The sequence below is a fragment of the Lissotriton vulgaris genome, chromosome 1_1 (genome assembly GCF_964263255.1).
Source record: "Lissotriton vulgaris chromosome 1_1, aLisVul1.2, whole genome shotgun sequence".
Lineage (NCBI taxonomy): Eukaryota > Metazoa > Chordata > Amphibia > Caudata > Salamandridae > Lissotriton > Lissotriton vulgaris.
The window spans coordinates 1,531,101,966-1,531,246,144 of NC_141685.1; the positions used below are offsets into that span (position 1 = coordinate 1,531,101,966).

The window sequence follows — 144,179 nt, forward strand, 5'->3', positions numbered from 1 at the left end:
GCGTAGTGCTGCACTGCATCCTAACGAGTTTAGTAAGATTATATAGCAGCAGCGTTTCGCCCTCATCTACCAACTTCAATAATCAATTGTGAGGAGTTAACTAGCTATTTCTCTTAGAAGAACATATGAAAGACAACAAAATACTATAGGTCATTAGTCAATCTTACATCCAGACACCATCTCACCTAAAGTACACACCTTTGTTCCTACACTCCAGAAAACATTGAAAAAGCATAATCATCGAGACAAGACTGTCTCTGCATTCTGATACTACCGTCCCCCCCCCCCCCAATCCATGGCCAAAACGCACAGATGCAGCCCTATGTTACTGTCTAAATTGCATGAAAATCTCAGTGCCAAGTCAGAATTGGTCGTGCATGAAATGTACTCAAGAATTGTTGACCAAATAGGGAGCCTCAGGTCAAATAATGCTCTTCCTTTGTTTGCAAAAATAGTTGAAAATGTATTGTTATCCAACTAAACACACATATCAATAAACACCAACTCATACGGCCCAGTATACAGAAAGTAGCCTTCACAAAGTTGTAGAGGTCTCCCTATAAATCAAGGAGACACTTTTTTCTACTGTTACACAGCTAACACTGAGTCTGTGAAAATTGATCATAACATCTTTCTTACTTTTCTATATGAGTATATGAGTTTGGGGGCACTGTTATAAACTGTACCTGATTCCTAACTTGTGAACTTATTATAACATATGAAATTTTGCAACGCAAAATCAGAAGTCACTTAGCAATGGTTGTTGTGCCACAAAGATATGTACTGAACTCATCCTAGATAACATTTACATCTCCTTCAGAAAATTAGGGTCTTTCACCATTATGCAGATGAAGCTCGAATATGTCTCTAAATGGACCGTCCCAATAGCCTCCTAACGCAAAAACTTGAATATTCAAAATACAGAACTGGCTAAAAAAATACGAAGTTGAACTCCCAAAAACCAGAGATTTTTTTTTCTTCCTGTTAGATCTATCAGCCTTAGGGTGGTCTTCCCCCAACTTTTTGCCTTCCTTTCTGATCTCGTTTATGTTGGCATTAGGACTCAGCGCACTTTACCACTGCTAACTATTGATTTATCCCCAATTGGTACATTTAATTTATTTATACGTCCCTTGGAATATGCGATGTTACAACGAATGTGATACAGCACATTCCATTACAACACAGTTGTTACAATGACCTTGTTTTTACATTGCTTACCATCACAACGCAAGTCCTTACAATGACTTGCTGTTTGGGGCGCTGGATGTTGGAATAGTATAATTTACAATTCCAACTCCAGTCTGTGCAACAGTAGGGAAGGGGTTGGATTTTAAATCCAACACCTTCTGCCCCCATACAGCAAATCATTGTAACAACCCCTACAGCAAGTCCTTGTACCAACTTGCATTGTAATGGTTTGCGATGTAACAACGCAGTCTTTGTAACAACCGCGTTGTAATGGAATGCGTTGTATCACATTCTTTGTAAATTATGCCTCCCATCCCTAGAAAGTAGTACTACATGTACCCAGGGCGCTTGTGAACTTAATGCTACTATTGGGCAATCATCACCAATTGTGCAACAAACCTAAATATCCCTTTAAACCAGTTTGGGCCTACCATTGCACAGCCTGTGTGTGCAGTTTCAAACTGCCATTTCGACCTGGTAAAATTAACCTTTTGCCCAAACCTTCCTTTTTAATACATATAAGTCACCCTTAGGTCAGGCCCTGGACAGCCCAAAGGGAGGGTGTGATGTAAGGTGTGATGTACTTAAAAAGTAGGACCTGTACTGTTAGGTTTTACATGACCTAGTATTGAAAAACTCTTAAATAATTTGTCACTAGAGCAGGGCCTAACTCCCATAGAATAATAGTGGAGTTGCCTTATTACATTTTATAGGTGTAATTTCCAAATGGGAAAGATGACTGGTTCATGTTTGGTGTTTCTGGAATCCTAATGTAAAATCCTAACTTATGGTGAAGTCTGATTTAAAATTTCAATTCTGAAAATGCCACTTTTAGAAAGTTAAAGACACACATATGATTTGCATATGGCTGGGTCTAACCTGGGGTGGCACAGTGAGCAAAAGAGCAATGGATTTAACCCAGATCTCTTGACTCAGCATTCCATGCATCATTTGTTTGCATAGCACTTTTCACCCTTACTGGGATGGGTATGCCCAGACGTGGGACCACTTGCTCACTGTGCCACTGGATTCAAGCTAGCCTGGCTGATGAAGGGTAATACCCAGAAACTGGTCCCAGGATGCTTGTTTCCAGTCCAGGGAGGACCAGGCTTGGCAGTTTGGTCTGGACTGTTCCCATGAGGCACAGGGTCAAGACTGATTTGCACATGGCTGTGTCTAAACTGGGGTGGCATGGAGAGCAAAAGAACAATGGATTTAGCCCAGATCTCTTGAATGGGAGCAAATGTATGATTTATTCATCATTCCGTCAATCATTTGTTTGCGTAGCACTTTTAGAAAGCTGCCATTTTCTTGCCTTAGTCATTGGGTAGCTGACTCTGGTCACATGACTGGAAGTAGCTGGCTGTTGGGCTTTGTGTATTCCTCCTTGACACCCACACACAATGGGACCTCAGATGTGATTAGAAGGGCCTTTAGTGGCAAGATGTTCATGAGGAGCTGGGCCCAGCCTCAATAAACACCTGAATAGGCTGCATGCCGTCGCCATACAAAGGGCTGCATACCCACTGTGGTTAATCTGGAGACGGGGCAGGGAAGTCAGGACATCTGTGCATTTTAAAGCCACTGTCTAGAAGCTTCTTCCACCTTCCAGAACCAGGGTACCAGTGCATAAAAAAAGAACCTTAGACACCAACACTTTAGTACACTTCTGGTCTTGTGGATACTCTGCCAGGAAGGACTGCTGGGCTGCTGAAGGACTGCCACTCTGCTGGTCTGCACTCTGCTGGACTCCTGCTTTGCTGTGCTGACCTACTGTCATCTTGCCTGGGTGAGAAGAACACGAACTGCATCACTTGAACAGAGAACCCAGAGTAGCTCTTAGGGCGGCTTGACTGGTCTCCTGATTTAAAGCCTCAGGGACATAATAGACTTCCAATCTCTTGTCAATGGCAGCCTCAACGATGACACTGAATTCTGCATCACAGCCTCGTAGCTCCTCTGAATCAATGCCTCACCCCCACTGTGCGATGCATACCCGACTCGGGAGTTCACATTGCAATCCCTCGTCAATGAGATCCTTGAAGTCGATGCAACAGGACCTCTCACCACAATCTTGCATCTCGAAATTGATGCGTTGCTTAGGCAGTGCGACGCATCTTCCACGCAGATTCATGCCACGCTCTGCAAACCAAGATTTAAGGAACTCTATTCAGCTGGTCTAACTGGATCCCAATAGTCGGCCCACGCTCCATTGCAGTCAGCTTGAATTAGGAACTTTGCCCCGGTCCGACGTAACCAGATACCAGGGCCGGATGGGAACCAAAACCAGCCCTGGCAAAGTGCCCTGTAACAAAAAATCGGCCCCCACCCATGCGGCGCACTGGGGGATTGCCCGGTGCCCGCAACGGCCAGTCTGGCCCTGCCAGATACCCTCAGTTGTTGTTTTACACTTTTTAGTGCAATTTTTCCAAAAAATGTTGTTTTTTGCTAGTCCTACTGATTGGATTTTTATAGTTTTGGTCTTGTTTTATTTATTTTAAAAAGTTATATTTTTCAAATTTGGCATGAGATCCCTTTTTGTGTGGTGTTTTCTTTGTTTTACTGTTTTAGGTGTTGCACAAATCCTTTACACATTGACTCTAAGTTAAGTCTGACTGTTGTGTACCAAGCTACTAGAGGGGTGGATCACAGTTTAATTTAGGATTTGCTTGTGTCTTACACTGACAAGGACTGTGGTTGCTGATTGACCAGGACTCACACCCCAGTCAACCAGTAACCCAATTTCTAACATTTCCCAAACAAATCTCCCATTACCCATCTGACTGAACTAAACAGCTCAACAGAATGAGTAATGAACTATGAAAATGTGACTGCACTGAATACAATGAGTACTACACTCAAAACCATCTAATGTGCTAAATCCCAGCACATATCTTCAACTCAAAACTGAACCAGGACACTACCTCAGGACAATATTAAAGAGCTCAAATTACAATCTAATAATCATATGAGACATGAGGCATTTTCTTCCCTTGTCTGATATTAAGAACTTTTTCAAGCCATGGTTATATTAAGTACTCCATAAGCCATAGTTGTATCCACTGACCCCAAAGACCTGATTTATGCCACTAAAAGTAGCCCTTCACTCTGCAGCTGGATTATATCCAGAACAAGAACATTTTCTCAGTCTTGTCTTTATTAAAATGTCTGCTTCTGGAGGAGTGTAGCTCCTGCAAGACTGTCTGTAAACTGTACAAGGCATTACATATGGACAGCCCAAAATGCAATTAGAACAAACTGACAGTAGCTGGGTAAAGCAAAGACTTAACAGGGAAGACCTCTATGTGCCTCGACTTTCCCAAGAACACAAAACGTTTGACCATGAAGTACACCTTTTCGGCAAATCTCTCAAAAATCTGGAAATGCCCCCCCCCCAACTCCATCTAACATTTACATTGCAACAGTGGCAGCCGCCAGCTTGGTAAATTGGTGGGGTGGGAGGATAAAAAGATAAATACACATTTACCTGAATCCTGGTGTTCACCACCTCTCTGCTGCTTCAGCTGCCGATGTGATGACTATCGCACAGGCTCCCAGAGTGCCCTGCGCAAATCCAGATGCTACTCTCATTCTGGTATTACCCAGCATGAGAGAAGTATAGGTATTGGGTGGAGCGGGCTGGTTCCACGCTCCAGCAGGGACTAGAAGCCGGTACTCCTGAGGCCTGCGGATATCTCCATGCAATAGCTTGGAGATATACAGGTGCACGTCGGTTTGCAAGGCTGGCCAAACCTACATGCGCACTGGTAGGGTATACACCTGTTACAACGCATTTGTTACTCCGCACTACCATTACAACGCGACTTTTACAACGCATACCATTACAACGCATTGCGCTGGGGGGCGCTCTAGGATAGGGAATAAGTATAATTTACTATCCAACACCTTCCCTAGGGTCCACGGGGACTGGAGTTAGAATAGTAAATTATACTTACCACTATCCAGCACCTCAAAGCGCTATGCGTTGTAATGGTATGCGTTGTAATGGTCGCGTTGTAATGGTAGGTAGTTGTAACGGTATGCGTTGTAACATGGTACATCCCACTGGTAGTGCCCTGAGCCCACCATCCTTCCTGCTGCTAGAAGCTCCGGAGTAAAATATAATGATAATAAAGGAGTTTTATTAACTGCTCATTATCATTTTATTTTATGTGCGTCTGCTGGTTCCAGCAGTTGGGCGATGCTCCTCCTCCATAGTGGAGGGGCCGCCCCTGAATTGCAACCTCCTTCTCATTGTTTAGGACTAACCTAATGAATCACCCTCTGAATGCCTGCTGGTTGACTCATTACCATCGAATAAAGACAAGCCTGATCCGCTTTAATCATGAACCTACGTAACTACCATCATGATCTGCTTTGTTATTCTAAACATCATAGCGACTTGTTTGTGTCATAAATGTAGCACATTGTTTATGTAAATGTTCTTCTCTGTTGGTATGAGAAGCATTCCTGCGCCCACGTTCAAGGATGATAACTGAGCCGTAAAATATCTAAATACATACATTTTATAAAAAAAAAAAGAGGGGATTTCCTTCGCAGTGGTAGAATAATGTAAACACTGGAAAAACAGTGCTTTGGGATCTGTAATAGCTTTTTAATTTTCAGAGAGTAATATATTTATTTCACTATTTTCTACATTCAACTGGCTGTAAGCAGTCAATTGATTATCCTAAAATCAATATATGTAAATAAGTGTCAGGACTTATTTTATTATTTATTAAAACATTTATAAAGCGCGAACGAAGGCCCTTGGGCATCTCGGCGCTGAGAGTCTCTGCAGTGTTTAACCAACAAGGGGAGCTAGAGTTTATTGATTAAAAAGCCAGGTCTTGAGTTGCTTGCGAAAAGACCAGAGGGAGGTACTCGTTTTGATCAAGTGTGGCAAGGTGTTCCAGAGTTTAGGTGCGGCTACAAGGAATCTTCTGTCTCCCCATGAGACAGATTTGGTACGTGGTACCACCAGTTCGTGTGAGCTGGATGAGCGTAGCGTTCTGGAGGGACTGTAGGGAATGAGATTTTGAGTAAAAAATGCAGGTCCGACATTGTGTAGAGCCTTATATACTAAGCAGAGGGACTTGAACTTAATTCTCTTTCTTACAGGCAGCCAGTGCAACTGTCTTATAGTTTCTGACGCAGATTGGTGTTTAGGGATACAAAAAGTTGAGCGTTGGAAATGGGGATATTTTGCAGTCGAAAAAATTAATCTGCATGATTGACAGAGAGTCTGCCTTTCATGTAATTCTCAGAGCACTGCTATGGGAACAGAGGTTCTTGTAATAAGGCAACAATCAAAGAGCTTGATTTACAGACCTTTTTCTGGCATTATTCCATAGATCTCAAGTCAAAGGCTACAGATAAAAAGCACATCTGCAGATGGAACTACTGACTGAGTATCCCACATTATGTGCAGTTGGATGTTAAGTGATAGGAGCGGTTACCATGCAACGCGTATAAAACACCCACAAACCTGCACATTTGTACCCATTCATAAACACTTGGCATATCCCCTGCCTCCCCGGAATCACACAAAAGCAGTGGAGGCTCCTCTACTGCCTTGAAGCAGTGAAAAAAGGAAAAAATAGAGTGATAATAACGTAATGTTATTATCATATTATTTCTCCCTCCTGCTACGGCAGCTTTGCATGAGGGGCGGGCGGGGCTGCAGAGCAGGGGAGGAGTGGTAGAACCCTTCACCTAAGTGCGCAATGACTATTTGGTCGGCCCTCTCAGACTGCGCAAAACAGTTGTGTGCACTTTCCCTGTTCTCCATGCAGGCATGGAGAACATGCCTATGCCCCCAGTCCCTGGCTGGGCGCCGAACTACTGCACTCAGACTAATCACAATGCTGAGCCTGGGTGCTTACCACTCACAACACTGCATTGCAGCATTGTGATTGGTCAGGGGAGCCTGGCTAGGTTTCCTGGAGTCTGGAGGAGAGCAGGAGCGAAGACACGGGACCCGGCATCAAGGTAAGAGTATTTACATTTATTTAAATTCAACATTGGGCAGTGCGCCCCTACCCCCACCCCACTACACCCCTTCGCCTGCCCACCACCTGGGAGCCGTGCCGGTAGCCACTGCACAAAAGCATACACCAAATAATATTGGAATAGTGTGCATCCAGGGAGTGAAAGGTGGAGGCCTTACTCACAAGGCTAAATATTTTCCCTCTTAATTAAAAATAATGTAACTATTTTATATGTTATGGCAAAATGGCTGCATACTTTCGTTAGCAGATTGCCCATCCCATGGACAATACAATACACGGATCAAGTACAATGTAATTACATAGATTTTCGCACATACTCCTTTGTATTTTTGTGAATTAAAAAAGAATTAAAGCAACATCCTGCTTAAAGCGAAGAAGAAAATTAAAGGTGACTAGATTTGCAAGTTAAAAAAAAAGGCGTGTGAATCGCCCGCTGCGTACAATATTTGTCATGAGTGTAACACATCAGAACCAGATCACAAAGAGTGAGAAATAATATCATTTAATATGAAAAGCTGCAAAATGAACAGAAAAATAAAAATAGTAAAAATAGGCACAATTGTTACAAATAGTAATGTGGAATCGCAGGTAAATTGGTGCTGAGCAGACGGAATTGTTTTGGCTTCAAGTTGTTTTGCAGAAGTATATTTATTTGCTTAACTATACACCATGATTTCCTCTAAAACAGGATTAATACAGGAAGGTATTACTACATGTTTTCTTTATACAACATTATATTTACAAGCTGTGTCTCTTATTTAAGCGCTTGAGCCGGCTCATTCATTCATCCGGAATAGAAGCAAGAGTCCAGGCTCTTGCCTATTGTCCATCCTTTAAATAGTAAAAAGAGGTTGGGTGCCTTCATTTCTCCGTAAACAGAAAATACATCCTTATTTTACATGGCCCAGGAGATATTGGCGGCGTGCTCCTTGGCTTTCATCCGGAGCACAGCGATGCTGGAAGACCGCCTCTCGAACTCCGGCTTGGCTTCGAACGAGTGTCCATTCGCAGCCCCCGAGAGTAAAGAGTCAGTAAAGAAATTGTTGAGGGGCACGTGGCCAAACTGATTTTGGTGGTTGGAGAATCCTGTGTATCCCGTGTCAGTCCGAGAGGGGTGGGGGTAGGGTGTCATACAGGAGGAAGTGTCCCGCGGCAGCATGCAGGAAGTGACCACGGGGCTTCCGGCCGCATTTCCTGTCCACAGATTGTTCTGAATCTGGAATGAAGGAAAACAGAAATGTTACATTTGCTTGTATTTTTGGTGTGTTTGCAAATAATTTAGAAAAGAGTGAAAAGGCATTGTTCTGAAAACGAGACTTAGCATTCCTGTAATGACAACGCCGTCAAACATTGTAGAGGTAAACTTCATCTCGTGTTTTTTGTTAGTTATAATAACATATATACATAAGAGATTTGCTACTGCAAGGTAACATGTTCAGTTGGGAAAGCACACTGCAGCACCAAACAAAAAACAATACAATGTTATGCTAACAAATAACAAGATTCACAAATGAGATAAATTACATGAGAAAACTATGCTTGGAGTAATTTATTTATTCATTATTACATTAGGGATCCCTTGGGTGCCACATACATTGGAACACTATCTCAGCATTGTAAAGTCATGGGCCCAAGGCCCACCTACTTCAGAAATAATGGCCACTGATATTCTTAGTATGGTACATAGAACTGGTCACGAGCAGTGGCGTAAGGAAAATTGAGGGGGACCCCCTGCAAGGTTCGTGGAGGGGCCCCCTCCGGACTGTATCAGGAGCTCTCCGGCCGGAGTACTGTGCTGAGGGGGCCTCCCTGGAGCACATGCGCTTGGGCATTTTCATTGGGCGGGTCACTTGACCGGTGAAGCCTGGGTTGGACGGGTGTGGGATGGGAGTAAAAGCCAGCCCTCTGGGAGTGGCTGGTAAAAAGCACTACAATATGTCCAGCAGGACACTGCAAGCATACATTAGGCATGTAGGAAACAATGCATTTAAACGTATGGCATTTAATTTTATTTTTGACATGACTATTTCCTAAAGCTGTGAGAATTCTGTTTGCAATACCTATTGTGCTTTCTTTTTTTTTAAGTAACCATTTTCCCACATTTGCCTCCCCTTCACACGTAGATCTTAAAACAATAGGCATATTGGTAGACTATCCTATGCTTTTTGCACCACCAATGCCAAGCCCACATGGGTCAATGTTAGGTGCACAGCTACCGGCCAGGAGTCTTTTGTGAACGGCAACATGGCTTATTTCGTCTTTCCCAGCTCTGATAATCGTTTAGCTATTCCCAATATATTTAGATTGTAAATGTGTTTTTTTTGGATGGAGGCTGCAAAGTACCACGCCTCCGCTTAGCCTCAGGTGATCTCTGCCCCGCCCTCAGCAATGGTGTTTGAGTCCGGCAAGCAGGCTGGCGTTTCTCCTCTCAGTGAGCACTGCTGACCGAGTGTAAGCCCCGCTTCTGCTTTCCTGCATCAGGCAGTGGTGCGAAGAGGTTCCCGGTATCAACAAAGCTTTCGTTTTCCTGTCTTCTTTTTTCGTGGATATTGGAGCACTTACAGCAACGGCTTGGCGGCATGCTTCTGCTCCCCTGGTGGCTTCAGTCGGAGCCTACGGTGGGTGAGGAGCAGAGAAAGAGGCAGAGGAGGCAGCTGCTTTGATTCTGAGCAAAGGGAAAAGCACAACGCCGCACAGCTTCGTTTGTTGCTTATTCTTTGACTTTGTGGTGGTTCGGCGCATTGCATAGAGGAGATGGCTGTGATTATTTCTGTTGTAGCATATAGCTGAAGCACCTGATTAAATAGCAGAATAGAAGCAATTTCTTCATTTTTCACAGCCCTCCTCGACATCTAGCATGCTAGAAAGACTTTGGCTTTCCTTTTTTGGCTCCCTTTGTAAATTGATACTTGTATAGCGCACTACTCACCCGCAAGGGTTTCTAGGCGCTTCTACAAATACGGTTGTGGAACCCATCCTGGCTTTCCCTGTGAGGCGTCCACTCCTGGGCACCCCCAAGGTGGAGGACAGGCATCCTTAGCGTTGTGGGGGCCGTTGTGGAGATTAAGCAAGCTATTGCCCAGAGTTGCAGAGTGGGACTCCATGATTGGAATAGGCACCGAGGCGAGAATTATCAGGTCCGTGGAATTTTTGAGTCCAAGACCTGCCGAGGCGGGGAATTGAACCCTGGTCCCGGGCTAGACCTCTGCATCAGGGTCTGCCACTCTAACCATTGAGCCACACTTCTCCACTTTGAGATACCCTTTGTTTTTTGGCTGTCTTGAAAACTGTGCTTCACTCTAGGAGAATTGCATTCTACTAAAATAAAAATAAAACATTTTGAAGATTCAGAAGGTGTTTGGGAGAGACTGTTAGAGACTGTTCAGAGGTATATGCTCACAGGATAACACAAAAGATAATACAAAGAAGGGGGCTAAAATTGATAGTAGAGTCAGAAAAGGTCGGTCTAAGGGGAAGAAAAAAAAATGGGCAAACTATTGAATGCTTGTATTAAAGCAAAAACCCTCTGACTCCAGGTCAAAGAGGCAAAGGAAGCGGCTCGGATGGCCGGCAAGGAATCTTCTGTGAATTTGCCTGAACTTAACTCCACATGAGAGTTCAGATGAACAGAACTCACTGGATTATCAAATCAGACTAGCGCCTTAGAAAATGTGACGATGGTCGATATGAACTCAATTACTGCTAGCCCAGCGTCGTCTTTGCAGAATAATGTTAGATCTGACGGTCTTAAAAAAGCAACAACAATAATGAAGGAGTCACAGCAATTCTCCTTTTTTTTGGAAAAAGACAACTCTACAGCCTTTCAGGAGCCCTGTGTTAGATCTACAGCCTGTTGTTGAAGCCTCTGGGATTAGTCAACCTCTAGCTGCTTCACCACAAGCAAAGCTTGACATGGAGTTCCTCAAATTAATACACAAACGGATGTGTGTTTGAACACTGCACCTCTACCCGGGGGGATATTCCATCAAGATGAGGGAACATTGTTACTGACTGTTCAAAAGGAGGTATACTCAGGAATCATCGAACCAGCACAAGTTTCCAACCAGACAGGGGGTAGTTCTAGTGCCCCCGGTACTCCATTGACTCCGCCGGCTAAATCCCAGTTACAATTTCAACCTGCTTTACAGAAGTTAGCTCCATCAGAGGACATGCTGTCTCTGGGTGAGCATATGGACAATCATATGGACATCATTTATCCTGTATTGTGGATCCCTTCTTCTCTGTCCCTAGTTTGGACACTGAGTCAGCGAGTGAAGTTCAGATGACTGTTAAACACATGTTAAAATTAATTCTAGAGGAGGTCCGGGAGTTGAAAAGAACTCAGAGAGCTGAACTTTCCTCTATACATCTGCGATTGGAGAAAATTGAGGATGTAATTTCAAGTTTTCCACTCAGACTCCAGGAAGCTGAGGCTCGGATATCAACTCTAGAGGAACAGATGACGGTGGTAATGGGAGAAGTTAAGGCGGCAAGTAAAAGCAAGCAGGCCCTTGAAAATAAACTGGATGAGTTGGAAAATTATAAGCGAAGATCCAACCTTCGGATAGTTGGGAGTCCCGGAAGGGTTAGAGGACTCTAATACAGTGCAATGGGTCGCCTCATTCATAAAACAAAAAGTAATTCCAGAGTTTGAAGGTGACCTTACTATCACCCGGGCGCATCGTGTACCTGCTCGCCCATGTCCTAACTCTACGCTGCCACGCATAATATTATTACATTTTTCAGACTATTGCATAAAAGAAACAATACTATCCAAGCCTATATAACAAAGACAGTTTCAAGTTAATGAAACAACAAAGTGTCGAATCTTCTCGGATATGTCTGCAGTGGCGGCACGTAGGAGGAAGGAATTTGTGAAAATTCTCCACCTGTTTAAAGCCAGTGGAGCACAGGCTACCGTCGCCCAATAGTCTAAACTGAAAATCTTGGTTAAAGGCAAATTTTATATGTTCTCTGATTTAGATGAAGCCCAGGAATTATTAAAGGAGATATCACAGGGCCAGAAGGGTTGAGGGAAAGAAAGGAAAGCTAAGATCACTGTTCTTTCAATATGGTGCATTCAGCATAAGAACTAAGCTTCATCTCTTGGCTCTGGTTATGGATATTTAATTTGTGTCTTGTAAGTCAGCAGGCTCAGATTCTGGATTTACGATTCTTCTACTAGATACTTAGTTAATCAATGGAGGATATATATGTAATTTTCTTCTCATTGCTGGGGGGCAGAGGCGGGATCATATGAGTGTGATAACATGACACCCAAGTTGCTAGGGGGCTGGGTAATGTGGTTGGCGTGGTAGAGGGAGGAAGGACCACATTCTGGGGGGAAGGGGCACAGGGGTAGGTTCAGGAGCACTAGGGAGGGTGGTGAGGGACACAGTAGGTGGGTAGGGAGTAAAAGTAAGGAAAAAATGAAGTCCTTTATTTTGTTTTTTTTGGTTATTTATCAATCTAGGTTTTTTATATTTTCTCTAGAACCGCTTGATGACTAGTAAAGAACAACTGAAATTGGTTTCATTTAATGTTAATGGCCTTAATAATCGGAAAAAAATGGGGGCCATAGAAATGTGGATCAAAACTGAAAATCCCTCAATAATTCTCTTACAGGAGACTCATATTTCATCTATAAAATTATCCGATTTCTCTATGTTTAGTGCCTGGGCATCATACCAAGGTTTTTCCTCATCCTCTGCGTCCCATAGAGGGACACCTATTTTTTTTAACAAAAACATCCAAGCACAGGTTATAAATTCTGAAAGGGATCAGTTGGGGCGTTGGTGTTGGGTAACATTTATAGTTAAACATAGACAGAGACCTATAACTTTTGTTAGTTTCTATGTGCCGGTCGAAGATCATTTTAAGATTTATGAAGAGTTCTTTCAATCTTTACTGATTTTTATAGGTGATGTTATAATTGGGGGTGATTTTAATATTCTTGTCAACCCAATATTAGATTCCTCTACTCAGACAAGAAGACAGCTGAAGCCTAAATCCTTGAAAATTCTGCAGAATTACAGAGTTACCCTTAACTTGCATGATCCTTGTATGAATTTTCCAACTATAGCAGAATATACGTGTTGGTCAGGCGGATTTAAGTCCTCATCACATATAGATTTTTTTTAGTCTCTAGAAATCTTTGTTTTAGTCAGCAGAGATTTCTCTGTAATGGATTTTCGGACCATGCTATGTTAGTTTTAGAGATGCAGTAGAAGACTCTGTTAAAATACCCAAATGATGGGTGTTTAACAGACAATATTTGAGTGATGAGTTCTGGGTTAAATCTATGAAGGTAGAGATTAAAGAGTTCCTTATCCGAAACAGTGAGTCTGCTTCATTAAACATAGTTTGGGACTCACTTAAGGCCTTTATCCATGGAATAATCATCGGAAAGGATGCGGCCAACTTAAAGGAAATTACAGCTAAGAAGAGAAATTTTGAGCAAAAAGTGCAAGCACTTAGCTCCACAATGTTATATAATCCATCTATAGCTAATCACCATCAGCTTGATCAGGCCAAACGCGATCTTAGTGCTAATTATTACGCTCAGAGTGAAGCTGTATTTCGGCAACAACATCAAAAGGTATATGAAGAAAGCTATTTCACGGGTAAATTTCTGGCCTGGCAGGCTAGGGAACATGCTGCCGCGAACCAAATTAAAGCGTTAAAATGCCCTCTCTCAGACTTAGTGATAGATGACCCGATTAAAATAGGAGATATAATGCTTAAGCACTATGAATCTATTTATGGCCAGCACCAGAGAGTAGATACCCTTTTGTTAGAAACTTTCTTACATAATAATGAACTACCTACACTTTCTGAAATAGAACAACAATCCATGGCTAGTCTATTTTCTATGGAGGAGTTGGAGAGAGTTATTAAAGATCTTCCTAATGGCAAAGCCTGCGGCCCGGATGGGTTTTCATCGGAACTTTTTAAAGTCTTTTTTTGTACATTTGCTTATTTTTTTCTTGCATTAATAAATTCCATACTAGAATCCTTTAGACAGGGTAATGTAGTGAGTTTTATGAAGGGGAAGAATAGTGAAGATCCAAATTCCTATCGTCCGATAATATTGTTAAGCTCGGATTACAAAATAGTAACTAAACTACTATCATTACGTTTTAATCAGTGTACGGCGAAATAGATCCATCTAGATCAGAATGGTTTTATCGCGGATAGACAGTTAGCTACTAATACTCATTATCTAATTGAAGCTTTGGATTATTTTGAGACACGGGGTATACCTGCTTTAGTTTTTTTATTAGATGCTGCCGAAAAGGCTTTTGACCTCGTGGTGTGGGAGACATTATTATTTTAGGTCACTTTGGGGTTTCTGTTAAAATGATATCCTTGATTCGTAATCTGTACTCCAATGCCAAAGCTAATGTAATCATTAACTCCTCAGTGGCAGGGTCAGTCTTAGTCAAACAAGGCACAAGACAAGGATGTCCTTTATCGCCAGTCCTTTTTGCTTTCTTCATCGAGCCTTTGGCAATAGCAATAAGGAACTGTGCGGAAATACCCCCTCCAATACCTTTGATGGCAAAACTGAAATTATATGTGGATGACATCATGCTTATTATAAGAATCCAAGATAAAGTATTTCAGCTTTTTGAGGACTTTGAGGCCTTAGGGGGATATCGTATAACTAAAAAAAAGACTGAAATACTACTGCAGCTTTGGAACTACATTCTGACATTCTTTCTTGTACCAATACTAGACCCAAGAGATATCTGGGAGCTTTTTTTCAGCATCTGTTAGGGATTTATATCATCTGAATTTTGAACTCCTTCTTTGAAGGGTTCAGACATTATTTTCACGTTGGAACTCTGTCCAATTATCTATTTTAGGCTGTGTGACTTTTATCAAAATGTCTGTTCTTCCCCTGTTTAATTTTTTGTTTTCAACCATTTCATGTCCTTGCCAGGATCTTTTTTTACTCAAGTTGAATCTGTGATTACATCCTTTATTTGGGCAAAGAAAACGCACTTAGCACCTTATATGAAGATCGGGACCAGGGAGGGCTCACCCTTACAAATCTCAGGGATTACTATAACGCATATTTTGCACAGTATTTATCCAGATTTAAATCTCAATTTCAAACAAAAAACTATTTATAAATGCTTTTATTGATCTAATGTGCAAAGAAAATCAGATACACGCTCCTCTGCAGATGTTTAAATCTCCCAAATTAGTTCGCTATAAGTCCCTACAGTGGTTTTTAAAAAAAATCAGGCTCTGTTTAAAAGATATTCTATCCCCGTGATTAATTCAACAACCTTATTATCCAGCATTTTGCCACTGGTTGGCGCTACACAATGTTTAGATCTTGCTGTTAATTGGGCTACGGTTGAATTTTTGAAAGTCGCAGATTTTCTGAGAAATGGGAATTGGATCACCCTGGGGGAAATACCTCAATTGATTACCAGGAACTTCATTCTACTAGGGTCATATAGCATTTTGTACAAATTTCTTGCTCAACTGGATATTACTCAGTTGGACTAACAAAGTCAATTAGCCACTGAGTTATTAGTTGAAGTACCGGATAGAAAGCCGGGGGTATGGAAGCGTCAACTTGCTCAAAGCAGGAACGTAGATTTCAGTCTGAAAGCGATTAAAAAATGGCTGGATCAGGAAAATCAGGCTATGCCTTTGAATGTTTGGTCAGTGGTTAATAAACTTAATTTTAGTACATTACAAGGGGCAAATTGGCGGAGAATGCTATATTTTAGTAAGTGGTTACTTTATCGAAAACCATCTCCAAAATGTATCCTAATCATTCTCCACATTGTTTTCGATGTATTCACCATTCTCCAGCTAACTGGTCACATGTTATGTTTCATTGTGCCAAGATCTCTAAATTTTGGGAAGATTTTCCGCCATCTTCAGATCGAATGTGGTATCAAGAAGGCAGTGAATGAAAAATTAATTTTATACGGTTTTGATCCTGATCTTTCTCTTCCTGACCAGATGGCTAAATTGTTATATATTGCTGTGGCAGTGGCTAGATTTCTTTGGTTACAACGATGGCGTACAGAGCAGATTCCATCGATCTATGAGTGGATACATAAGATGAAAAGGGTTAAAAGCAATGAGCGGACCTTCCTTTTACGAATTGGAGGCACTAGAACATTTTATAAGATATGGGGGACATTTTTTGATTTAAATAGAGAGTAATTATTGCTATTATCTGATGTAACAGATTTAAAGCTCTGCAGTACATTACATGCTTATAGTGTGATTCTAATTAATTCCCTGCTTTTGGATTGCTTGGTGTATGGTATATGATTTATTCATTAGGTTTATGTAAATATTTTCTATGTTAAAAGAATTTTTAAAGTGTCGATTGGCTGTATATTATTTATGATTTTGTATTGTCATTAAGTACTTCGATAAAAAATGTAAAAAAATAAAAAGATTGTAAATTTGCAGGTTTATACCTTATTCATGGGATGAATACAGCCTACGTCTTTCATTTCTATGTCCTTTCCATACCATAAACATTTGTGAATCTTGCTTAATGTCTGCACTACAACCTTTCCGCAGAGTTATTCACAATTGCTGTGTTTTATTTTCAGCATCAAAATAGTTTCCCCGCTCTATCCTACATGAATTCTTCCACTTCATTCCCAAAAAAACAGAAGTGTGAGCTAAGTGTTGACTGCGTCAGTTGTCAATCAACATACATATTGTTGGTAAGGGAAGGCTTATGGCTCGACATTAAGCATGCACAGATGCACAGATCTGGTCAACAGGTGTGTAAACAAATTTGAAAGTAAAACAAAAACAAGGAAATGTAAAATGTCCATGAAAAAGACATGCCCATTTTATCAAGCAAAGGAGAAGCAAAATCATTTCTCTCTATGTTGTACCTAGTGAGAAATAAGAATTGATTTTCCATGAACTTTTGACACTAGACTACAATGGAATAAATAGATTTTGAACACATTTGCTGATCACAAAGGTGAGTTTGCTGAAAACAGATGCTTAATTCCATGTGCTTAAACAGGGAGCTAAATGTGTGACAAACCACTGTGACAAATGTGTTTGCTTTGTTTAATGATTTGGAACTTGGGATGTCATTTAATGGTTACATTTAAATTCATAGTTGTGATGCCGCGCATACTACTATTTTAAATATGGATAGAATAAATGTGGCAATAGTTGTGTTTTAGGTTGTGCTGTACTATGTCATGTGGTGTATAAGGCACATTCTGAGATTGTTCACCACTCTCTTTTTGAATTGGCCTGCAGCTCCTTCATTAAGTTGCTCAGGGAGGATATTCCAAGCTTGGGACGGATGGATAATTTATTATATTGTGTGAACTGGGCAATAAAAAACCTTTAAAGTGACAATTCTGTGTGCTGAGGCTAGGGCAGCTATAAAGTGACAAAAAGCAAGCATAGCCTGTTCAGAAAGCATCCCCGCTTGGACGAATCCGGATAAGAAAATCACATATGGTACAGCTAAAAAACAAAGTGGAAAATTAGCTTTCATACTTGACTGTCACCTGGATGCTTATTGTCACCCCTGTATAAATGAAGGAGTCGGTGTCTAATTCAATATCCTCAAAACCTCCAGCTCTCGTGTTTTACAAACCAGAAACATTCATTCCTGTCGATAGATAGAAATTCCAAATCAGGGTGAAAGTGGTAATGTAACAACCTCTGGAGGTTCTTTAACTCTGGGGAGTTCTTACTCAGTGGCAATTTTGTGCATGGTGCTGTGATGAATGCTGAATGGATTGCTTTGTGTGGGTTTACATTAGGGGTGGGCCTAACTCGCTTAGTTAGGTGTGGCGTAATAAAACAGAATTAACTTGGAATTCTGGAAGGTGATGCTTGAATTATGCGAGAAGAGCATTTCTGTGTTTTCCACTATTTCTTAGCTCGAAAATGCCCCCTCGAAGTCAAAATGGTCATGAGGATGCATTTTGCACTAAGAAATGGTGCTAAATGCAACAGAACACAAATAGCGAGCGAGAGCAGCCGCTCCCGTTCGCTGAATGTGCTCTTGGGGTAGGATTACCCCAAATTACTAACTGCATTTAGTGTTATTTTCTGGACACAAAAATGTATTTCGCTCTAAGAAACCGTTAGGAAAAGGCTCCGCTTACTATGTGTTCTCAATGTAGGATTTCCCCCCCAAATTACTCTTAATTGCGCAAGCAGGAGTAATCATGCAATTACGGTAACTCTGCATCAAAGAGTAACTCAAAATTACCAAAACTGCTCCAATTACTATGGCATAACCGGAATTTTACCTAGCCCTAGTTTACATAGCCCACCTTTAGCCCCACAATGTGTTTGGATGAGGTTTCTGTTTGGTGGTCCTCTTTTGGGCAGTGGTTAAACAATCCTATCTCAGCAAATGCACATGGGCCCACCTGAGACCTGTATTTAACACTGTACACCATTCTCACAGTTGTGGTCTTGCTTTCCATCATTCAAAACAACTGGATTAAACTACCAGCATTTGCAAAGGTTTTTAAAATGTAACTCAAGTATAAGATCATTGTGTCCTTGGTGACAGTGAGTGATTTGGTGGTAATATTAATTCAAATGAGAATTTGATCTGTTTTTCTGTTTTCGATATTGAGCCTACATACCATCAACGTAATGTATGACTTAAATTGCTTAGGTTCCATCTAAATGTCAACTTGTTTCTTGCACTCCCACCCCTTTCTCTTCATGTGCAGTCATTTGTTTTATGTATAAAATAAAGCATTTTTGTTTAGTTATTGGTGTATGTAAATAGGCAATAGTATTACGTTGGCGCAAATAGAAATCAAATCATGTTGCAGTTTATTATAGTGGAAATAATTTGCATTGAATTATATAAATATATTAAAGTTGCCTTCTTGCTTGTCTAATAATAGATAAGTAATAAAAAGATTAATTGCAATTAAATCTACATTTTAGTATTGATATATGTCTTAATTTAACGTATATTAACCCCTTCCATGCTGGTGACGAACCCCAGCCATCACGCTCTGCGGCGCTCGTGTGCTGATGACGGCTGGGGTTCGTCACGGCCCCGCCCTGTTCTTTTGTTTACCGCACAGCGGCAGAAACGGCCCAGCATGGAAGGGGTTAAAGTACTACGGAATTAAGTGATATTCAGATTGACTAACTGACTAAGACTTATCCACTTTCTGCCTTTTGAAACAACAGGTCCTGTCATAAAACACATGAAAATGTATGAGCCTAAGACTTATGCCTATTATTTTCATACATTTACATTTTTTAGGGTGACAAAAATCCCAAGCATTACATCTGGAAATCTAGTAAAATCATACATTTCCAGGAGAAAACCCATTTCTACTAACACTATGCATGCAGACAGTCACACAGGATAATCTTTAGGCATAGGGTAAGGGGAAATGTGGATTTGCATAATTTTCCTCTTTTTTTTTACATTTGGCAAAATCCTGTGCTCACACCCGTAGAAAATGTTATGTGGTCTGGGACATTGTACAGCCATAAGAAGGCATGTATTCCCTTTTATTTCAATACTTATGTTAGATGTGCTCTATCAAAGTGGAAACATCACCAATGGAAAAATCTGTGAATACTCAAAAATGTGAAACATAATGGCTGTTCTCAGCATTCCCAGTACCCCTGATCCTTCATTGCAAATTCCCATTTTCTGCCCCCCTTAATTTGTGACAGCAGAAAATCCTGCCTTCTAGCAGATTCTAAGCTGTTGTAAATTAGAACCAGTAGGTTTTGTGGGAGAAAATCCCATAACACCTATTTTATTTTTCAAGGACATATTTACTGGGTTTGTTCCACAAAAGTGAAACAAACCACTCCAAAATGTTTATTTGATAATTACTTTCCAGCATAAAACTTGTTTTTCATTACTTTTCATAAAAGAGGCACTAGTGAGTGGTACGTGGGTATTCCCCTGCAGCCCCCCATGGTTTCTGATGCATAGTCATATCTATTAACAATAGAGGACAGAGCTTTGTGCCAAAAATACCAACTGTTTGAGGCTGCATTAAAAAGGAGAACTATTTTTATTTTGCCAAACCTATCCAACTTTGGATGTGTGCTACACTGTACAGTACACTGCTAAAGTGGTAACAGTTTTAAAGTTTGTCTAGGCATAGTAATTACTTATTTGGTAGGGGTAGGATTCCCTTCCAGTACAAAACTACAGTGCAAAGGTGTGTATGGTCGTAGGCAGCATCAGGGCCAGACTGGCCTGTAGGGGAATTAGGCAGTGCCCAATGTGGTTGTCTGAAAACTCAGTGTGTGGGACAGTTTTCTGGGGGGTGTTTGAAGATAATATTTTGGGCCGATTTTTCCTGTTGGTGTTCGAATATTATCACAAACATTGCCTGCAGCGAACACAAATACATTAGTGCCCATAAACCTTACTAATCATCTCTATAGCGTGTCTTTTCAAGTTCAAAATGGCCTCAATTTGCAAATGCGGGCCACTTTTTTCGCTATTTGATTTGCTAATAGGGGCCACTTTTATTCTAGTGTCCTAGCTAATTTTATGTCACAGTCAAAACCTGGACAACCTGATTGTGTTCCCTCGCAGTGAGAGAGCAGGGCAGTGCCATACCTAGTGCTTGAAATCTGTACCAGAGTACCTGCTTGTTTTTGAAAAGTGCAGTATCTCTCCAATTAAAAGTATTACGTTTTTCTTGAGAAGTGCAGGTACTCTCCCTCTCAAAATAAAAAAGTGCTGGTACTCAGTACCGGACAGTACCGGCCAATTTAAAGCACTGGCATACCTTACTAGATCTGGTGCTGTCCTGCTCTCACTCAACACAGCGCAGCGACTTTGGTTGCTGAGCTGCAGTGAAGTTGCTGTGCTGGGCTGCATGTGTATATAGTAAATCTACTCAAGTACTTAATACGTTTAATGAACCTCCAAATCATATAGCATAATCCACCAGCTAGGCAAACTATATATTAAATTGCACTCTATTTTTTTAAGAACACTTCAGTTAGCAAAGCTGACAGATGGACATAGTGAAAGACAAACAGAAAAAGAACAGGGTGCCACAAATTCCCAATTCTATGCATATATACACAATTTACATTTCAATGTAAAAAGTCTGAGCTGAAATTCATAATGAGAATCCGTAAGGACAACAATAATTTCTGACATGTGAATTAAAGCATACAACGGCAAAGTGATATGTAACCGCTTTGAAGCCGGAACACAAGATGTCCTCCGGAGGGAAAGAAAAAAAAAATAGAACACAATTGGCCAGGGACTGGGAAGCAGGAAAAGAAAACAGATGCATTGGCAAGAGCTGGATATTTCGTGAAATCTTTTTTCCACCGCAGTCTATGGTTCACTAAAAGTGACCTGAAGGTACTCTTTCATCAGACTGGCCGGTGTTTATTTGTTGTAAGGAGTCAGCATACACAAACAATCTGGAATGGACACTCTGCACTGTACCATGATCCCACGATCATATTACGCTCATGCAAAAACAAAATGGCCTCTCATGCTCGTAGTAATGTCAAGGAAGGGAAATATTTCAAAGAAAAGTGGGTGGATTGGTGAACAAACACGACACTACAATGCAGACGACTGCAGAAGAGGTAAGGATAAGATGAACCCTTCCGGTCCAGACTGGGAGCCCAAAGCAGCCCTGGCAATTTTCATGGACCAGGCCCTGGGGGAGCACTGCCAGGTCCCAGGAGGCTGGAAACGCTAGCCTTCTGCTTACATTACTGGGGGCCGATATTGCAGCACCACTGCAAAACCGGTCCCCAGTAACAAATCCGGCCTTCACAGCTGCAAAACTAGTTCCATCCTTCCAGCCTCCCAGGGAAACGCCTGGTGCCCGGTCTGGCCAGTCCGACTCTGTAAACCTTCATAGAATATGATAAATGGGGCAAAGATGCCAAGGTTGTCTCACGAGGCAGGCATTCCCTAATCAAGCAGTCGAATTACCTGTGGGTAGCTGTCTGTCCGTGGAAGGACAGATATGTCGTAGGTGGCAGCAAAATGACTTTTTGCTTGCTGTATCTGACCATAACGCTCCCTCTTTCTCCATTTCGCTCTTCGGTTTTGAAACCACACCTATAAAAGGAGAGAAAACAATTATTAGTGAATGTATTTTTAAGGAAGTAGCCCACGAGTAAAATTGCATTCCCACACAGAATAAGCACTTTTCTACCATCCACATTTGTCAAAGAATGTCGAATGCATAAAACCACTAAAAGTTAGTCATTTCTTATAAATGGAGGTTTTGAAAAATAAAAAGACACCCTCGTGCAATTCAATCAAGAATTTTCCTACCTCGCCTGTGGGAGAGCTATTTGACTTTGTCAATGTGTTTTTTTGTGGTGGGAGTGGTGGGGCTGGGATTACGCAAGCAACAGCGAGTGGGTGGTAGGAGGGGGCAAGTGGGATGGTTGCAAGCAAGAACGGGTGGAAGGGAGTGGGAGCGGCTGGTGGTGGGTGTCTCAGGGCAAGCAACTGCAGGAGATGGGGGAACAGGGGATGAAAAAATAAGGGTGCAAGTAGCAATGAACAAGCAATGACTCATGAGGGGAAGGGGGTGCAGGAAGCAGAACAATAGGCAAGAAATGAAGTGGGAGTGTGGAGGGGAAACATCAATGATGTGGATGGGGTTCAGGGACAAGCAACAACAGGCATGCAACAACACAAGATTTGGTACAAGGGAAAAAGCAACAACAATGACAACAGGGAAGAAAGAAAAAAGGACCACAATCCGAGTGTGAGCATCAGAAGGATATTCATTTAAAAAAAATCAAAGCAATCAGTACTTGGCCAATGGAAGCAAGAAACAAACGAAGAGAAAATGAAACTGGCACGCTCTGATCAATCAGGAGTCTGGCAATAAGAATGGTTACAACACAAAATGTCTTGCAAGCAGCAGCGCATGCGTTATCTCGGGCAACACCTAAAAATTATGTGTCTTGATGGACATATTTTTGTATTTTTATCCCTAAAACACTTTGGTTATACCTTACTCACTCAATCACAACTCAGTGAGTATATTTCATTTGTCATCTGGCATTTTTGTTGGCCAAAGAAACATTTAGCCCTTAGCATGAGACTGAATTTTTTCTTTTATGGTATTAACTCTTTCTTTAGGTGGAATTTTATCTGCGATAACTGTGTCTTTTTCTTCAAGCTCTCAAAAAATTTAATCTGACGTACTGTTGCTACCTTTCACTACTTTTCTATCTACACACTCACCCTTAATTTAACACTTTCATATACTTCTTTTTCCTCACACTCCCTTTTCCCTCTTTCCTTCCCCTCCCTCCCCTTTATCTATTTGTTTTTTCTCTTTCTTTTCTCTATACTCATTAAAAAAACTATCTATGTACTTGATTATTTATTATGTACCTAATTGTTCTTTTTACTTCCCTAAATAAGGTTATTTGACTTTGCTATATTTTTATTCTCATACTTTGCGTTTCTTCCTTGTGTTATTGTACCTGCAGTACTGTTTTCTTTATTCAATAGAATGTATTTCTTTAAAAAACTCTTTCTTTAGGCCTCCACTGTTTAGATTGGCTTCTGTACCTTGTTCAGTGATGTTTTCTCCTCTCTGTTGATCGTAGATTGAAATCCATATAGTACAGGATTAGCCTGTCAGGCTTCTTCAGCCATTGAAATGAGACTATTGTCCGGGTTGATTCCTGATGTGTGCCACATACACGACCAACAGCACCCTGACTGGAAGCCTTTCAATGTATCTCTTCTATTTGGTTCATTTAGGGTTAACTAGGGGTAGCACTTCCACTCATAATTTGTTGTGGGTCACCCATGCCGAGAGCTTTCCAATCACTGCGGCTTGAACGATCCGCATACTCATGGTATAAAAGTGAGTATGCAATCAACTATGGTTATTTTTGTAATTGGTTGTTTGTTCTTTTCACAAGCCAGCATTTATTGACATGCTGCAGTATTGAATTTTATTTTACTTTTTTAAATAAAAACTCGGGACTAAGGTCCTGTGACCTCCCTTCTTAAGTGGCATTAGTGGGTTGAAGGGTATGTGTTGACTCTTGTTCGGCCATTTTGATCAATTTACACCTCTGACCTCATGCCAGTAAACACTGTTTCTCGAGTCCTCTTGTATTTGCTGCTATTTCCTTCTTATCACAATTGGTAAGCCCTGGCACACCACCTGGTTTCTCTTCCTGACTGTTGCCTTTATACCAGTAAATCAGCGACATCCCTCACCTAAATCCTAAACTGTGAATCAATGTCTCACGGAAGGTCAGTACGACCACATCTGCATTGCCTTACAAGCTACCGTGGGTCATAAGGACTTCCACTGAAGAGTTAGCTAACTAGTAACAGCTGGAATAAGGGAGGGTCGCTTTGTTGGCTCTGTGGGTCAAGTGCCTTAGCTTCCCTTGTTCCCACACTTCCAGTCCCAGAGGCCAAAATTCCACAAGGGCAAAAAAAAGGAGACAAGCTGATTATGCACCAGGTTGCCTTCATTCATTATGGAGTGGGACACAACAACATCTCACTTCAGGCCTTGCCCCAACATTTGCATCATGGATGTTGCAGCAGGTGTTTTCCGTAGATACAAACTTGCTACTCATTCCTGCCTCAGAAATCAAATTAATCAAGAAGAAAGTCAGGATCATATGTATTAGCAGAACAAGAAATATTTGCCCTGTGTTTCACCTGCTCTACAGTTTCTCAGAACAGCGAATATTCAAAGTCTCAGCAAAGAAGAAAGGCACAAACATTCCAACTAATAAATACACACCATTACAAGCATTGATGTTATTGGCAGATCAGCCATAAAATACACCTTTAGCCATACAAACTACGGGCCCTATTTCTGGGGTCATTTGTGTCGCTCTTGTACCAAGTAAAGTGGTACAAGAACGATGCAAACCTCCAGACAGAATTTTGAAGTAAAGCCACTTTGCGTGGCTCTGAGTGGCTTAAAAAATCCAGAGTAACGCAACGCAGTACAAATCGCTGTATTACGTTACTCTGCCCAGGGAAGGCATTCCATGGGTGTTGCATGGCTGTTCCAATGCAACACCCATGGATTTTGATGCATCCCCAGATTTGCACAGACTTGGAAACCTGGAGATGCGTCAAAATCTTATACATTCCCAGGTGAGGGGTAACAAGGATAAATATGTATATTGCTCCGTGTTTCGTCCTCTTGCAATGTGTGCCGAATTCTGCGGCACACATATGAAGAGGAATATGCCTTCCTGCACAAAAGCAATCCTGCACTCAACGTAGTCACCCATGCACCATGATGCAAGGGTGCCGGCGTTGGCGCATTGGGCACCAGCACATGGGAAAGGACAGGATTGGGCTTTATTCCATTAAATATGGTGCATTCCTGCCCTTTCCCTGTCATGCAGTGCAGCACAGCAAGGTGACTAGCTGTGCTGCACTGCGTCACAAAGCTCATAAGTTTACCCCAGCATCCATTTTACATACACGGAGGTGATAGAAAGGCCAACAGGTGACAGAGTCAGCAGCGTTGACAGAGTCAGAGTAGGAAGTATGAATGCACTGTACGTCACAGACTGGCTGAGACCACAGTGCTCACCTCCAGCAACCTGGCTGTGCCTTTCACTTATGTTTATTGGGATGGGCCCTTTAACAAGGCAGATTGGCTCGCTCAGTACACACGAGGGAGAGTGGAGCCACCCCTTAGCCCATGCTGCACAGGGCAAATGTCAGTGCCAGGTATACGTGCAGAACAAAGCTTTCTTGTTGGGTACTCCGAGGAAACTGGCACATTTCTACAGTGAATACAAAAACCCAGTGATATAGAGCCCTTTCAGGTGCAATATTTGCTGCCTCCGACAATTATTTGAAAGTTACATACGTCTGTTGGCTAGAAATTAGCAGTGGATCATACTAGGACTGATTTGATCATGAGAATTGGGGTCACAAAGCAATTGTTCACCCCAATTTTAGTAAACAAATTTTCATTTTTAATTCAAACTTCATAGGCCCCACCAAAGGAGCATTGTCCAGATTCTAGCAAATTGAGGTAACGCGGTTAAGCCCAATAGGCCTGTTGTTCTTTTCTGTTTGCACTATAGCTACAAGTCATTCAATTAGTCGACAAGAAGGGAGTGGACTAGCACACATCTAGTGCCAACTGCTGCTGATATCAAATGCCAGTGTTTTGCAGTTTTGCATTATGCGGTGATTGGCACATTCCAAATGAGCGCCTATTTGTTATCTTTCCTCAGCTGCAGGGAGCAGTAGAAATAAGCGAAGGCTTCAGCCATCTTAGTTCTTCAATATGATTGGATGTAGCAAGTCACTGTGAAGATGGATGCATTGCTGACACAACTCATGAAATCTAAAACAATCATTGCAAATTAAGTCATGAAATCCCAAAATGATCATTGCAAATTCTTTTGGTACAGACCAAAAAGTCAAACGTTCAGGAACCCCAAGCCTCTGATACATCTAACTCTAAGTTGCTTACAGGTGTTTGTAAGCATCACGTTTCCTACTGCTTATTGAAGCTGTCTTTGAGTTTTCGTGTAATGTAGACATAATAACATCTCAAACTATATACCTCTGTTTCCTCTTATCCTCTCTCTTTGTGAGATGTATTTTCAGCTGGCGCATCAGGAAGAAATTAAACAAACAGGCCCAAGTCCAAGACGGGGAACACCATGCTGTGAAGTAAAGAGACGGAGTCTTCTTTGAGCGATAAAAGAGGGAGATATATTTTGGTAGATGTGCAGGGAGGGTAAACTTTATTGAAGGAGTTGTAAGGAGCAAGTCTCTTCTTTTTTGGATGGTAATAATGTATGAGGTAAGACCACAGCTTGCTCATAAGAACGACGGGTTTTCTGTCATTAAGCCTCTGAATATGTTTTTGTGTGACAGCATGCAACAGTTCTGTCCAAGAGTACACAGCACGTTACAAGTTGAGAATAGCAAATGCCACTCTAATGTGCACAGTGCTAATTTGCATAAACATGCTACTTAGCACCATAGTACATATGTTTCTTTTTTTCAGAGTTTTATATAGCGTGAACTTGACCCGAAGGTATCGGGTATCAGAGCGCTTTACATGAGCACCAGTTGCGTTATACAAGGAGACATTCATGTTTGTTAGGCACAGGGAGATTCCGTGATTTGCCCAGAATCATAGGATGTTGTGTGTGGTTGCCGAGTCTCAAACCAGGTTCCTCAGATTTGAATGCAACCGCCCTAGCCATTAGGCCACAACTTCTCGATTCACAATTACAACCAGATGGGGGAAGAAGGATGATTGGTCCAAAAGAACGGATTATGAGCTTGTGTTTTCAACAGGTCCTCCATACATATAAAAAATGCAGGCATAATTGCCCTTCTCTGTTAAGTACTGGCTCACCTGAGTCCTGTGATGATGATGACAAAGTCTGACTGATGTCACTAGCCTCCTGCTCCTATTGCTAAGTCCTCCATAGGAGTTGCATTAAATGTACAGACTTTAAAGAGCCTGCTAAAACCTTAGTGTGATCTAGTGATTCACTAGACATGATTCTACCTCATGCCTCTTTCTTCCATCTCCTTAACCTTCCTGTGTCTTTACATCACACTTTTGCAGGTTCTTTTACGTTCCTGCTTTCTGTCTTTGGCACTGGTTTCTTATCTATCTTTTTCTCCTTCACTCTTCCTTATCAACTTTTGTAGCTCAGAGGGACACTTTGATGATGAAAAATAAGTCCTGGTGCCCACCACCTCCAACCTCCAGCACAAATTAAGCACTGAGCATACATGTGGCATATAAGTGCCATTAAGAAGGTCTATGAGACTGTGACATTAAGACACATGTTTGTAACATTGCTGGATATGGAATACTACGAGAATCTGCAGTCCAGGCAGGCAGAAGAGAAATTACCTTGTTTTTTAAAGGTTATTTAATACTATATGGTTCTCCTGTTCTTGTAGTAACATTGGCAAGTTGTTTCAGAGCTGCTTTCCCCTCTTTCGCTTAGCTCCTCTCGTTAGTCAAAAGGTTCAGTTTTATGAAAAAGAAACAAAGCCCTAAAAATCACAGGCTCCCTGGGGGATTTTCAGTAAAGGATTTCAAGATAAGGTCTTTCAGAACCCAGTTTAGATGGCCACGGGACAAGCAGGAGCTACTGAGTCCAACCATGGAGATTGAGACATTTACACTCCTGATGTCCACGGGCCTGTCCTATGGATCCTAAGCAGCTGGGCAGTACCCCTTCAGCACTTGACTCTCAGTGGTAGTGAGGGCGAGGAGTCCAAAGCTTCTCGGGGGAGGGCTAGACACATTGGGGTGGGGGGTATACAGACTCGCAACTCAAAAACGTTTGATGGCAACAAAAAGTGATTGCCCACTCAAATACATGATTTATTTAAAGAAGAGTATTTATATACCAACACAAAGTAAAATACAGCATTAACAAACAATACACACAGTCCCTGAGTTCAGAGCTCTAGCGTTTAAGTAAGCAGTTTATGAGTCCCACTACTCTTTCATTAGCATTAGTGGTTACAACGCATTGTCTATAAGTGACATTCGGATTAAGCTTCAATCATAGTCCTACTCTCAAGAGAAGCACTCCAACTCCAATTAAAGTCTAATGTATTCCAGTGCCAAAGCGCTATATGGCAGGCAAGTTCTCCCGGGACCTTCTGGCCCGTTAATCAGTGTTACTCATACCAGCAGAACTTGCACAATTTGTGTCTCCAAGAGCACCCACTTTGTAGGCACAGAAGCTGCAGTGGCTGTCTCATGTGAGTATCACACAAGCAACCCTGCAGGTGTAGTGGTTGGGTCCCCTTAAGTTGCTCACACAGAGTCCTGTGGGGACAGCAGTCGGGGATCCTCGACGCTCCTCAAATGCCAGTTAATCTTCCATGGATCCTACCCACAGTTGGGGGGGGGGGTTTGATGCTCCTGTTGTAGATCCTCAGTCGTGGCTTGGGTCCACTCGAGCCGTTATGGCTGTCTTTTCCTCTTGATAACAGTGTCGACCACCTGCGCTCCTTGACTTTTTTCCGGTGGACCCACCTGGTATACTGGTCACCTTTCTCACACCGGCTATGGCCTGATCAGCACAGCAGTGATCCTCACAGTGGCCCCACCTGACATACAGGGTACTCAACTTCACTCGACACACAGGCTATGGCCCAAACGGCATGGCAGTAATATTTGCGATGGCCCATCTGGCACACAGGTTCACACAGTTCCCTCTGCAGACAGGATATGACCCAATTGGTGATGACAATTTCTCCTTACATCTAGCTTCAGAGAGTCAATTGTCAGGATCTCTCACTGGACCTTGCTTCCCCCAGCGATCTTCTCTTCCTCACAGAGCACACTTGTCTTGGCAAGCCAGCAGGCACTGGTGATCCATGAGTAGGTGGTCCTGGATTCCCTGGGTGATATCCCTTCACCCAGCTGGGAGAGTGAGAGGCTTTAGCCTCCAGTCCTGGTCACAGTCAGAAGTCTTAGAGAGCTTCCCTTCCTTGCACAGCCCAACTGACTACTTGACGGTTGACAGTTTGGGGGCCTCACACTTCCCTTCTTATAGTCCATCCCTAGACACCTAATGTGGTTTAGAGTCTGGGTCTTTGAAGTTTATGTTGGAGGTCTACTTCCTTTTGAAGTGTCCTCTCCTCTGCCCTCCCCGTCCTCCAGAAAGCAGTCTGTCACAGCAGGAGCGACTCCAAATCACAGGCCTGGGAGTGCCTAGAGGTTCAAACCTGGATGTTAGCCACTGTGATTTGTGTATCTAAAGGATACCCCATGGCCTCAGCCCTTCTCTTTATGGTTCTCTTATCTGCCCCATCTCCTTCCTGAGATGTGCTGTGAAACCTTTCCAGTGACCGTTCTCAGAATCTAAATGCACCCTTGGAGTTATACTGCTGAGCCTGACTCTCCCTTTCTCCAAGCTGTCCCCCTGATCTCACAATAATGCAGCAATCCACATATCTGTCTGGAGGAATTCCTGTATCTCCTCGTGCTCCTCCAGTAAATCCTGGGTCTGCCAAAATGCAACCCAGAATCTTCCATGTATTGTACTATTCACTGGCACACAAACACCCAGCACATGCATATAACATATATGCATTGCGCAGCACTACATCTTCCATGTATTGTCATCCCATTCACAGGCACACAAACACCCAGCACATGCATACAACACATACGCACCAGGCAGTACTGCATACTAACCTGATGTAGGCCAAGGGTGAGTTAAGCACACAGCAGCAGAGCTTTACATTAGTGAACATGTAGTCCTCACTCCAGTGGCACAGGTAAAAAGACCTGTTCACTTCTACTGATCACTACAGTATGCTACCACATTGCGCTGATGCTGCTTAACTTCTGGCAAAGCAGTAGCCTTTTACCACTATGAGGGTAGCACTTTGGGTGCCCCTCCCGGTCCAAACAGACTGCAATCCATGAAACAGGCCTATGTCATGGCGCACACGCATGATCCGTGTTCGTTCATGACAAAAAAATCAGCACCAACAATCCAGACATCTTTACAGTTGTGGACACTCAATGTAGGGGTACACGTATATCACTATAAGAGGGACTTTTCTGTCCCAACACAGTCAAAGGAATAATATCTAACATCTGATCATAGTGAAGGCAGTCTTGTAGCATAAGATCCTCTGTGTATGGCATATAATGACTTACATTTGACTCGCTGGACAAACAGCTCCAGTGATAATCAAAGAACAACTGTGGCAACATACTTTTTATAACAATGACCTTTTATCAATTGGTCTGTCGCATTCTGCATGCTTTGCATGGCAATCTCCACATCAGGTACTGAGGTGGGCCAACTAAACAGATTTCTTCAATCTCATAACATTTGTACTACGCCCACCATGATGAATGTGACATTGAAAAACCTTTGCTAGCCAAATTGTAAAATATCTTGGGATCTGAAGTTGAAATTTGTAAGGCTTAGAGAGATTTAAACCACGCAAACTGAATCATCAACTGGGTTTTTTATTGTAAAAGTTTATAATAGCATCAGTTTTAGAAATGGCTTATAATGCAGGAGAAAATAATTTTGTATTGAAGATGCAGCCGTAACACTAGTGTCTTTTTTATTTTACAGAGTTTTATATAGCGCAAACTTGACCCGAATCGGGTATCAGAGCGCTTTACATAGCACCAGTTGCATTACTCTGTTACCACCCCTGAGCACTTCCCCTTGCCACACGCCGCAGGAATCAACACCGTACAGCGGATTTTAGCGCTGACGGGTTGAACAAACACTGCTGCCTTTCGCGCGCCAAGCCCCCTGGCCACGCCCATTGCTGGAGGCCATGCCCACACAACACAGGATACTTAAAGCGCCCTGATTGCTAGTCGCGCCATAAGAAACCTGAGCACCTGAGGCGGAAGCCGGGTGCATTCTGATCGCATTTTTAAACTTGTTATAATATTGTTTAGCACCTGATTTTATCCTCTGTTACCACCCCTGAGCACTTCCCCTTGCCACACGCCGCAGGAATCAACACCGTACAGCGGATTTTAGCGCTGACGGGTTGAACAAACACTGCTGCCTTTCGCGCGCCAAGCCCCCTGGCAACGCCCATTGTTGGAGGCCACGCCCTCTTTCGTGTATAAATATGTGCATCCCTAGGAAGCGCAGCGGACGAGCGCAGCGGGAGCGCCTAAGGCAAGCTTGTCTGCGCCCGTCCGCTCAGGGCCAGAACCCATGCCGGACGGGCACACCAATAGGGTGAGTTACTCTCGTTGTGCTCTACTAAGTCTTAGACCTACAAAGAACACACACTGTAATTATGTTCACAATTCAGACGGACACTTCACAAACTGCGTTATCTGCCCCCCGGTAAAATTACAACTGACTCAGGCAGCAATCTTATACTCTGGCCTGAAATTAGCAGAACTGAACTGTAGGTCGCTCCCTAAGCACGCCATGCTTATTAACCATCTGCTCGTGGACCATGAGCTAGACATCCTGTTTCTTACGGAAACTTGGCTCACAACGCATTCGGACTCAGATGTGGTCTTGGCTCTGCCCCCGGGTTTTCTTATCCAGTAGAGGGGGCGGACTGGCCATTTTGCACAGAGAGCATTTCTCATGCAGAATCAGCGATGCCCACATCAAGGACTCGGAGAGTTGCCATTTTACCATCCACCTGGCCCCTACAACCTCTCTGACAGGTCTTCTGGTGTATAGCCCCCCCCCCCCCCCCCCCCGGCCATTTTGGCCCCTTTGCTAGCGCCCTACTAGATTCTATCTCAGCTCTTGCCCACTCTACACCTAACTTTACTGTGCTAGGGGACCTCAATATCCACTTTGATGATCCCCTAGACACAGGGGCTGCCAACCTGATACTAGACCTGGCTGCTTATGGCCTCCAACTGGCCAATACCGGAGCCACCCATATCAAGGGCCCTTGCTAGACCCAGTTCTTACAAATGTCCCTACCCTCCAGGCTAGACCTTCTTGCCCCCTCCCCTGGACAGACCATTTTTTGGTCCCCCTTTTTTGGCCAGGAGAATTTAGGAAGCCCCACAAGCCTGTCACGTACACCCAGGACAGGGCTTGGTCCAGACTCTCAACCAAGGACTGGGCCAGAGCTCTGGAAGCAACGACCCCCTCCCCCTCCGGAGATCCTGTTATAGCTGATAGCAACTTCAGGAAGTGGATCTCCGACTCACTTGACTCCATCATACCTATAAAAACCTGTGAAGACAAGAGCGGAAAGACAGGCTCGCCCCCCTGGTTTAGCCTGGAACTCAGAGCCCTCCGCAAGGAATGCAAAAAAGCGGAACGACTGTGGAGGAAAGACTGGCTCCACTCCAGTAAAGACTCCTACCGGAGGATGGTGAGAGCATATAAATCTGCTCTGAACATTTCTAAAGCCTCCTACTATGACGATAGGATAAAAAAATGCTACGAACTCCTCTAGAGAATCCTATCTCATCGTCAAAGAACTCCTTAAGGTTCCACAACCCCCTCCACTGCCCAGGGCCCTACCGGACAAGAGTAAAGAATTAGCAAAATACTTTGACTCTAAAATCTCCCATATCTTAGATTCACTTCCGCAGCCTAGCCAGCTACCTTGCTGGGATAAAGTGACGCCCGACACCTGCCCAGCAGGCGCCCCCCGCCCGCAGCTTAGTGCTTTTAGGGCGGTCTCATCGGACGAAGTCGAAAAGACTCTGGCCAAGATGAAAAGCGGCTCCCCCCGTGACCCTGCTCCCATGAGGTTTCTGAAAGCAGTCGCTCCTGCGATTGTTCCTCCAGTTCTGGAGTTGATCAATGCCTCACTATCCCAAGGCACCGTCCCTCCTAGCTGGAAGGGGGCGGTAGTTAAAGCCCTTCTAAAAAAAAAACAACTGGATCCCGCCGATCTGGCCAATTATAGGCCGATCTCGCTTTCCCCCGGACATTAGCAAAATTGCCGAAAAACTGGTCAACGCGCAGTTGTCCCAGTTTCTGGAATCCAACAACTTGCTGCGACGGTCCCAAACTGGGTTTCGCCCTAGCCAAGGTACGGACACTGCCCTCCTCGCCGTCATCGAGGAGGCCAGGTGCATTTTGGATTCAGGGGGGTCAGTGGCAGTGATCCTCCTGGACCTTAGTGCAGCCTTTGACACGGTGAATCACCGTGTCCTGCTCCACCGGCTGGCCAGGGCAGGACTCGGGGGCACTGCGTTGGCCTGGATAGAGTCATTCCTGTTGGGTCGTTCGTTTCAGGTCTGGGATGGCAACTCCCTTTCTGACCCTCTTCCTCTGACAAGTGGGGTTCCCCAGGGTTCCTCACTGAGTCCCACCCTTTTTAATGCCTATATGGCTCCTTTGGAAGATGTAGTTGCCCCCTTCGGCATCAAGATTGTGAGTTATGCGGACGAGACGGAACTGGTCGTCTCTCTCTCACACCTTGATCAAGGCCCAGATAATCTCTTGCACTGCCTCCAGAAAATCCACCTCTGGATGTGCGAATCCTCACTCAAACTCAACGGGTCCAAAACAGAAGTAATGCTGATGGGCAAGATGTGGTCAGAAATTCCACCATCTGTTTGGCCCGGTACCATTAGTGAGGTGCCCACCCCCAAGAAAGAAATTAAGAGTCTGGGGGTCTGGCTTGAACCAGACTTATCTATGAAAACCCAGGCAACTAAAACAGCTGCAACCTGCTTTGGACTTATGCGGTCGGTTCGTAAGATCCTTCCTCTGCTTCCCCTTCAATCCAGGAAACTCCTGGTTCAAGGACTGGTTCTTGCACGACTAGATTACAGCAATGCTGTCTATTTAGGAGCCCCTGAAGGCACTCTGGGCAAGCTACAACGAACCCAAAACGCAGCTGCTTGGATGCTGATGGGTCTTCCCTCCAGATCCTCTGCGAGACCAGCACTCAAGGCGCTCCACTGGCTGCCAGTGCAAGAGAGGATCGAGTTTAAGGCAATGTGCATCGCTCACAAGCTCCTCAATGGACAAGGCCCTTCGATCCTAGGAGACATGGTTACCCCGTACAAAGCCTTGAGATCTTTGCGCTCGGACAATGAGCGACTGGCAAATGTCCCCAAGTTTAGGAGGGTACGTACTGGAGGTCGCAAGTTCTCCGTAAAGGCAGCCACACGCTGGAACTCGCTTCCCCGCAGTATGCGGCTAGAACCCTGCTACTTGCGCTTTCGCAAGCAGCTCAAAACTCTGCTTTTCCCTAAATAAAAATTTCTCTTTCCCCTCTTAGCCATTCCTCAGGTTTCACAGCGCGGGGATGCCTCCGGGTCACCAGGCGCTTTACAAATCCTTAAATACATAAAATAATAAATAAATTACATGAGGACACATTCATTTTTGTTAGGCACAGGGGATTAATTGATTTGCCCAGAATCACAGGATGCTCAGCATCATTGTCGAGACTGGAACCATGTTCTCCAGACTCGAGGTCGACCGCCCTAGCCGTTAGGCCAACTCCTCTTCTTCGAAGTACTGAATAATATTGTGCCTGATGCTTGTTGTATGAGCTTCCATTGCTCATTTGTATTGTTGTTGGTCCTTTTTGCCCATTTCAAACAGTTGCCCCCCTACCTCCCACCACCCAATCCACATGGGTCAAAAACACAGTAGGTGCTTTGGTGGCTCAAGTAACTATTTACACAGAACTTTAAATGCACTGCTGCAGCAATGGCCGACCAACTGTCCCTGCTTCAACAACAAACTAATGCACCACATTCCGATGTGAGCATGTTGTAGGGCTCCCCTATTTCAATACAGGTATGGCTCCGGCGAAAACAGCCCTTCAGGATCCACAAGTACCAGTGCCCCAAAGGTACCCGCCTCTCAACATGCTGCAATAAGTATAAAGTACACATGTGTCTTGCCTCTCTAAACCTGCCTACATTCCTCCCACCTGCACCCATGTGTCTGCCCTTTCTTGTCCCTAACCCACTCCATGTTCCTGGCCTGCCCCAGAGTCTGCAGAACATTGCCCCGTGCAACCACCGAGACAATTAATCAAACATCTACCATGCACACCTCAAGGGCTAGCATGGACCTTCGAAACTGACGTTGGCCACCAACTAGATGATTGGTGGGTTACACTAAACAGACAAGCACTTTGGGTGTATACTCCACCACAGCACTCACACCATCAAGCATGACATGTCACATCCAGGCAACAACAATCTCTCTACCACAGACCCTGAACTGCATGAGTCCTAAAGCTGCGTGGCAGCCCCCTGTTCAGACATCCTAGAGCCGTGCGAAAACACACAACGCAAACTCAGCCCACAGCATTGCAATAAGGCACAATTCAGACATCCCACAGAACCACGAGCCCATACTAATATCTGAAGAAGGATGCTGCTCTTAAGTTTCCTTCTAAAAGAGGATACATGAACACAGATGTTTCGAATCACTAGTATTATTGGCCTATTAACCCGCCATGCCGATGCCAATACTATAAATATTACAGAACTTCCATAACGTAAAATGTGTTTTAATCAAGGCACTTGGAAATACAAGCAAATGTTCCACAGCCACAGGCATAGTTATTTCCGGGGGAGTTCGACCACCAACCACAGTGTGTGCTGCGATCCAGGCACTTCTTTATGCGACTTCATGTTTATCTGATTCCCAGCTGCACAGATAGCACCTCAGCTAATAGCTTGCTGTCCAGGCCTAATATATGAACCTGGAAGGAGCGCCGTTCACGGCCATAAAACACGAGGCCCTTGTAAACAAGGAGGCTTCCAGTTCATGTGCGTTTGACTGGCATTTTTATTCGACGCGCTGACTCTGCTTGAAAGCTCCCACCTTAGATGTTAAATCACATGGATGAAGATGGGCCTGTGGCCAGGTTCATTCCTCCCTAGGAGGAAATGCGCGGGCAGAGCAGAAGGACCAGACCATCGGTAGATCTCTGAGCTACATGGGAAGGAGGACAGGACTGTAAAGAGTCAGACTGCAAACAAATCCAGACTAGACAAAAAAAATGTAAACATTTCCACCATGCAGGAGACCACAACAAGTATGAGGCCTAAGGTGCTTTAACATTGGGTGATGGAAGCCCATCGAGCTCTGAGAACAGCCTCGGAGCAGCTTCCCCCTGGGAAAAACTCGAGTGGTAGAAGGGCCAGTCCGAGCCTGGATTGGTGGAAGCTGGAGGCGGGAGCCCTGAGCATAAAAACTGCTCGAAGAGGCTCCACAGCCAGATTCCCCGTCGTCACCAAGTTCTGCGATAATGAGGTTTGCTTACAAGACGGTTTGACGTCCCCTCATTGTTGATGCAATCGAGTACCTTAGGACAAGAAAAAGGGAACTAACAACAACAATAAATCAGGGTCATTTTGGACTCTACCGCGCGCAAGGAGAAAATATCAAAATGCATGTTAATATATGTGTTCAGAGAGGACGTTTATTAGGGACATAACAAGGCAATTTGGGCCTCAACATATATACTGTGGAGGAGATAAGTGAGGAAAGAGGATGCATGAGCAAAATATTCTGACAACCCAGAAGTGTAGTCTATAACAACAGCAAATGCAAAAGAGACAACTTTAATGAGAAACATGATCAAGAGCTAAAATCAATTGTGTGTATCCCCGGGAGTGCAGGGAGTTGACTCAGGAAAATTAAACTGAGTAATCTATACTACTATTATAAAGGAAGAACTTTGAGGCTTTGAGGCGGGTAAACTCGGGAACCACTGCGCCATTCCACACACCAGATACATTGTTGTAATCCTCAGGGTGTGCAGATGGACATAGGCTATATAAATGAAAAATAAATACGTTATTTAAAAAATATAAGTTAAAAAAAAAGTAGTCCCTTCAAAGTAGCGCCGGCCGCGACGTGCGTGCTTACATCAGGAGCGGCGTACACGAGCGCGAGGAGCGGCGGAGATCAGCGCGTGGAGGAGCGGCGGAGATCAGCACGGGGAGGAGCAGTGACAAGGAGCGGCGGAGATCAGCGCGGGGAGGAGCAGTGACGAGCGGAGGACCAGCAGACATGAGCGAAGACAGGCGGTGAGGATCAGCGGGCAGGCAGTGAGGAGCGGCAGCGGGGAGGAGCGGTGAGCGGCGGATGAGGTAGGGCGCCAAGTAAGCAGTGAGCAAAGCAAACGTGAGGGAGGAGCGGCGACGGAGAGGAGCGGTGAGCGAGCCACATGTACCAAACGGAAAAAGAAACGTGTGCAGGTTACAAAAGCATACAAAGTGCAGCAGTCAGCTGAAAGCTAAAATGACAATCGGGAGAAGGTAGCATTACAGGAGGAAAAAGTGACGTGGGCAGGTACCAAACGGGGCCTTACAGGAGGAAAAAGAAATGTGTGCAGGTTACAAAAGCGTACAAAGTGGAGCGGTCAGCTTAAAGCTAAAATGGCAATCGGGAGAAGGTACCAAACGGGGCATTAAACGAGGAAAAAGTGACATGGGCAGGTTACAAAAGCGTACAAAGTAAACTTAGAGGCATAATACTGCACAACGTCAGGGCGGGCGGGTCCCTGAGCCATGATTGCTCCTGGACAACGTTGGGACGGGCTGCTAGTTCCTTATAAAAATGGTGAAATATGTATGGAAAAAGTCTTCAGAGGTGGCAATAGAACTAAAGGTTGCTCTTAAAGACATCAGTCTAGTTGGTGATTTGTGGTACCACAAACATGAAAGTAAAGTGAGATGTGCCGCAGGGTGTGCAGTAATGAGTTCTGTAATATGCAAAACACTATTTTTTCATGATTCCAAGCCTGATAAACTCATATAGTCCTGGGGTATTTCCTTTGCCTTCTGGTACTTGTATTTCTGACTGTATAACTGGATAAACAATACAACAAACACCAGAAGGAAAGGAAATAAAATCATTGGAGTGCCAGATTAGATGCTAATTTATGGAGCCAGGAAACTTGAGAGCTCTGAAGATATTAGGCAGACAAACCAGGGCTCATAATCTATTAAAGACTACTATTTTTTGTGTATCTATGTTGTGGCTTCACTTAGTCAACTAAGTCAAGCATTATGCACAACGCCTGATTTTGAATAAAGAATCTGGATTCAGACCAGGAGGGGCCATGGAGTCAGTCCTCATATCCATCTGGAACAACCTGAAAAACATAGTGGACAAGAACAGATTGACTGTCGTACTGCTCTTGGACCTATGAGCTCCTTTCTACAAGGATCCCATCAGCTGCTTCTACACAGGCTCCACTGTCTCAGTTCTCTAAAATGGATTACCTCCTATCCCAAAGGCAGAAAGGGTCTGGTATTGCTACCACCTTTGATACCTACCCCTCACACCCAACACAGAGTTATTTCTCAGGGATCCACCATCTCCCTTCTCCTATTCAACATCTACATAGCTCCTGATAACCTAATCTGATCATTTAACTTTACATGTTGCAACTATGTATATGATACAACAATTATCCTTAAACTAGATGGCCCAGAATACCTCAACAAGTGAAGACTTCATGACTGCCTCTGCACCATAGATGCTTGGATCATGACTAACCACCTAAAGCTCAATACCTCAAACACAGAGATCACAAGACCTGTGGAAAATAGGACAGTCATCAGGTTAAGGCTATACAACCGGAGGGACCTGATGCTCTGCCGCGCATGTCAAGAGGGTGAGTAACCTCAGGAGCGATCATAGACTCAGATCTATCCCTGATACCATATATCAATGTGGTCACTATGAGCACTTTCTAAACAATGTAAGCATTGTGAAGCATCTTTCTATATATTGGATACTAATAAAAACTACAATATCCTCGAAGTTGTGCTCTGAAATCTCCATTATGCCCACAGCCTATACTTTGGCAAAATTATTTCATCATACGCGCACTACAATGAATTCAGAACACTAAAGCAAGACTTTTCCTATGCCTTAACAGCAGAGAACATATTATGCTAATTCTGCAATCACTTTACTGGCAGCTAGACAATCAATTTTTCAAAGCGCTATGCAGAGTTTTACCAAGGAAAAGAATCACAGGACCAACAAATAAAATGTAAGCACTACAGACAAAACAAGATTCTACACTCTAGACTAGCACTTAGGATAGTCATACCGCCATAAAATAGAACTCGATATGCTGATCTTCTTTCTCAGGCTAGGGCATCCAACCTGTGGAGCTCTTTGCCAGCTAAGAATCAATGCATTTAGGAACTTATAAAGTTCAGGAGAGAGGTGAAAACCTGGTTGTTCCTGAGATACCAACTTCAACCTCTAAGGTTAAACAAGAACCAGAACAACATGCATATAAGTAGAAGTACAGCCCAGAGCTATGAGACAGTCCCAGTCAGCATACTATGCCAAGGAGACAGAAGTGGGGATCCCTTACATGATGAAGATATCAGTCCATATACCATAGCTAAGCAACAATCCAGACAAAAGGGTAAAATATATTAATTAGGCTATGCCTTTCTCAAGGTATGCCTCATCACCCAATATTAGAAGTATCAGCTAACACTCAATGCCTGAAAATCTTCTACCCGACTAGTGAGATGGAGGACTCTACACAATAGTCCCTGCTCACAGAGCAATACCATAGTAAGTATTGTCTAACCCACCTCCTACTTCAATCAACACTTGTGGCACAATTCATAGAGGCGACGGTGTGGAGCATACTCACCATCACACTCCCAAACTTGATAAAAGCAATCGTCAACATTATAAAGGAGAAGACCATTAATCTTAATAATATGATTTGGGATGCAATGATCTGCATGCCCTAGAATTGGAAATATCACCTCTAGGATTATCCATGATTCAGGATCACAATATCACATAACATTGAAACGTCATATAAGGATCTGCTTTTCAGATATCCGGGACGGGATTAAAACCGGTATTAAGAATTGATCCAGCAAACCATATCACAGGAAAGACAGCCCTAAGGAAGACTTGGGGTATACCCCACCATGACGAAACACTAGTTGGCTAAAAAGAAGAGAGAAAATAAAGAAAACAAGAAAATAACAAAAGCTGTCGTTCTAAAATTGTGTTCATAATATGATTTACAACGGAGCGTGTGCTTATGGGATTGATGCAGACACATAAAATATGATAGTACTGAATTCTGTGGGGAATTGGAGGACAGTGATACAAGTAATAATTCAATAGTATTCGGACAGGTTTGCTATGGCTGAAAATATCTGCTAAACTGCTGGTCACCTGGGTACTATAGTATAGCCCCACTTGAAGGTCCAAAACAGTCACATACTCTTTATGTCAGTGATATAAAGGCTGAACACACAATGCTTCTTGGGAAATTGCACATCTTTGATGCCCATAATGGCAATCGTAAAAAAAAAAGAAGAATACTGAAACGCAGTCCTTTCCAGCAAATTTCTGACTCACTTCACTTCTTATTGACACCTGTTACCTCCCCAGATCAATAAGATCTCAGAGTGAAAAGTCTCCTGCCGCAGCCAGCATAGTGCGCTGGATTGAGAACCTAAAACATACAAGCAAAATAGGAGGACTACAGAGCTAAAGAGAGCTGGCATCATGCCACCAAAATATAAGATGGAGGTCTATCGTTTCCATTGCCTCATCCACTATACCGAGAGGCATGCTTGTCTCCTAACACGATGACCAAACCTCAGTGATCATCATCTACGACACGAAAACACCTCCCACATAGCAGGCACAGCGGGTACAGGTAAGAGAGTTGGGGCGGGGCAGGGCCGGGGGGAATTGACATACGTTGAAATAGGGAAAATTAAATAAATAAAACCGCTTACCTTGCGATCGCCGCATCGCCGAGTCAGCAATGCGGTGAGCGCATGGTAAGCGGTTTTATTTATTTATTTTATTTTCCCTACCCAGTCGTCTGTTGACTGCCACGCCTGCCACATACGCTCAAAACACAGACAACACAATTCCAACCACACATCATACACAGTGTTGCCTGCTATAATTGCAGGTAAGCGCAACTGTGCTCCATACAGAAGAGCTATATGAATGCTACAATACAATAATAAAATGTAACTATACAATTACAGTGAGTTTTAATGACGGAGAAATGCATTAACAGACAAATTTGACCTGCATGTGAAAGGGGAAACAGAATATTTCCACTCTGTGCAGACAATACATTTGTTTAAGTTTCCAATCTGGAACGAGCCAGATAAATGTAGTGCAACATCAGCAGGGTTGGGGGGAGTTGATTGTGACCTGACTGAACTGTAGTGCAACATCAGCAGGGTTGGGGGGAGTTGATTGTGACCTGACTGAACTGAAAGGTGGCAGCTGGGCCTGCCTTTGATGAGTGGGGATCACGTTTGGTTCAACATAGATTACAAACTACCCTTGACAATAAGGGCCCTGCCCTGTCAGTTTGGCGCTCACGGGAGTACTTCCACGAGCCGACAGTTTTCGGGGGTTAATAGATGAGATGCTAACCTTTCGCCCCAGAAATGTTATCAAAACTGAGTGCCACTCACGGACGTAGTATTTGTAAGTCAGATTACATTTGACTCAAGGACCCTTCGCCGTTGCCCTTTTCAGAAAGGTCAACGGAGGTTGCTTCCACTATAGAAACATTACACACGCACTGCAGCCGGTGGTGTTTCTGGACTCAGTCACTTGTAAGTGATTCTGAAATAAATTGATGCAACCCAACACGATAAAGAAAAAAAATATCCTGTGATCGCTAAGAACAATTTTGCGTTCACTTGAAAAACATGAAACTTCCCTTCTCCCTCCCTCGCTTCTGCTTCCCATCAAAGACTTTTTAAAAGCACGAAAAGGCATCTGTAGGTCTTGGGTTTTATCGATTATGAGGGGATTTCATTTATTTAAAACATCGGAATTGGCTTCTGCGGATTCCCCCGGGTAGCCCTTCAAATGCGCCTCTATCACCGACTTTTTCAGAGGTTGCCGTTGATTACGTTTGATATCAGGACTCCCCTCAACCTAATTCAGTCATGAAAAAATCTGCTGCTGGCTATTGTCGCGCGCCAGACGTGCACCTCGATAATGCTAGGTTATTGCTTCAAATAGCGGAGTCGCTTATCCTTCTGTGCCGCCCGATGAAATAGGTTTTCCTTGGACTTTTGGAGAAAATAGTTTTTCTAAAAGGTAAAAATTCAAAGTGATAAGTTATGCATCTTTACCAACTTGAAACGTTTGCCAAAACTTTTGCAAAAGAGGTTTCCAGCAAAATCTTTTGTTGTGAGAAGGATCCTTCAACATTAGGGGCAGATTTACAAGCCCCTGGCGCCAGTTTTGCGTCACTTTTCCCATGTTAAAAGTGACGCAAAAGTGGCGCAAGGGGCTTGTAAATCTGCCCCTAGGTTTTTTGAGGTGGTTATTGCACGTGCTTGGCACGTTCCCAAAAGAATGACATCTCTTGTAAAAAAAAAAAAAAACAACAATGTTCACTTCACGACGACTTTATTTTCCGCATGTTCATATTGAGCAAACAAACTTGTCCAAAATGCCTTAGCGAAGTTTACCTGAGCACCATTATAGAAGGCCAGATTTTGTTTCTTTATAGGCATGGGGAGATTTAGGGCCTAATTTACTGGAAAGACACGCAATGCAGCGCAGCATGGCACCTTGCTGCGCTGCCTGATAGGGAAAGGGCAGACATGTGCAGTATTTAACTGTAATTTGGCACATTCCTGTCATTTCCCTTGCGCTAGCACCTTTTTTGGCAGCCCAGCGCCAATATAGGCATCCGTGCATAACCCCGGGTTGTTAAAGATTAGACTGCAAAACGTCAACATTATCGGCGCCATCTTGCCCCTTTTCCAAGCCCATTCGTGCGCGTAAGCGGCAGCCATTTTGAGCACCATGGCCTCCCTGCCCCTCGCTAATAGCCAGCGCGTCTCTCTCTCTCTTAACCTCGCAAGCATTCCCCCGCACGCTGACAACCCCCGCTCTCTCATGCCTTGGGTCATAAACCCCTCTCCAGCGCAGCTTCACCACGGAATCCTATCCTGTTCCCAGCGCGACACCTCCCCTCATTCCTTTCATGGCCTCAAACCCTTTTGATGCAAACCCCCTTTTCCTGTGTCCCCGTTTGTCTTCCCTGTTCCCAGGCCGCCACCTGGCTCTGCGGATACTGTTTATTACCCCGTACAGTAGGAAGCTTCCCCCTCCCCATCAAAAGATCCCCGAACCGATCAAAGCCCCCACCCCATGAGATCCGATCAAACCCCATGCATTCCGTGAATCGGCGGAATGCCCTGCTGTGCGACAACCATCACCTGTTGTGACCGGGGTGGGGAATCCAACTGTAAATGTGTGTGGGAACGGGCCTGCGGGGGAGATTCCGAGGATGTTCTTTCTAATACTAAAGTGTTGCAAGAATGTGTTATGTGCAATAAAGGTCGTAAACCCTAGTATAAGAGGCCAGGCCTCAGAGATGTGGTTAGAGCACCTCGTGACGATACTTGCTGTCTGAATTGATGTGTTCTCCTCCGGAGAGAATAAAATCCTCGTTTCCCGCCTTCCAGTCTCCAGCGCCTGCTTCTTCATTTGATTAATATTGGTGGGTCATAGAGGCGATACCGCCGGGCAACATAAAAGGGTCTTTGGTTACCGGTTGTCTTTGGAACCCTTTTTAACAATTGGCGTCCCAAACGTGGGGCCCATCAGCGACTCGTGGATCCAGTGGGAGAGGTCCTGACGACAGAGTGAACGACTGCAACGATCGGAAGGTACCCTGTCCGATAGACCCTCGTCTGACAGCCGATCATCCGAACTTCACTGGTTCCGAACAGACCTCTCTCGAGTGATCTGCGGTCCTGACTGGGAACCATCAGGAGTGCCACGAGAAGTACGAAGAGAAGAGGACGATCGGGCGCTGGATTCGGAAGACGAGAAACTGTCCATGCGGTCCGGGTAAGGTCGTGTAAACACGACGAAATTGCGATAGTGATAGATAATTGGAAGTGATTGATAATTGTTGAGAAAATACTAGTATTACTTTTTGTTAATTTATTGGAGATTCACTGTCTACAAACGGAGAAACAACAGGCTCTCCCTTTATAAACAGCGAAGGATAGGTACGCACCCGTCGGACCTATCTTTCTCCCCCACTGAACAATTGCCCCTTCCCCCCAGTGATTAACTGTTATAGATTGTTTTCTGGAGATTCTCTGTCTGCAAACAGGGAAAAATAGGTCCCCTCTTTGCAGATAGCGAAAAGGTAGGTGACGCGAACCTTTGCGAGCCTACTTATTCTTCCCATTGACCATATTGATTTTTTATTTTTGACCTAATATTGATCGCTCAGAATTGGTTCATGAGGTATTCACTACGTGCAAACAACGTAGAATAGAAATATTCTGTCTAGTCTTTGCGCGCAGTGATAAGATAGGTAGTGCTGACTATTATCCCATTGTGATCCGTCATGCCTGTCTTCTCCCCACTGGTTAGTAGCCTGTTTAGCCCGGACCGCTTATTAGAGATGAACCATCCGGTTCCGCTGGAAGGCACCCCTAATAAGGACATGTTCACAAAGCATGGATTAGTCGCTATAGCCTATAGCCAGCTGTGGCATAAATATACAAAAAAGGATCGAGAAAGTCAGTGGCCACTGATAGGATCCTTCGAAGACGATAGAATAATCGCACTAGAAACAGCCCTTGGTAAAAACAAGACGACGTCCACTATGCTTGACAGCTTCGGCATGTGGCGAAAAGAGGCCGAACAACGCAAAAAGAGAACTGAGAGTAGGTTGGAAAAAGAGCTGCGGAAAGCAGCCCACCTAGCGGCTCAGAAACTAGAGAAAGAGATAAAAGAAAGAGAGGATACCAAACAGAAGCTAGAAATAGAAACATCAAGCCAGTGTCTGGTTAGAACCCCCTCCGCGCTCTACCCTGAATTACACTCAAAACAGCGAACCAACGATGATCTGCTGCTAGGTCCTCCGATCATCCACATGCCCCCTCCATATGCCCCTTCCCAACCCTTAGCCCAACACCCACTATCCCCAGGTACCAGCGAGAGTAGCCCCACGGCTTCAGCCCCCATGGCCTCCGTGCCGGCTGAACTCCTCGTATTAGATGTTACGCAAACGACAACGCCGGGCGACCCAGAAGCCCGAAGGGTTGGTCCTGTTAGAGCATATAGACTAAACAAACATGAACGAGCAGGGGTCGACAAGATAGCAAAGATACTGGTAGAGAAGAGGGAGGATGAAGAGTCCGTCACGGATGTGTTTAATTCTTATACTGGGAGTCACAGACGACACTTTACTGTACAACTGTGTTACCACGTCTTAAATGCATACGAGGACCGATATCAAGAAAAAGGTCCACAGAGCCTAACGACTCTGTACCGGAAGGTTGATATCGGGGATGAGAGTGAGAGTGATGTGACGGACCTCCTTACGCGTACGCTTAAGGTTCTCCGCCACCTCACTGAACAAAAATCAAAAATCGAATCCACTACATCTGTAGCAACCGACCCACAAACTGAACGACCTAACACTATGATGCCGATACGAGAGGCTGCCCCTTACTGGGTTCCTCCACGAGGTGAAGGGACTCACGATGACGCAAACAACAAAGATGCAAAGGGAAGGGTAGTATACAATTGGGTCTACCAACCATGGGACCGACAAGAGATTCTGACCTTCCGGAAATCTCTGCCTGACCTACGTAAAAACCCCACTGCCTTCTATACTGAGTTGGGTACGGCCCTAGGTTCGACGATTATGACTCTAGCTGACATCGACTTGTTTTTCGGGTTATGTCTACCAGCTGATGTGTGGAAGCAAATCCGGAAAGTCGACCACTCTGAGCTGTTTGGACATAACTGGTCACAACTTGATGGCATAGACAGACAGCGAGAACCTGGACAAAAGCCTTTAAAAGCCATTTTAGACCTCCCGGATAAAATCGTGCAGAAATTAAAAACCCTGATCCCAGAAAAGAAAGTGGACTGGTCGATAGTAACGGCTTGTCGCCAGAAACCTCAGGAGGATGTATCGGAATACTTCTCCCGGTTTGAAACGGTGTTCTCCGATTACAGCGGCCAGGACCTGACCACTGCAACCGGACACCATCTGTTTGTCCAGAATTACGTTAAGGGCTTATCACCGGAGGTCTCGCAGAAACTGCAGGCCAGTGAAAGTAGTTGGGCAGCCTCCAAACCTACGGCTATCCTCCAGATGGCCCAATATTATGAACATCAGAAAAACGAAAACGATAGAACTACAGAGAGGAAGAAGAAAGAATTAAAAGAGAGGGTGATGATAGCTCAACTGCAAGGGGTGACTCTGGGACGAGACCAATACCGAGGAAACCATCAGATGAATGCCCCTAAAACGGCACCTCCCAAAGACCGTGCTTCAACTCCCCACATTGGACGTACAGACATTAGAGAGGACCAGTGTGCTTTCTGTAAAGGATCGGGCCACTGGAAATCTCAGTGCCCGGTTCTTTTGGAACTCATCAGAAATAGAGATCCTAGAGATTCAGCAAACGAACCAAGAAATAGGGGACCACAGCGAGGGCCCCCAAACAACGCAACTAATGATAGATCCAGTAGACCAAACACATTTGATCGACCCCGACAGAACCAATGCCAGCAATCTGACTACGATGACGTTCATGACTTTGCATAGGACTGCCTAGGGCAAGGGAGGGATCCAGTCGAGCTCCATGTTGACCAGCAAGGCCCTTATGTCACTGCTAAGGTCTTGGGTACAAAGTCACCATTCCTGGTAGACACTGGCGCAACACGTAGTGCATTATCTAAACGACTGATTCCAAGGGCACCCTTGTCTGGCTTACTAATAACATCGACAGGTTTCGATGGGACGCCCTCCACTAACCCTTTGTCCGCCCCAATCCTCTTTGATTTAGAAAACAACACCACTGACACCACGTTTTTGCTCTCCTCCAATAGCCCTGACGCAATTATGGGACTCGACTTATTGAAACACTTCCGAGCAACGATTAGATGTTCTCAAGATGGAGTCCGAGTTTTCCTTTACGACAATCCTGTTCTGCTTAGACATTGCCCCCCCAGACACATGTTTTCCATCACCGACGCTGACACTTCCCTGCTTGACACTCTGCCTCCGTATCTGTGGGCCAAAACGGATTCGGATGTAGGGCGCATGATGATTGACCCAGTACACATCACTGTTCGACCAGATGCAACACTCCCAAAACTTCCACAATATCGGATATCGCCCGAAGGCGAGAAGGCATTGGTAGAAATCATCCAATCACTGATAGACGCAGGAGTGGTAGAGGAAGTAGTTAGCAACGTTTGCAACAGCCCAATTTTGCCCATCATTAAGAAACAGGGAGAAGGAGATGAGAAAGCATACCGCTTCATCATTGACCTTCGAGAGATCAACAAAGTGGTAGTACCCCAGTACCCTGTGGTCTCGGACATTACCACCATCCTGACTTTGATTCCCTCCACTGCCACCACCTTCACTGTCATTGACCTCAAAAACGCATTCTTTTCCATCCCCATCCACCCAGACAGCCGATATCTCTTCGGTTTCACCCTAAAAGCCCGCTCATATAGGTTCTGCCGAGCACCCCAGGGCTACACAGAAAGCCCTAGCATCTACAGCCAGGCCCTCAAGAGACAACTGGATCAAGTCCAGTTACCCGATGGAGTGGTATTAGTACAATATGTCGATGACATCCTCTTGGCAGCCGACACCACTCCACTAGCTGTCACAGCCACCATTCAACTCCTGCATTTCCTTGCATAAAATGGCCACAAGGTCTCTAAGAAGAAGTTGCAATTCTGCCAACCCCAGGTCACTTACCTAGGCCACCTTTTGTCCAAAGACGGAAGGAAACTGACTCCTGACCGGATCCAAACCATTCTCGACTCCCCCGTCCCTAAGACCCAGAAACAGGTCCGCTCCCTACTAGGCCTCACCTCCTTCTGCCGACAGTGGTTGCCCAACTTTAGCCTTGTAGTAAAACCACTGTTTTCATTGTTAGCAAAGGACATCCCTCTCCCACTCCCTTGGACCCCTGAGTGTCAGGCTTCTTTCACGCAACTACGAGATGCCCTCTGCTCGGCCCCTGTGTTGGGTACCCCCGATTACACGAAGCCCTTCTCCCTTTACACCCATGAAAGGGAGGGGTGCGCTTTATCTGTCCTGACCCAGTCCATCGGCTCAAAGCAACGACCATGCGCTTACTTCTCAGCCACTCTTGACCCTGTAGCCAGAGCCCTGCCTGCTTGCCTTCGAGCCGTAGCTGCTGCTGCGATCTCTATCCGACAGAGTGAGGGGATCGTGCTCTCAAATTCCCTCACAGTACTGGTACCCCATGCAGTTGACACCCTCCTAAACCAAACCAAAACGCAACACTTGACGAGTGCACGATTGACAGGATACGAACTGACTCTGCTCGCACCCCACATCACTCTGAAGAGATGCACCACACTGAACCCAGCAACCCTGCTGCCCTTACCAGAAAACGATCCCAATGCGCACCCTGTACATGACTGTGTGACCCTCACAGACGAACAGACCAGAAGTAGGGTTGACCTCAGAGACACGGCTTTCCCCGACCCCGACGGAGAGCTGTGGGTGGACGGTTCTTGCATCAAACTCCCCGATGGCACCACTTCAGCTGCCTATGCAGTCACCACAGCTCGAACTGTAGTCGAGACAGCCCGCATAACGCAACGATCTGCCCAGGCAGCGGAACTGATTGCCCTGACACGAGCCTGTATCCTAGCAGCAGGAACCACAGCAAACATTTACACCGACAGCCAGTACGCCTTCGGGGTGGTTCACCATTTTGGGCTCCTTTGGAGGGAGAGGGGATTCTTGACCTCACACGGCACCCCCATTTTGCACGGGGACCTAGTCTCCGCCTTGATCGAAGCCGTCCTTCTCCCCAAAAAGCTTGCAGTCATCAAATGCCAGGCACACAAAAAGGTGACAGACATTGTTGGACAGGGAAATGCACTAGCCGACCTCACTGCCCGAGCAACAGCTGAAAACAGGACGACAACACGCATGTACGTGACCAGGTCACAAGCAGAAAAATGGTCTGACGCTAGGGACACTATCAGAGACATTCAAATGGCTAGCACACAACACGAACTGGCTGAATGGACACGGGTGGGATTGAAAGATGAAGAAGGCTGCTGGCGGACAAAAGACACAAACAAATGGTTGTTACCTGACTCCTACCTGATTCCCATACTGACTATGGCACATTCCCCTGCCCACATAGGATCAGCCCCCATGATTGAACTTGTCTCCAGAGTTTGGCACAATGATAAGATCACAGAGTCCGCCAAACGCCTGGTCCAACAATGTTTGATATGCCTGCAACACAACCCCGGGAAAGGAACTGTAGTACCCCGGGGAGGGTTCGGGGTCCCGAATCACCCATTTGAAGTCCTGCAGATGGACTACATCCAACTAGACAGATGTCAAGGCCTGAAATATGTACTTGTGGTGGTATGCGCATTTAGCAAATGGGTGGAAGCATATCCAACCCGTGACAACACTGCTATGGCCACAGCAAAAGTACTGTTAAAGGAGTTTTTCCCCCGTTACGGCCTTTGTCGAATTTTGTGGAGCGACAATGGCCCCCACTTCGTAGCCGAAGTTATCCAACTCATTTTGAAGGGGTTGGGTGTAAAACAAAAGTTCCACGCAGTCTTCCACCCCCAATCTGCTGTACTAGTCGAACGACATAACGCCACACTGAAACTAAAATTGGCCAAAATAGTGGCTACCACAGGACTGAAATGGCCAGACGCACTCCCCCTGGCGTTGCTTTCAATGCGTTCCACCCCCACCAAACACCACTTAACGCCATACGAGGTTGTTTTCGGCCGGCCTATGAATGTCTGGTCTGCGCCGAAACCAACTTCCATTCATGACGTCCCGGACGTCCTAATGTCTGATTACTTATGTCAGTTGACTAAAACGCTGTCTGTTATCCATCAACAGGTGCTGCATGCCATCCCTGACACTTCCAGGGGTCCCGGACACACCATTCAGCCTGGGGATTTCGTCCTAATCCGGAATTTTCAGCGTGCCAAGAGTCTGGAACCCCGGTGGACGGGCCCCTGGCAAGTCCTCATCACCACCCGAACAGCACTACGGGTGGAGGGAAAACGCAACTGGCTGCATGCACACCACTGTAAGAAGATCTCCTCGACCCTGACCTCGACCGAAAACATCGACAACCAAGAAGAGCTCCTGAACAAGGACCGACCATCACTAACCTGCTATCCTGATACCGACACACTTGAACTTTCAAAATTCTCTGATCCCACAGTGCCATCGAAAGAAGGGTATTTCCTGCGTCGAAAGGAGGGAGTCTCGGCTAAGTAGACCACGGACTGAGTTAAATCTCAGAACGGTGACCTAAACACTACCAAGGGTTACCCGGAGAGAAGCAAAACAAAGTCTGTGGTTCTGCCCGCTACCGAGCCCCTCGAAGATGATGGAAGCGCCAAATAAGAAGATGATGAAGGAAACAGGAAATACCCACCGCAGAAACCCAAAAGCAGACAGACTCCATAGCCCAAAGACTATTGCGCTCTTCATCACAATCCTCTTCTGCTTTCTCCTCATGACCACACTCTGGATTGTGGAAGAAAATGCACCTGCTCACGAAACATTCCTGACCACTGTCCAGCCTACCACCATGAAGGAACATTATCTGATCTCGCTCTCTCCCCAGCTCAGAGAGAGGCGAAAGGAATTTTGGAATAACTCCTTCGTACAACTACTTCACCAGCACAACCTTGCCACCAATGCCACCAACTGTTGGATCTGTGGGTTGCTACCCCACGCCACTGGACACTCGATACCATTCATCCCTTCACCTTTCTCAGTTCACGGTTCCTGTCTTGCCTGGCTGATGCTTCTGCAAGAAAGCTTTAAGGACAATGCCACCTCCAGCAAAACGATAACGCATTTCTACCACGGGGTCTGGCGGAACAGAACAAAGACACACTTCTGCCCGCAGACCAACAACAACACAATCCACTTGGACATCCCTGCTAAAGAACAAGTTGAAATGCAAGTGTTCAATAATCCAACCAGAACCACCTTCTCCTACCTGCGAAAACGAACGGCTGCCACTCTGACTGTGGCCCTATCAGTCATCAACGTCACCGGCCACATGTGCATGGAAGGGCTTGGGACTCAGCTGGTAGGTCACAGTGCCTGCCGGTTTTCTAGAACTCTGGACTCTGTCGACCCACCTTCCTTTGTGGCATCTCCAAACATGTATTTCGTCTGCGGCACGAAGGCTTACACCTGGCTCCCCAAAGGCTGGGGGGGCACTTGTTTCATTTCTTTCATCCTTCCTCCGACTTATGTGGCACCAGCAAATCATCACAGACAAAAACGAGCCAAGGACATCGAACAAGCCGATTCAACAGGAGCGCAATTCATCGATGCTATGAAAGGACTAGTCCCCCTCTGGGGCCCGATGGCAAACAGCCGTGCCATCCGACATCTGACTCAAGCAGTTGAGACAACAATGAACATCACGGCTGGTATCCTTGCTAACAACACCGCTGAACTTCAAGCGGTCCGCCTGGTGGCCCTCCAGAACCGCCTTGTCCTGGATGTGGTTCTTGCGGACCGTGGTGGAGCATGCCGCATCATTGGGTCCAGCTGCTGTACATACATACCGGACAACTCGCCCTCAGTGTACAAAGCCATCGAACATCTTCACAGACTCTCTTCAGAAGTACACCAGGAACAAGAAGAATGGTCGCTTGGTGGTTGGTTCTGGAACACCGTTAAGAACTGGGGTTGGAGACTGTTCACCATTATCCTGATTCCTGTAGTTGTGATGTGCGGTCTATGCTTAGGAATTCAATGTCTGCCACCTCTGTGTTCACTATGTGCAAATTGTATTTGCCCTAAGACTGTGGACTTTGAAAACGAACGTATGAGAGCGATATATGATGCCGAGGTTAGGAATTTGATGAAGATTGACATTGAGTAAGCAAGTTGGCTAAGATATGTTGAAAAGGGAGGACTGTTAAAGATTAGACTGCAAAACGTCAACATTATCGGCGCCATCTTGCCCCTTTTCCAAGCCCATTCGTGCGCGTAAGCGGCAGCCATTTTGAGCACCATGGCCTCCCTGCCCCTCGCTAATAGCCAGCGCGTCTCTCTCTCTCTTAACCTCGCAAGCATTCCCCCGCACGCTGACAACCCCCGCTCTCTCATGCCTTGGGTCATAAACCCCTCTCCAGCGCAGCTTCACCACGGAATCCTATCCTGTTCCCAGCGCGACACCTCCCCTCATTCCTTTCATGGCCTCAAACCCTTTTGATGCAAACCCCCTTTTCCTGTGTCCCCGTTTGTCTTCCCTGTTCCCAGGCCGCCACCTGGCTCTGCGGATACTGTTTATTACCCCGTACAGTAGGAAGCTTCCCCCTCCCCATCAAAAGATCCCCGAACCGATCAAAGCCCCCACCCCATGAGATCCGATCAAACCCCATGCATTCCGTGAATCGGCGGAATGCCCTGCTGTGCGACAACCATCACCTGTTGTGACCGGGGTGGGGAATCCAACTGTAAATGTGTGTGGGAACGGGCCTGCGGGGGAGATTCCGAGGATGTTCTTTCTAATACTAAAGTGTTGCAAGAATGTGTTATGTGCAATAAAGGTCGTAAACCCTAGTATAAGAGGCCAGGCCTCAGAGATGTGGTTAGAGCACCTCGTGACGATACTTGCTGTCTGAATTGATGTGTTCTCCTCCGGAGAGAATAAAATCCTCGTTTCCCGCCTTCCAGTCTCCAGCGCCTGCTTCTTCATTTGATTAATATTGGTGGGTCATAGAGGCGATACCGCCGGGCAACATAAAAGGGTCTTTGGTTACCGGTTGTCTTTGGAACCCTTTTTAACAGGGTGGAGACCTCTGCTCCGCCTGCGGAGTGTGCAGAGATTTGCCTTCTCCGTGTTCCGTGGAGAAGGCGAATAAGGCAAATCTTCGCACACTAGTAGCCGAGCAGAGTTGGCCAGCCCCCGCCTCCACCCCCCCTATTTTAACAATTAATTGTACATGTTTTAAAATGAAATTAAAACCACATACCTGGCATGAGCATCCCCAGGCTGACCTCCTACTCTTCTTCGCCGTCCGGGTAATTCTTTGAGAAAACTGTGCATGCGCGTGCGCCTGCCCATTTCTCGCAAGAAATACTCATCCACGGGTGCGCGAGCATTTGCAATTTTCTCAAAGAATTACCCGGACGACAAGGAAGAGGAGGAGGGCAACCTGGGGAAGCCGCATGCCAGGTAAGTGTTTTTAATTACATTTTAAAACATGTAGAAGTAATTGTTAATATAGGGGGTGGAGGCGGGTGGCGTAGAGTAGCATAGCATAGTGGAGGTCCATGGAGTTTGTTCACAACTCCGTGGACCTCCGTGTAGCCCCCTACGCATGGGGTTACCCGTGCACCATGGTGCAAGATGCCTGCATGCCTGCGTTGCATGCATGATTGTTTTTGTGTAGACAAGGACACCTTCTGGTGCAAAATAATCCTGGGAGGCAAAATCCAATTTCAGTGTGTGCTGAATGCAGCACACATAGAAAGAGGAAGAAACAAGGAGAAATAGAGATATCTCCTTGTTGAGCTACCCCAGGGCAGGTGTAAGATTTTGGTTCATCAAAATGTGTCAAAATCCTGGAGGAGTCCAAATTTATTGCGGTAGGAAGGGAACACCCATTTAACACCCATGGAATGCCTTTCCAGGGCAGAGTAATGCAATGCAGTGATTTGCGCTGTGTTGAATTACTCCTGATTTTTAAAACCACTCATGGCCAAGCAAAGTGGCTTTACGGGCTATAAAAATTTTTCTTAAGGTTTGTGTTGCTCTTGCGTCATGTTACGAATCTCACTGCTTTGTTCTACTCTGTGCCAGGGTGGCGTTACATGGACGTTGCGGTGGGCTTCCCATGCAACACCAATGGATTTTTACGCTGCCCCAGATTTACTTAATCATGTAAACCTGGGGCAGAGCCAAAACCTTACGCCTCCCCAGAGCAGGCATAACAAGGAGAAATCTTTCTATTTCTCCCCGTTTTTTCCTCTTTCCATGTGTGCTGCATCCTGCAACACACATGGAAAGAGGAAAATACCTCTCGGATTGTCCTTTTGCAGGAAGTTGCCCTGTCCTGCACAAATACACTCCTGGATGCAATGCAGACACCTTTGATCCATGGTGTAGGCAGCAAATTGTGCACCAATGAAGTGGGAAATGACAGGAATGCACCATAGTTCATAAATATGGTGCGTTCCTCCCCTTTCACATTGGTGTAGAGCAGCGCAGCAAGAAGACTTGCAGCGCTGCCCTACGCCAATTCCCCATAAATGAGGGCTTCTATCGGGAGATGAAGTTACAAATAAAGGGAGGATGCAGGGAGTTGTTTGGGGTCCATCCCACCCAGAGGAATGTGCTTCTCAACATCCCACTCAGCCAATTCCATTTGTATGCTCACACCAGTGAAGCTTCAAAATATGGTCATATGTACATTAGTCCCTAAGGTCAAAGGTAAAAAGACTAGAAGAGATAACGGCCGGAGATGCCGACATCAGAACTGGTGAACCAGGTTTGAGTGCTGACGTCGACTCAAGATCCTGTTATTCCGGGCGCATCAATTGATCTCCCCATGCCTAAGGAAATCAGACCTTGTAAATGTAACTTTGTGTTCATGTAAAGTGCTGCAATGCCCCTCAGCCAAGTTTGCGCTACATAATAATGCACTGGTGTTACATTAATCGTCAAGCACAGCAGTGCCAGGATTCTCGAAACACATCATTGCAATCATGTCAAACATCCAAGGATACGCGTAAGCTCAGAGCACCTTTGTATGCAAGAACACAAAAGGGTCAAACCAATAGTGGCAGTGCTTATCTCTCTGGGAGGGAGGTGGGAGGGAGAGAGAGGGGCAGGGAGGGACAGGGAGGGAGAGAGGAAGTGTGTGTGTGTTTTAAAGGAGGGAAACACAGAAGTGCAGGTACTGACTATTTAGAGTAGTTGTCCCTGAGAAGAGAAGTGCAGCACTGTCCCCTTAATGTATTGGAGCAGTGCAGCGAAGTGCAGGTATTCTCCCTTTCAAAGTAAAGGAGTGAATGTACTCAGTACCGGACAGTACCTGCCCATTTAAATCAGGTGTGTGTTTGTGTAGATACGGGCATAGCAGGAGCTCAGTGGAGTGCTGAATAGAGGGCAGAGGCCCTGGGTAAGTTTCAAGGCGGGTTTCAGTGATGCAGGTTCGGCTCTCCCTCCCTCCCTCCCTCCTGTGACTCCAGTATGAAGGGCACGGGACGGCCTTAACACAAAGCACATGGCCTCGCACGCATGTCATGATGTGTTATCACCATGACCGGAGCCTTCCAGGCTCTTGGCCCGGCTGCCTACCGAAGAACGATCACTTTATCTGGGGAGCCACTGGGGCGGGGCGGGAGGTCGAAGGGTCACCCCTTCAGACCATTTTATCCTTCATTGTTTTTAACACAGAGGGACACCGTTGCCTTCTACGACCGCAGTTCGAAAACCCGTCTGCAACGCGAATCAGACTGATTTTATTCTATAACACAAAAACATTTTTTCCTATAGGGTATGAGCTAAACCGAATGACGGCACTGGCGCGCGGCCTGCTTTAATTGGAATTGCCTTGCAATCCACATAAAACGTACGAATTTCAAGTTGCTTCATTCTTCAAGTGACTCCAAACATTTTAAACCGAGGGCCGACTGGCCTGTTTCTACGAGGAAATGTGTTTTTATTCTCTAAATAAAAGTAAGAAATATATCAAATAGCAAGGAATTAGACTCCAAGGAGAAGGTCTCGCCATACTTAGATAAGACAAATTAAAAAAGTATGTATTCATGTCTGTTGGTTTTTAACATATTTATAGATTATAAATAATTAAACCACAAATAAAACGGCAAAGAGAGCTTAAGTGAAACAAAGATATTCATAAAAGTTTATACAGACTGTTATGATTATATGCTTCCAGGTTAAAGGTCATAACACTAGCAAACTGTGTAGATGAAAATAAAATATGACATGCATCCGTTGTTGCTCCGAACTGAATGATACCCATGCGATCACCCTCAGAAGGTTGGAAGGCTGAGTCAACCCTGCCAGGATTCTGACCATTGACCTGCTTCCTGAGCACAGATTTCCAGAAGATGACCTCTACAAGGCACCAAAGACTTTGAAAAGCTTCCCATGCAATAAGTAGCTGGACGATCACTCACCACCCAAAGTGTTTTTATGACCACTAGGAGAGATACAAAAATACTTATATAAGAACGAAAATGTAATTAACAGACTCGAGGTCGACTAGCTTTTATTTTGAGTAAGAATGAAGAATATCTTTTAAACTTCAACAGAAACATTAAAAATATGGCGTTGCTCCTTTAATATACATATAACGTTCTTACTTGTTTAATTTGTGAAATAAATTCTTTATCAGAACAGTTAAAAGATTCCAACTGATGATAACATTTAATAGTGAACGTATCCACCACCATATCATCAATAAAGCCATTAAACAAATCCTGTTTTAAAAAGTGTAGAAATAAAACACTTTAGTTAATAGTTCGTCAACGAAAAAAATGTGACACCGGACACAGTTCCACGACAGTGTAGTTTTAATCATGTCTCTGTACAATTATAGGCAGTGCTTGGGTGTCTTCGTTTGCTAGGCTATAAACATCAGGGCCAGACCCATGACAACATCTTGCACTGACGACCCAAATACTATTTTCCTACAATCAGCCACCAGACTCTTCGGCTTCAAAAACATTTGACAGCGGCACCTCAGTCCTCATAGAACGTTATTGGATCTCTGGTGAAGTTACAATGAACTTTAAACCAGCCGGCATCACCTAGAACTCCCAGCATACTTAAAAGTCTTTGTGGCTGGTTCATGCTCTATCCAGATCAGATGACATCATAGGACTCAGAAGCAAAGCTTCCTTGATGATGGACATTCCCAAGAACAGATCCAAACAAAGCTGAAATCAGTAATTTCTAGCTGAGGAAGCCAGAATTTGGAACAATTTTCCCTCAAGCCTTGACAGCAAGTTATCAATGCGAAGCTTTGGCAATACCTCCAATGTTTCTCTACCACAAACACCTAAAATAATGGTACTCTTAATGTGCCCATTTGTCAATCATTCTACATTGCCTCCATCTATTTAATTTTCTCACTGGTTATTGGAAGCTACTTGCCCTACTATGCTACCCACACGTAAGTAAAGTGCTCTGGTACCAGTGCACTGCAACACAAAAAAATCCAAGAAAATAAAGACATTAATGATTATTGAGATGTATGGAGAGGACACAAAGCTAGAGTATGGTATTGGACTTCGACACAGTCAACCTGAATAGAAATGCTGTATAAGTCTATATGTGTATTTATTCATAATTGAAAGTATTGAGTGGTTAGACATACTCCATGTCAAGACAAAGCCACTTGAGAATATATGGCTTTACCAGAGACTAAGCTAGAATATGAGGTAGTACGGGTCAAGGGTAATACCAAAGAATGGTATACACAACGAAGCCACCAGAGTGATTAAAAAAAACCATTCTAATCTGTCGCATTGTGCAATATATTCTTTTAATACCAGTTTACTCCTAGACAAACACAAAAATGTGATGGGATGTCTTCATACACCACCAGATGCCATGCCTTATCATAGGACTCCCTACGCCCTGAAAAAACCCAATTTGATGAGGAGCAGGCCTACGCCCTGAAATTAGGCAGCTACTTGTTATTATATACGGTTCCATAAAAAATATCAAAATTTAAAACCAATGCGGCAACAACAGGTTTGATCTGGAGGCCTGCTCACCTTTGAGTCCCCTTAGCCCTTGGTTCCCTACTGTGGATAATTTCAACGGTTATTCTGATATAAAACCAAAGTATAACAGAAATTGCTGTACAATACCAAAATGATGTTTTGTGATAGGTTGCTACCCAGAAGATTCATAATTAGCACATGAGACACGCCCTGTTACTGTATTACTGTATCATCAATATATCATTAAGCCTGTGTTCCTTAACAGCTGCTTGTGAAAATCATGGTGTTCTAATAAAGAACTGTTCTCCTAGCTCCCAGAATGTGCCTTCACTAGGATAGATGCGCTGGAGTAGCTATTTTTAGAATGATAAACCCTTCAAAACATTTAACTCGGCATGCTCTATTGGAAAGGCTTTAAATTATACAGCCCATATTCCAGCAACATGGTGTCCTGCAGAGCCACACTTTTGCAATGAATGTAAAATGTTAGCGTTCCTGGTGTTCGTTAGCACTCAGTGGTGCGGCTAATGTCGAACACTAGAGAATCAATTGATAGACTGCTGCTGCCACTGGAAATATGTTTCATTCAGGATGACAGTCTTGTTCTCATATATCACTGAAACCAATATTTGAGAATTTATAGAAAGTATGTCTATTTTATGTTTCTTGAGAATCAATTAGAAATTTCTATGACAAAAGAAATCAGATCATTAAAAAAAATATGTACTGCTGTCTACATCATGGGCAAGGATTTCAATTAAATTTATTCCAGAAATATGGAGTTCAGATGTGTGTCACGTTTATCAGGAATATAGAATGTTAGCATTCAGGTTGTTGAGTAGCAGAATCAAATAACAGCCTGCAACTAGGATGTACATGTTTCACTCGACATGCCAGGCTTTGTTTTCTCACAAGGACGACATGTCCTTCTTGACCAGTAACTGTGATCCCATACTTTCCATGAGAAAGTCACAAGAGAAAACCATTTTTTCTCGAACATGGTTCATCAATTTCCAGTAGAGGATCAACATTTTTAACAGATTTAAGTCGTTTTAGAAATCACCACAATTCCTACAATCAGCATGCACCACCATTAAATGATTTATATTGTGACTAAAATATATTATGACCCTTTCTACACACTAAGGGGCCCATTACGATGTCGGGCGGATCGCCACCTCCATGGTGACGGTGGCGATCCGCCCGACATAAATGCCCACCGCCACCCTTTTCCCCCCGCCACATTACAATGGCGGGGGGGGACCGCAGCAGAGGCAAACACTGCCCGCCACTTTTCCGCCCCGGTCGTCTTGCGGCCGGGGCGGAAAAGGGTTCATATGGTGGCGGTGTCTATCAGACACCGCCAGCCATATTTGGATGGGCGTCTGCAGTTGCTTTTCCGTGGCGGCAATGCAGCCACGGAAAGGCAAGCGGACTTCACTCTGGGGGCCCCTTGCGGGTCCCCAGAGTGAAGGAGAGTAGGGGGATGAACACGGGGGGTACCTGTGGTATCCCCCTTCATTTGCATTTACAAAGCGGCAGGCCCCGCGCGGTTCCTGCCTCTTTGTAAATGCAAATGCTAAAAATACAGGATGTGCCCGCCACTGTGGCGGGCACATCCTAATACCCCCCACGGGACCCCGCCATTATGGCGGGCGGTCCCTATTACCACGAGGATGGCGGGTGGGCAAAGTCCGCCCGCCATCCTAATGACTCTAAATTTTGAAACCCCCAAAGGCAGGAATTCACTAGAATACAGTTTAATTGACAAAACCAACAGAGATTTATCACCAAAAACATCAAACATGTATGTTTCTTCTAATCTTCCATCTACGTAGTATAATGAAAACACATCATCTAAAAATCAATTATGTGGATTTCACCCTACGTTTTAAGAGTCTGATTTACAATTTACAATATCATCAACGACTTCCCTAGGTAGTTATTGTTGGGCAAGACGGATTCTGTAACTTTGTCACAGGTCCTGTGACTTAACCATGTTAAAATTTAATTGGGGGTACCATTAACTTTGGACATTATTGCTTAATTAGGGTTGTTTTATTTTCTTTAAATCCCTTCTTCACAAATGAAAAATTCTAATAACAAATAATTTTGCAAAATATATACAGATTCTGATCTTCCATTACTTTTTTTTTATATAATGTTTTTATTTTTTCCATGAGAGGAGCATTATTCGATTGCATAAAGTAAAAGAAAAAAACATGAAGATAATTCAATACATATAATTCATTACAAATGATTCATAATATTGCTCTTGTTTCAAAATTCATTAAATAAAAAACCTTATCAATAAATTCATTTCATACATTTTACCAAAATGTACACGAAGTAGTACATTTTCCCAACGTAAAAGAGGATATACATTTTTAACTGATTATCTATCTGCGGTTTTGTAAAAATGACTAGAGGCTAGTGATTTTTCACTTGCAGCCACCCAACTATAGGGCCCCAGATCAGAGCTCCCCTCTTCCTAGCCTTCTGGCCCTTACGTTGATATAGGTTACTCTCCAGATGGAATATTGAGAGCAGCCTTGCCAGCCATTGATGGCACATGGGAGGATCTGTGTTAAGTCAGGCTGCAGCTATACAAATTCGGGATACGGCCATGGTCACAAAATGAAAATATTGTAAATCATCACCTCCTACACTGTTTTCTACCCCGAAAAGCATAAGGTGGGGAGATAGAACTATCTTTGCTTGCAGGGAGTTCCATTACAACCGGGTTATCCCTTGTTTGAGAGAGTCTAACGCCAGGCAGTTTCAAAACATATGCCCAATATCTGCCTCCTGGCTGCCACAGCATGGGCAGCAAGGCCCTGAAATCCTCCCCCAGTTCGCTATTCTAGTCGGAGTGTAATAAAGATTGTATAATATTTCATAATGCTGTGCTTGCTGCCGAGCTGATAGCAAAAGGGATTGGCCTAATTCCAGAGATTCCAAAGAGATGATGTCTGTAGGCTCCAGCCTTCTCTCCCAGTTATCTGATTGCTTTTTGAAGTCATCTGGCATGTGCCCACTTAACTCGCTCCACGCTGCGTGAATTTTCGCACTGTGCGGGGGTTTTATTGAGTGTGCGGGATCCAGACGGACTCCGTCCGTCATCAGCACGCGTCGTCAGCATACGCCCACCATGATGTCGGACGGCACACAAGGGGTTAAACATTCATAAATGTGGCTTATCTTGGTCACAAAGTTGCTCCAGTAAGTGCTCCTTCTCAAACCCAGCAATTCCTCCAAATCTTTTTTAACAGAAAATCCTTAACACCATCGCTGCTAGAGATATTTTCCTCCGGTGCTGACGGTTGCTCAGCTCGTCATCAGCACAGCTCCTCGGAGCCTCATGATGAGCTCAGCTCGTCATGAGCATCGAAGGGGATAAACTAAAGATCTATATATATTTTTAAAACTCTCTTTTCCAAACCACATACTATTTGTAACTCTTCAAATAATTTTAACTAATTTAATTTGAAAAAATCATCAAGTTTCTCAACTCCATACATTTCTCACCTGATGCAATATTCATCATAAAAAATGATTGGGATCATCAGGGATCTCCAAATATAATGGCTAAAAGGCCCAAAATCAATCTTCTTCTTTACCAGTGCCCAGATCTTATATGCACCTTGAACAGTCTTAAATGTATATCTTTTATAATAACTCAGCTTTACCAACTTAAAAAACCTGCATTAGCCTTCTCCCACTTTAACAATTCTTAACTGGGGGGCATCTCCTCTGCCGCCTGGGATTAAATTTGTTTAACTACAATTAGGGACTTAATGTATTTTAGTGCCGGTGCCCCATAATAGTACCTGGAGATCGGTACTGCCCAACCACCTCTTGCCCTAGGTAACTTCATTAATTTGATGGTCCTCCTAGCTCTAGCATATGACCAAATAAGGCTGCTGGAGATCATTTCCATCCCTTTAAACCATCATCAGTCAAATTCTAGGGGTATAGCCCTAACAAATGTTGAACATATTGGCAAAAACAGCATAATAATAATCGCACTGCCCTATTATTGTTAAGTGCAGATTATCCATTCGCCTAATATCACTTTTAATCGATTTTAGAGCTGTGGCCAGCTTTAATTAGACTATCTGTTCAACTTTAGCTGTGTTATTAACCCCCAGCAAGACTGCATGTTCTACTCTGCGATTATCCACCAGCTGGATTTGCTCATTAAAAACAAACTGGGTCTTACTATTGTTCAAATAGTGACAGGATACCCCATAGAATACCCAAGGCCTCATTTTCTATCTCACTGATAGAACCCTTTGGATCAGGTGTCACCACAGTGATATCATCAGGATATGCAAGTATCTTTGTATTAATGCCATGATACATTATCAGGATTATTAACTAATTGGCCTCTAATCTTCTTATCAGCGGATCGATGTACAGAGCAAACAAGAGAGGTGAGCATGGGCATTTCAGCCTTGTCCCTCTCATTATTTGGAAGGCCTACGACTCCCTCCCCCTAATTGCAGCCCATAGATAAACCCAGGCCACCAGATCAAAAGCCTTTTCAGCATCCAGAAGTATCAGAGCCATGGCATCACATGTTCCATTGGCCTTATCAACATCTCAACATATACTACAATACTATTTCTTGCAATGTTACTCACTGATTGAAACCAACAATCATGTTGACTTTTACAAAAAAATTCTCATCTCCTCTTGTGTTACCTTTGCCCTCTATCCACCCTCCCCCCACTCTACCAAACCCAGGTCTCCCACCCTCTGTCCCTGGGCACTCCCTCCCTCAATTCCACCAATGCCACTCTCTTCTCCTGCCATCTGAAGCAATTAGACCTTTGTTGGTCTGAGTGATGGGTTACGCCACTCCCCTTCTCGGTTTCTACACTTTCAGTACCCAAAATCCCTCACCCGAAAAAGAGAAACAGATGTGAGAGTAATGAAGACGGAAAAGTTATCAGATCAGCATCTATACATCACCTCCAAAGTCACCTAAATAAAAGTAGTCATATGATATCAATATAGCAAGATATGACAAAAGATGGCAAGGAGTCTAACAGGCTTACACCTAACGATCTCCACCTCAGTTTATTAAGCTAAACCCTCTAAATGCTGTTTAGCTTTCATTTCAGAAGTGAAGATACAAATCTTGTTTTTGAAATTGATCTTCAAATGTGTGGGATTCATCAGATACGCTTCAGCCCCTTTCTCATGACAAGGCTTTATAAATTGCCTGGGTCTCCAACTCCTTCCAACAGTCATGTGGCAGAAGTCTGGCCTGGTAATAAAAAAGGGAGATCTTCAAAATTCCATTTAAAATCAGGGAGTGCTTTCTCAAAAAATGCTTGCCTTAACCGAAAATTTCTGCAATAAACAATAATGGCCATGGACTTTGTAGTACCATCTTAATGTGGTTGGTCTGTTTTGTTCAGCATCAGTAGAAACCTATGGACCCTTTGAAATTCCTGATCGCAGTTCCAAGATTCCAGTTCTTGAAAAAGCACGCTTGGATACTTTTATTACAAAGGATCTAACATTGTTGCCTTCAACAACCTCCTCAAGACCCAAAATCCATAGACTACTTTGGCGTTGCTGTGGTAGTTTTTGTGATTTGTGATGTGCTCTGCTGCAAGTTACTGAGGTATTCCTACATATGTTGAGTTGCGAAGCAATCTCATTTCAGTCCAGGGATAGCCAGATTATCACTCTCCACAATCCTTGTATTCCGGCCATTTGACCTCTTATGACCCCTTGCACCCTCAGGTGCTGCTGAGTCACTTGACTCTTCTGATGAGGCACTTGACATACTAATGGAATCCGCCCAAAATCTTCTTCAATTGAGTTTTCTGCGCCCACAGTCAATGAAAAGAAGTGCTTCCCAGGCTCATAAAAATCATCTGACACTAGTGGCGGCTCCTACGCTATGGCAGAGGAGCATCACCCCACTGCTTCAAAGCAGTGCGAAGTAGAAACATAAAATGATAATAACTTTGAGTTATTATCATTTTATGCTTGTGCTGCTATGCGGGTGGGTGGAGTTGCTCTGTTTTCGGATCAGGGAAGTGGAGGAGTGGTTTGACCACTCCTAAGTGCACATGACTTTTTGGGTGGCCCGCACTTTCCCTGTTCTCCATGCCGGCTACATTATAGCCTGCGTGGAGAACATACCCAAAACCCCATTCCCTGGCTGAGCATCGAACAGACGCTCAGCCAATCACAGCATTGCATTGCAGCATTGTAATTGGTATGGGGAGTCTGGGTGCTTACCAATCACAACAATGCATTAGAGTGTTGTGATTGGTCAGTGGGGCCTGGCTGTGCTTCCTGTTCCTTGAGTTCAACGAGGAGAGCAGGAGCAGAGACATAGACCCGGCGGCAAGACAAACTTATTTTTTATATTGCACCCCGCTAGTCCATCCCCATGACCACCTTTCCTCGCCCTGCCACCCGCAAGCCATGCTGGCCCCCACTCTCTGCCACTGTGTTTGCTTTGTGTCTATCGACGCCATCCTCACCATCTGAGGTGGTTGCTCTAGTGTTGCCATGTGTTGGGGTCAGGTCCCTCCTGGAGCCAAAAGCGGATTATCACAGAGAGTCTCCATTGCCATGTTTTCTACGAGTGCTAAAGGTGCTACTAGAACCACTCGAAACTGGTTTATTTACAATATTTTCTAACAGGGCTGCTGCTATTTTAGAAGCCTGTATACTACTGCTAGACAGATGTTATAGGTTTGCCTCAGGTATCAAGGCAGCAGGAATCAAAATATCAGACAGGAGTATCCTCCTGTTGAAACCATCTCCTCCCTCTGCACAGGGAGAGGAGAAGTAGACAAAATAGATCCCTCATCTTAGTCACTCCCATCCTAGGATCATCACACAGTTGATACACCATCTTTTGGCAGCGCAGGCCAGCATTGGCCAGCATTGATGGAGAAAGCAATGGGACCTGCCCCTTCTCGCCGCTGCTCCTTGTGATCCTCTGGCTCAAAGAGGTCCTCTTTTACGTCACCGCCAGTGACTTGAAAAGAAAACCAGTTGATCTTCACAATTTGGCACCTGGGATGCAGCCACTATTCCTAACCATTAACGGTGAGGTCAAGACTGATATCAATAGAATTTAAGAGTTCCTGGAGGAGATTCTGGCACTATCAAAGTACCCTTAACTGGCTGCTAAGCATCGATAATCCAATACTGCAGGAATTGATCTATTCTCCAAATTCTCTGCTTACATCAAAAACACGAATCAGCAGACATTGCTAATTGTAGCAAAAAAATTACCACAATTACGAGATCCCAACAGAGATGATGGGGGTATAGCGATACTTGAAGAATGCCGTGTGCTATAGAAGTACTCATAATTCATTAATTTGCTCAGGCACAGTCTCTCCTTCCCCCACCACTGCTGGACCGATGGCCTCAACGTCACTGGCACTAAACTTAGCTCTGGCCTCACTAGGGGCAGAGGTGATATACTGGATCTCCATTTTTTTAACAAAGAGCAGACAAACTGGATGCTCCACTGGTAGCTATACAAGGAGGGCCCCCATCAGACTGTAATCGTGTTGGTTAGATGTTTCCAGTAACACTAACATTGCCTGCATCTATCACAGCTTCTTCAGGTATTGTAACCCTTATTGGTAGTTCTGTGCAATTGTTTGCTTGAGTTTCCTGTGTTGTTGCTATATTTTTTAAAGCACCAGCTGCTTTGAGGAGATCATCTGTAATTGCTGGCTGGGTTCCTGCCATGCTGACCATTAAAGTGTCCATATCGCCATTCTTCCCTTGCAGCCGGGGTACGAAATGTGAAGGCGATGGCTTCTGTGCTGTCTCTCTGTTGTGATCCTGTTTCAGCATGGATGTGCGAGCCGCTGCCGGCAGGCTCGCCCGGTCCATGACCCCAGCATGGTCCCACAAGGAGCTAAATATTTTAGGAGGCATACCAGGATCAGGGCGTGTTCACGTCCTTGACTGCTGCACCGTGCAAGGCAGACTGCTCTACACAAACAGCTCACCACACAGAGAATGTGCCACATCAATCTGTGAGCAGACAGCGAGGCTAGGCTATCTAACCTCAGCAGGATTCGAAACCAGTGCAGAATCTCCCTGCCATAGCCCAAACTCATGTCCAGGTTTTGGAACTCTATCTCACTTTGTATTTCAATCAGCAGGGAAAGGAGATCACACTCAACCGCTCATGCGGCTGCCATCTTGATTCAGTACATCGATTTTCCTCCCATTCCTTAATAAAAACAAATGTTCTGCCATAAATCGCAGTCAGTAGACAGACAAGATCAAAAAAATGACATATGTCTGAGTTGTCCAAAATTCAGTTAAACTAGATGGGCTAAACAAGCATTTTAATCTTGTAAAAACATTTTATGGAGCATAAGATCTCTGGCATGTGAAATTGAATAGTTTCAACTAGATATAAATATTTTTTTTCCTCTGCAGTTTTAGGTGGACTTCCAACAGCATGACAATAATAGAAGTGCCAGTCTACAAAGCTTTAACTAGGCGCCAGTCTAACTTATGACCATGTTGCCATGGGCTCTGTTTCAGGCAAGGGAAATGAGCCACCAGACTCCTGGCTTTGTAGTAAATTTTGCAACATTCAGGTTTCAGAAGCCTGGGCCCAGTGCCACTGCATCGATGCGCCACTGATAGATATCCCCCTGTTTAAGACTGGAAGTCTGACTTGCAACATATGCAGATTGCACATTATTCCAAAGCGAAAGGAACAAAGTGGATGCATACAAGTATGTTTTAAATGTGCATTATCAACTTACCACATGCATTCTTTTTGCACATTTAAAATCTAACTCAGACTATTTGGCATTTCACAAACTGCTCTACCACAAAACGAATATTTATTTATCATTCTGAAAAATATTTAATCTAGAATATTGACTGGCACTATGTTGTGAAGTTGAGTATATGCTAGTAAGTACAGACTTACTATTCATAACATCACATGTATGCGTGTATATAGATATATATATATATATATATATATATAGAGGGAGAGAGAGAGAGAGATTCACAAAAAAAACATAGGTTTCAGGGACATTATAGTTAGAAATTAGCATTTTAGAAAACGTAGAAATTCACTGAAAAACCATAGGTTTCAAGGATGTTATAGTTAGTTGGACATTTCAATCGTACCAAACCTGAGAAATTCGGCGGTTATAGTTAGTAGAGCTAACTATAATTCGCGCCCCCGCAATGCACTGCTGATGATGTCACATATTACATCAGTCATGACATGGTCAGTGACATCACTGATGACATCACTGATGACATCTTAAAATATATCACTGATGACATCACTCATGACATTATCCAGTAAATGTGTGTTTCTTTAAAGTCTAAATATGTTTTATATATATTTATGCCAAGGTGTATAAGTGTCTGAATGGATAATTTAGTAGTTGTGTGAATGATTGTATAATGACTGATTAGGCGTAACTTACTGTTTGTGAGTAAACTGTGTAAATGTCTGTATCAATCTGCCAGTTGGTGTATAGGAGGCTCCATGGGTTGGTGAGTAGCTACATGATTGTCTATATGGGTTATTGATTGGTTGGTTGAGTATCTGAATGGGTGCCTGAGTGTCTTTGTGAGTGGGTGGAGTGTGGATGACTCTGTGCATAGATGTGTGAGTGGATGATTTACTGGCTGTATGGGTTCTAAAGTGCATCTGTGAAGGACTGTATGGGTGGGTGAGTGTGTGTATGGGTGTGTTGGTGAATGAAAAGATGTCCCAGTGGTATATGTGTGAGTAACACCCCAAAAAAGAGAGAGTTCCCCAAAGAAACCAGAAAGGACTGGGTAATATAAACAATAAACCAAATGAATTTCCTTTCTGTGTTGTTCAGTTATTTACTATAGTGATAACAAGACCATTTAGTTTCTATCATAACACAACTCCGGAAAAAATGCAAAATAGGGTTTGTTTGTTTATTTTATTAAAATACTCGTCTTTTTTTCTATATTAAAAATACATCAGGTAAAATGCCCAAAAAATAGCAAGTATAGATTGAATCAAAATTGTTTGAATCAACTATAGTGACGACTGTATTATTGATTTTACCTGATGTATTTTTTAATGTAGAAAAAAGACGAGTATTTTAATAAAATAAACAAACAAACCCTATTTTGCATTTTTTCCGGAGTTGTGTTATGATAGAAACTAAATGGTCTTGGTATCACTATAGTAAATAACTGAAGAACACAGAAAGGAAATCCATTTTGTTTATTGTATATGTGTGAGTAACCACATATGTGAAAGGCAGTATATGTGAGTTTTGGGGTATATAAATTGCTTTACGTGAGAGTGAGTGATTGTAGCTGTATGGATGAGTGTCTGCTTGTATGAGTGATTGTATAAGAGAGTATGTGTCAGTATTTGTATATTTAAGTAAGGTGGTCTGTGTACAACTGTATAGGTGAGTAAATGGGTGTGATTGATTCTTTGCATGACTGAGGAGGTATGTGAGTAAGTCTATGGATGAGTGGCAGTGTGTGAGTGTATGTATAGGTGTATGAGTGCATATGATAGTGCTGTATTGATGAATGACTGCATGTAAGAGCTACTGTATGGGTGAATGAGTTAATTTGTGGATGTGTGCGTAAACCTAAGAATCAGTGAGTGTGTATGTAGTAACTGGTATTGATGTTTTTATAGTTTCGAAAATCGTAGTCTGTATTTTAGAGTGGGTGTATCAAAGGTTATATTAGGGTGTGAGGGGGTGCATCAGATTGTCACATGGATGATGTCATCAGTGATGTAATGTGAGATGTCATCAGTGATGCCATCAGTGATGTCACTGACCATGTCACAAGTGCTGTAATATGTGACATCATCAGCAGTGCATTGCGGGGGGCACGAGTTATAGTTAGCTCTACTAACAATAACAGACAAATTTCTCTGGTTTTGTATGAGTGAAATGTCCAACGAACTATAACGTCCCTGAAACCTAAAGTTTTTTCAGTGAATTTCTAAGGTTTTTTAACTGCTAATTTCAAACTATAACGTCCCTGAAACCTATGTTTTTTTCCAGTGAATTTCTATGGTTTTTTAAATGCTAATTTCTAACTAAAACGTCCCTGAAACCTATGTTTTTTTTGTGAATTTCAAAGGTTTTTAAAATTCTATTTTCTAATTATAATGTTACTTAAAACTATGGTTTTTCAGTAATTTGTATTATTTTGTTGGATATTTTGTAACTTTAATATCCTAAAAATAGTTTTTGTAATTTTTTGTTTGTTATTAAAAGTATATAATGTCTTCTTTTTTATTAAATACTAAAATATATATATATTTTTTTGAAAAAGGTTGAGTTGCACACTCATCGTGTATCTATCTCGGTGGGTGCAAGGATTCAAACCCCTATATTGTTGAAATTGTGAAGGATGCACATTTCAGCCAGCCCACTCCGCTTACGCTTACAGGGAAGGAACAACAACACTAAATGCCCCAGGTCTTCCCTGCAGTGATCTGCTGGTCAAAGGTCTAGTTGTCAGCATGCCACAGCCACTTCCTCACGGCTGGTTTACACCCATACCACACCCATGCAGCACAGGCGTCACAGGACAAGTCACCCTGCCAATAAAAAGAGCTGGGCGCAAGTGTTCGATGCCATTCCCATTCTCTCCCATGACTTGAAGTACATAGAGTTGGTGTCAGCCGAGGCACTTTGCCCGACACGGGCCTCCCGCCACGTGGCGAGGACTGGAATTCCACTGAGTTAGTGCCACCAGAGCTGAGCGGGTCTGCAGTCTGCGATGATGCATAGACCTCGATACACCATCCTGGCAATCAAGACCCAATTTGAATTGTGAGCTCGGCTGGACCACGTGTATGCCACACAGAGCTAACTCTTAGGCGCGGTGCAGCAGAATGCGCTGGTTCACCTGACCACCTCCCCCTACTACCAGAGAGGCAGTAAATAACAGGACATTGGAACTTCCCAAAATGGAATGGCCCCTCAGCCACACAATTGTTGAATGTTGGGAGAGGTGGGAACCAAGTAGGTGTGAAGGAGGCAATACACCCATCAGCAATAATGCACACAATGCCAAGTGTAGAGGTGATGTGCTGGACAGACCTCACTATGCAGAGCACAGACCTCTCCTTGTGTACATATAGTGCTAGTGCTTGTAGTGTTGCGGACAGTGGACGCAACGATGTTACCTTAGGAAGTGGTGAAGATCTCAGTCATTTAGCTTTGTCGTCCGCCCCCCCTGTAAGCAGGACCGGAAGCGGAGTGGGTTGATCCAACGTATGCCACTCCAGTGTAAGAGTGGGAATAAATAGGCCGGGGTTCTGGGTGTGGTTTACTTCTGGGAAGGCCAACGCGTCTGCCAGAGCGGCGGCCCTCACCCTGCCACGAGGCTGCCGCTGTGACCGCCGGCCTTCTCGACACAGGCCCCCTGCGAACCCAGCGGCACAGCACGGCAGTGTTATGTCTGTACAGACTACTGCCTTTGATGTACACTGTGGACAGCAGGGCTCACAGTTCAGATTGAGTCGCAATTGCAGATGATGCAGTCCAGTAGGCAACAGACATTGCTTCCAGTGCAGCCCGCCCGTACCACGCATCATTGCCGGCTGCGCACACGCTGAATGCTTCTGGTGCCACTAACTGTGCAGCTTAACTCAACGACGTGGCTGTGGGCCCTTGCTGACCGCTGCCTCTGGCCTACACTGCAGACAGCAGGGCTCACAATTCAAATAGAGTCGCGATTGCAGATGACACAGTCCAGTAGGCAACAGACATTGCTCCCAGTGCGGCCCGCCTAGACCACGCATCATCGCAGGCTGAGCACACGCTGAGGGCTTCAGATGCCACTAACTCAGTGCACCACTTATCATTGCTGGCTGCACACAAGCTGAATTGCCACTAACTGTGCACCTCAACTCAATGCAACGCTGCTGTGGGCCATTGCTGACCGCTGCCTCAGGTCTACACTGCGGATAACAGGGCTCACAATTCAGATTGAGTCGCGATTACAGATGACCCAGTCCAGTAGGCAACAGACATTCCTACCAGTGTGGCCCTCCCGGACCACATATCATTGCTTGCTGTGCACATGCTGAGTGCTTCAGGTACAACTAACTGTGCAGTTCAAGTCAATGCCACATGGCTGTGGGCCCTTTCTGACTGCTACCTCTGGCCTACACTGCGGTCAGCAGGGCTCACAATTCTAATTTAATCTTGATTCATTAATTTCACAGTCCAGTAGGGAACTAACTATAACGTAATCCATGTAAAAAAGGGAAGGTGCACTAAAATCAAAGTCAATGTCCTCCAAGTGTATCCAAACAATATCCTTTTAGTATCCTTGCTTCAAGAACTGGTTTTATATCAGCTATAGCTTTAGTACAATGACCAAATTCATCTTGCAAGTCCAAAGGAACACTGAATGGTAGTCTACACTGCAGACAGCAGAGCTCACAGTTCAAATTCAGTTTTGATTTATTAATTGCAGAGTGAACTGTACTCTCTGTCCTCAGATTTTGTCAAAAGGAAGTGACAAAAAGCATTTCTCAATGTCTGTGCTGACTACTGCCTTCTATCTACACTGCAGACAGTAGGGCTCACAATTCAGATCGAGTCGCGATTGCAGATGACGCAGTCCAGTAGGCAAGACACATTGCTCCCAGTGCGGCCCACCCGCACCACGCATCATCGCTGGCTGCGCACACGCTGAATGTTTCTGATGCCCCTACCTCAGTGCATCACATCATGGACCCTTTACGATAGAATCTTTTGTGTATGATTTCAGATCTGCTGCTCCTACCTTCGTGCAGCGCAAATCATGGACCTTTTAGGATTGAATATCTGTGTCTGATTCGATGATTACTGATGTACTAGTTGCCAGCACCAACCATTCCGAGGGCTAGCTTACACTCACCCAACAAGCATCCAGCACAGACGTCACTGGGCATGTGACCCTGTTAATAAAAAGGTACCAAAAAGGGGCTGAGTGCACGTGCCACTAACCATCTAACTGTGTCTGTGTATTCATTATGTCTTCATAATGCCCATGAACCCTACCACATTACATTGTGCTGTGCACAGCACACGCAACCATGCTACATCTGACAATGGGGAAGACTTTGGTTATGTAACTTTGTCTGGGTCATTATATAAGTACATGGGTAGAGATTGGATCATTACAGTACTGCAAAGAGAGTGTAAGGTGACTTTATAAGTGTTGGGGATTGGCGGAGTGAGTGGATAAGTACATATGTTAGCGGAGCCTAACCCTCGAGCATGAGCTTGGCTCTAATTGGCTGCCCTCCATGTGCCAAAAACTGACATTTGGGCTCTGCAAGGCCCTGTATTGTTACAGCTACAACACTCCTCTGAATGTGCAATAAACATTCATATCCACATGGATGTTCCATGTCCATGATCTTTCATGTGTGGAAGTATGGATGAATGTATGGTCAGTGATTCCCCCTACCTTCCATGTTTGCCATGTTGTAGAACTTGGGTCACAGGGTGACACATTGGCGCTTGCGGCCCGGGTGGTGGCAGCACTACAACAGGGACACCCGCTTTAGTTGATTCCTCATACAACCCAGGACGAAACCACACCCAGAGCTCCGGAGCCATTGTTCACAGCTTCACGCAGGACTGGCATACGCCAGGCCAGCCTACTCCACTTACGCTTACAGGGAGGGACAACAACGCTACATGGCCCAGGTTTTCATTGTCTTGATCTGCTGGTCACAGGTCTAGTTGTCAGTATGCCACAGCCACTCCCTCATGTCTGATTACACATCAAGCACAGGCATCACAGGACACGTGACACAGCCGATAAAAAGGGCCGGGTGCACGTGCTCAATGCCATTTCTGACCTCTCTCAGAGTGTATCCGTGTGGTGTGCATGTGGGCCCAGGGACCTGCGACATCACATTTCGAGGCGGCATGATGGTGTCCGCACCACGTTACCCAATCATAGAGGGTCCATGACTTTTGGGGCACAGACTTGGTGGCACCGGATGCACTACCGCCGGCACAGTCACACCGCCACAGGACGGTGGCACCACAAGGGCTGAGTGGGTGTGCAGCCTGCGATGATGCCGGGTGAACTGGTATGTCCTCTTCCATGGCAAAATCAAGACCCAGCACCAAATGTGAGACCTGGTGCCCTGCGGAGCTGGGCTGCATGACGTGGAGGGAACCCTGTCTGCGGGCCCCAGGCGGCACGTGGTGGGCCACCTTTTCTACAAACAAGTGGCGGAAGGTGAGCAGTGAGGTCTAGGTGCGGAGAGGCGGGCAGACACCTCTGGGCGGTGGGAGCGGATGGTGTGCTGCAGCCTGGGTGCGCAGACACCTCTAGGCGGTGGGAGTGGATGGTGTGCAGCAGCCTGGGTGCGCTGGGGCAGGCAGACACCTCTGTGCGGTGGGAGTGGATGGGGTGCAGCAGCCTGGGTGCGCGGGGGTGCCCAGACACCTCTGGGCGGTGGGAGTGGATGGGGTGCAGCAGCCTGGGTGCGCAGGGGCGGGACAGCGATGAAGGCGTGTGCAGTTGTATGTACACTGCCATTACTGATTCTATACTATGTTTCAGATGAGTGACCTTGAGGGCTGCAGTATGTCCTGGCACATGGTTGGAGACACAAGGTGAGCAATGAGGCCTGGGTACGCAGGGGCAGAGTCACCTCTGGCCAGTGGGAGTGGATGGTGTGCAGCAACCTGGGTGCGCAGGGGCTGGCAGTCACCTCTGGCCGGTGGGAGTAGATGGTATGCAGCAGCCTGGGTGCGCAGGGGCTGGCAGTCACCACTGGCCGGTGGGAGTGGATGATGTGCAGCAGTCAGGGCGCGCATGGGTGGACAGACACCTCTGGGCAGTGGGAGTGGATAGTGTGCAGCAGCCTAGGTGCGCACTGGCAGGAAGACACCTCTGGGCAGCGGGAGTGGATTGGGTGCAGCAGCCTGGGTAAGCAGTGGCAGGCAGACACCTCTTGGCAGCGGGAGTGGATGGGGTGAAGCAGCCTGGGTGACCAGGGGCGGCACAGCGATGCAGGAATGTGCAGTTGTATGTACTCTGCCATTACTCATTCTTTACTATGTTTCAGATGAGTAAGCTTGAGGCCTGCAGTATGTCCCGGCATGTGGTTGGAGAGACACCAGTGGAGGAAAGGTGAGCTGTGAGGGTTTTGTCCGCAGTGTCGGCATTCACTCTGTCTCTCCATCTCTTCCTCTCTCACACTCTTTCTCTCTCCCTCTCTTCAACTCTTTCTCTCTTTCTGTCTCTCTTCCTCTCCCTCACACTCTTTCTCTCTCTCTTCCTCTCTCTCTCACTCTTTCTCTCTTCTTTGATGGGCACATGACGCACAATCTTATCTTGCTTTTTGTCTTGCAGGCTGTGATTTACAGATTATCGAGGGATGACACGCCATGGCTGTACCTACTTTTATTTTGTTGTTTTGTGTATATAAAATGTTTTATATGTTAATTCATAGATGACTGTGATTCTCATTTGTCCAACCTCACATGCATCTTCATTGTTATAAATGTGCGACATCAGCCGATTTGTTAAGTTCCAGATTTCGGAAGGTTGCTGTCACATTTGTTTGTCGGGGTATCAGGGGGGATGGCAGACAAGGGGGTGGTGGCGGGGGGGGCGGGAACTTTTGGGTGTCCGAGCAGCATTATCGTTCGCTCCATGGCATCTGTTGTCGTTCAGGTGTGGCTGTGGGCTGGGCTCCCTTTCATGTTGCAGCTTGTAGTCTGACTTTACACCAAGTCAGAGCAGGTGTAAACTTCCTGGTGCTAACAAACCTTATTGCCTCTTCAGCGATCTTGCTGGTCATTGAGAATGTTGCGAAGTGGTGTGTTCGCTATTTTTGCACGGGAATGCCTACTCTGCATCTCATTAGCGATATTTGCCGGGGTAATTCGTGATGATGTTTTTTTAGGCTGCTATCGCTGGTAAACTGGTGATATGGGCTCTTTGCACCAGCTTGTGAATAGTGCGTTAAATTTAACACCATGTTGGCTGCGATAAAGTGCCGTTAATTCGGCGATGTGTCCTTGAGAATATGCCCCTTGGTGTTTTAAAAACCTAAGAAGTACTCAAGTGCCACGCTGAGAGCCAGGCACCCTTCGTATTCACACTAGGGGGCCACGCTGAGAGCCGTGCACCCTTCGTGTTCACACTAGAGTGCCGCTCTAGGGTCGCGACTCCAAACTTTTGGGAAAAAAGTTCACTTTCATTAATTTACATTTGTCTCGGGAACCCCATCCCCAGAGGCATGCCCACATCTAAATATTTTATTTTTTTAAAGGGGAGGGGGGCTGCGCGGCCCCCCTCCCAGATCACTTCTGGCCCGGGGGACACCATCCCCCTGGGCCTGGTCTCTCTGTTGGGGACCGTGGAAGGAGCCCCAATTCCCCCCCGATCCTGCCGGCTCCCCGCCTCCTGCGGTAGCCGGCATTGCGTTTGGGCAATGGGAGCTGCTAGCATGCAGCTTCCCTTGCCCAAAAGTAATTCTCCTTTCCTTTATTGAAGCAAGAGGTTTTCCTCCTCTCGCTGCAACGAAGCAAACCAGGGTTTGCTATCACAGGGTGTGAGAAAGTGCCATCTTTCTTGCATTGGTATGCCCCCACTTTTTGCTGAACTGCTGGTGTGCTTTGACTGAGTGTGCCATGGGCTCCTGCCAACTAGGTACCCAGGGCCTGTGTTCCTTCCCTAAAGCTGTATTGAAACAAAACCCAATTGCCATCTCTGGCCACCTATCAGCCCCTAGTAAATGGTACCCTAGGTGCCCAGGGCCTGGTTACCAGAGAAGACCCCTAATGGCTGCAGCACTTATTGTGCCACCCTTAGGGGCCCTGTACCCTGACCCCCACACACTGCCTTTGCAGACTGAGTGTCTAAGTACAGACCTAAACAGAGAGTCGACATGGCACAAATCCTTGTGTGCTATGCCAACAGAACCCACTGCCCTGGCATACTTCAGTCACCCCTCTAGCTGGGTGCCCTATGTCAGTGGTGTGGGCACATGTGCATGAGTCCTGTGCCGCTACAGTACCCAGAGCCATTCCTGGGCACTGTTAGTGCAGTGACGCCAATAAGACTATATGGTGCTGGGAGGTTGTCATTACGAACTCCACAGCACCATAATGGCTACACTGAAGACTGACAAGTTTGGTAGCAAACTTCTCAGCACATTAAACCTGCACTGATGCCAGAGTGTGATTTAATGTAAAATGCACCAGAGGGCATCTTAGAGATGCCCCCTGAAAACTTAACCTACAATCCACGTCTGGTCTGAGTGGCTGCAGAGGCTGCCACACAGCAGATATGTTGCTGGACCCCTGGGTGGAGAGCCCCCTCTCCTGGGCCTGCAACAATGCACATCCTGGGCTAGGTGCTAGGTCTCCTTCCCAGGATGGGCAGGGGGAAGCTTCAAAGGCGTGCTGCCTCTGTGAGCTTCTCCAGACCATTTGCTGTACTCAGCAACTGGCCCCCACCAGTTCCAACCCCCACTCTGGCGGGAAGACTGGTGGGAAACCCTACATCAGGAAGGGTGTGTGCCAGCCTGTGCCAACCCCACCCCTGAGGTGGGAGAGACGAGGTGAAGCACGACCCCGGGCTCTGGCCATCTTGAAGATGGGGAGCCCTGCCCAATCACAGCTAGGCTCCTGCCCCCCTCCCACAGGAGAGGAGCAGGCTAGGGGGTGTACCCACCCCAGGACAGGGACCTATTGGTCCCTGCCCTTGCCCTACCTGTAACGCCCCTAAATTTAGTATTTAGGGGCACCCTGAACCTTCCTTCCTCAGATCCCGATAAGAAAAGAAGAAATAAGATCAAGAAGAAGAAGACCCGCCGTGCAGCTGCTAACAACAGGATGGCAACCACTGACTTCGCCCCAGCCATACCTGCCTGTCGACCCTGGAACCTGCTCCTGCTTAATCCCGGCGACTCCTGCGGACAAAAACCTTGGGACACCCGGAGAAGCTGCCTGCCTTGACCCTCTTAAAGACTGGGACTTCCATAAGCAGAGGCTCTGCTTCAACAACCACCCCCTGGTACCAGCCAGGAAGCTCAAGTCCTGCCCACTCAGCACCCGCCCAGCCTGGCCCATGCCCGAGTGATCCAAGACCACGAGGACGTCCCCCCAACGAGTGGGACCCAAAGTCCAGTGCCCAAAGACCCTCCTCGGCGAACCAGACAACGCCTGCAGCCTCAGAACCAGGGATCCCACCAACCACGACCAGCCTAGGGTAAGATTCCCGACACCAAAAGACACCCCTGCACCCGGTTCCCTCCAGCCCCCTGTGCCTGCCTTTGGGGTACCTACCTCTTCTCCAAGATCCCAACTTACCTCTCGAAGTAGTGGTCGCACCTGGAGAATCACCGTCCCCAAGTCTGCAGCATTTGTTTCCTTTTTACTTTTCCCATTTTTTTTTTGCGTGTTTATATAGCGCTAGAATCACTCCCAGGGGAGTATCTCCGCGCTTCGACCGCTGCGAAACCCTTCCTGGCTTCCCTGAGAGATGGTCCCTTAATGGGTATCTCCAGGGTGAGACCAGGCATCCCCGGCGGTCTGGTGGGGCCGTTAGTGAAGATGAGGCAAGCTAATGCCCAGAGTTGCCGAGTGTGATCGCTGATCATAGTGGGCACCGAGGCGAGAGAATTATCGAGTCCGCTGACCCTGGTCCAGAAACCTGCCGCGCCGGGAATCGAACCCTGGTCCCGGGCCGTCCTCTGCTCTCGGGTCTGCCGCCTCTAACCAGTGAGCCACACTACCTCACTTGCTGTACTCAGCAACTGAATTGAATAACATTGAGCGCCCGACAGCTCAAAAGCACCCTGAACCCAGCCGCACGAGTGCCTCTGGCTGTGCAGCCTTTGTTCTATCCTACTTCCCCCCTTGCCCTGAGCAAGTGACCAGGAGCCCACCTCCCACAGCCGCGTGGCCTGCTAGCCAGCAGCCACCAACTGGAGGCCCCCTGCCCCTCATTGGATAACATTGGGCCTAACTACCTCTGCACCCGGCTGCCCTTGTGCTGCTGAGGGTGAACCAACTATACCTACCTGACCCTGGGGTACCCCTGAGTCTATGCCCAGGACCCTAACTTCCCCAGTCGAGTACTCACCTAGAAACCGGTAACTCACTTACCTGCCGTTGGATAACATTGACTGGTTTAACTCGAAAAAGCTTCTGTGTGAAGTTTTGAAAACTTAAAATATTCCCATAAAATCAACCGAATTCCGAAGTACTCACCTGTGACCAGGAGAGAAGCCAGTACTGCACCTTGTAGCCCAGTACTGAACCGCAAAAGTAATCCTAGTCAGGTTTACTCGTAACTTGAATTTTCTCTATAGGAATCCATTGTGTACTTTTCTGTGAAATTTCTTATAAGTGTCTACTTTTGAAAACTTGATATATTCGTTAAAAATATTACCAAATACTGAAATGTAATTACTTACCTGTTTTAAGTTGATACCCCAGTGCTGACCTAGGAGCCCAGTACTGGATTACAAAAGTAACAAGATCGTACTTTAACCGCAACCTGAATTTTCTCCCATTGGATAACATTGCCAGATTTTAATTGAAAAGTTTCTCAGTAGGAACTTTTAAAATAGCTTAATATTCCTTAAAAATCACTGCAATAACTAAAACTTTTTTACTAAACTGTTTTCAGCTTAGATCACAGGACTGAATCTAGGAACTACCAGAGTAATCTACAAAGTATATAGAAAAAACCATTGAGCTCAATGCTAAATTGTGTTTAGAATTGTGTTGCCTACTGCAACCCCTGTACCTATTGTGCTTACAAAATGTATTGCCTTTCTGCAAAGTACTCATCTGAGACCTCTCATATTGATAACAGTATATTTTGATAACTGTTGGTTCTAAAAATAAAAACAATGATATCTTTGCTATAAAATCAATTAGCCTGGAGTTCAGTCTTTGAGTGTGTGAAACCTATTGCTGACTGAGTGGGTACAACAAATGCTTTACACAGTCCTCTGGTACTGCCTTACTGCTCGACCAAGCTACCACGTTAGAGAGTAAGGTCACACCTGGTTTTAACCTCTGTTATACCTCTGGGGTTTGTGGACTCTATACACACTGTACCCTATCTTGGTCCAGTATATATAAAGCCACTTTCTCACACAGGGTGGAAGCCATGCTCCCGCCCTGTCATAGCAAACAGCAATGTCCCGGGGGTGGACACCAGGGACGTTACAGAAGCCGGCCCTGGGAGGTGGTGGTCCCCAGGGCCACCAAGCGCTCCAGGAGGGGGTCCACGATGCCCCCCTCCATTTTCAAAGCCCCGAGGTGGTGGTGGTGGTCCTGGGGCTGCGGGAGGGCCGTGTGCCCTCCCACACCTAATTTACATAGCCTCGAGGAGGTGGAGGAATAATTATACAATTGCCCCCAGGACCTGGCCCACCAGGAGGGTTATTTAAATGAAGTGGGGAGCCCCCACTTTTATATTTTTTTATTTTTTTTCTGGATTCACGCACCCAGCCCGCATTCGGACGTTTTAAAAAAACAAACAAATTTAGGGCCTGGGGCAGGGTGTTTCTACCCTGCCCCCTTTTCTTCACATTTACCTTTGTTTTAACTCACTCACACACCCACTTACAAACCAACACAACCACTCAAACACCTACTCACACACCCATCCAGCCACTCACACACCTGCTCACAGACCCACAAATCCACTCACACACCCACTCACTAACCCACACAGCCATTTACATACATACTCACACACCCACTCAAACAACCACTAACACACTCACACCCACTCACGGACCCACAAAATCACTCACACACCCATTTACAGACCCCCACGCCACTCACTTACTCTAACACCCACTTACACACCCACACATCCAATTACACACACACACTCACACACCCATACAGCCACTCAAACACCCACTTCCAGACCCAGACCCACGAAACCCCTCACACACTGACAGTCACTCACACATCTACTCACACATCAACACCCACTTACACACCCACACAGCCACTCACAGACCCACTCTCACATCCATCTAAGCACTCAAACCCCTACACAGTTACTCACACACCCATGCACAGACAATGATACGCTTATAGAAAATTGCAATATCAAATGCTTTTATGCTGTTTTAGTATTGAATGTGTGCAATAACAGCAGACTCCTTACTTCTTTGAGAATTTGCAACTGATCCGTGCATCCCAAAAATTAATGTAAAATAAAAATTGGTGCATTGCATACATAGAAAGACTACATAATTTACCTTACCTTAAATTTTTAAAAATTCTTTTCAAAATATATAATAAGATCGAAGGTGTGAAAATAATGTATTTAAAAACTAGTGAAAATGTATTTTAGCAAATTTAATTAAGAGTCAAATCATAGTACAATTTATATTTTTTTAAACTGTGAAAATTGAAGGTCACATGGTTACTATATCTAGGAAATCGCATTGAAAAAGGTAGAACTCCACTGAAAAAACCCAATGGATATAGAGATATTATAGTTAGAAAAGAGAATTTTAAAAAACCTTAGAAATTCACCCCCAAAAAAAGTTACGGGGCTTCATAGTTAGGTTCAGATTTCACACACACTAAACCATAGAAATTCAGCAGTTATTGTTATCTCAAGTAACTATAACTACTGCTCTATGGTAACTATAACTCACGACCTCACCATGCACTGCTAATTTCCCCACATATTGCATCATTTGCTACATCTTTTAGGACATCATTGATAACATCACTGCAACATTTGCAGTGAAAATTATTGATAAAAATGTGTGCGTGGCGGTGGCACGAAATATAGGTAGCTTTTCTAACTATAACTGGTGAATTTCTGTTTTTTTTTAGTTCATAACATTAATAATGTCACTGACAAATTCACCTAACATAACATTACTTTAGCCTTTGTTTTTTTAGGTAAATATATATGTCCCTATATTTTATCAGAAAAAATCCAATTAAAAATAATCCTTAGCATCAGGAAAACCAGAGTAGAAGGTTGGCAGATGTCCACTGCAGTGAAAGAACTTCAGTCCCTTCTGGCATGAGAATCTCAACACTATTCTTGACTTGCGATGTCACAATGCTACTTCATCAGCACTGGAATCGCCCTCATACCCCAAACCTTAGGCCAAGAGGAACAAATTTAATACGTGCAATGTTGTAATTATTGATAGCTTTGGGCCTAAATTACGATGGTTATTCATTAAAATGCATATTTGATTAAGTTAAGCTTTGCTTTGCTTGCAAATGTATGTGTAGGGCATCAGTACAGAAGGGACAGATAAGTCTATTTTAAAATTTCCAAGCATGCCGATGGACACTAATTTGCAAGCCCCCTGGGCGCCAAGCTCGTGGCACATATTTAACCGATAGTACATTGTGCACACTTGACATGGAGTTACAAACACATACATCTATATATGTATATCTCAGATGTTTCAAGTTTTACGATGTATGCATATTTTACGCATGCGTAACTTCCCACTATTCCCAGGAGTATTTGTGTTTATGACCAGCCAAACGCTTAATGAATCAAGACCTATGTGTTTTTCAAACCTCCAGTGTTCCAAAAACATCTCTAAAACAACCATTTGAAAAGCTGAGCATCTGTTTGACAGATGCAACCCAGTAACCGCTGCTCAAATTCAGTTAAAGAAACTGCCCGTGGATACAACACCTCAAATCCAAAATGTCAGGCACGTTTCATTTTCTTACCGAGTGATGGCCAACTTCAAATCATGGTTATTATGAAAGTGTTGCTGCTCCTAGCAACAGTAGTGCTCACGGGCCCAGATGTGATAGAGACCCGAAATATGAATTTCTGTGAAGGGCAAGAAGTTCTTTTAATGAAGGGGTCCTGGAAACATCACGTGCCAGGTGCGTGCAGTCTGAACAGCTCTAGTTCTATTAGAACACTGACAATAACATTGTTTGTTGTCCATGTATTGAAGAAATCTGGGACCACTGTCTTTTTCAATAGCATCAGTCTCGAAAACCTCCCTCATACTCATTCTGAATGAGTTTCAGATTCCCTGCCACGTGGGGGTCTAGGGTGCCTGACAACTTCACTGATCCGATCCAGGCGGCTGAAAATACTTAGTCTCCAAGCCATGCATTTCTTTTAATAAAAACACATTAAAGGCATTGCGCCCTATAAACTTCATACACTTCCCCGGCCCACAACTGAAAGATGCAAGTTATTGAATGAAATCACTAACCTATTGGAAATTAAATAGGAAGTTCCAGCCTTCACAACAATCTTTCCCATTTTTTTGTGTCAGAAACACTAATTTCTCGAAATTATTTGGGGAAAGGTAATATTTCTCCCTATTTCTAGACGTCTCCATGGGCCACATGTATCAAGAAAGAGTTTTGCGTTTCTTAAAGTTCGATTTTTAGCAAATCACAATTAGAGAATCGCAAAATGTAATAGATGTAGGATTTGCTAAACATTTTTGCGAATCCTACATATTCATTATTTGCGAGTCGCAAATTGAGATTTGCAACTAAGGAATACCTTCCCATTCATTCCTATGGGCTAGGAGGCCCATAGGAATGAATGGGAACACATTCTCAATTTGTGATTACCAATTTGAGAATCGCAAATTGAGAATGCAATTTCAAGGTTGCAAGGGTGCCAAAAGGACACCCTTTTGCACCCCTGAAATATGCATGTGTGCACATATTGTGCACATACCTGCCCAAAAGGCATGTATGTGCAACATATGGCACTTTTAAAAAAACAAAAAAGTGTTTTTTTAAAGAAAATCGCAAATTACCACCAACTTGAAGTTGGTGGTAATTTGCAATTCCTCAAGGCCAAATATCAAACTTCTGGTGCTTCCAGAATTGCATTTAAGGAATCACAATTTGCAATTCCTTAATTGCATTCACAAAATAGAGAATCGCAAATTTTGCAATTCTCTATTTTACAATGGCCTTTTGGGATGATACATCCCAAAAGGCTTTTTCAAATTCACAAACGGGACGATTCTGAGAATCTGCCCGTTTGCAAACGGGAAAAAGGCTCGATACATGTGGCCCCATATCTAACGCAGTCTCTAAAATAAAGTTGAAAAGTCTGTCAAAGCGTTTTTCTCATTTTAAATAAGAGGACATTTCTTGATTCTTACCTGGTGCGTTTATTTATAAAACGGGGAACCACAGTAGGTCTTTTAATTTACGATATCATCAATACTTTCTTGGAACAGGGCATTGAACCTGCTACTCTTATAGAAAAAGCAATACCGATTTTCCTGAAAAATCTGGGTTAGACCCATAGAACTAGCTACTTTCTGTCCTATCTTTCTCCTACCATGGATGGCAGAACTTCTGGAAAGATATTTCACCCGAATTGATCTCAGTGGGTTATTCTGGATTATCGCCGGTTTCGCATCAGATCAGCTTGAAATACCGAATTAGCCCTGGGGACTGTGAAGGATTATTTTTGGCTGGCAGGAAATGGCAGTAATGCCAATGCTCTGATAGTATTCGTCCTGGAAACGTGCCATTTGGCACTGCTTGCCATGTTTAAACAGATAGGGAAAACAGGCATTCTTCTTTCATCTTGTTTTGTTTTGTTGGCGGACCGGACTCAAGGGCCCATCCCACAGATAGGGCACACTGCTGTTGTATGTGCGCAGATCACCTTCAACTGGGTGTAGACCAGGTGAGTGCACCCTATCACAATGATTGCACTGACACCAGGGCAGCCTCGTACATGCCCCTCAGGCAGTGCATTAAGGAAAAGAGCACCGGTTAGTGAAAGCTACTTGTCCACTTTTCACTGTGCAGGTGACAACCCTGAACACAGGTGTGCCTCTTTGTTGCTCAGAGTCAATGCCCCCTTACAGGCATTCATAGTGGCAAAGGAGCACAGGCAAATGCAGGAACGCCCCATGAGATTGTTGCCAGCAATGCATTTTAGCTAGTGCAATCTATAATACAAAAGGATCCGCACAAGCATCTGAGGCGCTTCTGTAATACCACAGTCCCCTGAGTGCATGCAAAAAAATAAATATGCACGCCTGGTATTTCCACAGGGCACTTTTGATAATATCATCCAAGATGTCTTCATGCTTACTTCCTCCTCCAGCATATTCAATGCTCCTTGCAAATACCTTCAAGTCTCTGTGCTCATCTCTACCTGTTTTAATGGATATATGCTCCCTTTAGCCACTCGTATCTAATGCTGGGGGCTTACATTTTATACGTATGCCCATTACACGCATCTGATATTCCAACTCGAAGTAAGTCGCTTTGAAATATGTTTTTATGTTTTTAGAGACTGTAGGATTGGAGGTGGAAAAGCTGGTTCAAACTAAATTTTAAAAAGAAAGAGTGATTGATAGTTGATGGGAGTGCAGACATCATGAGTAGAATACTCTGACCTAACTGAATGGATTCCTAACCGACTTTGGTAAAGAAGTAAAGATCAACAATAACAAACAACAAGTGATGGTGGTTATCTCTGCCCCTTTCGAATCAAACAACCTACCCTGCCATATCATATGAAGGAAGGGAGGACCAAGCACATCAAGCGCACCTCTTCACTGTCCACTGTTCACTTAATAGTAATATATGGGATAAACTACCCCCTGCCGTACATTATAAGGATACTGCAAATCGCCGGGGAGGGCCTTTATAAGGTTAGGGAACTCTAAGGTGATTACCAATAGCCTTATCATGTAAGCCAGGGGGTAATTTATTCCTTAGTACATGGTCACATCATTGCCTTTTGATTACCAGTAGCCTTATCATGTAAGGCAGTGGGTACTTTATTCCTTAATACATGGTCACACCCTCACCATTCCCACAGACCACTTAAATCTTTGATTTGTAGCTTGTGCATATAAAAAGCATGTTTACAAACATGAAGACTAAAAATAGAATCTCTAGTGTAAAATTAACTATGTGCAAACAGCATTTAGCTATTTGGTGCAAAAAGATCTTAGAATCAGTTTACTACAAGTCTGTTTTTTAAAAAAGGCACAGAAGCTCTGAATGTTTCCAAACTGGCAACTTGTTTATAATTACCTAATGATTGCAAAAATATAAACATGTTCCCATAAATAATTCCTTTCTGCTTCTCACTATACAGCTAGAACAAGCATTTGCAATGCAACGGTCTCGCCTTTAGGAAACTTTAAAGTATTTTCGCCATGCAGCACATTTTCCTGGGTGTTATATTAATTCTTCTCATTTAGCCTCACACAACTGCTATAACCGGATGAAAAGAGCATTTGTTCTCAGTGGGGCGCCATGGAAAGGGGACGAGCATTTTTATTTATTTATTTTATTTTAGGCGTTTCTATATAGCGCAGACTTTACCCGAAGGTGTCAGAGCTCTTCACAATAGGAACATTAAGTGATACATGAGGAGAAAATTACAAGTGAGCATGTTAAAAAAGCAAACGTTTCGTTACATAAGGCAATAGTGACAATTGTGCATGTATCAAGAGCAATCAAAATACACGAGATAGCAAACTAAACTTTACACAAAAAAAAGGGCTGCCAAACGTGGCTGGAGAAGGCGGCGTCTCGCTGGACAGTGGGGCGCGTCACGATGGAGCAGGGTTGCCATGGTACTCAGCGCAACTGAAATAGCGGCAGAGGGGATGAGAGCAATCACAGTGAGGTTGGGTGCAAACTTTGGAGTGGGGGGTTAACAAGTGCACATGTGAAGGCTTGGGCGCAGGGAAGGGCGCTCGTGAAACAGGGGCGGCTTTCGAATTGTTGGAGGCTTTTTGAGGGTTGTGGATGCGGGGGTGTGGCGTAACAAGATGGGGGTGGCTTATGCTAGGAGCTGGGGCTCAAATTTGTGAGTGAACGATGTGGGGAGGGTCGCATGGCTCAGGAGGAGGCTAAAGGGGGATGGGTGCAGGGGGGCCGCCTATGAGGCGGAGTGTGTCCCGGACTGCGGGGGTTCAATGAAAGTGAAGGAATGCGGGGGGTTCGGGAGCACGTAGTGGTGGAAGCAGTTCACGGTAGGGTGGGGTCTACTTATAGACAAAAGTACAACAAGCACAGTTTCAAGGGATCGGGATGTATATGAGAGAGATTCGTGCATATGTCTTGGTTGCTGTTTACACAGATTGAAAACGTCATTCTAAGTAGAGGGCGATTCCACCTCTTAACTGTTATCACTCATTAAGTGCTGATTAATGTAGACAAAGGTGCAGGAACTCTTGGTAGAGAAGACACTTCACTGGTTTTTGTAATAAGTTTCATGCTTAGCTTTATAATGTTGATGGATAAATAGAGGCAACTTGCTCGGTTAATACTGCTGAGTGAGTATTGGATGCGCAAGAACGTCCCTTCAAGGCAACCGTAAACATGGCGAAAAGCGCGCCAGGGGCACCAATTAGGTAGCCATGGATTAGGCGGCAAGGGATCGGATTGCAGGGTAAAGGAGGAAGGGACTGGGTTGGGGAGAGGAGGCCGTCCAGGAGAAGGAATGTATAGAGATAAGGATATCAGAGAGAGCGAGGGATGGCCAGTTTGGTGGCATTCGGAAATAGCCTGATGCCTTGAATGCTGTTGGGGGGGCGGGACAACAGAAGTAGTGGAGCAGGGGGGTGCGGCTGGGACGAGTGCCACCGATTGTACCATGCACCGGAGAGCATGGTAGATCGCCACCAGGGAGCTGGGCTCCCCTCCTCGTGCCTTCGGAGGTTTAATGAAGGAGACAACAGTCAGTACAGCATGATACAAATGTTGCCGCTGCCTCTCGAGGTGTTAATAGGCAGCAAGAAAAGAACATTTTTAGGAGAAAAGATTTTTTGAAAAATTACTCGGGTTTCCCATCATCACATCAAAACAAATCCTAAAGGCGCCGAGGATGGGGGGCGGGGTTTGTGGCGGGGGCTCGTCCCATACCCTCCCCGCCATACTGCTTTAAAGGGCTCGTACATCTCTCATGTGTGCCATGCTAATCTGCTGCTTTTGATGCATATTTCAGCATAATTAGCCAAAAAGGAAGCGCCTCTGCTAGTGAACTCGTCCTCGTGCAGGCCACCCCGGCTGGCTGGCTCGTGGTGTTTTTAATGAGGCCTTCTGTTCGGTGCGCGCTAGCGAAGACAACCAGAAGGAAACACAGGGAGAAGCCAGCAACGGAACAATACGTAAACAGGCCTCTAGCGCCAATACCAAGCGCAATATGTATACTGTTATGTATTCCATGGATACCAAGCGCAATATGTATACTGTTATGTATTCCATGGATACCAAACATGGTTGCTTAGTGGAGGAGTGTGGCTCACTGATTAGAGCGGCAGACCCTGATGCAGAGGTCTGGCCCGGGACCAGGGTTCAATTCCCGACGCGGCAGGGTTCTGAGCCCAAAAATGTCCACGGACTCGATAATTCTCGCCTCGGTGCCTACTCTAATCATGGGGTCCCACGCTGCAACTCTGGGCAATAGCTTGCTTAATCTCCACTACGGCGGCCCACCCGCTGCGGGATGCCTGGCTTTCACCTTGGGGATGCCCAGTAGGGGTTATCTCACAGGGAAAAAGCCAGGACGGGTTCCCAAGGCAAGCGCCTTGATGCCTTCGGGTGATACGTGCTCTATATAAGTCGCAATACATTTACATTTACATTTACAGAAAGGTTGCGGTCGGAGAATTGGGTGTTGCTTCACCCTGATAATGGGTGTGCCCATGTTTCATGGACTGTTTGGTGTATTGACAAGATTGTTGTCATTCCTTTCTGTGGAAGAGGTCGACATTTGGAGCCGGGATGACAGGCGGAAACTTGGGTCGGAGCGCACCGTGCAGGGGCGAGGGGGTGGACCTCGGGCAGAGATCTGGGGGCGCGGGCACCATGGAGTGCCTGCTCTGGTTTGTGTGCCTTAACGGTGGTGTGCCCAGTTCCAGCAGTCCTTGCTCCCTGTTTGGGACTATCTGCAGGAGTGTGCGGTTCCAAGCAATATAGCAGATCGATATGGTATGCAGTTCCCAGGGCTTCCCTGAACGCCTATGTGCACACTACTAGGGGGGAGCACAAGCCGCCCAGTAGTGCTTAATGGTCACGGTGTGCTCCCTCCTCCTCAGTCTGCACCGCACTCATATTTATGGCACGCCATGTGCAGCAGCGAGGCCGCCACATAACATAGCACCCAAGAGGCCTGCAGCAGTGCGGGGCATTTGGCGGCCGAGCTGCTGCACATGGCGCGCCATGAATATGAGTGCGGTGTAGACTGAGAAGGAGGGAGCGGACCGTGACCATTAAGCACTACTTGTGTTCCCCCCTCCGAGGCTGTGTCAGGCAAGCTCAATTTTCCCCGGTTGTGCGTGGTCGCCGGGCCTCAGTTCCCCTGTGTTTCGACCCTGCTGTCTCACCAGGCTATCCTCCACTTCGCCGCTATCTGTGTGGCATGTTTAGGACGGGTTGTGAGGCAGTTGAGAGCAGATAAGGGCTGCCTCCCCCAGAGAGAATGCTGTGGGAGAGAGGGTGGAGCAATAGAAGTTTGCCTCTCGCCGAAAGAACAACAATGCGGGTAAAAGGGGGCGGGCCGTGCCCCGGAAACCACACGATGCCGAGTTTTCTCTTTTTGAGCCCGACTTACTGCTGGAGTAAAAGGTTCCTTATCTTCTTTATGGGGCGAAACAGATGGTCCCATAAAGAAGATAAGAAAGCTTTTACCACAGCAGTCAAGGAGCCCAGTCTGAAAAGGACGGACTTAAAGAGAAAAAAGAACGTCACGGGACCTCTTCACCAATGGCTGGCCACCGTTTAGCATGAACGGTGACGCCAGCCAATGGAAAAGATGTGCGGGGCTTAACCTCGCTAGTGAAAAATACTCTAAGTCATTCAATCTCGCCAGCTCGACTGCGCATGTCTGCGCAGCCATCGCAGGCCGAGACCTAAAAACAGAGAAGAGTAAAAAAAGCTAAACTTTGTTGTATTCCTTGAACAGCAGCTTTAATTATACACCATTGACTGGCCTACCTTGGCCCATTGGCTGCTGGCAGCAAGCATAAGGACATCAGACCTCAACTGTAAAAAAGCTACTACAGTTGAGTTCTGATGGAATTTCTTTATATTAGGTGCGTCACAAGTCGCAAATTATAAAGAAATTAAAGACAGGTTTATATACAGGATTGCAAAGCCCCGTGTGTTAAAGTAGCATATATGTTTCCTCCATTATCTCACATGTACCATATGCTGCGTGTGTGCAATTGTGTTCAGTGGTCTGTCGCCATGAGAGGAACTTGAATTCCAACACAGGGCTTGGTTGATAGACTACCATAAGAAAACCTAAAAGGCCGGTGTGGGCACACCCAGAGATTGTGATAGCATAATCATCCTCCCTGCACTGCCAAACATCTTCCTAAAGTTTCACACCTATTTTTCAAATCCTGCACTTAGTGAGAAATAAATATCTGTGCACTTCCTATTGGCACAAAGTGAAATATACTGTTGGTATAACTGAAACACACATGAATGTCTAAAAAAAAATGACAAAGTTATGAAGAATAAAAAGTAAAATGCATTACACAAGTAATGTATTGACCTTCCCGCTTTGACCGTGAAGTACAGTTCTTTGTAAGTGGATGTGCACATGATCAAGCAAAATGCTGTCACTCACAGTTTAAGAGAGCCAATGGATGATATGGGCTGAACCATTGTCCCATGCTGTATTCTCTTATGAGCAGAAAGAAAATGTGAGTGACATTTCAACACACCAGTAGGTGGAGAAGAAGGCTGACACAAAGCCTCATGGATGTTCACTATTTTCTTTTATTAGTACGTTTTCCATTGACGATTCTGTGCTGCCGTCCTTCTTTGCTTTTCAAGAGTTTTGGATTATAATTACATAGCTGGCAAACCTGGATAAGAACCACCCACCTTTTTCAAGGGCTGCAGGGCGATTTTACTAAATTTTGTGATAGATAGACAAACAGACAGACAGACCAAACCGAAAAATCTGGATCAAGCTCTGGCGTGCAATATAAACCGGTTTTGCAGGACTTTAAAATATATTTATCAGAAGAAAAATCCACATTTAGGTTTATGGGAGAATATGACAAAAATAGAAAATAGTCACTTTTAATAGAAACATTATGTTTGATGATGTTGAGTGTGTTAATATTACATTATCTGTAAGTGCACATGGCCATCTTTTAAAAAATGCACTTCAGTAGGTCCATATATATAAAACACTTGTGAACACTTCTGCACTTCATGAGAAAGGATGACTCTGTTCTGTCTGAAATGTATTAAATGCACAAATGGGTCTCTTGGGTCGTATATTTTGTGTATGTTATATTTGTTCAATATTAAGCATGTTAACTGATTCTCGCATGGCATTATTTTACTAATTGTTTTTCTACATAAGAATAGTTGGACGCCTCTGTAAAAGTTTCATGCATGGTTATTTATTAAATATTCTTTCCAGATTACGAAATCGACCTCTAAAGATACGGTAGAGCAATGTTAATGAGAAATCTTAAGACATTTCTATTTCAACCTCAGTAAAGAGCATAATACAATTCCAAACGTAACAATCACAAAACAATACTTCAAAACTTTGACGTGCCCAATAAACATCTCAGTGAGAAAGACATTCAAAAGAACATCAGTAGCTACCATACCTCATGCCAAAAAAGGAGCGCTCAACGAGAAGATAAAAATTTAAGTAGAAGAACATGTCCTTAACGACAGACATTAACTACAAAGAGTATTTCTAAATAAAGCGCAACTTTCAATGGTGCCCAGGTTCTTCTCTGGTGCATGCATGGTTTCAGTAAAACCAGCAGTTAATCCTAATGTATTTATTTGTGTGAATGTATTTATTTATTTAAATTTCTGTATACTACAGACTAGACCTGAAGGGTAACAGAGCACTCTACAGCAACCGCAGCCCCTGCAGGTAAGAGGAGTGGGGCTGGGTTTGGGCGGCGGGGGGTTGAATTTTGACATACAACCATGAGGAAAAATTACTTTTTTATTTATTTTTCCCTCGTGGTGGTATGTTGAAATCGCCCCCCCCCCCCCCACACCCCAAATGACCCCACTGCCCCGCTGCTCTTACCTGCACGGGCTTCGGCTGCTCTATAGAAAGCAAGGCCATACTACATATGAGAGAGAGAGAGTGTGTGTGTTTGTGTGTGTTTGTGCATGCATAGGCATGAATGTGTGTGTGTATGTGTGTGTATGTGTGTGAGTGTATCAGAAAAACTTTACATTATTAAACAGATTTACAAAATATCTAACTGTAGGAGTAATAATAGATAATTAAAGAGCAATTGGTTTTATGCATATGTATATTCTCAGTAATTTTGTGAATTGTACACTGCATATGGAGTCAGTCAGTAATGACTTATTCCCAGTATAGGTAATGTAACAAAGTAATATTGCAACAACAAACATGTCAGGTCTGTTTTGAAGGTCTCGACGGATGGGTTTTCCTTGACGGTCAGGAGAATGGAGACCCAAACATTGGGTACACTTCCTGAGAAGGTTTGTCTCTTTTTTAAAACTTTTTTTGAAGGAAGGGTTTTTAGGTAGTGTGTCAGAGCTCTGAAGGAAATGCTGACCATCTGGGATGAACAGTTTCTGGGCTAGATAGCTTGGTGTTAAAGAGTGTTGTATGGATACTTCATGCCAGCTTGAGTCCACATCTGCCCTAAATAGGATGCCATTTGTATGTGATCAGGGTTGGAGTAATGTGATCATAATGTCAAGTGCCAATTCGTGGCTTACCAGTAAAATGGATACCTTTCTTGATATGGACAATGTGTAACTTCCAAAATTCTGTAAGCAAAGAGTTGTCATTGTCTAACCTCGATAAAATAAAGGATTTTACCAATAGTCTGAAACTATTTTCAAGGATTAATGTTTTTATCTCTCAATTGAGTCTAAGTTGGTTCTGCACCACTTTGTAATTGAATGTATGTGAGCTTGGGAGTTCCAATTCTTGTCCAATAAAAATGCCGAAGATTTAGAGCATTCTGTAACATATGGGCTGCGGTCCAACACATTACGTGTGTTTATCTAGGACTTGAACAGTTGTTGAACATATGAGGGGAGATATCATCAGGAATTCTGTTTTAAAAAGGGTTAGCCTGAGATGAGGATGAGTCATCCAAAACTGAATGTCTTTGAGAATCTGGCAAGAAAAACGTTGTCATCTGGGAAGTGGATTTTTATACATAGCTGTTTATTATTAGCGTATACATGCTGGGTTTTATAAAATAGAGTGATGGAATTCAATGGAAAGACAGATTAAAAAATACTTATTTATATTTCTGAACTTTTGTAGTCAAGTATACAAGACTCTATAATATTTTCATATAGCATACATGCATACATAGATTATAGAAACACGAGCAAGAGACTACATTTCCCTATGTAAAGCTGTCTTTTCATTAGCTTTTTAGACAAATTTACATTACACGTTACACAGTGTCCGTTTTGACAATTCTGTTGGGTTTCTCTAAAATTTCATGAGTACTGATAATGGCATTTTAAAGTTTTCTGTGACTGATGTCACTTGTGGTGTTTGTATGAATAAATGTGCAATGTAATTTAATCAATTCTTTGGTTATGTAATACTAATATCTCTTGTGATGACTAGATATACAGATTGATACAAATATATAATATTTATATTATGTTAAGCAGATCTATTTTGATATTGCGTGCTTTATCAAAGGTGTGTCATCCATCCATTTGAAAATGTTCCTTAAATATGGAGGGAGGGTAAAAACAATATGGGAATGCACACTCCTCTGAACATGGCTGGGGTCATAATAAAGTGCATAAATGACACAGGCACCTCACTTTATAGATTTATGAGTTTACATTCAATAAAAACTAATTTTATACAGCTATTAAAATTACTCATAAATTATCAGAGAATCTTGTGTATTTACTTAGGTCAAATTGTAAATATATCGAGTTTCCACCACTACAAGCCTACTACAAATCATAAAAAGAAAAAGCACCCAAGGAAACACCAACATTATAGGTAAATGATAATATAAGTATAAAATACAGAGCTCTTAGTTTATATTGTATTTATAATGTATCAGCCATTTGTATTTGAAATTCATAATGTACTACACACATTCCTTTCCCACAACTGATGCCTTATTTCTGCTGTTTATATTCAGTATGTGAACATGCAACTTGTTGATCTTTCGGATAGCCGGTGATCCTTGTAGCATCCAAATACTGCTATTTAATATGACAAACACTTTACAATAATGACAACTGCAGAGGTTGCTTATAGGATGAGTCTGAATGGGAATATTTTGAAAACATAGTTTCTCTAAAAGAAGATAACATTTAAAGCAAATAAAATAATCAAAACGTAATTAATAAAAGTAATTGGAAATGTTTAATTTGCATTTCTTGTGTTTATTATTAGTTTCATGTTACATAATGTAAGGATGTAAATGTAATATATCTTTCAGATATTTTAATGACAAAGAGACTGCCATGCTATATCACCCTCATATTTGAAATTGTTTTAACATAAGTGTACTTGTAAGTTTTTTTAGCTATTTCATCCTCTAGATTCTGCCTCTTTCCATTCAGCGAATTATAATTCACAGTCATTGAACTGTGGCCTGCTTGTTAAGGTTTGCTTCTGGTGTGTATGTGTTACATTAGCAACGTTCTTTATTGGGCAGACTGCAAATGGGGAACTGTGAATAGTACAAAACAAAACTACGAAATAAAAACTTACATTTGCATTGTGAAAATGATCGTATTAAATGAATATACTTGAGAAGCAGAAACTTTCAACGGCTGAGTAATAAAGCACTAGTGGACAATAGAGTTCCTTCCTGAAAAAAATCTGTTTAGAGCGAAGCACCTGTGGGTTGTTGAAATTATATTGCACTGTGATTTTTTCATCTGTTCAGTTGGAACATGCTTGTTTTAAAATCAGAAACTAAAAGAGGCATCAATAAATTACACAAAAAACAATGCGATAAGGATAGCTTCAAATACTCCGTTTAGAAACTGTGTACTCAATGAACAATACCTTATGTATACGTTATGTAAAACACAACTGTAAAACATTAGCACTGCTTTATAAATGAGATACATTTAGTGCAGAGTCAGTCCTACATCAGAGCAAGACAATATGGAACAACACATGTGGGGAAAGAGCCGATTGGAGTGATGCAACATATGCAATCTGTGGTTGTTTTCATGAAATTCTCAAGGCTGTATATGTTAATTTTAAAAAATCAATAACTTGGGAAGAGAGAAAAACAGACCAACTAGACTGCACCTTCCAATTAGACATAGGTAGAATCATCAGCATTAATACACAGTACAATAATAATGGAACTCATATCACACACAAAGGAGTAACTTTATTACATTTCTCCACGTATTTATTCAAACATATTCTCCTACAGTTCTCTTGTTTTTTGGGCTATTCTATTTAAAGAATGCTGGGTCAGCACCCATCCAAGGATGGCATGCTCCATCATAAAATCTGCTCCTCACTTTTGTGAAACATTTGATCACAAGTGGGCAGTGGTGTAGGAAGGGGGGTGCAGTGGCTGCCAGTCGCCCCAGGTGTCATCACCGAAGGGGTGACAAAATGACAAAAATATGTGTTTTAAACACATATTTTTGCCATTTTGTTAAGCCGGACGTGACAAGAAATGTTTCGCACCGGGTACCGCCTGACCTTGCTACGCCACTGCAAGTGGGCTTGTCTCCTCATGTAGGGAGAGCTCTTATACCTCAGTTCTCAGCCAGAGAGTGCAATGAGAACACACTAGCTCTAAAAAATCCTGAGGTACATATGAGCAACAAATAGACATACACCCTGACTGGCACTACCTATACATTTCTTGTTGCTAGATGGTGACAATTGCTTAACTCTCTGACTAATACCCAAGACACTAAACTCCATACTTAAGCAGATGAGCCCACTCATGATGATATATACTTTCACATAAGTGGAGATTGGTGTGTGAAGACCTGTGTCCTTTAAATAGGGCAACCAAAAACTAACCCTCTTGAACCTACTTTTGACTATATAAGTGAAGACATTTAAGGAAATTATTACTTATGGAATAATATTTATAAGATGCCATTATTATCCCCTTGAGTATTGATGTTTCTAGGTATATTTAATACTTTATTTTGTAACTGAAATTTGATTAATGTTTGACATAAAAATGATAATTAAAAAAGCAATGTGTCATTTGAACTAAGTTATTGAAAAATTAAAATATGGATTTTGAGCAGCATTTTAAAATTGATATTGTGAACTTCTGCGCACTAAGCTACTCAGCAATGAATGGAACCTCCTTTTAAAAAATAAGGATGATTTTATTTTGAGCTATACTTCATACTAATACGTTTCATAGTAGCTGCACGGGCATCAACAGAAGAATGCAATCAAAACAAAGCATTACTCATAGGGACTCTTGCATGTTTTTAACGTTATATGTCAATATCTGAAGTTATCAAAGCAACACCTCGGATTAACATGTGTAACAATAGCATTTTGTTTTTGGATTCTTCAATCTTTACATGTTAACTTCACCAAGCACACAAGAAGGATTCATGTTTTCATTTTGTTTTGATCGCGATTGATGATTAACTCTGCAGCATTTTTTTTGCGTTTTTAAAAGCGAGATTGATATTGAACTGCATGTAACAAAGACTTCATTCACACTGAAATTCAGGGCCCAACAAGACTCATGGTGTGCCTATTGTTGGATGTACTCACTCTATATTAACAGATGGTCTACTAGTTTTTCAATGCATATGTGCATAAAATATATAAGGTGTGCATGAAATCTCTGCTACCTAGATCTTCGTTTCATTGACAAATAGCTATTATTGTCAAGAGGACATCGCAGCATAAATTCCCGCATTATGACACCCATCTCTTAAAGACAAAGGTGCTGAAAAGATTGCATGCTACAGAGCTTAACTTGAGCTGGTGGTTGCTGGTGGAGTTCACAGCTCTCATTTTTGGGGATCTGCACTTATTTTTCTGCATCAGACATTTACAGAGAGCAAGAGAGGGAAAAGCAAACAAAACGGAAAGAAGGAGGAAGAAATAGACTGAAAAACCATCACAAACTTAGAAAGTAGGAACTTGCAAGAGTGAAATAAAGGGGCAGGGAGCGTCTGGTGGTGAATTAAAGAGGCAAGAGGTGGAATAAAGACTTCTGAGCAGAGTTTTGTGCACTGTTCTCATTTTTTTACAAATAAAGCACTGGCATGCTATGTGCAGTGATGTAGGATAGTGTGCAATTTAGTAAGATACAGGGACAACTCAAGAAGTGCTTCAACACAAACCACTTCCTTCAAGGCAAATATTAGTAACCTGTGCCAGAGAAAGGTTTGTCCCAACAGCAGCTTTTGAAAATATATTTACACAGTACTGCCCCACTCCCATGTATTGTAGGTTTGGAGATGTGCCATAACTGTGTAAGGCGATTACATAGCAGCTCTTTGTGAAGAATTTGCGACTGCAAACAGAAATTGCTGTATGGGCCGTGGCCGTTTCAACAACCAAAAATAAGTCAATTTGACCATGATGGTAAGTGTATTTATCACAATGTCTTCATTCATCTGAATGTTAATATTCTGATGACTCAGAAAAAACTCTGAACCCATTGTTTTATGCGAATACGATGGGTTTAGGGTAATATGGCATTAATGGAGGTAAATAGGTATTTGTTTGACACATTAAACTCTTTCAATGTAGCAGTGATTTTTCCAAACCGTTAATTTACAAGAATACCCGTCAATTGTTTTCCTTAAATTCGCAGACATTACAGTTTGAGTTTTGCATTTCAACTAAAGGAAAACATATGTTTTTCCGTATTCCACGTTAAATTAAAAATACATAACGGGTCGAAAAACGTCATTTCATGCTTCAGGTGCCAATTTAAACCACTCAGCCTCCGGCCCTATGGTTTATTATCACGCTGTGGCTTTATAGGATCAGATAACAGAGGTGTCTCTGGTGCTTCATCAGTATACACTACAGGGACAGCACAGAGTGTTTCTGCTAAGTGAAAAGATGCAGTATGTTTCAAGCTATAGTTGTGTAAAGTTATACATTTAGTTAAGTGAACTTTATATTTTTCTAACAGTATTTTTCGTTTTTGACCAAAAACTACCACCGCTTTGCAATGCCACATATTGGTGTGACACTATCAAGACGTTTATACCACAAAGGTTTGTCCCCCAAAACAAACAGATTTAACATGCTCTATATGGCTAACTACAGGTGCATAAATATATATATTTATATATATATATATATATATATATATATATATATATATATATAGAGAGAGAGAGAGAGAGAGAGATATATATATATATAGATATAGATATAGATATATATATATATATAGATATATATATATATATAGATATATATATATATATAGACAGCGACGGCTCGTGGAGGGAGTTACGGTGGGGCAGGAGGGCGGGGAGGGGGAGGGGCAGGGTGGAGGTTGCTAAAAACCGGCATATGGATAATTGCAGTTAAGTAAACAATTTAATTAATAAAACGAATTTCGTAGCTCGCACTGCATTGCATTTTGCGATGCAAGGCGCGCTACGAAATTCGTTTTATTAATTAAATTGTTTACTTACCTGCAATTATCCATATGCCGGTTTTTAGCAACCTCCACCCTGCCCCTCCCCCTCCCCGCCCTCCTGCCCCACCGTAACTCCCTCCACGAGCCGTCGCTGTATATAGATATCCCAGCCGAGTTTTTGGCGCTAAGCTGTGTTGGCCCCTTACAGCGGCGGGCTTTGGACGGGATCGCCAGTCCCTAAATACTCCAACCTTTCGTCCACGCTTCGAAGAACGACGTCCAAGCCACAAATGTAATTCAAACTGGATTTATTTCACATCCCACTCTTATATAGATATATATATATATAGATATATAGATATTTTACTGGTTGCAGAACAGTGTGGTCATGGAAATGTATTTAAAGTCGAACTCTGCTGAATTTAGATATGGGTATACCATTGGGTTAAGGAATGTAAAAGTCAAAGAGCAATACAACCTTAAACTAACATGCTCATCTTTACTAATATTACACTTGACACCAAAATCACCTCTTAGGCAAGCAAGTAATGATCTCAGTAGCTACATCAGAAATCCTCACATAAAAAAAGCTAATAAAGGTACTGTGGACCGATTGATTCGGCATGCACTCCAGAGTTCTGCTGTGTGTGTGTGTGTGTGTGTGCACGAATGTGAAGATCTCTAGCACAGTGAATGATACACACACACACCGAGTGACGATTTATGATGTGTTATTCCATCTTTCTAAAGTACATTTGATGTTGTAACTGAAGGCACTAGCGAAGTCTTTCATAATACCATGTGTAATGTCTCGGCAATATTGTGCAAATGCATCTCGGCAATATTGTGCAAATGCAAATGGATTCCTGGGATCACATTTTGGAGGAAAATGAAGTGTCACAAACCATGTGTATAAGACCGCCTGCATGTAGCTTCACACCCTGGAATCACACGCAAAAATATTCCTATTAACGACAGGAGTTGAGTGGCTTTCCAGGGTGGAAAACATAAGACAACACTTTCAAATTTAATAGCGTTGAAAAATAAGGCGTTTTTTCGGATGAAAACTCTTTCCCGAGGGGAGAAAACCAGTTAAATGTACAAATGTTTTTTTTTTTTTTTTACCACTGATATGAAAACGTGCATGAATATATGTTGCCATTGAGACTTCTCCTGGAAATGTATGACTGTTGTGGTTTTCCCAGGAGTGGGACTTGAACTCCTTGTGAATCCAATTAAAGTCGAAAATTACCTCTAAATCGGCACCAAGTAATTCAGTGGCAGCAGATTTGCAACTCTTTGAAGACTGCCTCTCTGAACTAGACTCTCTGAGTGTAAATCTGCCAGTGCATCCCTATACCGCTCAAGCATTACCTTATAGGAGAATGCTTTGATAATTGCTAAGGCGCCTGTTAATTAATTCAATTTCAGCCAGGTCAATGTTCCAGCCAAAATGGATAAAATACGGTTAACATCATTATAATGTGGCAACATCTGATTTAAAACCCGGCACACAGCTTTACCACTTGCTCTCATAAATATGTCTTCACATAACTTGACGTTTATATTTTAAAACGTTTTAATTAATGTAATTTAAGGACTTAGGGCTAAGACCAATGAAAACACAAATATAGAGATTCAAGAGTTATTTTACAAGAGTCTACCCTGATGCTATCAAATGCAAACCGAGAGGAATTTTTCTATGTTCTCTCTGTGAATATTTCACATTGTACAAAAGGGTAATGTGGTATGTATGGCTAACCACTAAATATACTCCATGCACATAACTGATGATGTGATAAGTATACTCAAATCAGTATAATGTGTGTGAAAGAATCTATACACATCACACTGGTGGAAATCCAAGAGCAGTGGGCTGCTATTGTTTCATGCAGACAAACATAACCCAGCAAGTCAGCTGGACTCCACCTTTCATCAGACTGATTTGCTTATGGTTAGATCTCACTCATAAAGCACTGCAGTGTGGGAGAAAAGTGGTGGAATGTGACACAGTAAAGTGTTTCATCAGGTAGCTAACATAAAAAGATGTGAGTATTCTCACCACAATTTTTTTCCTGTAGAATACTCTAGACTCTCTCAATGATGCTTCTCACAACAACTGAAATGTGACATCCAGTGCTTTAAAAGTGCCGGTCCTGTCCGGTACGGAGTACCAGGCACTTTTCTATTTTGAGAGGGAGAGTACCGGCACTTCTCAAGACAGAAGTAACACTTTTAATTGGAGAGTTCCGGTACTTTTCAGAAATAGGCAGGTACTCCGGCCCAGAGTACCTGCACTTCTATTTTCCCATTACAAGCACAGGTGAAATCTTCTACACAGCCATTTCTATTTAATTTTCATTCAGCAAAAATCGCTCAAGATGCCCAAGTTATTTAAGGATTCCTTTGTGGCAACATGCTGATTTGACAAGTTTAGGGTCGGTGCTGGCATTCTGGACATGCCTGGGTTGGTAGCCATGAAAATATAAGTGAACAGTGTCGAAGTCAAACATTTGTGGGTTTGCACGGAGTACCTTCCAGGTAATTCTCCACCCAAGGAATCACTTATAACTTGCCTCTGCAAACGGCAGAAGTAAGCGGCTTTCCATAATTGGGGAGTAGACAAAAGACACTATAAAAGGCACTATAAAAGGCACTATATGTAATGAGTATAGAGGGGCTGCTTTATTTCACGAACAGAAATATTTTGCCTGTGGTGAAATAAAGTTAAACAAAGAAAGCCAGGGCTTTTTGTATTTGACTTCCAGAAGGTAATATTCACTCTGAGCCATAGCTGCCAATGGTGAAGTACGGGCAAAGGCACTGGGGCCCGGGAATGTAGGGGGTCGTATGCCCCCAATTTATTAATGCTTTTTACTTCTCAGCATGGGGATAAGGAGCCCATCCAGTTCCTATGATCGCATGAGAGCCCATTGCATCTTTTCTACACTAGAGACTCACATAAAAAGTCCAAGTTCATTTAAGGATTATTATTTCAATGTAAGATATTTTACAGTGGACAAACTCTTTGAAACCATCCTGTACTTTGCATGTGTGTTATTTATTCACACGAAAATTCTTGCATTTCATTTGTGCTATATTAAATAGGGCAGTTTTACTGCATGCATATCAAAGTTTCAAAACTAGTAGATGAGCGGTAGGTATATCCTCACAAAGTAACAATATCAATATTTCCTTTGTTAGCCATCAGACAAATTGTGACACAATTAAAGGAACGTGTTATGTAGCATGCACTTCATAATGGGTGATTTCTTTCCACGAAGGAAGAAATATGATTCTGATATGGAAATTTCTAAAACCAAAAATCTACCACATTGCATGCGGTTTTCACAATACAATTGTTTTTGCAGTCCTGTATGTCACTGTTTGTCAAATAAATATAAAAACATTTTAATGAACCAACTTAGTTCTATCGACAAGTAATAATTTTTTCTATGAATAGATTCAATTTTCTCACAAATTGATTGCGTAACTAATCTATTTGTAACTGAGAAAGCAAATTTCTACAATTTCCCTGAAATATATTTTTGTGGCAAAATGGAACCTGATTTGCATTTTGGGGCATGTGCAAGTTTTTTGGGGAAAAGTTGATTTGCTGGTTAGGAAATAAAAAATCATGCGACTTAATTATGAACAATGAAAGTCTATTATGCCTTCTATGCACATCTTCAATATTAACAAAGCTGAATACGTCTTCCAAATATTCATTGGATGGAAAATGTACATCTGCTGTCGAGTACTGTAAAAGATTGTTGATTTTGGATTGTAAAATTTCCTTTGAACTTTAATACATTTTGGTAAATTGTTATGCCTATGTAAAGACAATGGACAAAGGAAGAAATTAAGAATGTGAATGACGTTGATCATAAATAGAAGATCATAGTTAGAGGGTGAGACAAGAGAGTCTATGGGCCATATTATAAAACATAATTGGGGCTGCGTTTTTAAAGTTTCAGCTGTAAATGCTGAAAGTTTTATTATATTTTCCCAGAAGTAAATTGCACGGTGCTCTATGTTAGAACACTACTGCACTGAATATTGTATTTTACGCTGTAGCCAGTGGCTTTTCAATAAATAACATTCTGCACAACAAAATCAAATATGTCTGGCTCTTAAATCTGACAAAATCTCACACCACAGATAAAAACTGTGTATGTGATACGTCAGTCTGGGTTTAGAGAAGCAACAAAAAAACAGTTATAATGAATTGTAATCAGCGGTGTGAAACACAGGAAGAAAGGGGGGACTAGGAGACGAAGAGACAGAGTGAAAGAGAGGTGCGTTCGCTCTTGTATAGATGGTTGCATCTCTCACCTGAACTCGGGCCTCCGTGAGCTCCGTCCTCAGTGCCAGCTGCTCCCGGACGTACACATCCGGGTAGTGGGTCTTCTGAAAGACCTTTTCCAGCTCTTCCAGCTGCAGGCTGGTGAAGGTGGTGCGGTGCCGCCGCTTCTTGCTGCTCGAGACGTTGCTGTCGCACTTGTCTCCTAGCTCCTCCAGGTCGCCCTTCTCCTGCAAGCCTTTGACGGGAGAGCCCCTCATGGTGCAGCAGTTCTCCAATGGGCGGCCCAGCTCGGTGTGCAGGGGCGGGCCTTCCGCTTTGGCAATACCATAGTTCACTGCAAGGATAGGGGGGAAAAGACCCGTTTTGACTGAGAACTCTGACAATTATTCCACTGTAAGGCCTAATTAAAAAGTCATTACCACAGAGTCTAGATGATAAAATCTATGTTAACTCCTACACAAACTTCAGAATAGGTGAAAGTACTGAAATGTATATTTCGAAAAGAATACTTGAGTGAGTGACATCATAATATTTTTGGAAAGGGTGAAGCATCCTGTAGCTGCAGTGTACAGATGTAAAAGGCCTTTTGGATTCACACTAAGAACATTTAAACAAACCGTGGGTCTGCCTTGTTCTTTTCCAATATAAACACACCCCTGACAAGCAGAACCTTAACAAAAATACGGTCTGTCTGAATGAAACTCGTGTAGATATTTAAAAGCAACAAAAGGTTATGCAGTAACTGGAAGGAAACCAAAGGCTGAAGTAAAATCCGCGGTCAAAGGCACTTCAATTTATCCCGTTTTCAGAAAGTATAGATGAGTTCTCCCTTCATGCTAAGAGTTTGGACACGATAGGTAGATAAGAACCCCCTAACCACCTTTGAGAGCTTTACCACTGTTAGGGTCTCTACAATAATATGATAAAAATTATCTAAATTATGTGGCAACATGGTCTAAATTATGCAACAAAAAGGTAAATTAAGTGGCACATTCGCTGGCATTGTTATTTTCATCCCTTTGAAATAAAAACATTTTTTGTGAAATCAGCAAATTTTGCGGAACATGTAATAAATCTATAATTATGTGGTAGTGGTAGCCACCATAAAATCTCATAAAACCTGTGGAACTCATTAAAGAAATATAAACCTAAATATTATAATTCCAATCAGTGCCAACTGTTAGCTATGCTTTCAGTGGCGGCTTCGGGAGGGAGTGCTGTGGGTGGTGAGGCAGGGTAGGGGAGGGGTAGGGCGAGGGGTAGTAAACTCTGACATACAGCCGAACGGAGTTAAGTAAATAAATAAAACAAATTACATTGCGCGTGCTTTATCGCCAAAAGGTGATGCAGCACGCGCAATGTAATTTAGCTTATTTATTTAATTACAAACTCTGTTTGGCCGTATGCCGGAATTTACTACCCCCCAACCTGCCCGCCACATCGCTCCAGAGAACTCCCTCTAGGAGCCGCCACTGTATGCTTTAAAGATAACAGCTCTTTCAAGGTAACAACTCCAAAATAAACACATAATTTAATATTTTAAAAAATGGGAAGCACAAGTAACAGTAGTGGTCGGTGGTGGGAGTGCTGCTGGGCAGTGATGTGGGGAATAAGGCCAAATGTAAGTGAGTAGACATATAAATAAATAAAACAAATTTTTTTGCGCGCACTGCATCGAATATGGCGATGCAGTGCGCGCAAAGAAATTCGTTCTATATATTTATATGTTTACTTACCTGCATTTGGCCGTATTTCATAGTTTACTACCCCCTACCCTGCCCCTCGCCCGCCCCACATCACCGCCCAGCAGCACTCCCACCACCGACTGCTACTGACAAGTAATATAGTCCCATAATGTCAAGTTGGGATTCTGGTGATATTTAGTAAACATATAAAATAAAACGAATTTCGTTGTGCGCACCTCATCGCATTTGGGGATGCAGTGCAGGCAACAAAATTTGTTTTATTTATTTATATGTTTGCTTACCTGTAAAGCTCCGTAATCCATAGATTACTACCCCCCACCCTGCCCCTCCCCACGTCACCACCCGGCAGGTACACCCACTACCGACCGCGGCTGGTCATATGTTTGATTGTTTTCACAGATTACCCAGATAGTGTTCCACGATAGATAGATAGATAGATAGATAGATAGATAGATAGATAGATAGATAGATAGATAGATAGATAGATAGATAGATAGATAGATAGATAGATAGATAGATAGATAGATAGATAGATAGATAGATTTTGCAAGTTGTGCATGTGTGTATTCGACCTAGCAATTCACATAGTAACACTGTGTGGGAAACAATATCAGCCCATTTACATGGTCTCCATGTGAACAACTGGTATCACACAGTGACACTAAAGTTGAGTCGGAAATTCCTTTACAGAGTGGGTTTCCATTCTGTGCTTCAAGCTCTGCACAGCCAATGTCCATTATGGGATGCAAAACATCCCCACGGCATCAGCAGCAGAGTTAGAAGCTTTTTTTTTCTTGTGAAGGGTTGGGAAAGAGGTAAAAATGCCTCAAGCGGTACTCGACTCAAAGCCACATCCCTGGCCAAGGCCCCACGCCCTCCATTTCTTTTTTAGAAGTTGGCGAGTCTGGTGTATGTGTACACAAGTAGTAATTTAGAGGTAGGTAGGGGTAGAAATTGCTGCCTCTACTTTTCTTGTTGAAGACCCTGCGACCTCTTTTGCCCCCATTACATTAACCCAATGTCACTAGCGACTCTTTCCAAGCTAGTCTTTAGCATTCACTAATTTTAGAGGCTAATGGTTTGAGCCTGTGATCACTCAGTATTTAGTAAGATTCTGCTGCCTCAGGTTACAATAGGCCATCATCAAGATCCAATTTCACCAATGAGCTTAAGTCTGACACTCAAACTACTATAGTTTGCATCTCTTTGAGAGACAGCCTAACACCTCCTTGAAGTCATGGGGGAGGTTAATTACCAGAAAAGACACACATCATTAATGCTTGGACTTATGCCTAAGAAAAACACAGATGTATGCATTTTTCCTGATTAACAAAAACCAGAAGTGTACTTCAGGCAAATTTTCCATAGGTGGGAATGTCCTTGAGGACCACTCCTGTGTACATGGTTCCTATACATATCCATGTCCTCCACATAGTTTTATACATATACCAAATTCTTTCTTGTTTAAAAATTCTGTGTTAATTTGCTTTATGTGTGAGAAAAAACAGCACACCTTTACTGTTCAAACGTGCCTGTAAAAATTCGCCTACCAGAGACTCACAGGTTAAACCTGCTGTTGTCCTCGAAGGCCACAATACCTTCTGACTGCAGGCATGCCGACAGTGCATTGCTAAATACGGTGTGATGCACATACGCAAATACCTTCCAAGATCTGGAATTTTTACAGAACCAAACTCTTTACATATTTTAAACTTTTCTGCTCAGATTCATTCACTCTTGCCGCATTTATTACATCTTTTAAACGTTGCTGCTTTGATCCCATCACCCTTGCCTTTATCCAGAACCATCATTTGTTTGTAGAATCAACAAGAAGTCATAGGGTACCAATAGATGGTGAAGTAAAAATGACTATCTAGAATGCAACGCTGGTCATTTTGCTCAAGCCCTGCAGAAGAATCTTGCCTTAGATGTTTCCACTCGTTAATTGGTGGTAGTTGGTGTTCTAGTCAATGCCAATCTCGGCTTTGACATTTTGTGAGGGAACCTGTCTGGGAACACACTTAGCGTCCTTACTATGCATAAATTGCAATCGGTTGTATGATTTGTTGCTGCAGAAAAAAGATGTTACTACTTCCTGCGCAAAATCTTTACTGTGCCTCGTTGAACATGCGTGGGCTAACCTGCAAACTCTGGTACATGAGGTATGGAGCCCACATGGGATGAAGTCACACCATCTCACTATGTCTCTAGGGCAGAATTATCCCATATGTCTGAACCAGAATGCTGTGCTCAGCTTACTTTGGGCCTTATCTGTGGTTTGACTTTCAGAACATCCCCCTAATAATCTCGTGTGCAAGATCTTTGTTAAAAACAACGGGCCATATTTTCAAGAAAGGGCGATGCATTATCGACGATTTTATCGGCAGGAAACTGCCACTAAAGCTGCGATAATGGGCTTTATTAATATGCCCTTGTGAATTCCCATAGAAGCCCAGGTTAACACCAGAACCTTGGCTTCTATGGGAAATCACAAGGGCATATTATCAAGCCCGTTATCGCCGCTTTAGCGCCAGTTTCCTGCCGATAAAAGCGGTGATAATTTTTCGCCCTTTCTTGATAATATGGCCCAACATTCTTAGTGGCTGGAACTTGTCTCTGCCTGCTCTCCACCAATCCCCATCCTCACACACAGTAAGTTCAAAGGCTCCTTTACCAGCGCCTTACAAGGTGAATCCTAAATCAGCCCCTTTCTTCAAGACTCGCAATGCTGACACGCTGATACCTGTAAAGGCATAACGAGCTTTCAAAAAAGCACAAACGTACCTTAAGGGGTTTACTTTCCTGTCAGTTGGTTTCGCAAATACACATTTAATGGTGTCTTAACCTGCATTTTCCTGTAAGACTCACTTTCTTTTCTTTTTTCTTGCTTAGCAAAGTGTATTATTTTAGTCTTCAGAAATAAGCTTGTAATATCCTGAACTTTGCTGTTCAACAGTGAGGGACTAGTTGATGTCTCTTCCTCCAGCACACAGCGCTCTGACGTGCGCCTGAAGTTGCTCTACAGGACACATATTGACTATAAATGTGGTGGGAGTGAAGAGAGTGCAGCTTTGCCGCGTTGCAGATTAGCATGAGGAATCCAGCGATATTGGGAGTGCGCTAATGCGAAGCTTGATAATAGGTAAGCGTGGACCTAACCCGGCAATCCACCTGCCATTATAAGTATGGCTAAGTAAATTTTTAACAAGGCATTACATACCTGCGCTAACCGCGGTTAGCGCGGTTTATTTTATCACATCGTGGGTTTGCTTGAGGCTTATAAATATCACAATGCTGTGTCAGCGAGCATATCCATGGAGTAATGAAAACGTATATCTACTTTGCATGTCATTAGTGATATTTATCGCTGACATGCAAAGTGGAAGACAAATGGGTGCTAAGTCAAGGAAACACACGCTAAAGCATTTTTGCGTGTCCTTGTACATAATGCGATAATTAATGCGCCGCTTTTTCAGCTCTATGTGCCAAAAAAGCAGCGATATTTCCCTTGTTAATATGCCCCAGAGTGCTTAATATAAACACTGCACTTATTATTTGAGCTGTTCCGTGCTTGCCTGCATGGAAAATCAGATGTCCCTGGGCATACGAGATGACCTTTGCCCAGCTAATGTCTGCTCAGGCTGTACTGTCTGCATTGCTGTCACTATTCTTTCTCTATGCGCAGTGGCACAAATGCGTGGCACAAATACACCTCCATGGTGGCAGTAATGGTGGAGCACAGATATGAACTCCAACACTGAATCTCTTCTCATTGATGCCAACAAACCTTTTTACTTCGCGTCCGTAAACACTAATTCAACGAAGATGGAGTTCAGCGTTTTGGCCTAAGCAGATCTCCAAAACAGATGACAGATTTTCACAATTGTGTAGAGAATCACCTTATATCTGTATCGGGGCATTGTTTTTATTTCACAATTTCAGATGCTTCCTGTCTACCCTGTTGATTCTTTAGTTGTTGGTTTTTTGGCTGATACCAAGTGAAGAATACTGCAAAAACCTGTAAACAGTTGGTGATACGCGTCAAAGCACTTTAAAAATGAAAAGGTAGAGATAGAGGCATGACTAACAGTTTGTCCTGTTATCAGTGCATGGCTTGTTTTATAATCCTTTGGTAATATTCCATTCAAATCATGAATATCGAGTGAAATACTCAAATTTTTTGTTGCAGATATAGTGTTTGCAGTGAATAAAAGAATATAGCAGAGATGATGGACAGAGAGATCAAGCCCAAGAGCAGGAGATGGGTCAGCATTGGTGTCAACCAATCACGTTTATGTCTTTGAAGACACTGGGGGGCTTATTCATGAGAGCCCTGCATCACTTTTGCACCATGTAAAGTGGTCCATGCATGACGCATGGCTCTCATAAAGATTTATGAGGCCACACAAAGCCCCCCTGCATGGCTGGAGTGGCCTCATAAATCACGAGTAAAGCAAAGCAGCAGAAATCACTGCATCTCCTAACTCTGCACCCGGGAGGCGTTCATCGGGCATTGCGGTGGGTATTCCCACACAACACCCATGGAATTTGATGCTGCCCCAGATGTACAAAGTGATGTAAACCTGAGGAAAGGCAAAATCCGTACGCCCTCTAAGGTGAGGCGCAACAAGGACGAATATGTTAATTTTTCCTCTTTCCGTGTGTGCTTCATTCCGCAGCACACATAGAAAAAGGAAACCGCCTCTTTGGATTGTTTCTGTGCAGGAAGGTGCCCCTTCCTGCACAAAAACAATCCTGCCTGCAAAGGAGGCAGCCTTGCACAATGGTTCAAGGGTGACTACGTTGACTCTAGGCTGCCAAAACAGTGCCAGCAAAGGCAGAAAGGACAGGAATGCATCATATTGCTTTGATTCGGTGCATTCCTTCCCTTTCACTTTGGCGTAGGGCACCACAGCAAAGTGCATTTCTTCGCTGCTCTGTGCCAAAATGCCATACATTAGGCCCAGTGTGTCCCGGTGCAGGCAAAACTGCTGTATTCAAACAATGCAATGCACTAATATCACCAAGCACTAGTACAGCACTGTAAACATGCAATTATTCCCATCGTGTAGGAAGTACAAATATTTAGAGATAGCTTTTATTTAAAGAAAACAACATGAGATGATGCATCACTGCAAACAATAAATGATTTTATTTCAGGCTTTGAATACATTCTACTGGCAGGACAGCACTATAAATATATATTTATATCTCTCTCTCTCTCTCTATATATATATATATATATATATATATATATATATATATATATATATATATATATATATATATATATATATATATATATATATATATATATATATATATTTAGAGAGAGAGAGAGAGAGAGAGAGATCTCCAGACTGACATACAGAAAGTAACCTAGACAACAGACACATAGATTACATGACAGTTAGTGCTATTTCAGATCCTGCATTAGCTGTAAAATCCATAATTCACTAGAAAGATGACCACGTTGGATGTAAAACTATTTAGAATTATGTATAAACACGGAAATATTTGCAATACTTATAAAAAAAGGTGTAACGCATGTGTTTGGCTATGTACTGATAACATTTATTAAGGTCGTAGGTACGCACGAATTCTGGGCCTTTCAACATAAGAGAAACCTGCTAATTCGTGTTCCAAATGTAAAAAAGAAAGCGAAAAACGGCCGCCACACATATTGCGACCCGTGATGCCATCTCGAAGTTCAGGCGGGTTTCATAAATTGACATCTAGTTTGGCTGTTGTTTTGGTCCATAATTTAAGAGAATGTTATACAAACCCGTGAACTATTTTTTAGAGCGGTTGGCTATGACAGAATCCCCACAAATAACGGCGTTCAGTCAATTGGAGGTCATATTTGTTTACAAAATAATGGAATAAAGTACACATGTTTGATGTCACATGGTACGCAAAATAATATGTGTCTCATGGTTTAACATTAGTTGAAAATTGCAATATAAAGAAAAGGTCTATTGTTTGTGAATTCTGGAAGCAAAATCACGGATAAACTTCCGCAATAATGTGTCGTCTTTAAACCCGCAGCTGCGGTACAGTAATAACAACATTAAACATAGGTAGACGCATCTATACGTAGAAAGAGCAAGAAACACGTAATGTATCGATGCCAAGCGAGCAATGTTTTCTACTTGATCTACTAGGTGACACTTGGTGTCTTGGAAGTGGACTTGACTGATCCAGAGAAAATACAAATGTATTCCAGTTACAAGTGGGAGCCGGTCCCTGATGTCTAATAAAACTGTCGGTTCTGGAGGAGAGTACACACCTCACATGGTGTCCTACATTTACGGACTAGAATTAGGGGTCCGTGAATGTCTCTGCATAAATAAATAAGAGAGTAATAGCTAGTAAAAGGAGCATACATAAAAATATTATTATATGCGATTCTTTGTACCTCTTGAAAGGCTCTGACAGAATCAAAAGATTATTTAATATATACAAGTAGCTATTTTTTCTACATAACATTAGGAGAGCGAGTTAGTGTCTTCTGAAAGAAATAGCACCGAATTTAAATGGCGCATCAATCTTAAATAGCTACATTAATATTGTTCACGTTTACGATAAAACTATCGTTTGTCTAATTGTAGTGTTTTGAAGGAGCGCACAATTCCTATGATAGGTTCAAATCTAACACACAAGAAATGTGCGTGTGCCTGTTTGTTTACGGATTTTACACAGCCTATGTTTAAATTGATATACAAGAAAGGTGTTCTCACTTTGCTAGTATTTATAACGTATATAGTATTTTTTTTTATTAAGCACTTTGGTTTGTGTGTTTGGAGACATGTAGCTCCTCTTACATCCGTCTGAGAGAGGAGTCTGGCCAGCGCCTACTATACCAGACAGCAAAGAAGCAGAGGTGTCCTCAAAGGTCGGCTCCTGTCAAGACCAGCTCCGTCGCCTGTGTCCATCCGCGCCATCCTATGCTGAACCTCCGCGGCGTTCTGCTCCTGAAAATAGTTCCTGCGGTGCAAATCGGAGCTTGAAACCGCTCTTAAGTCCTGACCTGCAATGAAATGCAGTGCTCGAAACCTACGCTTTGCTACACGGTACAACGGGTTGAAGAGCCTACCGGTGCACAAATGTCCCGGGAAAACTACTACCTTCTTTGAAAAATAGCGCCTCAGAATCAGAGCTCAGTGGACGGGCGCTCTCGGAACTTGGGACAATTTATTGCTGAAGACACCAAGCTGACATGCATGTACAAGAACAAAAAACATACTTCAAAACATTCTGTGGCTGAGAACAATAAAGCAGTGGTCGCCACTCCTGAGAGTTAAGCTGAGGCCACAATAGAGCGCCTGTGTGAAGGACACGGCGGCTTCATACAAAGCAACCCTTTTAGCGCCCGCCTCCAGCTACAAACAACATATAACCATTAGAGGTCAGTAGATTGAGTACCATTAAGTGGCTACAAGTAACATATGTTATTTGCCCTGATTTGGCACGGCTGTATGAACCGTTAACAAATATGTATAAATATTATTGTTATTATCATATCTCCTTTGATTGTAATTTGTATCCAGTGACATGTTAGACCGCTTATATCTTAATAAGGTCAACATATGCGCTTTCTAACCCGAACTATGATATGTGATTAAAAAGAAGAAAACACACAAATATATACGCATTTAAAATAATAAAATACTGTCAGGAAGTAGAGACGCATTAAAAGCTATTTTCAAATGTCGTATTATTCCAGCTGTCAAAACGTTTTAAATTACCATATTTTTCAACTCTAACGTTTAGACTAGTGTTTCTTTTTAAGAACATTTTAAACAGGTCGCCGGTCATTTTTTTAAATTGCTAAAATCCAAATATTTCTGGTGCGAAGACGAAGGAGGCCTCGCGCCTGCTGCTTCACCTCACGTTCAGACACTTCTGAATGACGTGCATTTATTTTGCCGCTGACAGAAATGACATTTGTTTGAGTGTTACACGCTCCCTTCCTCTGACTCCACGATCTGAAATAACACTTTCGGAGGTGAATGAGAGGGCGGTGTTTATCAAATCTGAGCGGACTTGTCACCAAAACATCACCTCTCGACGAACGCACTGCTGATGCGGACTGAATTTCACATCCACCGAATGTTATAAATGAATGCGCCAAAGAAGTGTCTAGTGTCAGCCTAGTGTCAGTCAGCATGCGGTGAAAAGCAGTCACATTCACGGAAGGTCATGTTAGTACATTCGCTTGCAAATGAGAGATAAACTTTGGTTCGCCAGCTTTTTTAAATATAGTACGAGATTTATCTGCATTAACCAGAAAACAAATTTACAGGACGGCAGAAAATTAAAATATAAAGATGAGAGGAAAGTACACGAAAACGAAATAAGTAAATGTTGCTGTTAGGGGCCGGGGGGAGATGTTGTCATCCCAGCAGCAAAACCCAGGAATGGGCAGCGAGCGACACATGAAACTCTATGGTTCGGTGATGCACGAGGGGGTGTCCGCCACCCTTGCACTGCCGCTGCCCCTAGGAATGGGCAGACAGTGGTGTGAGCCTATGTCGAGGAGCGGAAAGTAGTCTTACCTGGTGGGGCGGTGTGTGCCGCCCCTCCACTGCCCCTGGCAGAGGTATGCCCAGGCAGGGAGATGCGGGGGACGCACAGACCTTAGGGCGGTGCCCTCCATCACCCACGGCCCGGGGCTCCACTCACCTTCCTGGCAGGGGGAGGCCCGGTCCAGGCGCACGTGCTGCTCGGCCCGGGGCAGCCCGCTGTAGGGCCCGCACTTGCCCCCGGGGCCCTTGCCGCTGTAGTAGGCCTCGCCGTCCAGCGTCTCCATGACGTGCTCCAGGCCGCCCGCGCCCAGGAAGAACTCGCTGCCTTTGGCCTGGCTCTTCAGGGCAAACTTCTCGCTCAGAAAATCCATAATCACTTAATGAGGCGGCGCCGAAGGGGGCTCCGAGCTGCGGGGAGGAGGCGACGGGGGAGGCCGGGGCTGCTGCTGCGAGGAGCCTTTTAAACGTCTCTTGTCTTAAACGGAGGGACAAGAAGGGGGCTTTATATCTAGAGGCTCCGCAGGATGGAGCTGGGACCGCCCACCCTTCTGAATATGAAGCGGGGAGGCTTAACTCCACCCCGGCTCCCCCGAGGCCTACTAGAGCCAGAGCAGGCCCACTGCGGAGGCAGCAGCACTGCCCAGTCCAGGACAGAGCAGCACTGCCCAGCCCACTGCAGCAGGCAGAAGCACTGCCCAGTCCAGGACAGGGCCAGCAGCACTGCCCAGCCCACTGTAGAGCCAGCAGCACTGCCCAGCCCACTGCAGGAGGAAGAAGCACTGCCCAGTCCAGGACAGGGCCAGCAGCACTGCCCAGCCCACTGTAGAGCCAGCAGCACTGCCCAGCCCACTGCAGGAGGAAGAAGCACTGCCCAGTCCAGGACAGAGCAGCACTGCCCAGCCCACTGCAGCAGGCAGAAGCACTGCCCAGTCCAGGGCCAGCAGCACTGCCCAGCCCACTGTAGAGCCAGCAGCACTGCCCAGCCCACTGCAGGAGGAAGAAGCACTGCCCAGTCCAGGACAGAGCAGCACTGCCCAGCCCACTGCAGCAGGCCGAAGCACTGCCCAGTCCAGGAAAGTGCCAGCAGCACTGCCCAGCCCACTGCAGGAGGCAGAAGCACTGCCCAGCCCACTACAGAGCCAGCAGACTCCCCGTCACCAGTGGAACCAGCATGGGACACCAGCCACTACAAAGCCAACAGACCAACCGGCTGTGGAGCCAGCAGCAATTTCCAGACTATTGCAATTCCACAAAGACGGCAACAAACTACAGAGCCAGCAGAATGCCGACCACTCTGGAGAGCAACCAACATTACTGCCCAGCACACTTCAAAGCCATCAGAAAACCCACAAGAGCGTGGGGCCTGCAGCGTTACTGCCCAGCACACAGCAACGCCAGGAAAACACCCACATCACTGTGGAGCCAGCAGCGTTACTGCCCAGCATAGAGCAAAGCCAGGAAAACACTCACCTCACTGTGGGGCCAGCAGTGTTACTGACCAGCACACAGCAAAGCCAGGAAACACCCACCTAACTGTGGAGCCAGCAGCGTTACTGCCCAGCACACAGCAAAGCCTGCAGCGTTACTGCCCAGCACAGAGCAAAGCCTGCAGCGTTACTGCCCAGCACAGAGCAAAGCCAGGAAAACACCCACCTCACTGTGGGGCCAGCAGTGTTACTGACCAGCACAGAGCAAAGCCAGGAAAACACCCACCTCACTGTGGGGCCAGCAGTGTTACTGACCAGCACACAGCAAAGCCAGGAAAACACCCACCTAACTGTGGAGCCAGCAGCGTTACTGCCCAGCACACAGCAAAGCCTGCAGCGTAACTGCCCAGCACAGAGCAAAGCCAGGAAAACACCTACCTCACTGTGGGGCCAGCAGCGTTACTGCCCAGCACAGAGCAAAGCCAGGAAAACACCCCCCTTCACTGTGGGGCCAGCAGTGTTACTGGCCAGCACACAGCAACGCCAGGAAAACACCCCCCTCACTGTGGAGCCTGCAGTGTTACTTACTGCCCAGCACACAGCAACGCCAGGAAAACACCCCCCTCACTGTGGAGCCTGCAGTGTTACTTACTGCCCAGCACACAGCAACGCCAGGAAAACACTCACATCACTGTGGAACCAGCAGCGTTACTACCCATCATAGAGCAAAGCTAGGAAAACACTCACCTAACTGTGGAGCCAGCAGCGTAACTGCCCAGCACACAGCAAAGCCTGCAGCGTTACTGCCCAGCACAGAGCAAAGCCATGAAAACACCCACCTCACTGTGGGGCCAGCAGCGTTACTGCCCAGCACAGAGCAAAGCCAGGAAAACACCCCCTTCACTGTGGGGCCAGCAGTGTTACTGACCAGCACACAGCAAAGCCAGGAAAACACCCCCTTTACTGTGGGGCCAGCAGTGTTACTGACCAGCACACTGCAAAGCCAGGAAAACACCCCCCCCCCCCTCACTGTGGAGCCAGCAGCGTTACTGCCCAGCACACAACAAAGCCAGGAAAACACCCACCTCACTGTGGAGTCTGCAGCGTTACTGCCCAGCATAGAGCAAAGCCAGGAAAACACCCTCCTCACTGTGGAGTCTGCAGCGTTACTGCCCAGCACACTAAAGGACCAGGCAGATACCCACATCCACACTGATGAACTAACAGTATTTCTGCACAGTAGGATAGCCACCACACTCCGCAGCCAGCAGCATGACCGCCCACAACACTGGAAAACCAGCCGGATACCCACTTACTCACAGAGGAGTCAGCAGCGTGTCTGCCCAGAAAAGTGCACAGCCAGCAGGACAGCCACCACGCTCCGGAGCCGTCTGCATTACTGCCCAACACTCTGCATGACCAGCTAGACGCCAGTCTCAATGTAGAGCCATCGGACTTACTGCCCAGCGCACTGCAGAGACAGTAGGAACCCCGCCTATTGAGAGGTCATCCGCCCTGCAGGGCCCGCTGCATGTCACTGCCCACCCCACGCATACCCCGGACACCGTCCAGCATGCCACAGGGCAGCAGGACTGGCAGCTGACTGTGGTGGTCTCGGATACTCTCGGCACCTTCACACCCTGCTCAGAGGAGTCCATTGTGCCCCAAGGACGGTAATGAATCACTCTCCGAGCCGGATACAGCTCGTGGACAGGGCCCTGTGTTGTGGTGCATGGCGGGAACTGACATTACATTTCGTGGGACCATTCAGCACGATTTAACCTTATAAGCATGTCATTTGCACATTATTGCCATATTGCCAGAGCCTCGTGTTGCCAGCACCGCAGACAAGAATGTAGGCAGGCGAAGCTGCACAATTAAAATGATACACAATAATACAAAACAGTAGCGATAGATGCTGGCCAGACGTGCCCCGTGTTGCTTCCCCATGTGAAGAGTGGGCAGTATAAACTGCGCACGCATCTCTTCCGAAATCATCATTAGTTTCCTTACCGATTGCGTTTCGACTTCCGTGCAGCCTTTTCTCAGACCCCTGTCCCTACAAATGATCACTTGTTGCAAGGAGCCGGCCAGATTCAACATTCGGAAATCGCGTTGGCACTTCCGGGATGCGTGCACATTAGAAGACATCGGTCCAAGGGCGGCTTTAGAACAAAAATGTAGTTTTTTTTCCTATTTCTTCTATTTCGTATTCAGACTATGGGCACTAGATTTCTAATCATTATTTCCGAGGTCGAGACACCGAAGGGGGCTCCTGCCGGGGTCTGTAGTGGAGTCCAGTGCTGGCTGTACAATTATGGTGTATCCTTGCCCCCGTTTGCCTCAAGACTTCTTGGCGCTTGAGAGAAACCGTGGAACCAGCCTGTGACAACGTTACACACAAGAAGTCTGCAGTTATTAAAGAGGAAACGGCTGTGGGGCTGCACCAGACAATAAACAATAAATGCCAGCGGCATGCAGGAAGGGGGCGCCACTGATACAAGGGCTGCTGGTGGGGTTTGGGGCAGGCCATGGGGCGATCCGTACTCTTGGTCCCTCCAGTGCCCGGACGTGATTGAACAGAGGAACCGAGCATGGCTAACATCTAAGGTCACAAGGAACAGGTTTTGCACTTTTAACACTTTTAAAATATAGAAGCACCTATCGCAAGAGACCTTTTTAAACAGCATGCCTCCATTTCGAGATAAGCCCGTGGAGGGACGATGCAATTGGTTTTCCCACTTTTTTAAATGTAACATTTTGCATATATTGTCCTTTCAACCCGTATTTATATTTAACAATACCATTTTACTGACACGTATTACCGATTCGGCTGCTTTCTCTTCTGTGTGTTGTGGATGTTGGCGAAACTGGATGTTCATCTGGAGTAGGGACTTGAGTTATTTTTGGAAAAATATATTTTTAAATTTCGAGTTCGTTTTGTCGGACAGATAGGGTTCCCCCTCACACAGAGGTCTGTCTCGGACTGACACAGAGAAAGAAAGCCATGAAAGTAAACGTTCAAAAATCTCGGAAAGCGAATAATTGCGTATATTGAAATGACTCGACAAGAAAGAAAAACTAAAGACGTCAATCAACGATGAGAAATGGAAGAGGGCTAAGTGTAACGAATTAAACAACTGTATAAAAGGCATCACGAAATGGAAAAAGGAAATAAAGACAGAAAAGAAGAAGGAACAAAAGCGAAATTTATTTTTAAAACACAAGAAACGAAAGAGCAAAGTTCAAAAGAGACAGCGAAGGAAAATATTAAAATAAAGAAACGGCAAGAAAGCGTGGAATAAAAAAAAACAACAGAAGGAAAGAAAAGGGACGAAATTAAGCCAGGAAGAAATAAAGACGGAAAGAAAGTACTAAACGAAATGAAAAACAGCAAAATCAGTAGGAGACGAAAAGCGGTTTAATGGTTTAAAGTGCTAAAATATAAAAGAAATATACGTGGCTTAGTGCGAGCGCACGCTTTATTTAGCATGGATTGTGTAAAATACTCGACTAGATTTGCGGTCAGCATTACTGTCACTACAGCCCCCGCGTACTTCACCTTTCACTAAACCCTGCTCACAAGGCTTGTGCAACGCGCCCCTGAGACCAGAACCTGCGAAGTATGAGATCGACAGGGTTGCTGTGGAGCGTGAATTCCGTGCTCCCTCTGGGGCTGCCCGCTGTGGTACTCCCGGCCAGCCCCACTGCACAATCAATCTGCTGTTCAAACAGAACGATCAGTGTAAGACAATTCTTTTAAACGTTTGATGCTTCCTGGTAGAATTTTGACAGAGTTTGGAGCAAAGTTCGAATATTCCTAGACTCGAGGCGGAATTCAATGGGTACCCCTTGGTCTTGACACCGTCACAAACTCTGGGAGTTTGCGTAAATATTCTATATTCCCCAATACGGGAATGTGGCAGGTGTAGAAGTGCACATGCGGAAATATAATCCATCCATGCCCTAAACAATTTCCCTTTGTTTCTCCCGGGAAACTGCTTTCCCCTCTCCTTGCACCTCCACCAGTTTCTGAGGATTGCTTCGTTTTTGTTGTTGTTGCAGTTTTATATAGCGCCACTTGGAAATGAACGTACTGAAGCGCTTTACTCGAGCACCAGTCGCATTTCACAAGAACACATTAATTTTAGGTGAGTGCAAGGAGATTACGTGATTGGCTCAGAATGGTGAGCTGACGCCAAGAGTGGAACCTGGTTCCCCAGCGGTAAAGTCGGCAGCTCTGGATCTTGCTCCACATCCTTCCCACACAAAGACAAGCACTGATTGGCATTCAATAATGGCTGAGTGTGCCCCTAACTACCACATAGCAATCACTGGAAGAAACAAAACAAAAAATTGAAGTTGATCCCTCCTCACTTCTGCTTCTGTTTCGAGTGCATTTGCAACTTTGTGGGAATTTACAGAGGACTGCATGAGTGTCCCAAAAGAAAACGCAGTAATTCACGTGCGACCCTCACAAAGGTGTAAGAGGACATACTGGCCTCCTGTAGACGCCTTGACATATTATTAAATGCCTTTGTGAATTGGCCCTAAGTGTATAAAAGAGGATACACGGGGATATTCGCGCAATTGTCATATAAATGTAACACAAGTAGAAAAGATTGGGCCCTCTTTCCACTTTTGCTGATTCGGAGTTTGACATGTAAATGACTATTCATAAAGGTATGTAAAAGAGTGCTCCTGCAGTACTACTTCCTGTACTCAGAAATGTCCAGGGACTCAGCCTTCATATATCACACCTTCGCATTTATAACAGGTGCGCATATACACATGTATATATTGTTTGCTAAAACAACATATATATCTCAAAATGTTTTCCATTTAATTGCACTGCATATGGGTTGACTTGATTGAAAGCTGTCTGAATGGATTAGTGTGATGCATATTTACTATTTTGCTGATATCCATATATATATATATATATATATATATATATATATATATATATATATATATATATATATATATATATATATATATATATATATATATATATATATATATATATAGTTATAAACATACACAGTTTTTTTCCTTGTGAAGAAAAGGGTGAAAGGCCTTCCCCACACCCCCAACCCCCCACTCACACACACCAGTTTTGGGGTTGGAGCTTCGCCAGTCCCACCCTTGCTGTAGATTTGCTCCTGTCCTGGAGAGAAATAATTCTCCAATTCGGGGGGGGGGGGGGGTGGGACCGAGCCTTGTGGCTGCTTTGTGAACCACTGCAAATTTGCTAAATTGCTGAGACGAAAGACCTTCAATTTTTTGTGGCATCCTAGCCCCTGGACTCTCACTCTTACCCCTGTGAAAAGACCATCTCACATGCAACATTGTATGGTCGGGTGAATTTGTAGAGCGTGGCTAATGACCCGCGAGGGCATGCAAGCGCGGGGCAGGGCAGATGGGGGCAGATCATGCCTGTGAGGTTCCAATGTAGGGTGACATTTTATATGTGAGTAAGCTCATTTGTGAGTGTAAATTCAATTTTGTGACGAACCAAAGTGGATTTCCGCATAAAATGGGCTACTCGCACCCTTAGCACGCTAACAGCGTCATAGGAACGAAGCCCAAGACTTTAGCAGAAACCGAGTTTGGGGGTCGCACCCCGTCATCACATTCCACAGGTTGCCTGTGAGTTCACTAAGGTGGGGAGTGGGTTTGCATTTTGCCCGAAAGTGTGCAGTGAAGTTGCCTCACAGCTCCCACCAGAATATTACTGTAAATGAACCCCGGCCTCACATATCCGCGGATCGGCCCGACGCCCTGGAGGTGAATGAGGGCCCAGACTGCAGCGCACCGTTCCTCAGTGTGCCCAGAAGACCATCCTGCCAAGAGTGAGCCCTGAAGGTTTGCAGATTCGCATTTACACCCTCTTTCCCCTCAGTGGAAGGTCCGGGTTTTACTGCAAGTGATGAACCCGAAAAGCCGCAAAAATCATACCGAGGAAGAAAGGGGAGGGGACGGAAGGGAATTTCGACGAAGAAAGAAAGAGTGGTAGAAAGTAGGAAATAAATAAAGTAAGAGTTCCGCCAAACAGAGCGAGGTCAGAGAAGCTCCCGCGGGTTTTAGCTTTTGACATCTTCGTGGTACATATGCTTTTTACTTCAAACGCCGGGGGGGAGGGACCCTCCTGCCGCTGTCTCGGGTGAGTAGAGCTCACAAAGTAGCTCACTGCACAGTGCACTTGTGCAACTTGCACCTCTGAGCGCTCATCCTAGTATCCCACGCAAGGGCCCGGCGCTGCTCACCTCCTGTTCACTACTCACTAGCACAGCCTGTCCTCGCAGGTTATTTGCTTATATAGTGCTTACTAAAGCGGAAGGTATTGGCGCGCTTTATATAAGCAGCGAGCACCATTTACATTACACAAGGACACATTAATTTTTAGGTACTGGGAGATTGGGTGATTTGTCCGGACTCACGGGGTGCTGGGACGACGCCGAGACTCGAACCGGGCTTCCCTGTTCCAAAGTCAGCAGCTCTATTTTGATATCACTCACAAACATCTGGACGCGCGACTACTCCTAAGAGTTCGGGCTATAAAGGTTGACCTCGCTCTGAAAGGCGGCTCAAGGTGTGAAGAGACACAGCCGACAAAATATCGGTCCGAGTTCTGAGGACTTTCTCTCCTCTCACACTGTAGTAGTTGTAGTCCAGTATACAGCTTCTGGGGTCGACCAGAAGGGGGCGCCCGTGAACCTGGAGGGGCATTGGGGATACAAATTGGTACTTCCGGCAGTGGAAGCTAGCCTCATACTCCATGGCTGCACTCTAAAGAGTGCGCAGGGCTCCTCGCAGGTGTGTCATAAGATGACACTATTTTTTAAGAGGTGTCTCGCACCTTCTGTCGCGACACTCACCAAACCCTGGCTATCACGGAACCCGCCCTCCACTAGAACAGGCGAATTAACCCATGATCACGCCAGTGGCCGTGGCCAGGAATCTAATTACCCTGTACTTGGAATGCGGCCAATGCGCGAGTCGTGTTGTGGCAAGGAAGAGGAAAAGAGCACATTTCACTATATATGCAAGATTTAAACATACACTGCATGCGTGTGCGAGCGAGGGACAGAGACAGGTAAATGTAGACAGGCAGAAAGACAGGTTGTATGTATTGCTAGATTATTCACAAAAATAGCTTGAAGCGCTCCAATAATTGGAAAGATCGCCCGACAGAGACAGAAAGGTCTAGATAGCCCGACATATGTTAGGTAGGTAGATAGACAGATAGATAGACAGACAGGCAGACAAAGATAGATAGATAGATAGATAGATAGATAGATAGATAGATAGATAGATAGATAGATAGATGGATAGATAGATTTAGATGAACTGTGAGATAAACAAACAAAAACAGGTTTGTAATAAATCGTTATTATTATCGATTACATGTAGGCACAGTTTGACCATCTATGCATAGTTAAATGGTTCAAAAAATGCCCATAGACTTCCTAAAAGCAATAAAACTCCTTATATATATATACTTACTCCAATGTTTCTTGTATTCCTTTCTTTTTCGACTGTACTGGTAATTGTTCAAAATATGAAAACCCAGAGTATCGATTATAAACAAGGTGGTTGAGTCTCCGAGGAAGATTTTTTAGTTAACAGGAATCCACATTTAATTGACGGTCGCCTTAACCATTCTGATTCAAAACAAGTACAAATTACGATAATCGGTCGATGCCCGATGTCAGAATTTTCGAGGAGCTTCGGCGGAGCCGCGGAACCTCCTTTAGCAGTCGAAATTCGGCATGACCGAAGAAACGGCTAATAGGGGGCACGTGGTAGGAAAAGATTGACTGGATAACAAATACAGCTGGCAAATAAGTAGAAAGTGAACTTGACAAATCGGATTGGGCAGTACTGGGACCACCACCCATAACTGGGACCACCACCCATAACTAGGCCTCGGAGTACAGACTGCCACTCTATTTTCAGCATTGCACACTCTTATGGTGATGCATTATGAAGAGTCAGTGGTGTCACTAGAAATCATTTAGAATGGGGGTAAACATGTAAGGCTGGCTGGGTCACTTTAAAAGGACAAATGTTCCCCCCCCCCTCTCTCTCTCTCTCTGTCTCTCCCTCTCTGTCTCTCCCTCTGCCTCTCTCTCTCCGCCGCGCTCTCTCGCTGCCTCTGTCTTTCCCTCTCTCCCACTCTCCCCCTCTCCTTCTCTCTCTCTCTCTCTCTCTCTCTCTAATATATATATATATATATATATATATATATATATATATATATATATATATATATATATATATATATATATACATATTATACACACACACACATATATACACACTTATAAATACATATGTATGTACATATGCTGTCCCATTTCATCTCAATCCTAGATGTATCCATCCTCCCTTCAACCACTCATTTCTGTCTCTTCCTTGCTCTCTCGCTTTTTATTTCTTACCTGTCTTTCCTATTTTAGTTCTTTTTCTTGTCCTCATTTCTATCATTTTTATTGTGTACATTTTCATTAGCCCTGGGTTTTTCCACTACCCTACTTTTACCTCCTGCAGGCCTAGCTAAACAGCTTGAACGATGGAGCATCAGGGTGAATGCAGCCGGATCGTGGGCCCCCACTTGCCCCCACCCAGGTGATGCCACTGTATTTGGCCTCCAATGTTATGCAGAGGGTTTTTCCTGTTGGTTTCTGCCCACACCTAGGAAAAGGCAACTCGCAAATCCCATCAGTGTGAACCGAGTTTAATACACTCTGCTGTCCTAGCGAGCGTTTGAGCTGGTGCGACTTTTTTTAAAAGTTTTTTTAATGCATTCCGCTTCTCTCTTTAATGCCCCCACGAGAGAGGGCGGCGGCGGTGAAAGGGGAAAGCATTTAAGCTATAAACCTTTTCATTCCGCCCCAGGGTCCAATGCAGCGGCTTTTTCAAAGTATGCACAGCAGCCTGTAATCACAATGCATCGATCCCCCCATCGGATCGGGCTTTCATTGGCTACAACTACGTGAAAAACAATCAGAATTGTAAGTTTCTTTTTCCTTCTATTCCAGTCTTGAATTCTCATGTCTACAGCAGATCATTGCAAATGCGCCTGCAAACTTTTTTTCTCCCCTGCACAGTGCTAATATTTTTTTTCTTTTCTCTATGGAGAAGGAGCTGTTTTCTAGCCGCTACCTGATGGAAAGGGAATGAGGAAAAAAAGCCCGTGACAGCTAAAAAAAAAGCAGCAACAAGTTAACAGCGAATTGGCACAATAGAAAAGTAGCTAATATACCCCTGCCTAATACTACACCCGGCTGGTGCAAGACTATTGGCGAGTAAATTAATTTTAGAGTATAGATTTCGAGTTGGGGCCCAATTTACAGGAGGTGGGCGGTGGTGAAGTGTGTATGTATGTATGGTTTCAGTTTACACACATAAATAATCCCAACATTTTAGTTTTATACCCAAAAATAACAATACATGTACGGGTGAAGTTCATTTTCCCCCCCAAAAAGAATCAGGCTCCCACAAATTGAACCCTGACGCTCTCTTTACGATTGGGCCAAAAATCCCGTTTTGCGCTCGGAGCAATATTAAATATCGCATTATATAGGCATCCATTATCGTGTTTTGCACCAGGGAAAACTTGCTGCACGTCACAGGACCATATTGCTCCAAATTCGATCGTACACACTTGCAATAGTTGGAATCGTGCTCAAAATATGCCCGTTTCCCCATTCCTGAACGCGCAAAATTAAACTTTTTATCAGTTGCTGGCCGTTGTATGCAGGGCAGTCAGCGTGTGAGTGTTTGGAGAGGTGAGGTAAGTGCAGTGGGATCCCTCTGTCACACCCGCTGTGCTGACCACCGCCGGGTAGTAGGCAGCGTGGAAGTGCATCAAAACAAATATGGGAACTGTAATGCTGCCTGCAAAGGGACTGGAGCTGGGAGAGTAAGCGTGGGGACAGGGTTAAAGGCGTGGCTGGAAAATACAATATTTTGTAACTTTTTGGGGTCTTTCAGCTTTGAGTAACTACATATAAAATAAGGCACACCCCTTAAATAAAAAATAAATAAAAGTGAATCAGTGGGAAATGCACTATCATATATAATGAAACCTCTATTAGTTAATGCGCTGCAGAGGTCTGTGTCCATAACCAGAGAGACGCAGAATTGGACCCTGGTTGGTGCAGTGGAGAATAGTGTCTTGTGTATGCTTAGTGCTACTAGGTCCCAGTCTGTGACAGTAAGCAGTGTTAGGATGTAAGTCACTATTTAAAACTTGGATACACACAGTATAAGATAGGCTCCTACAAAATACACAAAAAGGTTGAAGATAAAGTCAAGTGCCTCTAAAATATAGATTTTAGTAATACCCAGACTGTACATATTGCCTTTTTTATAACTGTCCATTAAAAGCACACCTTTCCCAGCTCAGCTGGTAACTCTTTTGCAATACCACTCAAAAAAGAATACATTTGTGTCATTCAGAAGATCCAGGTGGTTCCATCAATTAATGCCTATGCCAGATTCCAAGCACCCTTTATATTTGCAGATTGACCAGTTGTGCACATTCACATTTCTTTTAGGCAAGCAGGGTCTCTGGCAAGAAGGCTTCCTTAGCTGTCTGCACCTCTCTCGATTTCACAGCAAAGGAGACAGTCCCTCCCTTTCACTTCAGCTGAAGCATTTCAACTCTCAGAATTAACCGTACCATGAAAGTTCTCTTTTCACAAAAAATAGAGGAACTGTTTTTCTTAAATTAGAAAAGTATGGGCACGTTGTGTCCCTCAGATCCCGCTCACTGTGACCACTGGTGGAAGGACGGGACAGTGCTGCATTCCTGCTTAAAGTACACCCAGATGCAAGGTGACACACACATCTTCTAAATGCACCGAGCCCTGACAGGGATTTCAGCTTTTTAAGAGAATCTATCATCCAATCTCCGCTTTCTTTAAACCATGCCACACTCTACACAGAAGAATCAATGCAAAGGAAAGAAATGTGGCCACCAGCCCGCCCATTAATTGACAGTTCCAGGGCATCATTTACCTTTATCTAGCTCCCATTTTATTTTTCTCCATGCTCTAAAGATTGTGTCGATTAGAGACAGGTTGACTTCTCCGGACTGGAGGGGAGACTTCATAGAATGTGTCTTGTAACATACTGGGTTACTGGTTGAGGGGGTGAAACTGTTCTAAAGTAGCACACAACACTTCTCAGGCCAATCTTAAAGTAACTTGTGCTCATCCCTTGGGTACCTTGGCACCGAGCAGACAGGCTTAACTCAAAGGAAAAGAGAGAAGTATTTGTGCTACAATGCAAACACTAACACAGTGAAAACACACTTCAAGAGTGTCCCACACCAGTTAAAACGTTTTGTATTCAAGATCAAAACAACAAAAATCCGATCAGTAGAACCAGAGATATGCAATTTTAAAGATTTTAGTGAAAATAGTGCCAAAAGGTGTAAAGCGCCAAAAGTGGATATGTGATTGCACTGGACCAGAACAAAGTCACAATTTCGGCCCGACCGTGATGGAGCGTGAGTCAGCTACAGGGACCTATTTAGGCCCGCTAAACATAGTACATTAAATCCTGGTTTGTGAAGTGTTGTGAGTATTCGCTTTAAAGTTGCGTCGTGCAGTCTAAGCAATGTGTCGGCTCTGAGATTAGGCAAGGTTGCAGATCTAGCAGCGACGGCTCGTGGAGGGAGTTACGGTGGGGCAGGAGGGCGGGGAGGGGGAGGGGCAAGGCGGAGGTTGCTAAAAACCGGCATATGGATAATTGCAGGTAAGTAAACAATTTAATTAATAAAACGAATTTCGTAGTGCGCCTTGCATCGCAAAATGCAATGCAGTGCGAGCTACGAAATTCGTTTTATTAATTAAATTGTTTACTTACCTGCAATTATCCATATGCCGGTTTTTAGCAACTTCCTCCTTGCCCCTCCCCCTCCCCGCCCTCCTGCCCCACCGTAACTCCCTCCACGAGCCGTCGCTGAGATCTAGGTATTGCATCGTCATCGAGGATCCCATCAGTGGGGGCCTGGGATGCGTTGTTCGACGTCGAGGATGCATCATGCTGTCAGGGCGATGCACCAGTTCCAAGGAGCTGCAAGGATGAGATGCAGAGTCCATCCTCATCATCGAGGCTGCTGTCGATGAAGGAGGTTAGGGCATGTGCAAGGGATGTGTCACACATCAGCATTTCAAAAGAAGCTGCAGAGGCGATGTGAGTCTTTGCCACGGTTACGACCCACACAACAGATGCTAAGCGTCAGTTCTGCTCGATGTTATGCCGCGCAGCAGAGGAGATGCACCATTCGCGCTGGATCTATAGAGGCTGGCAGAGCACCTTAAGCCTACATCCAATGGTCGAGGACTGGTGTAGCACAAATTGGCCGGGAAGACTCACAGATGGAAGAGTCCAGGTGCAGGTGCCAGGTTGTTGAAAGCCTGTTGTGCCCTGAAGACTTCAGATCTGGAGGCCAGTCAACTAGCCCTTGGAAACACTCTAAGGTTCTTTGTTCAGGAGAGTCAGGCTCAGTCCTTCTCACCCAGGCAAGGGGGCAGAAAGGCAGAAGGGCAGCACAGCAGGGTAGCAGTCCTTCAGAACAGCAGTTCAGCAGAGAGGCAGTCATTTCATCATCACAGCAGTCCTTCTTCCTGGCAGAGTATCCACAGGTCCAAAAGCGTACTAAAGATTTGGTATCTGAGGGCCAATATATGTACACATTTGTGCTTTTGAAGTGGGGGAGACACTTATAGAGGTTTCCATTTGAAGTCTCCATTCACTATGCCTTCCCTGTCCTGGCTCCAGACTAACTACAGGGGGTATGCAGCCCTTTGTCAGGAGGCAGGATGCAGCCAATTCAAGTATAAGTTGTGCTGGGCCCAGCCTCGCCTCCCCATCCTGCCTGTGATGGCCCATTCAGGTATACCTAAGCTCTCTATTGTGTGTGGCTGTCTAGGAGGAATACACAAAGCTCAACTGTCAGCTACACTCAGTCATGTGACCTAGAGACAAGATACAGGCAGTAAATAGTTAAGGTAGAAAAATGGAAACTTCCTAAAAATGGCATTTTCAAAAGTGAGATTTAAAATCTGACTTCACTATAAATTAGAATTTTTAACTACAATCATTTGCAAAGGACTAGACTGCAGATTCAGTGTGTTGCCTCCAGTGTGCTTTGGGCTGTGCTTGAAGTGGTGCGTCAGACTTAGATATGGGCGAGCCACTGCTGATCTTTCCACGCCTGCCGTGACGGGAACGGCTCAGGGTGAGCGATACCCTGTCTTGGAGGCACCAGAATTGTGCCGGGAGGGAAACGGCCAGCTTCTTCACCGCCATCCACCCGGTGCATACGGGAAACAGGAGTATGAACCCATCAACCTATTGGGATTGGGGTCTAAGGAGGTGTATACAAACCAATATCCCAAGGGGTATAATTAAACAGATTAGTAAACAATACCTGGTAAGGATATCTATACAGTATTATCCTAAAGAGATCAAGGAGTCAGTTGTTTTGTTCATGGTAGTGCTGAAAAGCATCATTTTATAATTCAAAGAAAAAAGGGGGGGGGAAACAGATAAATACAGATGGTTACAGCACTGTGTGAACAAATAAACAAGTAACAAATATCAGCTCAAAGGGTTGTACAAGGTGCACGAGTGCAGTGGGTTGTGACACTACGGCAGCGCAAGTGACAAAGAATACAGCGTGAACGGCGCAAGGTGCAAGGTGCAAATATATACAGTGAAGGTACACAATGGTTTCCGATTCAATAATGGTGTCTTAGTTCAATATTCGTAAGGAGAACCACTGTGGAGGGGCGCCTAGAGTCTGGCTGTTTGGTCGACGGCGTTTCGATCCATTTAAATGAGGATCATCTTCAGGACATGGTGGGCTGGGTACAGTGCTGTATGGGAGGGAAGGGAAACAAGGGTGAGGGGAAGGAACTGGATTAAGGTCGTAGGAAAGGGGTGGTTTTTTGGGGTGCTTACCGTGGTTCAGTGAATATCAGACCAGTTAGGAGAGGATTCAATTGGAGTCAAGCCAGTAGTGGTCCTGATCCGGGTAGCACGTGGAGGACTGAAATTAAATGTGTATATATATCAGACATGAGTTACGATTTAGGGGAGTAGGTCTGTGTAGGGCGGGCAAGAACACTACTCACCAGCAGATTCCTGGGGTAGCGAGTAGTCCAGGCAGGGCAAAGGCCGTTAGGTGGTGTGGGAATGTCCACTTCGGCGGCAAGGAGATCGGTAATCTGGTGAGGAGAAAGGAGGGGGGTTGGAGCAACGATCTCGGGGCTTAGATAGAAAAACACAAATGAAACGCGCTGAGAGAACTTCAGCGTCTTACCTTCAAGCTGTCATATGAATCACACGGTGAAGGAATGAATCTGTGGGGATAGAGAGCTTGGATCAAAAAATGCCTATGGGGTAACAAGTTGAAAGCACACAACACGCAGGGGCCGCCGTGGCGTCTTACCGTCTTCAATTCAGGCAGTAAATTGAATGGCAGCGCTCAATCGCTATGGTGATCGGCTGTTCCCTCATGATATATATGTTGGGATTGGATCCGGCAAGAGGAAACGCCCACCGGTGTTAGGGAGGCTTGGACAGGGCCCCGGTGAGGGATGACGCACAGCGTCATTGGCAACCAGGGCGCTGATCTAAACAACCCACATGAATGTGTGGGAGTATTAACAGAGTTCCCAGTCGGCCAGAGTGTCCGATTGCTGGAAAGGTATGGTCAAGGGGTGTACAGCGGTATGAATGGGAGGTAACATTAGGCGAAGTGCCGGGGTAGATGTCCGACTGGAAAAACTGGCCCATTTTTGGAGGCATGTAACAACGTAGTGATACAGCCATGTATGTGGCGTTATTAATGTAGAGGGCCAGCTTCATGGGGTGACAGCGTGTGTATGCACCCCGGTCCTAGATGTGTACGGTGGCCTTGAATCAACATTCATGTAATAGACCATGATAGTTGTGTACAATTGTCGACATTCACATTTACATTACGTCATAAAGAGACAACATAGAGGAGTGGCTGATTACCGAGGTAAAGGTTCTACAGATGTTATTAAAAAATTGTACATTCATGCAGTAATGGTCAATAGTAATTGCCTAATGAATGGATTACTAAGACAAGTAAGCTGCTTGTCAGTAGCACAGGGAAGAATGGGGAGAGAACATGCAGCAAAGAGGGGGGTCATATCAGAATGGTACTATTCCATTCGTCAATAGTGTTCAACCCCTGGTTCACTGAGTCACAAAGGGTAATCCATTTACTTTCACTTTTATTCAGCAGTGCGTGAATGTTGCCACCTCTGGTTGGTAAAGCGATCTGTTCAATGACCTGCCATTTCAAGTCCGTGTCTTTGTGATTGAATTGCAGAAAATGCGGGACCATGGGTGATGTAGTCACTTCACAGTTAATGCGGCTTTTGTGCTGTATGATTCTGTTTTTGATCATTTGTGTGGTCTGACCGATGTACAGGAGGCCACACGGGCATTCAATTGCATAAATTACGTTAGATGATCTGCAATTGGTGTGACTCTTAAGGGTCTGTACCTTTCCTCTGTATTGGAATGTCTTGGTGTTCACGGTAAGTTCGCATACAGAGCAGTTTTGGCATTTGTAATGTCCAAGAATCGGGGGCAGTCCCCATGCTGCAGTAATGCTGTTTTGTTCAGGTTTTTTCTCAGGCCAGGTGATGGCTCATACTAGATGTGTGGAGAGATTGTCACCCCTTTGATAGGAGAACAGAGGCTCATCCTTGAAGGGGGCGAATGGGCGTAAGATGGACCAGTTTCTTTTGATTATTTTGGCTACCTCGTTGCTGTTAGGGGAAAATTTAGAGACGAAGGGGATTCTCTTCAGAAGTTGTTTGGTCTGAAGCTCGAGGAGGTGTTCTCTGTGGCAGTACCATGCTCTCTTGCATGCCCGAGTGATGAGTTTTTTTGGGTATCCACGTGTGAGGAGCTTCTGGGTCAGGACATCTGCTTCCCTAAAGTAGTCATGGCGCCATTTGCAGTTGCGCCTGAGTCGTAGAAACTGCCCGTAAGGCAGACCATCCCTGAGTCCTCTTGGATGGTAGCTGGTGTACTGCAGCAAGGTGTTTCTTTCAGTGATTTTTCGGAAAAGACGGGTTCCCAATTTGCCTTCTTCGGCATGGATGGTCACGTCTAGGAAGGGTAGGTCATTGGTTTTACACTCACTGGTGAAACGTAGATGATCTTGAGATTGATTTAGCCAGTCCATGAATGTTCGTAGGTGTTCTCTTGTGCCAGTCCAGAGCAACAGAATATCGTCGATGTAACGACGCCAAAGACGAATATTACTGTAGAAAGGGTTAGTGGGCTGGAGGAAAATCATTTTTTCGAGATGGTGCACGTATAGTATGGCAAAATTGGGGGCGAAACAAGCGCCCATTGAGACTCCTTTGATCTGTAAATAAAAAGTGTCTTTGTATAAGAAGTAGTTGTTTTGGAGAGCAATACGGAGTAAGTTCATGATGAATTGTGTAGGAATTCTGGTGGGCAATGGTCTGGTGTGAAGCAGGGTTTCAATGACATATAAGTCTTCTTGGTGGGGAATATTGGTATATAACGATTCGATATCCAATCCTACCATCAAATCACGTTCTTCGTTGTAATCTAGATCATCGATAATATTAATCAGATGTGTGGTGTCTCTGATGAATGTATCTGTTAGTGGCACGAATTCCTTCAGGATCGCATCTAGATATTTTCCTAGTGGTTCTAGAATAGATCCACAGCCAGATACGATCGGTCTACCCGGAGGGTTGTTCAGGTCCTTATGAATTTTGGGAAGGACGTATATGACCGGGGTTCTTGGGTATTGGTTGTTAAGAAAAAGAAATTCCTTTTGGGTCAGAATATCCATCATTTTGGCTTCTTCAGTGAGTTCTCTGATTTTTTCTTTAATTTCAGGTAGAGGGTCTTTCTTGAGGGGGCGGTAGTGTTCAGCATTACACAGTTGGCGTTTAACCTCCAGATCATATTTGTCAGCTTGTAAAATCACAATTCCACCGCCCTTATCAGCTGGTTTTATGATGAGGTTTTTATTGTCTTTGAGATCTAGAAGAGCCCGTTTCTCAGCCAGTGAGATGTTATATGGGACAAATTGTGGTTGTATTTGAAGCGCAGCAATGTCCCTTAGAACTAATCGTTCGAATGCCAAGATTTCCGGTGGCATACTGGTCGATGGAGGGTTGAAAGAAGAGGGTGGATGGAATCGTTGGATGAGTGGTTCCTCAGACTCCGAGTCCTGGAAAAATTGCTTGAGACGGATACGTCTGAAGAATTTGAGGAGACTGGATTGTAGTTCCAGAAAATTGGTTCTTTCCGTGGGGACAAAGCTAAGCCCTCGAGAGAGGATGTGTGTTTCCTCTGGGGTCATGATATGATTCGATAGGTTGAAGATTGGAACAAGTTCATGTGCATTTGATGTCGGTGCCATATTAACCCCTATGGTGGCAATGGGTATTGATGTTATTGATGCGGACCCCATTGGTAGTACCTGTTGCGGGTTTGTCTGTCTCCTGGTACTTGGGGTTGGTATTGGCGAGTTCTTCTTTGTCATGGAGGCGGTTGGCCGCGTCCTCGTCCCCGTTCTAAAAAATCCTGGGGGAGTAATGGTGGTGGCCTGTTGGGTAGTCGTGAATGACTGGAACCCTCGTCTGGGTCAGATTCTTCGGCTGATGTGTTGGATGAGTTCGAGAAGGTAACTCGTTGATTGTTTCTGAATCGTCCCCAGTTTTTGGTTCTCGGGGGGGTTGTTAGGAGTGTTATGGAATTCCTCATTGAGGTAAGGATAAGTTTTTTCTACTTTGTAGAATTTAATGTCCTTTTGGATCTTGTTGGCTTTTTTATTTAGTTCGAAGGTACTGAATGTGGAGGTGGTGGCTTGGACTTTGTCTAGTAAATTCTTGGCGTCCGGTATAGTAGAGTCCGCAAGTATTAATCGTTCTAGTTCTTCAATTTCCTGAAGTTCCTTGCGGCTGTGTTCAATGGCAGTATCTATGCCAAGCACCATCCAATGGCGGGAACAGGTGGTGGACAGGTGACTGAAGCTTGTACGAAATTTTGGGTCTTCTATGAAAGTGAATGAATGAATGAATGAATGAATGAATGAAAGTGAATTTATAACAGCGCGATTGCTGCCCTGAGGCGTCCAAGCGCTAAAAAAGGAACCAGTGAAGGATAAAGAGGTTGAGAACCAGAAAAAGAGGGAAAAAACTGAGATAAATTAAACGGAATTGAATAGGTGTGTTTTTAATTGTTTACGGAAGGAAACGAGATCAGGATTGGATCTCAGGTGAGACGGGAGGGAGTTCCAGATCTTGGCGGCGTTGAAGGCGTACGTCCTTCCGCCAGATCTAGACCTTTTGACTCTGGGGACTGCTGCCATGAAGGCCTGACTAGAGCGCAGATTTCTACCTGGGTGATACTGGCTTACTAGATCACGGGTGATTGGAGGACCCGAATCCTAGAAAGCCTGGTGGGCAATACACATTGCTTTAAAAAAGACTCTCTTACGCACTGGGAGCCAGTGAAGATTAGTCAGAGCCGCCTTTACTGACAATCTACGAGGAATCTGCAGCAGAGTACGCGCGGCACAGTTTTGTACCAGCTGTAGTCTCTTTAAGGTGTACTCTGGTGCACCCAGATATAGGACGTTGTTGGAGTCCAGCCGTGATTGTATCAGGCCCTGTATGGCTATCTGCTTTGCCTCCATTGGGAGGAAAGGAAGAACTTTCTTCAGTGTCCTGAGTATTCCAAAGCAGGTGGCTGAAAGGTTTGTGGCCTGGGTGTTGAGTGAGAGATTCCTGTCCAGCCATACCCCTAGGCTTTTGATGTTATCCTTCGGGATGGGGGGGACCTAGACAGGGGGGCCACAATGAGTTGAAAAATGTGGGGTCGGCAGGGCCCAGGAGCATGAGCTCCGTTTTGTCACCATTAAGTTTTAATGATGACTGAGTCATCCAGGTCTTCACCTCCTCCAGACATTCAGTAAGTCCCCCTGATCGTGATTGAAGAGCCTCCTGCGCTAATGAGACCACCAGCTGGGTATCGTCCGCTTAGGATATGATCTTGACTCCATACGGACGAACTACCTCAGCCAGTGGCCTCATATAGACGTTAAAAAGCGCGGGGCTTAATGAGGAGCCCCGCGCTTCAGGGGAATGCTAGAAGACACTGTCTGTCCATCAAACACTTGGAATGACCTGTTGCTCAAAAAAGATTTTAACCAGAGCCACGCCTTGTCCACAATGCCGACATCCGAAAGACGGTTCAGTAAGGTGGCATGACTGACCGTGTCGAATGCCGCACTGAAATCAAGGAGGATCACTGCCACTGATCCTCCCTGATTAAGGATTTTCCTGGACTCCTCGATGACCATTAGGAGGGCGGATTCTGTTCCATGCTTAGGCCTGAACCCTGTCTGGGTGGTGTCTAGCAGCTGGTTATCCTCAAAGAAGCTGACCAGCTGGAGATTGACATACCTCTCCACGATCTTACTCACCCAGGGAAGCAGGGAAATCGGACGATAGTTCCCAAAGTCCGATGGTTCCAGATTGGGCTTTTTTATCAGCGCTCGGACCATCGCCCGTTTCCAAGCAGAAGGGACAATGCCTGAGGCAATGGAGGCATTTAGCAGGTTCCTAATGATCGGGAGGACAGTCTGAAAGACCAGCATCATGGCTTCAGGGGGTGCCGGATCAGATGGAGATCCGGATTTTACTTTCCGAGCCATGGACTCCAATACTTCGAGATCCATGCAAGGAAAGTGACTGAGCAGAGGTGGAGGGGCTGGAGCGGAGTCTAAGGTCTTGATTTTATCCTGATTTAGCGGAGGGGTGGGAGTGAGAGTGCAGGGAAAGGAGGCATATATTTTATTTACTTTTGCATAAAAAAATTCAGCCAAGTCATTGCACTGGGAAACAGACTTTTCCTTCAAAACAATTGGAGACGGGAGTTTTGTAAGTTTTTTGCAAGGTTTGAAAAATTTCTCTAGGTTTGGATTTTGCAGCTAAGATCTTGTCAGAGAAGTACACTGCTTGGGCGGCTTTTAATTCCCTTTTATATGCTTTTATCTCCTCTCGATATCGAGTCTTTTCCTCCATGGAGTAGTCTAAGCGCCATTTTCTTTCAATTTGCCGGCATTGGCGCTTTTTGTTCCTAAGTGCCTCCGAAAACCACAGTGCTGTTTTATGGAGGCGTTTTACCGTTGATTTCTTGAGGGGGAGGATGGATTCGAGAGAGTGCAGGATCCAGTTTTCATAGGCCTGGTTAGCCAAACATGGATCCTCGTTGTTAGGGGGAAGTTCTTTCATAAGTAAGTTTTTCCATTCCTCTGTAGGTATCCGTGCCCAGGATCTGGCAAGTCTTATCGATGGTTTTACCGGACCGGATTTCTGAGTAGACCAAGTAAAGGGTACCAAAAAGTGGTCAGTCCACGGGAGGGGGAGCGGAAACCCAACCACAAGGTCCTCGCAGTTACTGAACACTGGGTCTAACAGGTGACCCTTCACATGGGTCGATGCTTTTACTCGTTGGCTAAGTTGCAACGCAGCCAGGTCATCGGCTAACGTAATAGCCAGAGAATCCAGCGGCGAATCAAAATGAAAATTGAGGTCACCTAGCACGGTATAGTTGGCGGAAGTGCTAACGTGTGGCGCCATAATTACTGATAAGAGATTGTGAAATTGTTTAGGGGGACCAGGTGGGCGGTATATCAATGTGCCCGAAAAGCAATGGTTAGGGGAGAACTCCAGCGAGAAAGCAAGGCTCTCACAGTCTGGGATAGTTTCAGGGATGAGTCTGCAGTAATATTGTTCTTTGAATATAATTGCTAACCCTCCACCTCTACCCTCCGAACGATCTTGTCGGATGATTTGAAAGCCCGAGGGGAGGGAGGTTACAACAGCCGGGTCAGAATCGGGTGTCAGCCATGTTTCAGATAGAAATACTGCGTCCGGCGAACGATCTTCTAGTAGAAACGAAATTTCCACCTTATGTTTTGGCAGAGATCTGCAGTTTAGTGAAAACATACGGTATTCCTGCTTCGGTGATTTGGTCTGCCACCGGGTAAAAGGGGCGTTGCAATGTGGACAAATGGTTGGAAGGGACGTTACCTCGTAGGGATGCAGCTCACAGACCGGACCTGAGGACCTCATGCCATGGAGGACCTCCGCACTGTAGGCTATGGGATGTTTGGCATAGGATGTAGGGGAGGTGGCCCCTGGCCCGGACTCGGCGCGGACGAGCGCAGACGAGCTTGCCTTATGCGCGCCTTCGGCGCGCAATCGTCGCGCCCGCTGCGCTCGTCCGCTGCGCTTCCTGTATGAACACATGATTTATAGCTGGCAGGGGGGATGAGATATGGGCGTGGCCTGGCCAGGTGGGCGTGGCCTATGTCCTGGGCAATGGCGGCAGGGAAACCAAAACAAACCCTCGCCAGAGGTAGCTTTTAACTCAGCTGTCAGAGGACTCGTGAAAGCGCGAGGTGCTCAGGGCAGGTGAGTGCAAGTTTTAAAAAGACAAAACAATTCTGTCACTTTAGGTTTAAAATACACAATTTCGCTCTACTCCCGGCTCAAGCCTCAGGAGGTTCCGTTTGGCTGGAATATTACGGATTTGGAGTCCAACAGGGATCACGCCAGAGCGTAGATAGTCCGTAAGTGTTAGACCTGACATCATTGGCTTGAGTCTCTCCTCCATTTTTTCTGTTTGCCTCTACTGTGTTACGATGTTTTGCTGGTATATGCTTTGGGCGCCGTGTCACTGCTGATCAGTGCCATAGCGCAAGTGCTCCCTCTGTTAAAATGATGTATCTATTGTATCCATGTTTGGCTTATTTGGTTTACTGTCAGTCCCTAGTCTAGTGCACCAGGAGTGCCAGGGCTTGTAAATACAAATGCCGCTCGTGGGCTTGCAGCACGTGTTGTGCCACCCACAGGAGCGGCCTTGTAAAGGAATGTCTACGGGTCGGTCATTGCGAGACCCACGTGCAGTCTTGCACTGTCACGTCGGCTGCGCAGGTATACCTACCTGCCGGCCCCTCCAACCTTCCCTTAACTTCATGTTAGTCACCCCTATGGTAGGCCCGTGGGCAGGGTGCATTGTAAGTGTAAGGTAGGACAAGCCTGACCAAGTTGGCATGTCCTGATAGTGAAGCGCCGCCATCTTAGGGCTTCACTATTGCGAGGTAGCCTGCTCTCCGTTGGATAGAATGGGCCGCCGGGATTGTTAACGCGATAATCCTAGCTGGCTCGGGGAGCATGGTGCAATGTCGAGTTTGGTATCCCTGAACTCAGGGTTTAATTACGCATCCGTTGGTGTGGATGATTTTTGGACTCTGGGTTCGAAAATAGCACTTTTAGAAAGTGTCTATTTTCTTGTCTAACCATATCTGGTCTCTGCTGGTCTTGCGTGTATGTGACAGGAGCTGGGTGGCTCCAAGAGGTCTGGATGAGTCAGTGTGGGATGAGTGGGACATTACGTTGAGAGTAGGGGGAGAGTAGTTGTTGATAGCCTGCCTTGCCTGATACAATGCTGGCTCCACCTCCTGCCGAGCGACTGATGGCTCTGTACCTGCCATGGACGATCCTGGCCCCACCTCCTGCCAGGGGGGGCGATAGCTCTGCTCCTGCCAGTGTCAATGCTGGCTCCACCTCCTGCGGGGCGTCTGAGCACCCGGCCCGGCTCAATGAATAGGCCAGGTGCTACTGCCTAGCTCCACCCACCACAGACCCAGGGTGTTGGGAAACCCCCGGCATGGACAAAGGGATCAAAGACGAAAAGGGGTATAAGAGGAGGACCCCTGAACTAGGAAATCAGATCACTTCTGACAAGGAACCCTGTAACCAAGGACAAGAAGCCTGCTGATCTAAAGGACTGCTTACCCCTTCTGCCAGTGTGCTGTTGTTGGGGGAATCCTGCAGTGCTTCTTTATTTTTGCCAAGGAACCAGGAGAGAGGAACTTTGTGTGTACTCTCACGCTTGCTAAGAAAATCTCCAAGGACTGGAAGAGTGCCAGTCTCCTGCCGAAGTCACAGGGCTAAAGGACTTCACCTGCTAAAAAGTGCTATCCGCTGGAAATGTGAATCCAGCACCTCTGAAAGAACCAGCGACCACGACGATCGGACGCTGGGCCCAACCGACGCCAGCAGCAACGCCAGTGAGTAGGAGTACGGCTCTAACTCCAGAGGACCTCGTGTCTGCCCCGCTGCTGATCGCATCAACCGTGTGCCCCTCGACGCCGTGAGCGCTGCTCACTCTGTGCAACTGCATCATCGACAACGCCTGCTGAGGCCTGATCGACACCGAAGACGCGACGCCGGATCGCTCGACGCCGCTGATCATCGTGTGCTTCATTTTCCTAAGGTACTGTGTTGTTGGGGGTCCGTGTGACTCCAGGCCCGACGCAGCGCTCCTCGCGGTCGACGCCGAACCTGTGGATTATCTCTGCCCAGCGTTGTGTAGCTCCCGTGTGAGTTACCCTGTTGCTAAAGAACTGTGTTTCCAAGAAGAAGATTTGCTTGATATAAAAGACTCTTATGCTAAAGAAGAAACTACCTTTGAACTATCCTTTTTCCTTCCCAAACGTATTTATTCCGATTGTGTACAGTTTTGCCGTTATTTTGGTCTTGTGCTAAGCCTTATATAAAAATACTTATTTTTATAATACTACGGTGTCGTGTCCATTTGTAGTGTATTCACGGTATTACTGTATGTGGTCATAATTGCTTAACACACAGCCTCTGAGATAAGCCTGTTCTGCTCTGCCAAGCTACCAAGGGGGTGAGCAGGGGTTATCGAAGGGTGTGATCCCCTTGCCCTGACTAGAAAAGGAGTGTCCCTATTTGTCAGAAGTGTATACCTCTGCCAACTAGAGACAGCCGGTTCTAACATTGGATGCAGCGGTGAGGATTTGGACCTTGCATTTATGACCCATGTACAGTGATTAGTGTGCGCTACGTAGTGAAAGCAGACCATAACGCAGTCACAATCTGATTCGGAAGGATCCTATTTTTGTTCTCCGCTTTCCTGAAACTTGATTTTCTGAACACTGCCAGTTTCATCATGAGTGACAACGGAGTCACTGCCCCTGCTATCGTTGTTGTTGAAGAGTTCGAGAGGAGTAAGCTAAAAAGATACAAGAAAGATGAGCTGAAACACTTTTGCAACCAGTTTGAAGTTCCTACCACCGGCCTCTCGAGAAAAGATGATTTTTATAAAGCATTACAGGCCTGGTGGGAATCCAGAAATCCCTCTGATGTGGTGGTGGTACCCACAGAGGAAGGGGATGAGGAGGTGCCAGTGAATGGACCTGTGCCCTCTCCCGGAAGCAGTGTTTCCTCCAAAGGTCTTTCCCCTGAAGAAAGAGAAGAAAGGGCGAAAGAGCGAGCTTACAACATGGAGATGGCAAGGCTAAAGATAAATGGGCAGTTGGAGTTAGAAAATGCAAGAGGTAGAAGGGAAGCTGATTTAGAGATCAAAAAGTTGGAGTTTGAACGAGAGAAGTTAGCTTTGGAGCGTGAAGCCAGGTTGAGGGAACTGGATATCCAAGCTAAAAAGTTAGAGTTGAATCCCTCTGGTGGCAGCATTCCATCCGAGCCTGCAGAAAGTAAGTTTTACTTCCCGAAAGATGTGATCAAAGATTACAATAAGAATGAAGATATTGGTCAATGGTTTAAAGCATATGAGTTAGCATTGTTGGCCCACCAGGTCCCTGAGAAGAATTGGGGAGCGGGGTTGTGGGGTCGCTTTGTGAATGAGGGGAGAGATACCCTGTTAGACATGCCTGTTGCGGATAGGATGTCGTATGCTCATATGAAAGATGCTTTAATGTTGCGATATGGTTTAACCCCCGAGCAGTACAGACAAGCTTTTAGAGAATGTAAGAAGTTGCCTGGTACGACGTGGGTTGAATATGTGTCTTATTTTTGCAGAGCCATGGATGGTTGGGTAAAGGGCAGCAAAGTGGAAAGTTATGAAGCTCTCTATGATTTGTTTGCGTGGGAGCACTTGTCTAATAACTGTTTTCCAGAGCTGCGCCAGCACCTGATTGATAGCAAGATATCTAACCCTAGAAAACTTGCTGAGGAGGCGGACCGCTGGGTCAGTACCAGGGTCCACAAGGGTCCAGTGGGAGACTCAGCCAAAGGTGGGCAGGGTCCCCAGCAGAAGAGTGGGGGGGACAAGGGTAAACAGAAGGAGTCTCAGAAAGGGCCCCAAAGTAATCCCCAAGGGAACCAAGGGAAGGGTTCCCAGCCTCCCCCTGAGAAGAAGTCAGGGGCCCCGACGGGTAAACCTGTTCATAGGGGCCCCCTAACCTGCTATGGTTGTGGGCAGGTGGGACACCGGTTTTATGACCCCCAGTGTCCCAAAAAGGATTCGAATGCACCGCCGCGTGCACCCCCTCGTCAGTTGGCAAGTGTAGCCTTGGGGGGGGAGGAGATGGTTGTCCATGGTGGGAGGGGTCCCGCAGAAATGTCCCTGGTCTCACTAGGAGACATGCAAATGGTCCCTCCACCCCCTCTGCCTAGTAACACTAGTAAATATAGGCAGTGGGTGACCATTAATGGCCATAGAGTGGAAGCTCTCAGAGACACCGGAGCGAGTGTGACAGCTGTCAAGTGTCACTTGGTGTCCAGAGAGCAGGTGGTTCCCCACGCATTCTACCCCGTGATAGCTGCCGATAACTCCCAGAAAGAGTGTGAGGTGGCTCAGGTTTCCTTTGAGTGGGGGGGAGTTTCAGGTACTCTTCAGGTTGCTGTGAGGCCCGCCATGCCTGTCGACTGTCTCCTGGGCAATGATTTGGAAGACTCCCCTTGGGCTAAGGTGGAGAGAGCGGCGCACTTGAAAATGTTGGGTGTGCCAGAGTGGGTGTGTGCAACCACTCGATCCATGACAGCGGGTAAGGGTGTTGATGGGGTCCCGGAGCCTGGAAGTACGGCCCAGGACCCAGCTGTGAAGAGAAGAGGCAGGAGGCGCGGGAAACCGGCCCCCGTTGTTCCCGTGGTCCAGAAGGAGGTAGACCCTGAGGGGGATGCCCTGGAGCCCACCGGGGAACAAATTGCCGAACTGGGAGATCTGCCCGAGCTGACCCACTGGCAGCAGGATGGTGGTCCCTCCAGGGAGGAATTCTGTGCGGAACAGAAAGAGTGCCCTTCTCTTGTGGGCATGAGGCAGCAGGCCTCAGCCCAATCCTCAGGTGATCAGTCAGGGTCACATTTTGTGTACTGGGAGAACGACCTCCTGTATAGCGAGCCTAAGGCTGCTGAGCCTGGGTCAGCCCGTGTGCTGGTGGTACCCCAGCGCTTCAGAGCCTTCCTACTGGGTTTGGCTCATGACGTACCGTTAGCTGGACATCTGGGGCAGGACAAGACCTATGACAGGCTTGTCACCCATTTTTATTGGCCTCAGATGCGTAGGGATGTAGACATCCATTGCAAGACTTGCCGCACTTGCCAGGCAAGTGGGAAAAGCGGAAGGAAGCAGAAGGCTCCCCTCCAACCTTTTCCGGTGGTCAGCACCCCCTTTGACCGGGTGGGTATTGACATTGTTGGGCCCCTGGACCCCAAGACAGCCCTGGGCAACAGGTTCATCCTGGTCTTGGTGGACCATGCCACAAGGTACCCGGAAGCCATCCCTCTCAGGACAGTGACGGCCCCCGTGGTGGGACGGGCACTGATGGGTGTTTTCTCCCGGATGGGGTTCCCCAGAGAGGTGGTGTCCGACCGAGGCACCAACTTCATTTCGAACTATATGAAGTCTCTGTGGAAGGAGTGTGGGGTAACCTACAAGTTCACCACTCCTTACCACCCTCAAGGAAACGGGCTGGTTGAGAGATTCAACCGGACCCTGAAAGGCATGATTATGGGTCTTGAAGAACCAATGAGGCGGAAATGGGACGTCCTCTTGCCATGCCTGTTGTTTGCTTACCGTGAGGTGCCGCAGAAGGCTCTAGGGTTCAGCCCCTTTGAGCTCTTATACGGTCACCCGGTAAGAGGACCTTTGAGTCTGGTCAAGGAAGGCTGGGAGCAATCTCCCAGGAAACCTCCCCAGGATGTATACAGCTACATGCTGGCCTTTCGGAACCAGACTCGGCGCTTCAGAGAACTTGCTCAGGCAAATCTGGAGGCCAGCCAGGAGGAGATGAAGCGATGGTACGACCGGAATGCCACTCTGGTAGAGCTTCAGCCTGGTCAGGAAGTGTGGGTCATGTCCCCTGTGGAACCTTGTGCGCTCAAGGACAGGTGGACTGGACCGTTTAAGGTTGTGGAGAAGAAGAGCGATGTCACCTACTTGGTGGACTTGAAATCTCCCAGGAACCCCTTGCGGGTCCTGCATGTCAACCGTTTGAAGCCCCACTTAGAAAGGTCCGAAGTGGGCATGCTCTTAGCGACAGATGATGGAACGGAGGAGGAGAGTGAGCCTCTTCCTGACCTCCTGTATGCTAAGGAGCAAGACGGGTCAGTGGATGGTGTGGTCCTCTCTGACACACTGACCCTTGAGCAGAAACAGGATTGTCGCCACCTGTTGGGACAATTCCCGGATCTGTTTTCCTTGGTTCCGGGTGTCACGCATTGGTGTGTCCATGACGTTGACACCGGAGACAGCCCTCCTGTGAAGCACAAGGCTTACAGGGTGACTGACAAGGTCAGAGCGTACATTAAGGAGGAGGTCTCCAAAATGTTCGCATTAGGGGTGATTGAGTCCTCTAGCAGTCCTTGGGCCAGCCCAGTGGTCTTGGTCCCGAAGGCTGCAGCGCCTGGTGCTTCACCAGAACTCCGGTTCTGCGTGGACTACCGAGGGCTCAATTCAGTCACGAAGACTGACGCGCACCCCATCCCCAGAGCTGATGAGCTCATCGATCGGTTGGGGGCTGCCCGGTACCTTAGTACGTTTGACTTAACGTCTGGGTACTGGCAGATCGCCTTGACTGATGGGGCAAAAGAGAGGTCAGCATTCTCCACACCAGATGGGCTATACCAGTTCCGGGTGATGCCCTTTGGGATGAAGAATGCCCCCGCCACCTTCCAGAGGTTGGTCAACCAGGTTTTGGCTGGACTGGAGGAATTCAGCGCCGCCTACCTGGACGACATCGCAGTGTTCAGCGCCAGCTGGGAGGAACACTTGCGCCACCTCCAGGAAGTGTTGTTGGCCCTGCGCGGAGCAGGCCTCACAATCAAGGCCAGTAAGTGCCAGATTGGGCAGGGCTCTGTGGTGTACTTGGGGCACCAAGTAGGGAGCGGTAAGGTGGCCCCCCTACAACCCAAGATTGATACCATCCTGGCTTGGGCACCGCCCAAAACCCAAACCCAGGTGAGAGCCTTCTTAGGACTCACGGGTTATTACAGGAGGTTTGTCAAGGATTACGGTAACATTGTGCACCCCTTGACTTCGCTGACTTCCAGGAAGCAGCCACGAAACGTGATCTGGACTGATGCCTGTCAAACGGCCTTTGACACCCTGAAAACTGCCATGTGCACCGCACCTATACTCCAAGCACCCGACTTTTCGAAAGAATTCATTGTTCAGACGGACGCTTCAGAGCATGGCGTGGGGGCTGTTCTAGCTCAGGTGAATGAAGAGGGCCGAGACTTGCCTGTAGCCTTCATCAGTAGGAGGTTACTTCCCAGGGAAACGAGGTGGAGTGCGATAGAGAGAGAAGCATTTGCTGTGGTCTGGGCGCTGAAGAAGCTAAGACCCTACCTGTTTGGGACTCACTTCCGGGTTCAGACAGACCACAGGCCCCTCAGATGGTTAATGCAAATGAGGGGTGAGAATCCAAAACTGTTGAGATGGTCCATTGCTCTACAGGGGATGGACTTTACGGTGGAACACCGCCCTGGTACAGATCACGCCAATGCTGATGGTCTGTCCAGATTTTTCCGCCTTAGTGATGAGGACTCCCTAGGTTAAGGGTAGTTCTCCCCACATTTCAGCTGGAGGGGACACGTGTTAGACCTGACATCATTGGCTTGAGTCTCTCCTCCATTTTTTCTGTTTGCCTCTACTGTGTTACGATGTTTTGCTGGTATATGCTTTGGGCGCCGTGTCACTGCTGATCAGTGCCATAGCGCAAGTGCTCCCTCTGTTAAAATGATGTATCTATTGTATCCATGTTTGGCTTATTTGGTTTACTGTCAGTCCCTAGTCTAGTGCACCAGGAGTGCCAGGGCTTGTAAATACAAATGCCGCTCGTGGGCTTGCAGCACGTGTTGTGCCACCCACAGGAGCGGCCTTGTAAAGGAATGTCTACGGGTCGGTCATTGCGAGACCCACGTGCAGTCTTGCACTGTCACGTCGGCTGCGCAGGTATACCTACCTGCCGGCCCCTCCAACCTTCCCTTAACTTCATGTTAGTCACCCCTATGGTAGGCCCGTGGGCAGGGTGCATTGTAAGTGTAAGGTAGGACAAGCCTGACCAAGTTGGCATGTCCTGATAGTGAAGCGCCGCCATCTTAGGGCTTCACTATTGCGAGGTAGCCTGCTCTCCGTTGGATAGAATGGGCCGCCGGGATTGTTAACGCGATAATCCTAGCTGGCTCGGGGAGCATGGTGCAATGTCGAGTTTGGTATCCCTGAACTCAGGGTTTAATTACGCATCCGTTGGTGTGGATGATTTTTGGACTCTGGGTTCGAAAATAGCACTTTTAGAAAGTGTCTATTTTCTTGTCTAACCATATCTGGTCTCTGCTGGTCTTGCGTGTATGTGACAGGAGCTGGGTGGCTCCAAGAGGTCTGGATGAGTCAGTGTGGGATGAGTGGGACATTACGTTGAGAGTAGGGGGAGAGTAGTTGTTGATAGCCTGCCTTGCCTGATACAATGCTGGCTCCACCTCCTGCCGAGCGACTGATGGCTCTGTACCTGCCATGGACGATCCTGGCCCCACCTCCTGCCAGGGGGGGCGATAGCTCTGCTCCTGCCAGTGTCAATGCTGGCTCCACCTCCTGCGGGGCGTCTGAGCACCCGGCCCGGCTCAATGAATAGGCCAGGTGCTACTGCCTAGCTCCACCCACCACAGACCCAGGGTGTTGGGAAACCCCCGGCATGGACAAAGGGATCAAAGACGAAAAGGGGTATAAGAGGAGGACCCCTGAACTAGGAAATCAGATCACTTCTGACAAGGAACCCTGTAACCAAGGACAAGAAGCCTGCTGATCTAAAGGACTGCTTACCCCTTCTGCCAGTGTGCTGTT

The 144,179-nt window shown here is 44.9% G+C and overlaps 1 protein-coding gene across 1 annotated transcript; it reads right to left on the bottom strand.

Annotated features, from left to right (window-relative positions):
* Positions 1-7,758: 7,758 nt before the first annotated feature.
* On the bottom strand, positions 7,759-112,978 carry ALX1 (ALX homeobox 1). Its single transcript, XM_086936860.1, has 4 exons — positions 112,676-112,978; positions 102,314-102,618; positions 22,150-22,278; positions 7,759-8,418 (listed from the first exon to the last, which is right to left on the bottom strand). The coding sequence occupies exons 1-4, from the start codon at positions 112,887-112,889 to the stop codon at positions 8,098-8,100; spliced, it is 969 nt and encodes a 322-aa protein (XP_086792986.1). The 5' UTR covers positions 112,890-112,978; the 3' UTR covers positions 7,759-8,097.
* Between the last annotated feature and the right edge of the window lie 31,201 nt (positions 112,979-144,179).

What these genes read in the sequence shown, in the direction of transcription:
- ALX1 (XM_086936860.1), bottom strand. Translation starts at nt 112,889, where the DNA reads ATGGATTTTCTGAGCGAGAAGTTTGCCCTGAAGAGCCAGGCCAAAGGC. An exon ending in GGCCTCCCCCTGCCAGGAAG is followed by an intron (nt 102,619 to 112,675) that starts GTGAGTGGAGCC and finishes CTATCCTTGCAG; the next exon opens with TGAACTATGGTATTGCCAAA. An exon ending in TCACGGAGGCCCGAGTTCAG is followed by an intron (nt 22,279 to 102,313) that starts GTGAGAGATGCA and finishes CTCCTTTTATAG; the next exon opens with GTGTGGTTTCAAAACCGAAG.